Source organism: Lygodium microphyllum, chromosome 23 (genome assembly GCF_053477565.2).
Source record: "Lygodium microphyllum isolate KBCC chromosome 23, Lygodium_microphyllum_v1.1.10, whole genome shotgun sequence".
NCBI classification, from domain to species: domain Eukaryota; kingdom Viridiplantae; phylum Streptophyta; class Polypodiopsida; order Schizaeales; family Lygodiaceae; genus Lygodium; species Lygodium microphyllum.
Genome location: NC_141157.1, coordinates 81,106,704 through 81,250,882, shown reverse-complemented (window position 1 = coordinate 81,250,882; position 144,179 = coordinate 81,106,704). Strand labels below are relative to the sequence as shown.

Genomic DNA, 144,179 nt, shown 5'->3' with positions numbered 1-144,179 from the left:
AGATGGGTGGTGGAAAGGAAGCTAGGAAGATAGAAGGACAATGAGAAAAAGGGCCTAGGCTATGGCCGGCCATGTAAAAAAGGGGATGACCACCCAAAAGGGATTTAGGGTTTTGTATATAAAGTTGAAAAGCGAATGAGAAGCTCATTCTTGTGTGTGGCCAAAAGTAGCTCTCTTCTTCTTCTTCTTCTTCTTGTTCTTGCTTGCTTGAGCTTGTGCTTGAGAGAGGGAGTGTGAGAGTGTGAGAGAGTGAGTGTGTGAGGGTGAGGGACCGTGGGGTGGAGAAGCTCTCCATATTCTCCTCTCTTCTTCTCTTCTCTTCTCTTCTCTTCTCTTCTCTTGCTTGCAGTGATGGAGCTTGGAGCATGGAGCTTGAGGATGGAGCTTGCTTGAAGCTTGCACTTGGATCATGGAGCTACCGGAGTGCGCGGGAGAGGAGGTAACTCGAACGGCATGGAGATAAGCTCACTACACCCGTAGATATGGATGGCGCATCGGCTATGTGAGAGGTAGCCATTAGTGCTCGGCTTGGAACGCTTGAAACAATAAGCGGTCCATAGGTCTTGGCGGTTGAGCGAAAGCTTCCACATTTTGGTTCTGTTGCCGAGACCAACAGATTTAAGCCTTGAGCACTTGTGCGCTTCGAATCGAGCATCGAAGTAAGGGTTTTCCCCTGAACCTATGCTTGAGATAGGTAGGAAGTGAGGGGGTTGAAGATGGTATTCGATCTCCTTGGGAAGTAGGTTTTTTGCTTTTTGAGATTTATGTTGTGAGATGGAGTAGTCTAGGTATTTACTTTGTGGTTTGGATGCATTAGAGTAGGAGAAAACAAAGAAAAATAATGAAAATAGACATTAGGGTTTACTATTGCAAAACAGAGCAAAAACAGGGCAAGAATCATGCAAAAATGGTAAAAAACTCGCTTGTGATGCCTAAGATCGGCAAGTGAGTTATTGGGGGCGTCAATACCATACCTAGGAAGGGGTATAAGGGCCAAAAGTGGCAAGAAAGGCCACATTGTGCACTACAGGGTTTCAGGAGAGCAGGAGAGAAGAGGGAAGCTTGGTGAGGGGATCCGCTTCGATCTTGGCATCAGAGAGATATTTGGCCAGCCCAGGTAATTCTACACCTTCCCCTACATGAGTAGGATGGATCTGGAGCTGCTTGACTAGGGGGAAGGCCTCCAGCACTCGGTACGGTGAATTTTGTGGAGCTCGGCAAAAGAAACGCGCCGCGCCCAATGTGTCCGAGTGACGGCGATTCTGGGTCGAGTCCCAGAATTGGCCCTCGAACCACTCGGCCCTCTTGACCACATTCGGCCACTATCACTCAGACGCCCACACTCGGCCTGTCCGAATCGAGCTCTCGGACTACCTGGGAACTCAGCCTTGGCCCACTCGGCCCACCTGACCCAGCCTCAGCCCACTCGGCCCTCGAATATCTAGGTTCGAACCTACCGAATTTGGCATTCGAACAGTTACATACGGCCATTCCCACTCGGCCCTCGGACGTGCCGAATTGGGCACTCGGACCCTGTGATTCAGACCAGTTGGGCCGAGTGAACAGTTTCACCAAATTTTCAGAAACCTTGACCTGACCCGGCTAGAACTCAAGAGCGCGAACTGTCAAAAGCCCTTAGGACACTCAGAACTTGATTTTGGCAGATGGAATTGGCAAAATCGTAGGGCGTAGCCGCTCAACGCGGCTAGAAGTAGGCAATTGCGAGACCAGGGACTTAGACGCAAACCGCTGAGTGGAAAAGCTTGATTGGACCCAAAAACAAACGAGGCAACAAATTTAGAAAAACTTTGAACCTCAAAATTGACCCCATAGGCTACATAGGGTGAAAGGCACATCACAGATCCATCATTGGGCTGAACCTTAGAGCAAGTAGTTCAAGATTTGGCTGAACGATCCTCCAAACTGCACATGGTGTTTACCGTAACGGCCCTACGGGCCGGGGAGGGGAATGCCCCCCATACCCCCACAGAGGGGGCTCTGCCCCCTCTGCACCTCCCCCAAGTAGGTTGGAGAGAAAATGCGCGCCGTGACAGGCCCTCCAACTTAGACCCTCGGGTAGTAATGGCTCTACACGAGCATGGATTCTCACTTGTAAAGGAGCAACCAAAAGCCCGTACCCGAATAGAGACAAACAGAGACTCTAGAACCTCAACGAGCCAATCTAGCCCATCAAGGGCAAAAAGCCCACACTGCAAGGACACATGTACATTGTGTTCAAACTGCGTCTACTCAAAGCAGAATGCAACATCATCAAGGTACCAATGCGAGGATGACTGGACATGACAGTCCTGACGATAGATATACCTTGAGCAGCACTGCACAGACAACCTAAGATCTCAGTAGAGAATCCACGTCTGACTGTGTAGCTAGGGACTCAAAGGCATGTATCAAAAGGCTTGAAGCTGTAAACCAAGACCCGAAAGATGAAGACATAGTGCCACCTGCTTATCTTAGGGTCAAACTCACCGCAAAAGGATAGCATAGTGTTGATGCTCTCATTGATGAAGGAGCAGATTTCAATATCTTAACTTATGAAGCATGGACTCTACTAGGTCAACCAGAGCTCAAACCAACTGATGCAGCTCTTAATCCTTATGGGGGACACCCACAAGCACTTATAGGGAAGTGCGGAATCCTTGTAACTATTGAAACAGAAAGCTTGCTAGTCCTGTTCTATGTTACACCAAATAGCGAGAATTGTGGAAAGGAAATCCTCCTAGGAAGGCCCTTCAAAAAGGCAATGAAGTGTGAAGCGGACTATATCGCACAAAGGATACACCTAACACTACCAGGTGTGAGGATACTCACAACTTTTAGCAAGGGTGACCTCACCAAACCTCGAGGGAAGGACAAGGAGCTTTCTGACATACCAAGCAAGCCTAGTAATGAGAGCAAGGAGTTGTTAAAAGAGTTGATACAAGCGCAGGTTGAATGGAGAGAACCAGTGAGTGAGGCCATACTTGAAACAAAGAGGTTAGGAGACAAGGCCCAGGATAGGGTTTGGACTTACAAATATCGTAGAAGATCACGAAAGAAGCCCAAGTCTTATACACGAAGGCATCAATGGAGAGCTAGCACAATGCCACGATGGATATCCAAGGCATTGCTTTGTGCTCAAGGGTATTATGCAGGCAACCGATGGATTTGGATACCAAAACCCCCTGCTAAACCACCTCAGTCAGAAGCCCAAATTAGGTCAAAAGCAACGAGGCATGGGAGGAAACCTAAACAAAAATCCGAGTCTCGAACCGAAAATATTGGAGTAATTGCACCCCTCACGATTGAAATCAAGAAACCGAACATGACCCATCAAAAACTAGATCCTCAGCCTAGCATGCTTAGCAAGAAGATATCAGAGGTATTCGTCGAGTGTGCACAAGGTCCACTAGTGCCCAAGGAGCCTTTGACTTCCCAAGAGGATAATGAGCACCACAGGCACAACATCACTCATGACAAGGTCGATTGCTCAGCAAAGCTAATGACAGAATCCTCCAACAATCACGAGCAAATCATTCAGCCGGTGCCAGGTCAGCCTAAGAGTCCTAGGTCTCCTACGTCCTCTCTTCCCAATCGGACCCAGGAAGCACAACAACAGTCGTCAATGGCGGGGGCTCACTCCCAATCTCTATCTCCATCAAAGCTTCCAAACACCCAAGAGGGGAAACATGACACTAGTCGTAGCTCTCGGCCCAAGGATATACCCGTGCAACCCAATGTGACTGGATCCGATCTACACAGGTGAATGCTCAGAGGACAACAAAAGACACGACCACATCTGATTGCCCCAGGGACTCAACATTGTGATCCACCAAGAGTAACCAGCCCATTGGACAAAACGCCACTACTTCCAATCAGGGATCGCAGCAGTCACAGCCCTCGGCCATGACTACACCCCTTGCAGAACGTGTCCCTAGCAATTCATCTATGGAGGAGGGGCCGCAACTAGTATCCTTGACAAATCCAACCCATCCCAAGCACCTAAAGCCTAGGCTCGAGGAGAAACCTCTCAAAGATGTGGCCAAGGAGATGATGCATCAAACCACTCAACCTAGCAAGGCTATTCAGCGAGCCACAGCTATGTCCCATGAGGACGCACTAGAGAAAGGAAATGCTAAGGCCCAACCAGGCACAACAACGGTTGACCTAGTCCAGGGTCCTGAGTCATTGAGAGATGCACCTTCACTGACCAAGAAAAACAAGAGAAAACAGCGAAAACAACAACAATTGCAAGTGGTTGGGGACCCCAAGGACATTGAGACGAAGAGCGCTGGGGAGTTGATGAATAAAGCAATGACTCCACCTACCAATGGACCCATTGACGCCTCCCCTAATGACGGTGAAACCTCAGGCATATCCATGTTCTCTGAAGAATCAAAGCAGTCGTCACCAACAATGATTGCTTGCAACACTCAATCCGCCAACAATAGAACTTGCATTCACCAGTCAAGAGTGGAAATAATGCTGTCACAACAGGGCGACAAATTCATACCAGTCATGTCCAACGACAACCATGACGCAATAACGAAGCCTCAAGAGAAACATGGAAACCCCAAGCGCATAAGCACTCCTAGCGTTGACTAATCTTTATCATCTAGGCCTGAGCCCCCAGCTATGCTAAAGCCCAGGCAAACTCCTAGAACCTTGCGTGAGATGGCAACCAAGCAAGCCCTCGTTGAACATAGAAGTGTTGCAGAATGCCTAACTGAGTTGGATGCCAAGCTCAAGGTGTTCCATATGTCTATGTACTGGCAGACATGCGTGCATTCCCTAAAGAGCAGCTCGGAGAATACTTGCCCTTTCCTTTATCTTGGGAAGAGCAAGAACATCTTGACGAGCACTATAGCAGGCTCCTGCATGAACGCTTGCTACTCATCTCGAGCGAGGAAGATGACGAACTGCGCTTAACTGTCACATTCAATGATGCACTCTGCCAACCAAATCTCTTAGAGATAGAGCAACTAAAGCGACTGTCAAAAGGCCGAAGTTGATTTGAACAGCGTTGGTGTGAAAACTGCGTTGCAATGGCCCAACTAGGAGCTCAGATCATGACAGTCTCTGAGGAGCGATTGGCCAAATGGCGATCCCAAAGAGACCCAACCTATGTGGCACCAACTTTCCTTCGAGTGCTGACTGCCATTCAGGGCATGGACTTGGCTGAACCAAGCCAAGAAAACCCTCTGCTTGATAAGGTTCTCACTGAGGAGGAGTTACATGTCGCCAGTAGACTCGGGCAAGGTTCCATGCTACTCGATGTGGAAAAATACCTATCAGTATTGAGTAAGCTGCCACGTGTACTAGATGCGTGTGCCATGCTTCAGTACAATCCCGAGTTCTACAATTGGTTTCTATCCTCGTGAAGTGACAGGGATTCGTAAATATGTATATATATAAACAATGATTTTTGTGTCACCTTGTATAGACACTGTCAACACACACAAGCAATAAAAAGTCAAGCGTAGACAGAAGAGTGGGGGCCAACAGGCTAGGCTAGTCCGGTCCCCCTCTCACATGATCATGTCCACCTCCGGGCGAAGGGCATGCACCCCGCATTGCCACCATGGAAAGCCTTGACCAACATCTCGGATAATGTAAGCAGGGCGCAATCCCTCTCTATGCACTTTTCCCTTTCCGGCCTATCCTTCCGAGGATGAGCCCCGTCCAACCGCAGGACCACCAACCGATATAACTCGGCGTGAGTCAAGGTCGGCTAGTAGCTAGAGGCTAAATGGGCACCATTACGGGGGCCATCCCTCGACAACAAGTGCAACATGTTCCACACCTTCTCTTCTAGTCATATGCGTTTGATAACCCACACTGAAATCCCTCCTATGCAAACAATCTTATTCCAGATCAAGGCCTAACCCTTGGGTTGCATCTTGCAGGTCCCCCACAAGGAAAACATGGAGAGCCACGGGCAGCTGGCGTGCAGAGACGCTCTTCGCGGACGACGGGAACATGCAGCACACGCCCCTCCGCCGGTGCGCTATGTGCCCACTCTCAAGAGATATGCACAGAAACGCAGACCTAAATGGCACAGCCCCGGACGAAGGCCTAAAAAGCCTCGGACTAGGAAAGTCGAAGCTCAGCGAAGTGTGCAAGCCATGGCAACACCAGTTGCACAAATCCCCCACGTGCGCTCAAGCACCAGATGCCCAAGGGCAAGAAAGGCGGCCAGGGACAGGGAAGAGTTTAATAAATTATTTAAAGGCATTTTGGAAACAGTGGAGGCCCAGGATTGTACCATCCATGTCCTGGCTGACATGTGCCCTGCCCGACCTCACAAGAGTCCCATACTAGCACCAGCCCAGTTGCCTAACCAATCGGACTCGCCCCGCCTAGTACAAATCGACTAAGCCCCTATGATATACAAGCAGCTTGACAAGTTATCAGGACCTAACTTTTTGTCTTTTGATGGGTAAAAGGGCAATTCCCCACTTATACAACTTCTTCTGCCTATCGCTAATGTATGCCGCATCTTTCACAAGCAATCGCATGGGCATTGCAATTAACATCATAGCATTTCTAAAAGACATGTTTCAACATAATTACATCTGTTGAATTACTTAACAAAATCAAGCATGTACCCTCACGATGTGACAAGTGGATGCAGGATAACACAGGTCTTCGTGCAAACGTGTTCAACGCCTGGATCACCGCAAAACCACGACCGTGCACTAATCGCAACAAAGTCACACTGCTGAAAGCAAACAATCACCCTTGCGAGTGCCCACATTGCATGAACCAACGCGTAGTCATGGGCTACACTCTCTTCTTGGGCCAAGCTCTACACTCACGATGAGGGACGCTGCAATCGTACCGATATCACAACAACGGCTCCCCTAACAATGAGGCTAGGGCCAAATCATCACGGTCATATCCACTTCCTAAGCCTCCGAGGCTTGACATATTCCGACCCATTGAAAGGCTCATAGCCTCCACATATTGCAACGGTTGTACTATGGCAAAAAAAAAAAATCACTGCACCTAGGGGTCCTCAAATTAGGTGCATCCAGTGACCTTGGTCGGCTGGCTCCGTCCCTAGTCCCCTAGCCCCCTAACATCACCCACAATAGTTCAAGGCACATCAAGGGCAAAACAGCCCTAGGGAGATTGTCTCGCCTGTGGTTAGACCTGTTATCCTGAACCATTCACACAATTCTCGCTTCCACTCTGCCTTAAAACCATGGCAATTAATTGGGGCACGCACCGCACGAATGGCCATGAATAGTACACCGTCCTCATCCACAAGCCCAATGTCTCCTACTTACGTCTCATACACTATCGTTGTGTCCTACTCTGCTACGTCATGCAATCACAATGCACAGGATGTCGCACCCACCTTCACGTGTACTTCTTTCCACCATGGATCACTTTGCTTCATCCACACGATGTTATGAGCCACCAGGCCGCAGTCTTCTACCTACATAATATCTACGTATACACGAGCACTAACATAATATCTGTACGAAAGTCTATACACAGTTTGGGTCCTCAAGTGCAGGACAACACTCCAGGTTTGCTTAGAGTTTGACATGTCTCCCAAACTCATCAAAATATGTCTTGTGCACACTCAGACAACTAGCACTACCCCTTAGGCATGCATTAAAGACTCCAACGAAAGCACCATCAGCTCTATATCAACACTCAACTCTGAACTCTTGTCCTTTACTTCATCATGCAAGACCACCAGAGAATTATCATGAGCAAAATCCACCATGAGCATCCCAAGAACACCAACACCCGTGCCAGCTATGAGTGACCATTCCCAGCAAAGAGTAGCCATATCGCCACCTACAATATCATATCACGAGCCAATTAGAATAGCAAAGTGCTACCAATGACCTTCATCCGCACCAACATTCGAACTCCTCCAAGGCAAACCACAACAGTCCCTTCCACCCACGTCTTCGATGCAAGCTCCGCATGCTACCTTCGACGAAGAGTGCCATGGGACTCGCACTCGTCTAGGAGGGGGGTAATGTTAACCCCAATACGAAGAAAGCAAAAGGAAATAAAAAAGACGCAGGGCAAAGGCGGAAAAAAGGTAGCCCGACTGAAGAAAGAAGAGGAGAAAAGGCCAAAAGCGCAAGGGCAACCTTAAAAAGTCCAAGGCAAATGCAAAAGGGAAAAATGTGTATTTTAAAATACAAAGGTGCACCCTGAAATCTTGTAAAAGAGTGCCAAGCGATGGAAAATCTGAAAAGCTAAAACAGAAGACAAACACAAAGGCCAAGGCAAAGAGAAACAGAAGACAAAGGCGCACAAGGAAAAGCGCAAGTCAAAACTTTTGTAAAAGAGCGCAAGCGCATCATGGTTTAATTCAAGGAGCATCGGGCTCTCACCCGTGCAATTTGTAGATGTAGACGGGCGGTGGAAAGGAAGCTAGGAAGATAGAAGGACAATGGGAAAAAGGACCTAGGCTATGGCCGGCCATGTAAAAAAAGGGAAAAGGGGATGACCGCCCAAAAGGGATTTAGGGTTTTGTATATAAAGTTGAAAAGTGAATGAGAAGCTCATTCTTGTGTGTGGCCAAAAGTAGCTCTCTTCTTCTTCTTCTTCTTATTCTTGTTCTTGCTTGCTTGAGCTTGTGCTTGAGAGAGGGAGTGTGAGAGTGTGAGGGTGAGGGACCGTGGGGTGGAGAAGCTCTCCATCTTCTCCTCTTCTCTCTTCTCTTCTCTTCTCTTCTCTTCTCTTCTATTCTCTTCTCTTCTCTTGCTTGCGGTGATGGAGCTTGGAGCATGGAGCTTGAGGATGGAGCTTGCTTGAATCTTGCACTTGGATCATGGAGCTACCGGAGTGCGCGGGAGAGGAGGTAACTCGAATGGCATGGAGGTAAGCTCTCTACACCCGTAGATATGGATGGCGCGTCGGCTATGTGAGAGGTAGCCATTAGTGCTCGGCTTGGAATGCTTGAAACAATAAGCGGTCCGTGGGTCTTGGCGGTTGAGCGAAAGCTCCCACAAAGAGAGAGAGAGAGAGAGAGAGAGAGAGAGAGAGAGAGAGAGAGAGAGAGAGAGAGAGAGAGAGAGAGAGAGAGAGAGAGAGAGAATCACACAAAAATTGTTTTGTGTGTATCCAAGTCTACTTCTATTATTTATTATCTTCACTTACATATGACTATATAGTGTGTACTAATATAAGGGGTACTTGCTCCACCTTTGTCCATTCTACTTTAGCACAATGCTACATGATTATTGGTCCATCACAATGAGGATGAGGAAGAGGCATTTGATATCCTAGAATCACAATCAGTTAGGTCACATGTCTTAGAGAAACAAGAGGAAGCAAAAGGGATAACAAGGTAGACCAACAATATTATGAGTGTGGTAGCACATCCATGTATCCTAATTGGCCCATGAAAATGGCATCAACAAGTAATATATGTGCCTTCAATGTCCTTGAACCTATTTGGTGGGTGTGATGGTGTTAGAAGAACCCGGCCTTGAACCTCTAAATGCCATCACAAGCATGCAAACCAAGACGACATGTGTAAGCTTTTGTTTGGGCTTTCTATGATGGATGGCTTGTAGATTAGAAAGAAGAATGCAAAGAAGAAGTCAAGAAGAGGAGAAATTAACAATGTGATTTTGAAAAGTGAGAGGAACATTCACCAAAAAGCCAACCTCAAACTAGAAAAGAGTAGCTTGAATTAAAGACCACATATCTTTTTCCAAAGATGTGCATAAAATCAATCAATTATTCATTTGATCAATTGTTCTAATTCCATGGACCTTTGAAATTCTTTGTTTTAATAGCTATCAACAAAAAACGAATATATCTTTAATCAAATTCTCAAAAATTTATGAAGTATGCATGAGTCAATTGTATGCACTTCATTGGACTAAAACTATGCATCTAGATTACAATTTTGAGAGGAGGAAGGCTTCCTGCTTCCCCTAAGATGGGCCATATTTTCAATAAAACTCATCAATTATAATGATAAAGATGATAAAATCTTTATTTTTTTTCAAAAAATCAGTGTTCGATCAAAATGAAGCAATATATTCAATAGATTCATGCTAGCATGACTTCGAGAACTTGGCCTTGAAATTTTGAAATTTTATGGTGTATGCATTATTTGAACAACCTCAAATTGAAAACAACCATTGATAACCATACCGAATCGACATTTGTATTTATCCAAGAAGAGCTCAACACTATGAGCTTCCTGTGTTTCTTTTGCACCATGTGAATCTCATGACAAGATCTCAAAGAATCTCATGAACATGCTCATCATACCCTCATGAGTGAGAGCATTTTTCCACATTTGCCTCACTAAAGTGCATAGCTTGCAACTTGACCATCCCTTTATATCTCCTCCTCCTCCTCCTCCCTCCTTCCCTCCCTCCCTCCCTCCCTCCCTCCCTCCCCCCCCCTCTCTCTCTCTCTCTCTCTCTCTCTCTCTCTCTCTCTCTCTCTCTCTCTCTCTCTCTCTCTCTCTCTCTCTCTCTCTCTCTCTCTCTCTCTCTCTCTCTCTCTCTCTCTCTCTCTCTCTCTCTCTCTCTCTCTCTCTCTCTCTCTCTCTCTCTCTTATAGATGCATAATTTAGAAAGTGCACACACAAAATCTCATCATTCTATTTACTTTCTTTTTCTCTCTTATGAAAAGTACAATATTTAACTCTTTAGATTGATCACATGTAATGACCACATGTGATTGTAATTCTTTTTTGGATTGCTATACGCACGCATGCACACACTCTCTCTCTCTCTCTCTCTCTCTCTCTCTCTCTCTCTCTCTCTCTCTCTCTCTCTCTCTCTCTCTCTCTCTCTCTCTCTCTCTCTCTCTCTCTCTCTCTCTCTCTCTCTCTCTCTCTCTCTCTCTCTCTCTCTCTCCCCTTTTTTATAGATGCATAATTTAGAAAGTGCACACACAAAATCTCATCCTTCCATTTGCCTTATTTTTCTCTCTTATAAAAGTACAATATTTAACTCTTTAGATTGATCACATGTAATGACCACGTGATTGTAATTCTTTTTTGGATTGCTACACAACATACACACACACACACACACTCTCTCTCTCTCTCTCTCTCTCTCTCTCTCTCTCTCTCTCTCTCTCTCTCTCTCTCTCTCTCTCTCTCTCTCTCTCTCTCTCTCTCTCTCTCTCTCTCTCTCTCTCTCTCTCCTTTTTTATAGATGCATAATTTAGAAAGTGCACACACAAAATCTCATCCTTCCATTTGCCTTATTTTTCTCTCTTATAAAAGTACAATATTTAACTCTTTAGATTGATCACATGTAATGACCACGTGATTGTAATTCTTTTTTGGATTGCTACACAACACACACACACATCTCTCTCTCTCTCTCTCTCTCTCTCTCTCTCTCTCTCTCTCTCTCTCTCTCTCTCTCTCTCTCTCTCTCTCTCTCTCTCTCTCTCTCTCTCTCTCTCTCTCTCTCTCTCTCTCTCTCTCTCTCTGTGATAGATGCATTATTTAGAAAGTGCACACACAAAATCTCATCCTTCCATTAGCCTTCTTTTTCTCTATCTTATGTAAAGTACAATAGTTAACTCTTTAGATTGATCACATGCAACAACCCCATGTGATTGTAATTCTTTTTTAGAACTTGCAGCATAGTGCTCTCTCTCTAGCATAATTCATACTATAGATTCTATCTTTCAATAATGGACAAGTTTCAATCCTCCTCCATAGATGGAGCATCTTGGAACATTAATGAAAGAAATTCAATTCCTAAGGTAGGACAACAAGGGATCTAGAGGGATGGTATTCATAGAATTTCCCTTAAAAGTTGAAGGGCTTATTAATGAATGAGGTGGTCTCATCTACATCTTCTCTATGCTATCATCAATGAGCAAGGTTGCTTCATGTCCAAAGTGTTACCAATCCATATCATCAAGAAGCTTAATGAATTCTAGCTTGAGGATGCATTCCTTTGCTTGCTTTGAAATATTTTATTGATCAAGACCTTTTGACTTGCATTTGCTTTGTGCATATTCAAACATAAATACTTGGGCATGTTCAATTTATTTTATAAATATTACTTTACATGTATTGATAACTTCCTTGAATTGTCCTCTTAGACTAAGCTTCAAATAAATCCAAGTTGCTCAATAACTTAGCTAGCCCTAGCCTCAAAGCAACTTTACTCATGACACCAACTCTCTTTACCTTGATCACCTGTCAAATACTATGATCTTCCTAGTAGTTAGGGATAGTTATGGATCAATAAGAAAACAATGATGTTAGATACCTACTATCCTAAACAAATGAGCATAGTCTAATACTATCTATAAATATGTCATATATCATGCCTTTAAAATACTTTCCCTCGTGGCTAAACTAATGTAAACATAGGACCCTCCTTGCCCTATGGACTACTACTAGCACAAGATCCCCACAAGTCACAATACAATCTACTATAATATGTCATTGATACTTATATGTTTACAAGATTTTTGAGTTTCATAACTTCTCTATAAAGCACACCCTTTATTAAGACCAATAGTAATATGAAATGATAAAAATACACTTGCTTTTAGATGTAACTTGAGATTAAAAAGGCAAGAAATGAATATGTACTCTCACAAGATTATTGATGTTGTCAAGTGCCTAGTCACCAATACTAATCTCATCCATAATGAAATTTGGAGACATGGTGTATTTGTATAGACATGAATTCGTCTAGGTATTAGATAAAATGTGCATGAGATTGAGCCCTACTCCTAGATTCTACAAAATTGTTCCAATAATATATAAATATTTGATTGATATGTAATGCCTAAAGGATTCCAATGGCTAAGATTATTTTCTAAAATTTCCAAAAAAGTACTCTATCATTATCTAGCATCCAAGTAGTCTCCCTCCTATAACTTCTTTCTTCTTCATGGCCACTCATTTTCCTTAATAGTAGCTAGCTTCCATTTATTCATGTTGATCTAGCTTTGACAACCTTTGACTAGCTCTTTCTTTACAATGAAGTTGTCACTATTTTAACATCTTAACATCATGATAGGAAGGTGTGTCATGAGTATCTACACCACTAGCATATTTTGGTTACAAAAGACATAGGATGGCATGTAGTCTAACTTAGGGAGTTGTGCTACTTAGATATTTGCATCTAAGGCAGGATAATGATGTTTATGTGTAAGACCATTACAAAAAATAATCCTACATACAAAACAATTCAACATGATTTAAGAAAAGGAAACAAATGTGAGAGTTAGCTTAGTCTTGCAAATAGGACAAGGAAGTTGATTGGTCCTAACCATGGTTCCTATTTGTGTAATTTCCTTACTTTTGTAAGAGAGATTTGATACAATAATACGAGAAAGTCAGTTGTCTTAGTAGGTACCTTAAGCCTACAAAGGTCTCACATTCACCTAGCACCATAAACTATTCCATTTGTTGCTCACATTTATTCCACATTTATTCGCAGAAGAAGTAGATGAAGAACTTCTACCTTTGATCTACAACCTATGTAAGAGAAAGGTGTGTAAACTAAATCAAAGCTCTCCACACTCCATCCACTAACTTCACCATGTCTCTAAATATTGATTCAATAATAATCTTCAATTTAGCTCTCCATAGTAGGGCTACCTTGATAGTCTATATCATTACTAATCACTTACATCATGGCTTGAGTTATGATCAAGGTTCCACATTGATGATGTAGAACCATTCATCTCTTTAGGGTAGATAAACATGCTTAATGACAATGTTTTAAGTAAACAAAATGGTCTATCCTTTTATCCAAAAGATTAATTGTGTTAATAAGGTAGCATCCCTTTGGACCCATTCTAACCACAAAATTGGCTCCCCAATACCATGTTTAAAAGTATTTCACATTTTGCTTGAAAAATCTATAACAAAACTTCAGAAGATGTTAAGATATCAATGTAGCTAACCCCCTACCTTTGGTAGCTTGCATATTTGAAGATTTTCCTTGACCTGCTTGTTCATAATGCTTATTCAAAGTCACATCCACTATCCAAATCCATGATGACATGACATGAATCAACTCATTTGATAAGCAAGTTATACCTCTATACCCATGTGCTACTATGAAATTTAGCATGTACATTTGATTGAGGTTGTGGTTCATAAAAATATAAGAGAATTAATGAATTAATTCACAAAAGAAAAAATAAAATTGAAGTTAAAAATCACATTTGATCCCATCATATTGCAAGTTGAAGTCCAACTTGATTGATCTCTACTCCCCCTTTAAATCTTCTTATAATCCTAGAGCAATCCATTCAACCATCTCAAACATATTCATGTTAAACTCTTGTTTTATTCTATTTTTTCCCTCGAGAGATTTCTATTCAACTATCTCAAACATATTCATTTTAAAATTTTTGTTTTATTCTATTTTTTCCCTCGAGAGATTTCTTTTCAATGTGATATTGTTATCTCTTAAAAAATCAAGATGAAAAATCCAAAAAATTGGAAGCGAAAAACAGTCTCAAGGCAAGAGGAAGACAAAGAACAAAGGTGCACTAAGGAAAATTTGAAGGCGCAAAGCACAATAAAAAAATTCTAAATGTAAGAGGGAGACGCACAAGAATAAGCACACCTTAATATTTTTGCAAAAAGAGTGTCAGGCACATTGTAATTTATTTTGTATAAGAGCATTGGGCTCTCTCTCATGCAAGTTGTAAAGAATAAGAGCCACGGATTAAGGCCATGCTAATAGAAAAGGAGGAAAAAAAGTGGAGGAATGGACAAAGGCCAGACTAAAAAGGGAATGGCCGCCCAAGTAGGAGGTAGGAAATGTATAAAAGTCAAAAAGTAAATGAAGAAGCTCATTCTTGGTGTGTAGCCAGACTTGCTCTCTTCTTATTTCTTGCTTCTTGCTTCATTCTTGTGTATGAGAGAGGAAGAGAGGGAGTGTGAGAGAGAGGAATGTGTGTGTGTGAGTGAGTGAGGGACTGTGGAGAAGCTCTTCTTCTCCTCCCTTCATCTTCTCCTTCTTCTCTTCTCTTTTTTGGTGCGTGTGGCTATGTAACTTGAAGCTTTGAGCTTGGAGATGGAGCTTACTTGAAAGCGCATCTTGGATTATGGAGCTATCAGCAAATTCATGGTAGAAGGCAACTTGATCAAATTCAAAGATAAGCTCACTACACTTGTGTATGAGAGAGTACACACAACTATGTGAGAGATAGCCATAGCTCTCAGCTTGAAATGCTCAAAGCAATAAGCGATCCGTGGGTCTTGGCAATGTGCTTACAAGAGCACCAATATTTTGGTTCCATTTGTTGAGACCAACGGATTCAAGCTTGAGTGCTTGCATGCTCCAAATTGAGCAATGGAGTAGGAGTTCATATTCAAAATGGTGCTTGTTTTAGGTAGGAAGCGAGGGATTTGGAGGGTGTTTAATATCCTCTGCTTGATAGTTTAGGTATTGGACAATTTAGGAGCATTGGTTAGATTAGTGGTATGTGGTTTTACATTAGTAGGATGCATTCAAGTTTGAAAAATAAGAAAAAATGGGAAAAAGATAAGTCTCTGTAACAACCAAGAAACAAGAAAACAGATAAAGAAAGGGAAAAAAAATATTTTGAATATTTGAGAAGGAAGATAGATAGCAAGGGAATTAAGAGAGAGAGCATTAAAAGGAAAGAAAAGAGGGGGAATAGCTCATTTGAGTTGTGAGAGATTGAGAGTGAGCAACAAGCCCAGGGAGAGCAGCAAGTCAAAGAAGTAGCAGAGATCTGTGTATCTTTGCCCTCAATGGTTCCAACAATGATCAAAACCTTGCTTGTTGATTGTTGAATGTGGACAGGATCATAGTTGGGCATGTGAGTGGTTGAGTGAATCATTATCCTCATTTTTTGGTCATTCTGTGTGTTTTTCTACCACTGGGATGGAACCCCCAAGCCTCTGATGGTCAAATCCTCACCGGCCTCGAATGGCATCCCCAAGCCTCAGATAGTTAAATCCTCATTGGCCTCGAACGTCTGAGTTACCATAGTCCCACTCAGACTTGAACCACTTTTGGGCCTAACAACGGACAACCCACAAGCCTTGGATGGCAGACTCAGATACTCAAGCAGGCATCCCTTATCCGAGTCTAAGTCTACTATGCTCAGATAGTCATAGAGCCCACTCGGATGGCCGAGTCATTTGGTACTAGGACGAGCAATCCTATTACTCCAATGGGTTGTACAGAATACAATTTTTGACAATTTTGACCACTCCATGACCTATTAAGGCCAACATCTAGCTACCCAGCAATCCAAGTTGGAACTCAGACTTGCAAATAAAACCATAGAGCTTATTGTCACTAGAACTCTAACCTAACAGTCCAGGAGTGACTGAAATTACTGACCACCAGTTGCTTACCCGCTGGTAGAGATTCAATTTGACTGCCTAGGCTGATCACTCCCATCAAACCACCTATCAAAACCCATGAGGGACCCAAAATCAATTGTTAATCATGATTTATGCAATAGAGCCGCAATTGCATGAAATTGATTGGTAAAAGTGTGGATGTGATTGATTTCATCAAAGGTTGCACCTTGCATCATAGACACTTAAGTGTTTGTGAAAACTAAAAATCTTGATTTCACACAGCTCACATTGAGTCATGCCGCTCAAGCATGTAAGATTATCAAGGAACACACTAAATGAGATTAAGCTAAGAAATGAGCCCACCAATAGGAGTACAATCCTGAAAATCGGACAAGTGACTCACAAGACACCAAAGACAAAGATCTAAGGAAGACAAAAACATTAGACCACTGAGGGAAGAAAGGACTAACCAAGATTAGAGACATATCTCTAGATGGCCTAATCAACTTCATAGCAATACTAGTGGGTCAAGAGACAACCACCATGGTATGTACCAATTCGAATGAGAATGACCTCGACCTCAACCTCGACCTTAATGTAGAAGGGTATTTGGATGACATTCAATGACTTATCACACAATATGACCAAGAAACAAGGATAAAACATCATGGAGGACCTACATCCGATATTATAGTGGATCTTAAGGAGGAGAGGAGGCTAGGAAGGATCGCACTATAGTGCATAGTGAGATATAACTAGGAGCAATAGGCTCAGAGGTTATACCAAGAGAGAGAGCTCAATGAGGTTCACAAGATCCTAGCCATCTCACGTAGAAACACAGCAAGAGGAAATGTCGATAGGGAGAGAGCCTTAGAAGTAGACCATACAGTGAATGAGCTGCTTACGAAGCAATTACTAGACAACAACAGCATCGAGAAAAGTGGAGCAGCCTTGACATCATCATTGCTAGCTAGGCTCAGAGTTACCCCAACTACTAGGAGCCAAATAAAGATACCCATAGTTGCTAAGAAACTCAACAAATATCAAGCTAGTAATGACCCCTACAGCTTTGATGAGTAGTTTTTGAGTAGGTGTGCGAGACTTGTGAACAAATCCTGCACTATAGGACACATTGCTTGATGGTTACTTCTGCTTTTGGAATTTGACTTCTCTATGGTAGTACACAAATAGAGACAACACTATATGGCAAATCATCTATCCCACAAAATCATTGATGACCTACCAAATCCAAAATTATTTAGAATGTCTAGCAAACGAGACTTATTTAGAGTATACCTCACACCATATTGGGTGGATGACATAGTCCACATCCTAGAGAATGGATTGCCTAAATGACCCATAGAAAAAGTTAGGTTGAGGGGACTAATTTTGAAGATCCAACCCTATCAATTGATTTTCAATCAATTATATTGGTTAGGATACACTATTCTTATTATTCACTGAGCTTTACTACAATCAGAGATTGTAGCCTTGCCAACCTCAGGAATCTTCTATGACTATAATCTAAGCTAAATAGAGTAAGGTGAGAGAGCTTCTTACCCATTGCTTGCTTGCTTACTTTCATGCTTCAATGTCTTCGCCTCGGTCTTCAATTGAGATTTGTGAGATCATGGTATGGCTTTGATACAATAGAGAAGAGAGGTGAAGAAACTAAGCACACACACATAAAACCAACGGAGACTTATGCACACAAAGAGATAGGCCTGAAATCTTCTTATCATTATTTTTTCTTCTTTCATCTTCTTCCACGCACAAAAATAAGTCTATAACATGATAAAATACTAATATGAAAGTACAACAATGTATGTACATGTAGTTACTAAGTGTGAACCTGCTAAAAAAGAAGAGTTGGCATAAAAAATGTGCCATAACCAAGGATGGACTATGTGGGTGTAGTCTAGCTGTAGAATCATTGGCGTATACTTGCTTAAACAAAGATAGTAAGATGGAAATCTTACATAGTTCATCAAGCTCATCCCAATCATCTGTATCCCAAAATTTTTCACTTTATGCCATTGGCTTTCAATGGCCTAACCTACTTCCTTTGCATCGATACCTACCATATTTGAGTCTTCCAATATTAAAAGTTGTTACCATTGAAATTCTCGATGTTGAAAATACCACTATCGTTGTACACATTTGAAGCACCTACCATTATGTCTGCAAATGATTGCAAATTATAAGAGTATGGGTTGTTGTAATCACATCAAAACAACCCCAAAAGTGAACCAAAAGTGAGGGCAACAAGCGGGAACTAAAATTATATAGCTGTCCACAAATAGTAGGCACTAGAGTACTCAAACAAAGCATTTGCTCTCAAAGAAAATACTCAAAAAGAATTTTTGGCATGGTTGTTTATAAAACTATAGTAAATGTCCATACATCAATATAAAAATGATAGAAAAGAATGGGCTCCCACTACCAAGGAGATTCGAGTAGCAATGTAGTAATAAAATACCAAGAATTGTCAAAACCTTAAGGTGTAGATACATAGATGCATACTGCAAAGTGTATCAAGCATGTATCCACCATTGACATCCCACTAATAATAATAGATACATGGCATCCAAGCTCAAAAGCAAATCAACCCATAATCATGAACCTCTGCAATGAATAGTGTTTGCATAAATCATGTAAACATGAGAGAGTCTCCTACTAACTCAAAAGAACAAAACTCTACAATGTTTAAATGGCTCCTAATGGAAGTGAACCTAGAATGCCAATGAGCACAATAAAGCTCAATACATTAAGTACATAGCATCCAAGTGCCCAAAGACATGAATCAATACATTTGGCAGCCTATATTGATAATAGGCCTTCAATTTGCAAGTGAACAATCACTGTATCAATGAATTTCTACCAAAATGCATTCAGTCAAGCTCAAATACAAAGCTTTAAGCTCATCACAAGCATATTCTGGCATATACATCAGTGTCATGCATCAATATATACATGTAGAATCCTTGAAGCACATGTATGCATGTAATACATAGACCTTCATAGTGAATGCTTGCTATCCAAACTTTGTTGCAACAAAGAAACCTTCAAATGTCAAGCTATTCTATCTCTAAATAATCCAAGAAGCTTGCCCAACTTTTTGGATATCAAAATACCATCTCATAAGCATCACATAAGCATTATGGAACTTAATGTATGATGTCCATAGGGTATTACAATAGACCTGTACCAAATTATGAGATAATGGCTTAACAAAAACTGTTTAAACAGAGATCAAGGTCAAGCCTCCAATGTTGGTGGAGCAATGCCAAAGAGTAGTAGTAGTACCCAAGAGCAAGAGGACAAGTTGTAGAGGTGAACTAATGCAAGGAACAAGGACTGAAAATCAATGCAAAATGTACTACCTGATCTTGGGCCTTTTACTAATACTCTTCATCTCAATGATCACAAATGAACAATTATCCTGCATGGAAGTTCAAGATGACAAAATTCTTGAAGGGTAAAGGTGTTTTGAATTATACTGAAGGAGACATAGCAATAGCACTTGAAGTTCCTGCACAAAATGCTACTACATAATAGGTAAAGGCTAAGAAAGATTGGAAGCAGACACAGAGTACATATATTGGCTGTTTGGTAATGTTACACATAGCATGATGGGCTATTTTGAGGAATCAGAAACCTTCGCTATTGCATGAAAGAATCTAGCAAGGCTATTCAAAGTAAACACAAAGACCAAAAAGCTACATCTCAGAACCAACTGAAAAGAGGAAACGTTTCCATTAAGGATTATGCCATAAAAATCAAGAGTATTATGTAAGCTCTTGGATCTATCAGTGTGGTAGTTGATGTTGATGATATTGTACATGCATGCTTAGATGGACTTGCAGATAAATATAAGAGCTTCAAATCATCTATCAATAGGAGGGATGATGTCCCTAATTTTGTAGACTAAATCTCTATGATGATACTTAAGGACTTGGATTCCTCTTCTTCTCAAAGCAAGAACATTTGAGAAGGTGTTTTACTCTACTACTAGAGGTAGAGATCGTGGCAAAGGCCAAGGTAGTGGTCATGGTCAAGGTTATGTGCACAACAAAATGGAGAAGAATAGTCTTGAGGAAGGGGAAGTCAAAGATGGCAACTTGCAATTTCTAATATACAATAGAATATTGATGATAGCAAAGAGTGTTGGCATTGTGGTAAAAAATGCCACCTTCTAAAAATTGCTTCAAAAAGAAGCTTGAAGTTAGACATGGAAAAAAGCAACAAGGCAATTATGCATCCAACGTAGTAGAAACAATGATGACAAAATTAAATAGTTGTTTGTTATGTATTACTTTATGAATACTATGTCTATTGATAGTTCATCGAAGAATGATTTATGATATGTAGACTCAAGTGCCTCTAACCACATGACTTCTCATGGAGAGTGGTTTAGAGAGATGCGTAGTCTAGAGCCTCTAGGCTATGTGGAGACAAGAGATGATACAACTCACCCTATTACTCATGTTGGAAATGTTTCTTTGAGTATGAAGGATGGTAAAACTAAGTTCTTGGCTAATATATTACATATGAAGAATTTCCCTGTCATAACATGCCTCGTTCCAAGAAAAGGTGGCAACACCCTTGGGCGAGAAGCTAATTGTGGAAAAGGTAGTAACACCCCACAGTTCAGGATAGCTGACTCACCAGCAGAATCTTTCTAGCAAGTAATTTGAAGCCACCTGCCTTGGTGCGCTGTCTCTGCAATATCAGTCTGTCTGCCCTTCTTAACAGACGACTCTTTTTACAAGTCATTGAAGTATGAGATTTGTAGGATGCCTCCCTGGGTACATCTCATCTTCAAGATCCTCATGACAAGAACAACCAACATGATCTTCATCACCAACCCTTTGAGTGATGCGAGCTTTCATCCTAACAGGATGGGGATGTGCGTATGTGCTGCCCTCTGTATCTTTCAATAGAGTGTGAGACAGAGGGTGGGGTGAATGACCAGTTTTCCCCTTTAAATCAAATGAGAGGTGAGATGTATGAACGGAGTGTTACACGCACGGGATGGGCCTCTCAATGCACAATGCACGATCTGTTCCTGTGCACTGCACCATAAGGCTCCCTAGCCTTTCTTCTTGCACTGTATGCCGGCACAGGGTGGGATGCACAGTTGCACCATCAAATGCGCACAAGGCATACAACCTCTGCACAAGTGACAGTGAGGATTACATCAGTGGGTTTCAGGAATGGGTTGCCCTCTGTATCTTTCAACAGAGCATGAGACAAAGGGTGGACTGAGTGTGACTGGTGTTTCTTCAATCAATCATTGAGAGGTGAGGATTGAGGGACGTTACGGCCCTTGGAATCAGGTCCGTTTCTGTTTTTCTCTGCACCCACAGGATGGGTCTCTACCATCAACACAGGACACGTCATTCTATTCTGTACATTGCACTACAAGGCTCCCTTAGCCTTTCTCCTTGTACCTATGCCAGATGGGTTTGGACGCACTGATGCACCATCCATTGTGCACCCTGGCATACTCCCTCTGCACCACTCCCTTTGTCGATTCCTAAACCGGGTGCGAGCTCTGGGTTTTCATCATTATTTTCTCGTGTGATGTCAGTAATGCGGCGAGTGACTGTTCTTTCATTCCATTTGAGTGATTCTGAGTTGAGTGTAATATCCCTCGTCATCGACCCATTTCCTGCTATTCCTTCCATCAGCTACCTCCCTAGGTGCTGCCGCTTGGTCCCTGCCACGAAGGACGAAGGACGTGGGCTGTGAAGACACCCTGTTACCTCCTGCAGTCAACAACGCTACAAGATGCAACCTCGATAGTCGACATTCCTCCTCGGCAATATGGGCCAAGTTTTTCTAACCCTACACCTTCTGTTTCTCAGTGACAGTCATGTTTTAAGTGTGGGAACATTCGTGGTTGGTCTGAGGTGTGGTACTCGGTCCTTGATGTTCGGTTTACCCTTCCTGCTAAGATTCTAAGTGTGGGGACGCGTCCCTGCGCGTCTATGTTGCATACCCCCATGCATATACCCTGTTCTGATCATGCATCCATACCATGACTTCATTTTACCCTGATGGGGTCCCTTCCCCACTCCTCCATTCTATTTTTCCCTATCCCCGGGAGCTGTTTTTGACCATTTCTCTTTATTCTTTATTTTGTTATTTTTTCATGTGAACACACCCTATATTCATCAAAATCCCAATCTAACCTTATAGTCCTATTCATCCCTTTGAACTGCCCATTTTTCCTTTTTACCAACCCATGTTCCGATAGATAGTTCTACAATTGTTAATTTTTGAAGCAATTTCCATAAAATGAACGATTTTCCATGTGAACGCGTCTACATTGCTTCGAAACCCCGATCTAATGTGCCAACCTTGTTCTACCCCTTTCTTCTGATATTTTTCATTTTAACTCCCTGTCATTTGAATGCACGGTTCATCAGTTATTAATTTTTGCGGGTTTTCAGACTCTTTTCGTGCTTCTTTTTTATATTTTTCCATGTGAACCTACCTATTTGCAACGGAATTCCATTTTAATTTGACAGTCGTGTCCTGCCAACCTTTTTCCCACTTTTTCATTTTTCTCCCCCCTCTTTCAACTGCCGAAATTTTCATTATTCATTTTTCCAAGTGTTTTCGGATGTGATTTTTGTGTTTTTTCCACATGAACCCCTCCTAATTCCTTTCCAACTGAGTTCTAATGTGTCAACCCTGTGAATTTCTTTCTTTTGGACATTTATTCTTCTTATTGTCCTCTATTCCGGTGCACGGTTCTTTCCATATTAATTTTTGAGTCCATTTTCAGACCCGTTTTTGGGGTTTTTTCCATGTGAATGCATCCTATCTTGCTTGAAACTATGTTTTTTCATGATAGGGTTGTTGGACACATTGTTCTGCACAATTTTCCTTCTTTCTGCACTTCATTTCGATAAGCGGATTTTCCAATATTAATACTCGTATGTGTTTTCGGGCTTGTTTTTTGCGTTTTTTCCATGTGAACACCCTGATTTTGCCCCGGACCCGATGTTGCATGTTTCCATCATTTTTTTATCGTCTCCCGACACATTTTTTCTTTTTACGAATTTTTGAATCGACGAACGATTTGGATTTTATTAAATTTTATTTGTTTTTTGTCGTGTACCCGCGTTTCTCTTGTCACACGTGTACGTACCTATTTTTGGGTTTACGCGCCTCGATACGCCCTTTGGTTTCAGACTCAAGAGTTTTAGACTCTTTTAGTCAGACTCTTTTAGATGCAAAACTGTCAACCTTACAGACTGCTCATGACATAGTGGAATCATAAGCTTCCTAGATCAAGCAGTTGCAAGACCAACTGACGCAGTCACGGTCTGTTCCTCCAAGCCGCAATGTTCCTCTGATTCCTTCTATCTCTAAGCAGGACTTGGTAATTCTCCAGAGACAGGCCACATTGTGTCCATTGTTCCAAGATAAAGTGGAAAGATTACAGTCCAGGATGGATTTGCTATGGTCTACATTTGAGCACTTTCAGGAGTATGTTCCTCTGGACCATTCTTTCTTTGTCCATTATCAGTTGCAAAAGTTGTCCTTTTATATGAAGCTTTCAATGATGGATCTTCCTCTTCCAGAGGATGGTTGCAGTGGGGCTTGGTCTCCTGAGTTACTGACAGAAGTGGTCCGTATGGTATTTGAAGATTCTGTGACGACGCATACCATGTTGTTGTCTTACATGTATCTACAAGGTGATCTGTTGATTCCACATGAAATAGATCTAGCCTAGTATGTGGGGGATGTGGTTTTGCAAGATGTTTCGTATATCAACTATTTGGAGTTGCAGATATATGACATGTTCCAATGTTACTCCTCAAAAGTTGCTACTTGCCTTGACAATTCATGGCACTCAATGATTGATTTTGTGGTCCTGAATCAACGTCAGAACACAGCTTCTACTTATGTGCAGAGCACTAACCAACTGAGGGTGGATCTCTTAGCTTACCTTTCTAAAAACCATCCATTTGATCCAACCTTTTTTTATGCCTACCAGAGAAGATCTGTCTTAGGTCCCTCTATTCCTAGCCTACTGTACTATCAACAAATGGCTCATTGCTATGATACCTATCTTTCCCTTTATCAAACCAACTCAGCAGCAATCTTACCTCTTCTTTTTCAACCCCAATGTTTTCCTCAAATTCCTATATTTACATATTGTTCTTTTATCGAAGATCAAGTTTTTTCCCCTTCTCCACCATGCCCTTCTCCATCTATCCATATACCTTCTACTTTTCCTATTTATCAATTAACACCTTTCCTAATTGATTCACTTAAATTTTCAGCCACTTCTTCTTTATCTTATTCCTCCTTTTATGATTTTGCTTATCCATCTCTTCATCCTTTTTTACTTATTCCATTTCCATCTTCTACCACTTCTATTTCTCAATCCCCTCAATTGGTTAGTGAATATAATGGATTTGATCAGCAGATTTTTAGAAGAAGAGGATGGAGCTCAACTGATTCTCTTACAAGACCACAGATAAACTGAGCAATAATTCCAAGGGATTGGACAACTGCCAATCAAGCATACCATAACTACCTTCATTTTGCTCACTAATATTCACAATCTCTAGATCCATTAGCGAGATTGGCAACTCATTTTGCTTGGTATCTAGCATACATGCATAGGCATTCGCATAATGATCAAAAGGCCATTCCAAAGCTTTGTATGAAAGTCAATGTGAACATTGATTCCCAACAGTTGGATGCCCTATATTTTCATGCCCTATGTCTACCTAGCAGATACCTTGTTTTGCTAGAAAGGATATGCTACCTGCAGTTCTTTCAAAATCCTCCAAAGACATTTGTAGATGAGTCCTTCTATATGGATCATTTTCAAAACCACAAAGCCTTCAAAACGGACCACCTTCATTGATGCCTTTGCAATGTATTTTGGATTATTCTTAATGATATAAAATATATCTCTTTTTGGAGGTGTCATTCAGATAGTTGTATCAATGTTTGTGTGTGTGTTATCATAATTGTATGTGATGAGATCGTGCTGATTGAGAATAATTTGTTCGAGAGCTCTTTTCAAACTATTGATGGTGGATGGAACGCGTATGGTGAAAAGCTGAAGAAAAACCTCTCATATCCTTTACAAATTTATTATGGCTTTTAAATGATTAATCAGATGAGTTAATGAATAACAAAGTTTTCCTTTAGTAGTATTTTTCTATTAGATACAGGTGATAAGTTGGGGTCGTGGTTTAAAGAGAGATTATTGAAGATACTACGAAAGATAAAATTGAGCTCTTTAGTGAACTTATATTCTTCTTTTCCTTAGGTCGCGAGGACGCTTCCTTTCTAAGTGTGGGGATATGTTGAGACTGGAAAAAGACTGAATTTTTGACTGATTTTTGTTGTTTTTGAGGTCTGAATGATTGGTTTTTGATGGATTTAGAGCGATGTATGGTTGTTAATGAAAGTATTTGAGAGTGTTTTGGATGATATTAATTATGTTTTGAAATTTCATGATGATTTTTAGTGGAGATATGAAGCTCTATGATGTTTTGATAGGTTCTGTTGATGTTCTGATTGGTTCTGTATACCTTTTGTATAGCTTCTATTTTGTTTTGATTATCTTCTGTATGAAGCATAGATTGATGATTGATGAAGATTGAGATCTTTTGGAAGCTTATTGAATAGTTTTTGATAGTTTGGAATGGTTTGAGTATGAGTTATGAGGTTCTGATGACCCTCTGTAAACCTTCTATAGAGCCTTTGTCTTTGCTCTGTCTCTGTACTGTAACTGTACTGTAACTGCTCTGGTATTGTACTGTACTATTCTGTAGACCTTCTGTAAATGTTTTATAGAATGTATGTGTGACTTTGGAAAAGCTTTCTAACTTTTGAAAATGATGAATCTAAGTTCAAAAGAGCTAAAACAAATGGAAGAAGCAGCTGCTAAAGACTGAAGAGAAGATTGAAGTGACATGATAGTAGTGAGCTGTGAAAAGACACTGTAGTGGCTCTGGTGACTCTTCATATCAAACATACCTCTTGGGAGGTGCATCCACAACCTAAGAAGGATTATTGAGAGTTATTATGAGAGTATTGTAGTGAGGAGATGATGTACTATTGATAGAGAGAGAAAGAGAGCTAGAGATAGTCAATTCTATCAAAACTGTGTAACTATATATGAGAGATTGAGAGAGAGAACTATGAAGACATTGAAGATAAATACTATGTGATTGATTTTCATTCAAAAATGGTGTATTCTTTTGTGTTCATTGTTCTATTGAAAGATTTTATGAAGATGTTGAAGATTATGGTTGATTCTATCAAATCTTTGGGAGATATCTACTATGATGTTGCATGAAGATTTGATGTTTTCTTTGTTTTGGCCATCAAAAGTTGATGTTACAAGATAGATTTTCTTGCAGTAGAATCCCCTTTTCCTTGGTGTTTCTCTTGGGTCTCCACGCCCATTCGCAGGCAGCTGGGAGGCCCAAACTCCCCACCACCATGCACCACTCCACCCCCCCCCCCCAAAAAAAAACAAAAAAAACCCCCTCCTTATTATATAAATCCCCCCCCCCCAAATCCCAATAAGAGAGAGGCCTTAGGAAGAAGGCTTAACAACTTGAGCATTGGACAAAGAGAGAGAGAGAGAGAGAGAGAGAGAGAGAGAGAGAGAGGGAGGGAGAGAGACTCTTTCTCTTCCCCTCCGAAGAGGGTGGCCACATGCATCTTTTTCCCCGTTGCCACGAACCTATACAAATCTTGCGAGATTATCCACCACTTGCAAACTCAATTATCTCCCCAATCAGCCCCACTAATCGAGCATAAGGTGCATAAATCTTGTGCGACCCGCATCTGAGGGAAACAAAGATCGAGGATGGTCTCCAAGCAGAAAATGACGTGTACGGATGAAAACCCCACAATGAGCAATGAAGCCTTGGGCGAGGACATCACTGCCCATCCAACCGTAGTACGTGTCGTAAGCAACGTATTTCCAAATTGAAGAATGCTTGCTTTGATTCTTACATGAAGTATGATAGGCCCCATACTATGCTACAAGAGAATAGGTCTTTGAATAGGATAAATTTCATTCACGTATTCGAAAGGTGGAGTTGCAAAGTGCATCTAGATGCTATGTGACAAATCCATACGTAGCATGAGCGCCATACAAGGTTCCAAGGTATTGTTGACTCTCCTCTGCTAGAAAATAATAGATAAGTATTTTACCACATTAAAAGTAAGTTGAGCTTGCACGCTTGACAGATCGCATGGTAAGTAACCTATCCTAGAGGAAATTCAATCTCGAAACTCTAATGCGTAGTTAACATAAACAACAATCATAAAGATTAAAACTAAGACGCCCTGAGATCCATCCAATAGCAACTATGTTTATCAATCCTATTCGGGGTTGGGCTAGATGCAACAACAAATTTAGGGTAGGCAAAAAGCTCAAGGATTAGGAAACCCTAAGTCGAAGAAAGTCCAATGCTTTTGTGCTTGTTGGGAAGAAGGTTGGGTTATCAATCAATGTAAGTGATTAATAGAACTTATGTCTTGTAGAGTGTTTGAAACCTTAACATATGCCTTGGTCGAAAGAAGCTTGTGTTGAGTAAATTTTACATGGAATCACTCTTGGCCCCAAGGGGGAGAGCCAATATGCAACGAGAAGGTTATCGCATCTATTCCTGTAATGTTTGGAAAAGGATACCATTTTTTTTAAATTGATCGAATAACGTCCTAAACGCTTTTGCATTAAACTAATTGTGGGATATGATTTCGATGATTATTCCAAGTGCTTATGTTTGATGGTAAATACATGGCATGGGTCAATGATGACAAGTTTCCATGGGGAAATGAAGAAATGTTCTTCTTGGAAGATGATATTAGGATGATTGCCTAGATTGTGCTTGATTCTTAATTGGATTAACCAAGGAATGATATTTTGCACAGGTGGATCATCTCCAAGGTCACACCGCGTTTCAACCAAAGAGGGCACTGCTCGATTCACGAGCCATAGGTCGAGTGGTAAAAAGACCAACCATGAAAATCGTGTCTCAGTCCTAGGTTGCTTGGGGTCGGTGGAGCTCTGGACACCCCTTGCCTAGCTCGGAACGGAGTTGTAGACTGCCATGAGCCCAACGTCTAAGGCATTGGAAGATCCTATTCTAGATCATGGATGGAAATTATGGTGCCATGTGATTTGGACCAGGCACTTCTATTGGACAGAAGGGAATATATAATTTCTCCTATGTGGACAGGAGACAAAGATTAACTTGAAGAATTTGTTTGAACTTGCTTGCAATGTATTCGTGTATGTACCATAAATTACACAAACGGACCCTATTCCCTAAAAGGCCTAATTAAGGAAGCTGAATTTGAATGTCATACATAAATGTGAAAGGACCTAATTAGAAAACTAAAGCTATCAAGGGAAGCGGGTGGACAGAACTCCCAACTGGTCCCAGAGAACTGGAGGCTTCTCACAAGGTTCTAGAGTTGTACGACCTTTAGGTATTGTTCGATTAGAGTTCCAATTTGTGCTCTTTTAGGGGACCCAAATGGGACTATGCCCTACGAGAAGAGAGGTTGAGCAGTGCATTCCTCTCAGTTCCCATTCTCTTTGAACCAAGTGTGGTATGGATCTGCTTTGGCTTGGGTATCTCTGCGTAAAGTAGGATGTCGAAAACTCAAATTCTTTATCCCCCTCCTGCTGTTACCGAACAGGTGGCAGGGAGGGAAAGGAGGATGAAGTCGACTCTGATGCCAAGGGGGGAGGAAAAGATGCAGTTGACGTGGAAAAAGGAGATAGCATCAATGATGACACGGCGGGGAGAGAGGATAACGGTGAGGGGAAGACGACATGAGGAGGGAGTGGCGGATGATGTAGGGGGAGGGTCGCTGAAGTGGTAGATGACTGAGGGAGGGGAGGCCACGTGGCCAAGCACCCCTCCCCCTTGGGCATAATGGCCCATTCGCAGGCAGCTAAGAGGCCCAAACTCCCCACCACCATGCACCACTCCACTTCCCCCCCAATAATAACTCCCCCTCCTTGTTATATAAACCCTTCCCAATCGCAACAAGAGAGAGGCCTTAGGAAGAAGGCTTAATAGCTTGAGCACTGGACACGAGAGAGAGAGAGAGAGAGAGAGAGAGAGAGAGAGAGAGAGAGAGAGAGAGAGAGCGAGAGAGAGAGGGAGAGAAAGAAGAGAGGTGAGAAGAGAGAGAAAAGAAGAAGAAGAGGGAGAGAGAGAGAGAGAGAGAGAGAGAGAGAGGGAGAGAGACTCTTTCTCTTCCCCTCCAAAGAGGGTGGCCACATGCATCTTTTTACCCGTTGTCGTGAACCTATACCCGTATTGTGAGATTATCCACCACTCGCAAACTCAGTTCTCTCCCCAATCAACCCCACTAATCGAGCATAAGGTGCATAAATCTTGTGCGATGTGCGTCTGAGGGAAACGAAGATCGAGGATGGTCCCCAAGCAAAAAATGATGCGTATGGATGGAAACCTCACAACGAGCAATGAAGCCTCGAGCGAGGACATCACCGCCCCTCCAACCACGGTATTGGTCGTAAGTAACGTGTTTTCAAATTGAAGAATACTTGCTTTGATTCTCGCATAAAGTAAGATAGGACCCATACTATGCTACATAAGAATAGATCTTCAAAGAGGATAAATTTCATTTCACGTATTCGAAAGGTGGAGTTGCAAAGTGCATCTAGATACTATGTGACAAATCCATACGTAGCATGAATGGCATACAAGGTTCCAAGGTATTGTCAATTCTCCTTTGCTAGAAAATAATAGATAAGTATTTTACCATAGTGAATGTACGTTGAGCTTGCACACTTGATAGATCACATATGGTAAGTAACCTATCCTAGAGGAAATTCATTCTCAAAACTCTAGTGTGTAGTTAACACAAACAACGATCACATGGCACGAAGGCAAACCAAGCGGCATCATTGAAGTAGCCCCAGTCATCGCGGGAAAGGGCAAAGCCCCATTGCACCCCCTCCCTTCGACTCTCACACCTCAAACTGCCACTGCCACCTCCACCACACGGGAGATGGCGTTTGCCATGGACACCACTCAGCTCATGTCCATGATGCAGTTCTTGATCACTAAAGTACAAGAGATTGCGCCAGGGGTATAAGCCAAAAGGTTGTCTACGTGACAGACATCGAGTCTAGGCAGGACCCAAAGTGGCAAAAGCTAGAAGCGTCCACCACAGCACTGCCAACGATGCCCCCAGCCACAGACTATGATGCCTATGTGGCTAACCTCCTACCCCAACTAGAGAGAGCCAAGGAAGAGAAGAAGGCCGCTGCTATGGAGCTAGAGACTAAAAGAGAGGTTGTAGCAATCCTGCGATTAGAGACGATATGGCAAGCCTCTGAGCATTAGAAAGAAATTCGGAGCTTGAAAGAGCAACTCAGTGCCTAAGAAAAGAAGGCTCAAGAAAATTAAGATTGCCTAAGGCAAGGATTAGAGGATGAAGCCCAAGACTTGGTGGTAGAGCAATGGGACCACGAGTGGCTCATCCAGCAATATGCTGAGCTCCAGCAACGAATGGCATGGGTGAAAGCCATGCATGCAAAACTACATGAAAGCTCATAAGAAGGAGACCAGGCACCAAAAGAACAATGCCAAGAACATGAGGATGTCCTAGTATTCCAGCTGTGGATGGCAATGGAAGAGCAAGGGAGACTGGAGAGAGAAATAGAATCTGTGTCAGAAATGAGGGACAAGGCCATCGACAAAGCCATAGGAAGGCTACAAGATGACCTGAAGAACACTCGGAAGGAGGTGGAGGCACTAATGACTATGGCCATGACCAAAAGGAAGTTGCACCGGGCAGAGCTTGAAAGTTGTGCGCAAACTACTGAAGCTCTATTAGAACGGATTGCATAAGCCTACCAACGGTACTCTGTGTGGCTAAGCAAGGTAGAAGGATGGCCGAGGAGCAACTGAACCGCGGGGATAAAGAGAAGACCCAAATGATGAAAATCTAGAGCGAGCAACAGGTGATAATGATGTTATCTTAGGAGATGGAGAGGGGTAAGGAAAACATGGAAGAAAAGGCACAGCACTGTGAGGAATGCAACCTTGAAAGAGTGCGGGGGCTGATAGTGCACCTAGCAGTATCAGAATGTAAGAGGGTGCTCGCAGAGTCCAAAGTTGAGGCCACTGAAGCATGCTCCAACACGCAAAGGCAAGCCTTTTTTAGCACTATGCTTCATGTCACACAACTTGAAGGCGAGGGAGAGAATGAGGAGGAAGCTCGAACTGACAACCAGAGCTTTAAGATATGGCCTGCAAGAGTGCACACTTCCAACCGGCATAGGCATAACCAAGGAGCAGCAATGTAGCTACTTGCGACAAGCCAACCTCTCCCACCGATGAGCTCAGGGAACTTAGATTCGAGGAATAAGAGCATCCCCACCCCTAACTCCCTATGGAACAAGACACCGAGGAAGGGCCTATGACCTCGAGCAAGCATTCGAAGAAGAATCGTAAATTAGGGAGGCCATTTTGCCCTTGCCAAATCTACCCCCAGAAGAGCCAAGGATATCCAGATTTCCAAGCACGTTATTGCTGCAAGAAGAAGAAGACGAAAACTTGTGGAACAAGCTAGCAGAGGGTGTAGGCACGGCCATAACAGCTTCCTGACGAGCCCATGCCGCCAAGTGAGGATCACCACCCTGTTAACTGGCCGCACATGAGCTGACTATCTGGCAACAACAAGAACTCCAATCCCTACCCTTTGAGTTCTCCTTCCTCTACCCACGGGCCTTAAACTGAGTCTTACCCGTGGAAGTAGTGGGAGGAATCATTCGTTTGGGCAATACTCTAGCAAATCCATGGGTCGAGCAACAGAGAAAGCCATCCAAGGCTATGGGATGTAGCCAAAGTGCCGGAGGAGGATTTGGGACACCAATTTTGATGCATGGATGGCCTTCTGCAACACATTACATGAAGAACGGATTGATCATGCGTACATGCCCTACCCTTGCAGACACGAAGTGGATTACGATAGGGGGGTGCATGGTAGGTATGACTTTTCGAATATCTATAATGTCAATGCAGCAACTCCTGAGGAATGCATGACCTTTAGAGTAGGGGACTTGCGCCCTTCTATTAACCGCTTCCTTGAGGATTTCTCTTCCTGCCCAAACCCAACCTTCTTAGCCACTTGTAATTACCTGAGGATCATTAGGTTTTTGCTTAAACACAATCTAGTAGCTGAGGAAGCCCACCTCCCCCCACTCTTTTTTGACATTAATCTAGGAATAAATAGTTGTGCTATGTCTAGGCTCATAATGAGGACAACCATGCTTCCCTCATTTTGCATGAGGATCCTTGAAGACATGAATGATAGCCACTTTACGAGGTGCAACTACCCTTTTTTGTCAACCACACCTCTCAATGTGAGGGCTAACATCAAGGAATATCTGCAAAGCCGCACCTTCTTGACTAAATCTCTAAGACCACCTCGCGACTCGTCCGAGGAAGATCAGGGTAGGGTCTGAGAGCACCCTTGGTATCCAAAAAAAAAAGCACTTTGCACACCACAAATAATTGCACCTAGTATTTTCATACCTAGCCCCACCCCCCACGACACATGCTTAGGGAACAATAAGGGCAGGACACACCTAGGGAGATACCACTCGTTAGACCTGTCACCCTAAGCTCCATGCACCGCCCCCTTCGTCTACACCAACTAGGTCCTCAAGTGTGGGACACCACAAAGGGCTTGCCCAAGGTAGACTCATCTCCCAGTTCCACAAGCATCGACACCACTCACTCCACGATCAGGCAGACACACCCGAGGTAGTGCACCTTCTTTTCTTTCCAGGTACACATGAAGCCCCCACCACCAGCTTCAGGGACCCCATCATCCATGCAATACACTTCCAGGCAAAGCACAACCAAGTAAGGGGCAGATACAACAACCACAATCAGATAGTGAATGAAGAAGCTCCTTTGGAATAGTGCAAATAAACTTAGCCAACGGAGGGTCATATGACACATCTGTCTAACACCATCTTAAATTTCAAAGAAGGCTTTGTCCACCTGCCATCCTTCAATCATGAATCCATCTAACATCATTTTGAATTTCAACAATGGACTTGCACCTCAACATCCCTCCAATACTAGGGCTTATGCCACACTCAAGAGCCTTCCAATTCTAGACATCCCTCCAACACACCCTTAACATGGTATGTCCACTGCCTCAAGAAGCCCCTAGCCACCCAGCACCACCGTCCCTCTCACCACCAACAAGTGCCATGGGACTAGCACTTGTCTAGGAGAGGAGTAATGTTAACCCTCAGATGAACAAGGTGGAACATTGGGAAATTCTAAAGCACAAGACAAGGCCAAGGACAAAGTGAAACGGAAGACAAAGGTATGCCAAGAAAAATATGGAAATAGAAGAAGTGTAAAAAAGTCCTAAATCAAGGAGAAATGTGCACAAGAAAAAGCATAAGTCAATACTTTTGAAAAAAAACGCAAGGCACATCATGATTTATTTGAAGAGTGCCAAGCTCCCACCCATGCAAATTGTAAAGGTAGATGGGCGGTAGGAAGGAAGCTAGGAAGATAGGAGAACAATCCTAGCCTATGATCAGCCATGTAAAAAGGGGATAACCGCCCAAATGGGATTTAGGGCTTTGTATATCAAGTTCAAAAGAAGAATGAGAGCTTATTCTTTGGTGTGTGGCAAAGTGATTCATCTTCTCCTTTCCTTCTCTTCTATTTGCTCACTTGTGTGTACTTGAGGGAGGGAGTGTGGTAGTGTGAGAGAGTGAGTGTGTGAGGGTGAGGGATCAAGGAGGTGAATCTGTCCACCATCTTCTCTCTTCTTATTCTCTTCTCTTCTCTTATCTTCTCTTCTCTTGCATGCAGCTATGGAGGGTGGAGCTCGAAGGTGGAGGTTTGAGGATACTTGAGCTTGCATCAAGAATCATGGAGCTATCGGAGTGTTGAGAGAGAAAGCAACTCAATCGGGCATCAAGGTAAGCTCGCTACATTTGTAAAGAGAGAGATACGATGCATCGGCTATGTGAGAGGTAGCCATTAGTGCTCGCTTGAAACACTTGAACAATTAGTGGTCAGTGGGTCTTGGTGGTAGAGCTTGTGCTCTCCTCTACTATCGGCTTGGATATCTCTGCGTAAAGTAGGATGTTCAAAACCCAATGCTAGAATGTTGTCAAGAGACCTTGGCCACTAGGAACCCATATTTTAGGTCGATCCTAGTGGATTCAATCGCAAATGTTCTGTTGCGAGGCGGACTTTCTCAAGCAAATTAAGGTACCCGAGTTTGATGGAGAAGGGATAGATGTCGCAGTAGAGGTAGAGATATGGATCGAGTCGATTTGGGCTCAATTGAAAGATGTTGTACATGGATGATACCTTTCGCCAACCTACTAAACTTTGAAGATGAACGAATTCTTCATTCTCAAGCAGCTGAAATTAACCTTGGAAGCCTACTACTCAAAGTTTGTAACCCTACTAAAATACGCACCACCTATGGATATTGGGCAACAAGTATCCAATTTTTGTCATGGCCCGAACACTCCTCTAAACACTGTCTTGAAGCAATGCGTCCAACGAACTTGCAAGATGCATTACTTCGAGCAAAACCAATCGTCCAAGAACTTAAACCAGGCAATTGTGACAAAGAAGATTTCTACGATTAGGACAAGAGATGCCACACGTGCAGAGAGATAGGGCACATCCACAGGAGATGTCCCTACCATCAATGCTTCCATTGAAACGAGCTAGGACACGTCCAAGCAGACTGCCCAAAAGACATTGAGCCTCCGAGGAAACGAGGCTACGTAAGTGCAGTCTATGGATACATAGAGAACTCAGATTAAAACAAAGACCCTACTACACCTCTTCAGGATGTCTAGAAATCCTAAAAATTTAATTGACATGAAATACAACCTATATTTGAATAAACCTTACTCTTGTAACTGCAGATAAACTGAGTAATATGAGTTGTATCTATTTGGGGCCTAGAACTTGCAAATGATCAAAGATACTCTATCAAGGAATGACAATTATAACTTGCAATGAAATTTTTTTAAGTATTCTTCTCGACTAATATAGATTGGGTCTTGCCAGAATGTCGAAGCTTGGGAGTATTCTTTAATATTACAAGCAAAGCTGATTGACCATGGACCTCTGTCCAAATCTAAAAAGAGGACAATTCGAAAATAGAGTTTCCGCGATAAACGACCACTTTCGTTTGCTCAAATGATCCTAGGACAATTTGATTGAAAGAAGAAAATCCTCCCAAGGACAACCAAAAATCTTGTGACTCCAACCAAAAATCTTGTGACTCCAAGTGATAAAGCTTCGCGTTGTTTCTATTGCAAGGAGCTAGGTCATCTCAAAAGGGAATGTCCAAAGCACCCTAAATATCGACGCTTCGAGTGCCACAACATTGGGCATAACCACATCAATTGTCCCAATAGAACCCAAAGAAAACTTGAACTTACAAGGAATGAAATTGTACAAGCTCTAGTGATCCAAAATATACCAAATAATTAGCAAAAACCTAGAGGATATTCGTGAGATGTAACTACAATAAACTCTTCTCTTGTAATTTAGACTCGGATGAGAGAGAGAGAGAGAGAGAGAGAGAGAGAGAGAGAGAGAGAGAGAGAGAGAGAGAGAGAGAGAGGAGGAGGAGGAGGAGGAGGAGGAGGAGGAGGAGGAGGAGGAGGAGGAGGAGGAGAAGAAGAGAGAGAGAGAGAGAGAGAGAGAGAGAAAGAAGAAGAGGGAGGGAGAGAGAGAGAGAGAGAAGAAGAAGAAGAAGAGGGGGAGAGAGAGAGAGGAGAGAGAAAGAAGAAGAGGGAAAGAGAGAGAGAGAGAGGGAGAGAGACTCTTTCCCTTCCCCTTCAAAGAGGGTGGCCACATGCATCTTTTTTTCCATTATCACGAACCTATACCTGTCTTGCGAGATTATCCACCACTCACAAACTCAATTCTCTCTCCAATCAGCCCCACTAATCAAGCATAAGGTGCGAAAATCTTGTGCGACATGTGTTTAAGGGAAACGAAGATGGAGGATCGTCCCCAAGCGGAAAATGACGTGCACGGATGGAAACCCCACAACAAGCAACGAAGTCTCGGGCAAGGACATCACCGCCCATTTCACGTATTCCAAAGGTGGAGTTGCAAAGTGCATCTAGATGCTATGTGATAAATCCATATGTAGCACAGACGGCATACAAGGTTCCAAGGTATTGTTGACTCTCCTTTGCTGGAAAATAATAGATAAGTATTTTACCATAGTGAAAGTACGTTGAGCTTGCACGCTTGACAGATCACATGGTAAGTAACCTATCCTAGAGGAAAGTCAATCTCGAAAGTCAAATCCTATTTGGGGTTGGGCTAGATGCAACAACACCTAAGTCGTCGAAGGAAAGTCTAATGCTTTTGTACTTGTTGGGAAGAAGGTTGGGTTATCGATCAATGTAAGTGATTAAAGAACTTATGTCTTATAGAGTGTTTGAAACCTTAACATATGCCTTGGTCGAAAGAAGGGTGTGTTAAGTAAATTTTACATGGAACCGCTCCTGGTGCCAAGGGGGAGAGCAAATACGCAACGGGAAGGTTATCGCGTCTATTCTTGCAATGTTTGGAAAAGGATGCCATTGTCTTTGTGATTGATCAAATAACCTCCTAAATGCTTTTGCATAAACCTAATTGTGGGATGTGATTTGGATAATTTATTCCAAGTGCTTGTGTTTGATTAAATGCATGGCAGGGGTCAGTGTGAACAAGTTGCCATGGAGAAATAAAAGAATGTTTTTCTTGGATGATAATATTAGGCTGATTGCCTAGATTGTGCTTGATTCTTAATTGGATTAATTAAGGAAGGATATTTTGTGTGGGTGGATCATCTCCAAGGTCATGCCGCGTTTCAACTTGAGAGGGGACTGCTCGATTCACGGGCCGAAGGTCGAGTGGTGAAAAGGCCAACTACAAAAATTGTGTCTCGGTCCTAGGTTGCTTGGGGTTAGTGGAGCTTTGGACACCCCTTGCCTAGCCCGGAATGGAGTTGTAGACTGCCATGAGCCCAACGTCTAGGGCATTGGAAGATCCTATTCTAGATAATGGATGGAAATTATGGTGCCATGTGATTTGGACCGGGCACTTCTGTTGGACAGAAGGAAATATATAATTTCTCATGTATGGGTAAGAGACAAAGATTAACTTGAAGAATTTGTTTGAACTTGCTTGTCAAAGGATTGCTTGCTCTGTATTCATGTCTGTGCCATAAATTACACGAATGAACCTTGTTCCCTAAAAGGCCTAATTAAGGAAGCTAAATTTGAATGTCACACATAAATGTGATAGGACCTAATTAGAAAACTAAAGCTATTAAGGGAAACTGGTGGACAGAACTCCTGACTGGTTCGTCCTACGGTTGGGTGGTCCGAGAGAATTAGGAGGCTTCTCACAAGGTTTTACAATCGTATGACCATTAGGTACTATTAGGTTAGAGTTCTGATTCATGCTGTTTTAGGGGACCGAAATGGGACTATTCCCTACAGGCAGAGAGGTTAAGCAGCACATTTCCCTCATTTCCCATTCTCATTGAACTAAGTGCAGTATGGATTTGCTTCGTCTTGGGTAACTCTGTGTAAAGTACGATATCCAAAACCTAACCCTAGAATGTTGTCAGGAGACCTTGGCCACTAGGAACCTAGATTTTAGGTCGCTCCTAGTGGGTTCAGCTGCGAATGTTCCGTTGCAAGGCAGACTTGGGACATCCTAGGGGACAAACCCCGGAACATTCCATGGCAGTGCCGGGCGGCGCTACTTAGATTTGTCTCTTGATGGACAGCAAAAAATGTGCTTGGATAGTCGAGAGACAGGCACGTTACAGTCATTGAATGCTCTCTCTAGTCTCTAGGGTTTGTCCTATGCTACTCAACTCGATCAAGGTCAAATGGGGGTCTAGGGGTCTGTTTATGGCTCTAAAAGGGCTAAAAGTTGATGTGATAGTTAGCGGTCGTGTCTAGCCATCCAACTGCGATTTCTAAGGTCAATTGCGTCTGTAAGGCTTTCAGAGCCTTCCCTGGTTGTGGGAGGTGTTCTTCTTCGCCTAGGATGCACTAGATTTGTGAAATTTTTTGTTGTCAGAATTTTGGTCCGGTTCTACAATGTCTGATCCTCAGAATTGGATGTTCGAGTGAGGCTGTTTGGATTCTAACTCATCCGGTTATTGCATCCGATTGTAGGTGGTTTAAGTGGCAGATGGTCGTATTTTCATTTGTCCGATTTAGGTCCATCTGATTTCTAGATGGTTCGATTTTGGGGTGTCTGATTTACATGAGTTCGATTATTCGAGTGATCCAATTTCCAATCGAGTCGTGTGATAATCCGAAATCAGACAGTCCAAGCCCAATTTTGGGAATCAGACTTTGTCAGTCGCGTCTGGTTCTAATGGCCAGGGTTCAAGTCAAGGCTAAAATTGAATCAATGGCAATGATTTTGGGCATACCAGGCCATAGAAACATTCGGAATACAAAAATAGACAAGAGGAAAGGTCTGTATATACTTGGAATGGCCAAAAAACTCCAACACAAGTCGATTAATCTTTTTTTTTTGCCATGGACTCTTTCTTCTCTCTCTCTCTCTCTCTCTCTCTCTCTCTCTCTCTCTCTCTCTCTACAGAAGCTAAAAGTGAGCCTTCAACCCCCTTCCTTGGATCTTAAATCTTTATTCTAATGCTCTACTGTTGCCTTGTTAGTGCTTATGACTTGTTAATGGATTGCGACTCCATTTTTCCCCTATTTTTGGCATGTTTTGGGCCTATTTACAGCAAAAACCCTAAGACAATTCACTTTGATCTCTCGATCCTATCCTACTCTAAATGCATAAAAAATCAAAACCCAAGAATTGAAATATTTATCCTACTCATCTAGTCATTAAAAATCCAAAGTACTTACTTGTTTTGAAGATTAAAAACCCCAAATCTCCTATCAATATCAAGCACCAGTTCGGGGATGCAACCCTACTTCAACGTTCGATTTGAGGTGCACAAGTGCTCAAGCTTGAATCTGTTACTCCTAGCAATGGAACCAAAACATAGTGGAAGCTCATACTCTATTGCTAAGACCTACTAATCGCTTATTGCTTCAAGCGTTTCAAGTAAGCACAAATGGCTATCTCTTGCCTAACTGATGTGTCTTCCATCCTATGGGGGTGTAGTGAGCTTACCTTGATGTCTGAATGAGTAACCTCCTCCCTAAAGCAAGCCGGTAGCTCATGTGGGAGCTTTCACTCAACCGCCAAGACCCACGGACCGCTTATTGTTTCAAGTGTTCCAAGCGAGCTTTAATGGCTATCTCTCACCTAGCCGACGCGCCATCGATCCTACGAGTGTAGTGAGCTTACCTTGATACTTGATCGAGTACCCTCCCCTCTCTTGCACTCGGTAGCTCCACGATTCTTGATGCTAGCTCAAGCATCCTCAAGCCTCCTCCATCTCCAAGCTCCATCCTCCATAGCCGCACGCGCAAGAGAAGAGAAGAGAAGAGAAGAGGAGAAGAGGAGATGGTGAAGAGCTTCACCCCCTTGATCCCTCACTCCCACACATACTCACTCCCTCACACTCTCACACTCCCTCTCTCAAGAGCACACAAAAGCAAGAAGGAGAGAAGAAGAGAGGAAGAAGAAGACTCTTTTTGCCACACACCAAAGAATGAGCTTCTCATTCACTTTTCAACTTTATATACAAAGCCCTAAATCCTTTTTGGGCGGTCATCCCCTTTTCCCTTTTTTATATGGCCGGCTGTAGCCTAGGCCCTTTTTCCCATTTCCCACCATTCTAATTTATCATATTCCCAACTAATGCGTACACTTTGCACAGGAGCGAGCCTGGTGCTCTTTTACAAGGATTTGGGGGCCCTTCCACATTTTAATGGTGCGCCCTTTTACCCTTTTGTTGTCTCAGGGCGACACCAAGACTTTCTGAGGGTCGTGCCCGAACATTTAAATTTTTCAGGGTCTGGTTACTGGTCAAGGCGCATTTTTCTGCTTTTATCCTACTCCTTTTTTGCTATTTCCTTAGTTTTTCCATTTTCCACTCCTCTGTGCTGTGGAAAACCTGATAATATCTCCACGATTCGAGATGCGAGCTCAAGCAACCTCAAGCCTCCTCCTTCGAGCTGCATCCTCCATAGCCACACATGAGACAAGAGAAGAGAAGAGAAGAAGAAGAGAGGAAATGACGGAGAGCTTCTTCTCCAAGATCCCTCACCCTCACACACTCACTTTCTCGCACTCCCTCTCTGAAGCACACACAAGCAAGTAAGAAAAAGAGAACGCTTTTGCCACACACCAAAGAATGAGCTCCTCATTCACTTTTCAAGTTTATATACAAGCTCTAAATCCCTTGGCACCCATCCTCTTTTTCACATGACTGGGCATCTTGCCAAGGTTTTTTTTCCCTATTCCCTTCTAGTTGCCTTATCCCTTACCCTATGTCCGTTTAGACTTTACAAGTTTCACAAGAGGGAGCGTTTGCTCTCATAAAATGAATTGCATTGTGCCTTGCGCTTTCCTTGCAAGAGCCCTCGGAGGCTCTCCTTCATCCTTGAGAGAGCACCTTGCTAGTATCTTCTGTGCTTTTCTTCATTCTTGAGAGCACCTTGCACTACAAGATATAGGCCTTATACCGATGTTAAAAGCGACAAAAATGTAAATAAAGAAATTTTCCCCCGTCGTCGCAAAAAGCGTCATTATTGGCGACGCCATAGAACAATCGGTATTAGAATCGTTGTCAGCATAGCAGTGACGGTAACAGGGGAAAAAAATTATACTGTGTACAATGCTCGTGTAAATAAAAGCAAAGTGTAGTTAAATCTAACACTGATACATTAAATAAATACATGATCGCATAATGAAAGCGACCAGTACAATCATGGCAAGATATCACTACTACATAGAAAATGTCTACACAGATCAAGCGACCAAAAAAGAAGGGTGCGTAAGCTCCAGGGATCCAAGGGCGAGCTATATATCCTTGCCATCCGAAAGATCGTCCCATCGCAAAGGAGCATCGAACCGACTCTGCAAAAAAAGAAACAACTACACATCAGTCCACCATACAATAATTCATTCTAATTAAACATGGTAACTACGGACAAGAAAGATGAACGACTTATAGGGCCACCGCGTCTATACAATCGGTCGATCAATGCAATGAGACCATGCCTCTTTGCATATCGAGTCTTAAGGCCTGTCGGATCGTGATTTATAATGGAGTACTGCAAAGAAAACAAAATACTAACTGTTAGAAACATGATTGTCAGTACAAAAGATATTGCAAAAAAAAAGCAAGCAAAACAAAAGAAAAGCTTACAAAGTCCTCCAGATATGTCCTGTGTGGCTGCCACTCCTAAGATGATGGACCACTCTGGCCTCTAGTCGTGCCCTCGCCACCTCGCGTTGCTAACTCCAACGTCCTAGAGAATCTGTAGCCTCCTCTCTCAGTCGGCACCAGTCATACGCGTCTAGCTACTTGGGCTTTGCAACCCCACTCTCGAGTGCCTTGCGTGCGTCTGATCGTCTATGTGACATATATGCATGTATGCAGTCCATCATCCAGCCCGTAGAAAATCTATTTGCTATGGTTAGAACCGGAAACTCCTCATGCAAGGATGCTACTATGTAGTCCTTGCTCCCCTTCGGTATGTTTTTTCAATGATCTAAGATGTTGTGCTGAAAAACTTGTTGGCACAACTCTCTCATGCGAGCCATCACCCTCCTCCCCTTATCATTCATGATGATGGCTCATGACCTATCATCGACAAGATAGGCATATCTCTCTGGGGTATGCCTAAGATGGGTCCTCTCCCACCTGCGACCATGCTCCTCGGCATATCCAGGAGACCCTGTACATCTAGTGTACCAACCGGGGTAGTATCCATCGATGTAACACCCATAGGGGTACCACTTGCAGACGACCGCGGAGTAACTAGAGTAGACGTCCCCATAGGTGTGACAAATCCTGGAGGTGACATAACTCCAGCAGAATGACGAGACGGAGACACCGCGTCTGTGCCTCCACAGTAACCACCTGAGCCACTCTCCCTAGAATCGCCACGAGAGCGAGGAGTAGCACCCGTATCCTGTGCCAACCGCGGGCTCACTGCCTCCATATCTCTACAGCATCCCCCCCTGACCCTGAAGCACTCCCTCCCTCTGGCCCAAGTTTGGAGTGTCGACCTCGTCTGCTCGAAGCTGAAGCATATGATCGCGCCAAAGTAGATATGATAGAGTGGCCTCTTGACGATGTCCGAGATAGCTCCTGGTCTGCCATGTCTCTGAATCTCGCCATCTGATCTGGAGACATGCGCATGAAGATATCTTGCAACTCCTCATCGCTCATCCCTCGACTCATCCTGATTATCTAAGTATCCAAAAAGGTTACCTGCACAGACAAAAAATGATGTTAGCATAATCAATTTAAATCATACAAAACACGGTAATATAAATCTTAAAAAAATGATCTAACTTCAAATGCATATTTTATGTACCCTTATAAGTGATTAGTCAACGAATTGAGTAAATGGATGCTCCAAGTATGAAGTATCCTATGGTCCCATGTCAATCTCCTTACACAACTCTGCATACATTAAAAGGTCAATAGACATGTCATCATAAAAGGATGAGTCCACCTTGGACTCCTGTATTTCCATCATTGTTACCCAATGGTGGCTCCTCTACATGCTCCAAGCTTTCGGTGGCCTCCATCCCTTGCAATATCGACCCCTCTATTTGCATATTGTCCTCATTTATGCTCGAAACATTGCTTTGATCATATACTTTCACACTTCGGGAAGATGTGAAAGGTGAGAAGGATTGAAGCTTACACGCGAGCTATGGCGGGAGAGCAAGAGCAACAAAGAGAGAGACAAGAAATGGGAACTCCAACAGTCACAATGTGTGATCGGGCCTTCCTTTATTCAAACTGTCACTAAAAGAATAAAGAATAAAGTGACGTGACGGGCACCCACCACCTGCAGTGTGCAGTGCCGGGTACTGTGAGTGTAGTAATACACGGGGCGGCACGGCGGAGGTGCCTTTACCCCCAACAACCTCCCACTTAAAGGTGAATCTGCCCTAGTGAGAGAGAAAAGAAAAAGAAAAGACAGTACAAATGTACATAGGTACAAGGGATGAGGAAAGGCGACATCTCATCCAACGCCCATCAACCTCGTGAGGAAGGCAAAGCGCTCAGTAGTGAGGCTCTTCGTGAGCAGATCTGCAGGATTCTCGTCAGTGGAGATCTTGACAAGGTCAACAGACCTGTCCTCCACGACACCACGTATGAAGTGATACCTCACCTCAATGTGTTTCGTCTTCGCATGGAAGACCGAATTCTTAGCCAACTGAATGGCACTCATAGAATCCGAATGCAGTGTATGTGTAGCATCAATCCCAAGGTCCAACAACTAGACGGCCTAACCATATGGCCTCCTTGCAAGCCTCAGTGGCTGCAACATACTCGGCCTCAGTGGTAGACAAAGCCGTACACTTCTGAACCTTGGACATCCAAGAGACAGCCCCTCCAGCATAGGTGAATACATAGCCAGAAGTGGACTTCCTACTATCTGCATGTCCTGCATAATCGGAGTTAGTGTACCCCAAGACCCCTGTATCCTGGCTGCCATAGCAAATACACATATTTGCTGTGCCCTTCAGGTACCTCATGATACCCTTCACGGCATCCCAATGTCTGCTGCCAGGTGTAGCCATATAGGGTGCCACAACACCAACTGCATGCGCAATATCTGGACGAGTGGCTATCATGGCATACATCAAACTGCCCACGGCTGAAGCATAAGGGATCTTGGCCATCTCGGCCCTCTGCTCATCTGTCTGCGGATAATCGGCCTGTGATACCTTCACATAAGAAGGTAATGGACAGCCAATAGGCTTTACGTCCTGCATGCGGAAGCGCTCAAGGACTTTATGAATGTACTCCCGCTGTGAGAGATACAAAAGCCCCTGATGCCTATCACGCTTAATGCGCATCCCAAGTATATGTGAGGCCTGTCCCAAATCCTTCATCTCAAAGCTCTTCTTCAGCTGAGATTTAAGAGCATCTAGCTCATCATGAGCTTTCCCTACTATCAGCATATCATCAACATAGAGTACCAAGATAAGCAAACTGCCATCACGGGCTTTCTTCGTGTAAAGACACGGATCCATAGCACTCCTGTTGTAGCCCTGTGACTGCATAAAGGCATCAAACTTATGATACCATTCCCTAGGTGCCTGCTTCAAGCCATACAAGCTCTTCTTCAACTTGCACACTAGGTGCTCCCTGCCAGGTTCTGCAAAGCCCTTAGGCTGATCCATATAGATCTCATCATGCAAGTCCCCATGTAGAAAAGTCGTCTTGACATCCATCTGATATAGATCTAAGTCAAGCTGTGCAACCAAAGCCAAGACTAAGCGCAGGATGGTCATCTTAACCACAGGAGAGAAGACCTCATCAAAGTCCACACCATGTTTCTGCTTAAAACCCTTTGCTACCAATCTAGCCTTGTATGCCGACTTGGGGTGTCCAGGGGTACTTTTCAGCTTGTACACCCACTTGCATGGCAAAGCCTTCTTGCCCTTAGGCAAGGCAACCAAATCCCAAGTCTCATTCTTATGCAGGGAGTCTATCTCAGACTGCATAGCTCTCTCCCAGGAGTGACTGTCACCCCTACGCATAGCCTCATCATAAGTGAAAGGCTCTCCTACATCTGTAACCAAAACATAATGCATAGAGGGCTGAAATCTGTCAGGTGGACGTCTGTCTCTAGCAGACCGTCTCACCGCAGGCTCTGCTGCCTGTCTAACTGCCTGTCCAACACCCTGGCCCTGTGGAGGAACTGCTACAGGCTGTACTACTGGCTGTGCTGGAGCTCTAGGCTCCTCCTGAAAGATCACTCTGCGGATCTCAACCACCTTCTCAGGCTGCCTGTGCATCTTGTCTTCATGGAAGACGACATCATGGCTGCATACTATTTTCCACGCCTGCGGATCCTATAGGTGATAGCCCATCTCTCCTGACTCACCATAGCCAAGGAATATGCATTTAATGCTCTTTGGATCCAATTTACTCCTCTTGTCCTTGGGCACATGGCAGAATGCCTCACATCCAAAGACACGGAGATGCGCATAAGAGGGTGGCTTACCAGCCTAAACTTCCTCTGCAACTTGGAAATCCAATCCACTGGAAGGCGATCAGTTTATGACATGCACTGCCGTACTAATTACCTCAGCCAAATAACTCTGGGGTAGGCTTGCATGGCTAAGCATAGAGCGCACACGCTCCTGAATAGTCATGTTCATGCGCTCAGCCAAACCATTCTGGGGTGGGGTGTAAGGGGCGGTCAACTGACGCTTAATACCCCTGTCATCACAAAACTGCTCAAAAGCACGTGAGACATATTCTCTCCCATTGTCAGTCCTAAGGCATTTCAGCCTATACCCAGTCTGGTTCTCAACAAGAGCAAGCCAACGCTGAAAGACTCCCAAGACATCGGACTTTTGCTTTATGGTATAAGCCCACACTTTCCTAGAAAAATCATCAATGAAGGTAACAAAGTACTTCGCGCCACCCATAGACATGCAAGGCATAGGCCCACAAACATCGGAATGCACCAATGCCAAGGGCTCACTCATGCGTGGCCTACCCGATTTCTTATACGTAGACCTATTCTGCTTACCATAAAGACAATGATCACACGAGTCAAAACGTGCATAGTCCAAAGGCGGAAGATACTGCAAACCAGATAACATTTTCATTCCCTTCAAAGACATATGCCCCAAACGGGCATGCCAAAGTGATACATGTGGGATAGAGCCCACTGCCAAAACATGGTCTACAGAAGACCCAGATACAACAAGAGGATAGAGGCTGCCAGCCTTGGCACCTCTAGCAAGCACAAGTCTGCCTTTGGTAATTTTCCAGGCAGAATCCCCAAAACAGACATGAAACCCTGCATCATCCAACTGTCCTGCAGACATAAGACTGCGCGTAAGCGCAGGTACATGATGTACATCCATGAGCAAAAAGGATCTGCTAGTGGAAAACTGCAACTGAATATCTCCACAGCCCACAATATCAAGAGACCTGTCATCTCCAAGTCTAACTGATCCAGATACAGTACGGTAAGAGTGAAACCACTCACGGTAAGGCATCACATGGAAGGACGCACCTGAATCCAATAACCAACACTGTGCATACATACTAGATGTCTCAGTCAAGTGTGAAGCATCAGAAGAACTAGCTGCAAGTATAAACTCATCACCACCATCGGACTCCTCAGTCTGCGTGACATTAATTTCCTCAATCTTGACGCTGGACTTCGCAGGTACTATGCTGCGATCAGAGGACTTCTCCTGCACTTTATCTTTCCCCTTATCCTTGCGCTTCTCATTGCGCAACTTATGACGCTGTGGTCTAATATGGCCCTTTTTTCCACAATGATGACAAGTGACATTTGCATTGCGCCCACGCGACTTACTACGCGACTTGCCATGAGATTTAGACCGACCCTTCTGCGAGTCACAGCCTCGGCCATTACCACGGTCATACCTGTCATTCCTACCTCTAACTGTCAAAGCATGACTACCACGAGAGGCATCCAAGTTTTTGCAATTCACCTCTTCCTGAAGAAGAGCACTCTCAACATCTGCCAATTTTAGAGTAGCACTAGAGGCACAAAGAGCAGTGCGGAATACATCCCATGACTCATTCAGAGTCCCAAGCAAGAAAAGAGGAGTTACTTCCTCTCCAAAGGTGATATCCTGCGAAGTCAAGTTCTTCAGTATAGCATGGAACTGGCTCAAGTGAGCAGACATAGTCGCATTATCCTTCATGCGCAGATCCATAAGCTGCTTCAACCAGTACATCTGACTCGCCGAACTTTTCTTATCATAAAGATTCTTGATCTTATTCCATAGATCCCATGCACTCTGTGCTTCCTCAAATACATTATAATGTATCTGTTCAGTGAGAGACAATACAATCGTGGACTTGCATAGCTCATCAAGTTCAAGCCAGTCGTCATTGTCCATAGTTTCAGGCTGCTCCCCACTCAACCGAAGTGGCTTAATCTGAGATTTCTGCACCAAAACCTGCCATATTTGACTCATCCAGTAAGAGTAGTTGGTACCATCCAACTTTGTAATGTTAAAGATGGCACTATCATGCGAAGATGACGCCATTATGCAGGCTGGAAATGCCCAAACTGTCCAAAACTGCTTGTTGTTTTACTGCAGAAACTGCCCAAAAATGACCAAAACGGGGTCCAAAGGGTGAGCAAAGTGTGCCAAAAGTTGCTGCCCACTTAGTACTAGGTGCGGTACACCAAATCAGGATATTTCAACATGAAAAGTACACCTCAGTCCACCAATAACTGCTTGTTGTAATAAATTGCAGGTATGCAGTCTAGAGAGCAAACTGTCCCCATGAGCTCAACACTGAAGCATGTCAAAATAACATCTGCCAGTGAAAGGCACACCCCCAGACACTCTAGGCAAAGTGTTCCTGTAACTGCCAAAACCTGACACAAATAGGTGTCTGCTCAAAGAGAAAGATCCAAATATGAGACTCAGCTCATAAGCATCCTGTGAACCAAGAGTACATCAATGCATATCCATAAAGATCGGAGTATGATCCCAAAGTCTCAATGCGTATGTAGCTGCTCAAGACATAAACTGCTCCAAATACATGTAAGTGCTCCAATAGCATGCAACTGTCAAAGGTCAAGCAAGCATGTAAAATGCTCCCACTAGCACAAAAGGCGTACAAAGCGAGCTCAGAAGCTCAAACAACCCAAGAGAAAGCACCAGTGATAAGTGACCCTATCAATGCATTAAGCGCATCCAAGAGAGTATGACATACATGAAGCACCGATCGTATTAACCATGAAGCAATACATAAGCCCAAATAAGCTCTCAGTCAACTCAATGACATCCAAATAGCAACCAAGATCAGTGATCAAGTAAGCCGGGAATGCTCAAATACATCCAAATCCAAGCTCCAAATGTCGGTATGGCATACACGAACCAAATAGCATATGTCATGAACCAAAGCATGTAATGCAAAAGCCTAACTGTCAAGCAGAGACATGAGGCATAGGCGGTCCATGAGCATGCCAAGTCGGTCCAAATGCCAGTGAAGACAGAGCTAATGCGAAGCTCAAAAGCATCCCATAATCTCATACATATGCTCCAAGTCGTCCCCAAATGTTAGAGACATCATGCTAAAGCTCAAAGTATACATTCGATATCGGTAGGTAAGTGCCAAAGCATGTAAAGTACCTTCAGCCCACTGTTATTCCAACATGTATTTACTGTTCTAAACAGTAGATTTCAGTCCCGTATTCAAGCCAAAATCGCTCCAAGTCATCCCCAAATGTCAGAGACATCATGCCAAAGCTCAAAGCATACATCCGGTATCGGTAGGTAAGTGCCAAAGCATGTAAAGTACCTTCAGCCCACTGTTATTTTAGCATGTATTTACCGTTCTAAACAGTATATTTCAGCCCCAAATTCAAGCCAAAATTATGGTCAAACCAAATGCATACATGCCCAATACATCCGGGTAGGAAGTAGACCGCATACGGGCATCAAATAGCTCCAATGGAATGAGGCATAAGCAACAAATGTCAGTGTCAGGGGTGCTGCCCTGTTTCCAGCACTGTTATGCAGTGAATGACAATTTCAAAACTGAGAATGATCAGCTCCCAACCTCAATGTCAAGCCAAAGCATCAAAATGACATCCAAAAATGGCTCAAATACCCTCCAAATAGGCCAATGATGAGTGCTCCATGAGCAACAAAGCATTCAGCTGTAAAACGTGGCGGTCAAAGTCTGAAAATGGGCGCCGTATTCAGCGTGTTGAGGCCTGGAGTGCTGCTTTAATCACGTGGCTGAATGTTGAGTGTGGGGGGGCTCAATGATGGCCCAAGGTAGGCACATACCAAGCCATGAAGGCCCAATGCAAAGGGGAGGGAAGATATGAGCTATGGAGCTTAAGAAGAGTGGCTGCCCTTTGTTCCTGCCCTATTTCAAACTGAGAATACACTTAAATGCCTGCAAATGCTAAAGCAATACCTCAAGGGCAAGGCCTTGATGAAGCTCAAGAAGGCCGGGATGGAGCTCGGGAAGCCGGGGAGAGTGCGTGAAGCGAGTCGATGCGAAGGTCGGGAAGCACCGAGTCGAGCTCGAGTAAGAGAATGCCAAGCTCTGATACCAGTTGAAAGGTGAGAAGGATCGAAGCTTGCACGCGAGCTATGGCGGGAGAGCAAGAGCAAGAAAGAGAGAGACAAGAAATGGGAACTCCAACAGTCACAATGTGTCACCGGGCCTTCCTTTATTCAAACTGTCACTAAAAGAATAAAGAATAAAGTGACATGACGGACGCCCGCCACCTGCAGTGTGCAGTGGCGGGTACTGTCACTGTAGTAATACACGGGGCGGCATGGCAGAGGTGCCTTTACCCCCAACAAGCTGAAGGTATAACATACCACCATCGAGGTTGTCGGGGGTTTGGATAGAAGATTACATGTTAACAAACACATACAAGAGAGATTAAACTATTGTGACATGTACCATGTCGTAATACAATTAATAAACAAATAAGTTCATGCGCATGTTCACAATGGGCCGGCAACACAAAGGTGTCGCATAAATCCATCCATTTTTTTTCTAAATCTATTTTAAAAAATCCAGATGGACCTCGTCGAACTGTTGCTCTAACTCCTTCAAGTACCACTTTGAACCACTGCACATCGAATAGTATCATGGAGAAGCTACGGTAATCCACTGTAACAATACTTTGCAAGTTTCCAAAATACTCCATCTCATCTATAACTGTATTTGGATCTATTGCTCATCGTCGGCTCTCTTGCTCGAACCTTGCCATGATACCACAGTCCGTTGTGGAGCGCATTTTGTCAATATGCTCCATGCGAAAATGCCATCCGTGCGACCACACTGCACTATATATTTTGTACTGTACATTGAAACACTCAAATTAGTTGTCACATATAAAATATAGATACGACAAATCCTAAACACGTCAACATCTAGCTTGGAGAAGGTGGTGCTAATCAAGTGGTCAAAGCTTCTTTACTTGTTTGACCAAACATGTAGTGGAGCAATGTGTGTGCTTGCTACATTAGGTGACCTCGCTAAAGTGTCAAATCCGCTTCTCTTGGAGAAAGAGCTAAAGGGGGAGCACATCATTTTTGAAGCAAAAAAAGGAACTTATATTTTTATCGGAAGTTAGCCCCTCCTCTCCACCGATGAAAAAGCCAAGGAACAATTGAGAGATCTTGTTGGCTATCGGCTTTTTGTATCTACCATCACTAGCAGCCATCACATGTATTTTTCTTGATGAATATAAGATACTTTACTTTTTCCCTACAAATAAATATTTATTAAATAAATGTGTGGTTTCTATAAGTGTGATGATAATGTGTGGTACGTGAATGACACATTCGCATACGTTAACATAATTCAACATGTAGTACTACACTTGTGATTGTGTAAGTGTGACGATAATGTGTGGTACGTGAATGACGCATCCGCATACATTAACATAATTCAACGCGTAGTACTGCACTTGCAATTGTGCATAAGCAATAACGTAGCTTGTATCCGTACGTATTACTACTTTCGATGATTTCGTACGTTAAACAAAAATTAAGAGTCATGCGTTTCAAGAAACAAAACAAAACAACTTTACTCAATTATTTGAATTCAATACACATCGCATGAGATATTATGTATATATAAATAAATATTCAAATGTGGTAGAGTATACAAAACTTTTTGGCATTCCAAGATGTTATGGTGCTATAATACTCATTACAAACCTTGCATCATTAATCTAGTAAACTATGGCAGAGTCCCCTTTCCATGTCACAGCCAAATGATAAAGTTCATGTCTTTATCTATGATTGTGATACGCTTTGCATGGATGGCTGCAAGCTGTGTACCATTGAACAAGTCGATGAGAAACCCCTTTGTAGTTGTTTGTAGTGCCTCCATAGCTGCAGCAGTCTACCTTTCTGCTAGTGGGCCATCCCGCACTCATGCCCAAAATCTTCCCATCCCTTTTAGCTCCAAGTCATGCATGACTTCCTGAACAAATTTTTGAAAAGAAATTTTCAGGATGAGAAGCTTGTATTGGCGTTGGATTCTCCTTATCTCTCGAAGGGAAATAGTGCCCAGTTTCCATCTCCTCTTCTTCTGTGGTGGTCCTTGTGCTCTATGGGGAGCACCTATTGCCTTTGAACTACATCCCCTCGAGAATTCCCACTCCTCAATTGAGACCTCTGCCCCTTCACGAGATGATGCGATCAAAGCTCCATGCAACCATTGCGTTGACATGAACCGTAGCATCTCCTCCATGCCCTCGGGATATCGACTCGATCGATGGTGCATACTACGTCAAAATTCAGATCACGCTTCCTCTCGATCTTGCCTAGCTTGCTGGTACCTGACGAGCCATGTCTCTATAGAGGCATGGTGCAATATAAAAAAGCGATTCATCTTCTCCTCCATTGCAACATCCATTCTTTTTTCTACCCCATTTCCAACCACCACATCTCCGGTCAGTCTATCATCATCCTTCAACAACCATAGCATTTTCTTGTCTGAATCCACCATTGGTAGTCATTGTGAAACATGCACCAGCGTCTCAGACACGAACCAACCTTCAGCCATGCTACCTTCTGGGCGAGCTCATTGTCGCACAAAGCCTTTCTGAAGCGCTCTAGGAAGAACATCCATCGCGTATGGATAGATCCATCAATCTCCACTTCATCTACAATATGCATAAGAAGGTGGATTTGTATTGTGAGCATGCTGGTAGGCGGATATTTCTCAAAGAGACAGATCGTCTCCACTACTCCCCGCCTCGCGAATTCAATAGAGGACGTCTTAATCTCCTTCTGTGAGATCCATTGCACTAAAGTCGACAACCTGTAAATGGCCCCACGTATTTCTGGAGTAAGACATCTTGCGATCGTGATCGGTAGTACAAACTGCCACAAATGAGAAAGCATTATGAACAATGGCTACACTCCAAATAGCAAAATGCGCACGCCAATTACAATCCATTCGTAGTACAAACCTGAGAGAATGCATCATACCCATCGGAGTACGAATAGACTTGACTATTTGCTTTACAATGCGCTCTTCTTTAGTGGACAAAACCCAAAGAGCACGAGGTAGCTGCATGCGACCATCAGCACTTGACTGCAGCCAAAGCACCTCCATCTTGCCTACCTCCTTCAAATCCATTCATGCCCCTATAGTGTCTCTCTTTCCTGTGATGTGGTCCCATAGCAAGCTGCCTACATTCTTGAAAATATGCATGGGATCCAACAAGTGGTTGATCTATAAGTGGGTCCAATACGACAACTCGTAGAAAAACTGAAAACTGTCGCATTCCGTTTGGACGTGATTCTGCGTTGACCATTTTTAACTCGTACCAGCTTGCAGCATTCATACGTGTTGGAGGTCGTCCAAGAAAACCTTCCCTGAGTTCATGATCCTCTGGCAAGAAAGCGACGTGTCCTTGATATACCATATTCTTTATGGTTCGTGACCTACGGGAGTCTAACTATGGCCCGCACAATGGAGATGCATGATAACCTGAGGTAACCAGACATGTTCCAACACCTCTATCCAGTGAATACAAACTTAAATGAGCTATGATAGATATTACCAACGAGAACGGAAGCTTATTTACCTGAGCACTCTCCGAATCCCGAAAAGTCATGCATCGTCCACATGAGAATGACTTGAATACTAGTGGACCGTCGACCATCGCGTTTGCTCATATCTTGCACGGTGATCCCCTAATGGACGAAGATACACGGCCATATTTTTGACTTTGTAGCAACGAGGGACGAGTAAGCTAAGGATGAGATGTCCTTTATTCCTAGAAATCCATGGAGGGATATTGTAGTTGACAAGGACTATAGGCCACACACTGTAAGAAGTTGAGCATAGACCGAATGGGTTCACGCCATCCATTGCAAGACCAAGCCGAAGATTCCTTAGCTCTCGGACAAAGCCTGGAAAGGTAGAGTCAATGTGGGTCCATGCGCATGAATCCATTGATATTCATTGAACTCCATCTGTGGACCTATTCTGCGCATGCCACGTTGTCAAGCTCACCATGCCGGACGCAGAAACATGTGGTTTATGCAGGAGATAAGTGAAAAGTGCCTAAGAACTTTTTGAGGGATGGTTTGCCCTTGCAAGTCCTGTCGATACCTGTGAGCACCACACTTTGGACATGTCTCCATAGTCTCGTATTCTCCTCGAAATAGTATGCAATCATTGATACATACATAGATGCTGTTGTAGTCCATGCCAAGCTTTCGTAAAACATGTCGTGCATCATCATGAGACTCAGGCATTGTATTTGCAGGTGGTAATATATGATATTTCAGTAACCTGAAAAAAATCATAAAACACCTTGAAAAAGTACAAATGTTTTTAATGATAGTGTCGAAAAGAAATCGACTCAACGTACGTACAAGGTACTTGAACAACTCGGTCACACTCGCATCGCTCCACCCATATTTTGCTTGCACACTTAGGAGTACAAAGCAGTGTCTTCAGGCGAGATACTTGGCACCCATCATATAATGGTATGGATACTTCCTCTCTAAGCGGATCAGAAGTCTCGACATCCATGGGAATCAATGCATCGATCATTGCCTCCATCTTAGGCTCCAAGATTGTAGGTAGGTCTGGAAGGCTGCCTATCTCGTCTGATATTGATGGTATAGATTGGATAGTATCTTCCAAGTGGTGGATTGGCTTAGGCACTCCATCCATCACACGCCCACGAACTCCTTGGGACAAGACGTCACCTCCTTGGATAGAAAATTTTCAGCCACACCCAATCTTCTTGTATATGGTATTCAATTAGCTTGCGAGTACAATGCATGATTGATATTAACTTTTCTTACCGTTTGCTGAAAATCCAAGATCGCCTGATCAATGATATCAAATTGAAACTCGCCAAAGCGTCGTACGTATTCTATAGACAATCGACATTTTCGTCTAATTGCCAGCTTGCATTAAAAGCAAGGACATGGGATACGCTGATTAAGATACACCTCGCGATCTTGAACAATAATATCTTCATCGTTTTCTATTTTGTCTACATTACGACAAACAATTTGTTTTTGTTATCATTTTTTTTTTCTTTCTTAAATTGTTTGAGAAGGGATTTCTTCTCTTGCAACTCAGCAAAATTAACGTATGTAAAGTCTCCACCCATCCACCCATAAATTAACGTATATATGTCGGAGTGTTTTCCATCTCGTGGTGTTGCATCGGACCTCGCCACCACTCTCTCTTTGTTTTTTATCCATTCATTATCTCCTCTCCTTCCATCTCTCTCTCTTTTTCTCTTTCTTTATTATGCTATATGTTTATTCCCTCTCTCTCGTTCCTTCTTCTTTTTTCTCTTCCTCCCCCTCTCTCATTTTCTTTAACGATCACGACCATGACCACAACCATGACTACCATTACGAGCATGACCACGACCACGACCATGGCCACCACTACCACTACCACTACCAGTATAATAAACAAGAAAATAAGAAAAAATAATGACCACGACCATAACCATGACTATGACTACCACTACGACTACCACGACCACGACCACGACCAGGACTACAACTACGACTACGACGACTGTGACCACGACCACGACCACGACCACGACCACGATTACGACCACGACCATGACCACGACTACAACCATGACCATGACCACGACCACGACCACGACCACGACTACTACTATGACTACGACTGCGACCACGACCACGACCACGATCACGACCATGACTACGACTACGACCATACTACAACTACAACGATGACTATGACTACAACCACGACCACGACTACCACTACCACTACCATTACCACTACCAGTATAATAAACAAGAAAATAAGAAAAACGACCATGACCACAACTACGACCACGATCACGATCACAATGACCATGACGACGACGACGACTATGACCACGACCACGGCCACGACCACGACTACCACTACCACTACCAATATAATAAACAATAAAAGAAGAAAAAACAATGACCATGACCACAACCACGACTACGACTACGACTACGACTACCACTACCACTATAATAAACAAGAAAAGAAGAATGAAAAAAAAACAACAACAACAACTACTACTACAACACCAATAAACAAGAAAAGAAGAAAAAACTACTACTACTATAACAACAAAAAACAAGAAAACTAAACAACAATAAAGAAGAAAAGAAAAAAAAAACTACTACTACTACAACAACAACAATTTCCTTTTCTCTCTTCCTCTCCCTCTCTCATTTTCTCTCCCTCCCTCACCCTCTCCCTCTCTTTCTCTCTTTCCCTATCATGTTTAATGTTTTTTCTCTCTTTTTCTCTCTCCTCTCCCTCTCTCATTTCCTTTTCTCTCTTTCTCTCCCTTTCTCATTTCCTCTCCCTCCATCACCCTCACCCTCTCTTTCTCTCTTTCCCTATTATGTTTAATGTTTTTTCTCTCTTTTTCTCTCTCCTCTCCCTCTCCCCCTCCCCCTCCCTCTCTCATTTCCTCTCCCTCTCCCTCTCCCTCTCCCTCTCTCTCTCTCTCTTTCTCTCTCATTTCCTCTCCCTCTCTCAATACACACGAATTATACAAAAAACAAGTAAAAGAGAGAGAGAGAAAACACAAAAGCAAAGCAAGAATGGACAATGCACTTACCGTAAAGACTCGAGAAGGGTTTGGCGGCTCCTCTTCGTGACGACGGCTCCTCTTCACCTTCCATACAACTTCTCCTTTTCTTTGCGAACGACAGCGGCGATGGTGAAAAGCCTTCTTTCTCCCTCTTTCTCTCTTTCTCTCCCTACTCAAATGCAAGATGTTCGCTCTTCCTCTCGCTCTCCTTTCGCTCTCTCTTTCGTAAATGCACGCAAAATAACACGCTTGGGTTTCGGCCCGCATTTTTTTCGTCTGAGTACCGTCGCTATTTGTGTCACTATTAGCGTCGCCGACACTAATAGAGACGCCACTATTTCTCGTCGCAAATCGCCGTCGCTATACCCTCATATCCTTATAGTGTTGCTAGAATATTCGGTGCTCTCCCACATTTTTTTTTAGCTTGCATTCTTCTCCACTTTTCTTGCTTGGGTAGAATGAGCTTCTCCATTCACTTTTTGACTTGGGCTTCCTTGGTCTTCCTTTGCCCAAAGCATCATGAAGGCATGGGATAAGGTTGATGACAAATGGTAGTGCTAGATGGCATAGGAGAGGGATGAATGTTAGAGCATGTTGAAGATTTGTAGACAAATGATGACTAGCCAAGTTAAGGATGGCTATATATAGCCATAAAATGCCAAATTTGGCCAACTATAGTTGAAATACGTCCAAAAATTGGCCAACTTGTATAAATACAAATAAAATAATGCAATTGCCTTTAGAAAATGCTTATTGTCCCATAAATTAATGTTATCACCCTTAGACCATTAGAAAAAATGCAAAAGGATGGAAATAAATATTAGCAAGTGTGAATACACTAAAAGACTCGTTGAAAGTGTTGCAATAAAAGATGATGGGAATCTTATCGTGTAATAAATTAAACTAGTGCCTCTAAGGGGATTTTCCTACAAAACTTGAAACTATCAACTCCTCATGTGAAGATTGTTCCTTTGATATGAGTATTGTTTATCCTTGAAAAAGAGGAGCTCATGGCCTTTGTAAATAGTAAACAAGTGTGAGAGGGCATCCTTGCATCATGGACCCTTTAATATCATATTTGTGGTTTTTGCCTCCTCTAGTCAAAGCTTAACTTTCTTAAAAATCCCATCAATTTATCAAGTACATTTGAGCTATTTTCTAATGTGCAACTTGTTTGGAAAATAACTTGGTCCCTTCTAAGTTGATAACAACGTTAGTGTTTATTAGTATTGTCCATAAGGGCATGCTTAGGTATTTGCTTGTTGGAGTTGGAGATGTAGAATATAAAATTGATATATTTTACATTTACTGTCATAAATGATAACTTGTGAATGCATGGCTAATCTCTCTCTCTCTCTCTCTCTCTCTCATGCATAGAAATGTACACTGTGTGTGTGAGTGTGGGCGGGGCCAATGCTATAACACACAAGAGCCCTTATGCACCATTTGTTCATTTGGTGATAGGGTGAAAGGGTACATGTAGTGCATCTTTGTATGTTAACTTAGGGGGGTTTCACACATCACGGTAAAACTTTGCCTCTAATATTTATTGCTACTGTACAACTGCATAGGTTTGCCCATCCAAACGAAGTGTTCTCCTCTAACTCTTTGCATTTTTGATGAAGTCACAATTCCATATGTAGAGTTTTGAAAGATATGGATACAGATAGATATGTTGCGGGGAAGCGGGGTGCAGGGTTTTGAACTCACTTGTCCCAGTTACTCAACCCAGTGTAATTGTCAAACGGATGAGGAGTGTGGGAAAGGCCTCTCAAGTAATGAAAATTACATGTGCGTGTCACTTGATCATTCATGAGTGCGTCAAGTTTGAAGTTTGCGTGCGACCGAAGTGACAGCAAGTCCACTTAAGTTCTGCGATTCGATGCATTCGGTCGTTTAACTTGGCATGGCGCGAATCGCAGCACTGCAATGGATCAGATTCATCTTTGATCTCGCGAGAGAGAAAACACATCTGTTGCAGCACTAGCCTGTATGGTCTCGCCGCACGTACATGTATATTTATGATGTCTACCCATACAAGCGTCTTCTGATCTTCACCGATGCAGTGGCTGAGTTAATATTCTGTACAGGCGAGTTTGTTTCTGTATTTAAAGATGCAAATCTTTTACCGTATTTTCGTATGGCTTTTCTGCTGTACAGGCGAGTTTGTTTCTGTATGTATAAGGTCCAAACCTCTGAGGTCTCAACTGTATTTTCATATGCCTTTTCTGTTGCGCAGTATTCCCTGCACAGCTCCATTCTCCACCTCAGACATGGAGGATGACGTTGCTGGCCGCCATTTTGAGTACCGTCCCAGCAGGCACGGGCAGCTCTCTGAGGGTGACATTCGCCAACTTCGATCCACTTCCAGAGCCATTTTCGTGCAGCAAGCCAGCCCCTCCAAGCAAACATCTCCGGCTAAAAGTCCTGGTGAGTTTTGCACACGCTGCATATTTGAATGAATGGCGATTAGTGACAGTGTATATGCAGGAAAAATCTTTCTTCAAATCTAGCACGTCCAATTGTGTTTAATGGCTAATCTAAGTTACCTCTATGTGTAACAACGAAAGTAGCAAATCCAATTAGATTGCAATGGCTAATTAATTTTCATGATGTCAATTCCACAATAACTGACAATGCATACGCAGAAAAAATATTTTATCAAATCTAGCACGTCCAATTGTGTTTAATAGCTAATTTAAATTTCACTACGTGTATCAACAAGATAAATGCAGCAAAAGGGTCTAGCAAGTCCAATTGGATTCCAATGGTTAATTAATTTTCATGATGTTGATTGTACGACCAACCGGGAATCGTTAATAATTTGGGCACATGACTGTCTGTCGGCGTTTTCCCCGCCTAACATGACTCAGAGCCAGTTGATACCAGAAAGCCTCTGATAGAAGGGGTCTCATATCCTGCAACACCCAGGTGGAATGCTGAGAGGCCATTTCTTACCGGGCAGTTTTTGCATCAGGTAATAGGAAAGGTCTTAGAATGCCACAGTTTTTCAATTCATTATAAATCAAAGAGCTTTAAGCAACTTTGGACACTGCAGGATAATCAAATGAATCAACAGCTACCTGGAAGTACAGGGAGTCTGGCCGATTCATTCAGGCAAGTACATTTTTTTACAGATAGCCTAATTGAAAGGTGCATCTATTACCTGTGAGTTGTCCATGAGTGGAGCTTTGCTGATGTGAGTAAGGTTGTCCATAGCATGCATGATATCAACCTAGCTTATTATTCTACTGTGGTGCAATGGAACTTGGCAGGGCGATTGGCATTTTTGCTCCATCTGTGCAGGTACAAATGCTTGAATGTGTGAGATTAAATAAAAAGTTGTCTGCAGAATGATTTACAGCAATGCTGGAAACTGCAGCCTGCAATACTTGAGGTCAGATGCAAATTACTATTCTTAATGCGTAACAACATCTCAAATTTATTTGTGGTGTGCAGGAGCTTCTCCTTATTGATGATATGCTTTTCACAATGGTGGGCATTGAAGGAAAGTTTGTTTCTATACAGAAAGGGAGGGTGAAAGATGGTTTTGTGAACTTCCAGATAGATCCATCAATGGACTTATCCCTCCAGGTATGGGAGTCTTTTTCTATTTTGAAGGACCTTGATGACCATGATGATAGTGTATCAATTGACAATCAGTTTTTGTTGCTGTTTTTGTGTCATTCATCATTAACTATGCAAGTTTGACTGAAGGAATCGGCAAAACGGCTTCTCCCCCTTTGTGAAAACTACATCACTGTGAGTCAGTTCACAGAATCTCGTTCACATTTCAAACACGGGTTGGTCAATCATGCCTTTGCAGCCGCACTCAGGGCAATACTACAGGTTTGCCACTGGGTACTGGAGATGCTTGTAAATTTTGACCATAGTTTGTTACCTGAAGTTTACTTCCTTGCTCATCACAATTGACGATGACCAATGGAACTCACGATATTTTAAAGTGATGTATTTATGTTCTTTCCCAACTCTCACATAACAGTTTAAAGTGTTGTACGTACTTAGTGTCCTAAATATTACAAAGATATATGATCAAGGGGACTATGTACTTTCTTCTTTTCAAGCATGGTTTTTCCTCCTGATGAAGTGATATTTCTTGCTATCTGATTTAAGTTAAATTTGTTTATTGCTTGGTCATCCTAGTTGAGGACTTAACACAGTATCTTTGAGGTGCTCGAATTGTATAGGCTTGTCTTTAATTGCCACAAAAGCATTAGTTTATTGATTATCTGACCTATGTCTGGAAGAAAGCTGGGAAAAAAGTTAATTTGGCTGCTAGTCAGTTTTTTCCTTTTTTCTGAAATCAAAACTTTGTACTTGCTACTGAGATGTCATAGTGTGAATATAGACCATCTTGGCTTCAGCGTACCACTGCATATCCTTTCTATGCCAACTGTATAGAGATCAACCTCATCTGCTAGGCTAGATGCAGAGGCTACTAACATACTTGATCCCATGCATAATTTCTTCACTGCTGCTTTGTAGAAGCAGCTTGCTTGCTGAAATTAAGAGAGAGAATATGTCAATCTCTATTGCTGCATTTCGTACAGATTCTGTAGATTACAATGCAGAGAGAGAGAGAAGCTAGTGATTTGTGTTGCTGCACTATGTACAGGATTACAGTGCATTAGAGTTCTACATGGCTATTTTTCCCTTGTCTACCATTGATTACAAAACACTATAATGTACTATTTGACAGTTTTAGTTCTCTGTATGTATGCTGCGGCTTCAAGGTAAATCTTTGCCTCCATGGCTGGTGTGCTGACATGCACTGAAATTTATTAGAATTATGTAAAGGACCTCATCCACTGGTATTTATTAGGGGAACTGTATAAGGACCTTACCCACTGTCTAGGAAAATTCTCTTTTATCCACTAATATTTATTAGAACTATATCAAGAACCTTATCTGCTATGTAAAAATATGCCTGACTGAACTCACCATTTAGAAAACAAGACCTTAAAATCATACTGGCATAAGAAAAAGATTGTTCGTTAGACTTATGAGTAGTAATTGACGTGTAGTGAAGCTTTACAATGTGGTCTACCCATGCAAGTGTAAGTGCTTGCCTAGTTTGTGTGTCCAAGGCAATTTCACTGATCCCCTCTAGAATCTGTATTTCCTGGAAGTGGTCGGTCAGTTCAGTGATTATTTTACTGAAGAAAACAACATTTGAGGGGAACCAATTCTGCATTTTTAGAAATCAGAAGATATCCAAGACAAACATGCAAAAAGTAGCTGGATCATCTGCTAAATGATGATCATGATGGTGATGGTGATGGTGATGATGATGATGATCAGCAGTAGCAGCAGCAGGTGGCTCTGCTGGCTGCCTTAGCAGCAAAATAATGCATACACCTCAAGAAGAGTAGCCTACAAAAATGAACAGCTTGTATTTGGGTGAGAGCGTGGCCCATTTATCATCTCATGTGTGCATCTACACATGACATGCAAAGATTGATAGCTGGAAAACAGAGGGCTTTCTGCTAGAGAAAGCCTCAAATGAGGTCTTATGAGGGACTGTTGCTGTCAGGTTTTGGTTCAAAAGTAATACCAAAGTACTGACTGCTCCTGACCATACACACTCAAGTACGTTGGCTGCAAACACCATGGACGATGGAACAAGGCTTGTTCATGACCATCCGTTTTTAGTGGTTGATCACTTCTTTTTGAGCAGGTGAATTGGTTAAGATGAGTTGGTGAGCAACACCATGCTCTTCTAGGAACTCAAAGAATTGATGGGAGATGAACTCATCAGCATTTTCTGATTGGCTGGCCCAATTTGGATGCCCATTTGATTAATAATTGGCTGGGTCCACATGGCAGAGTGAGAAAATCTTCTAACTTCTGTTTAAGAACATACATCCACACGTACCGAGAGTACTCATTGACTATATCAAAAGTAATAAGAGAACCATTTACTAGAGTGGGAGATTGATGATTGAGATTGAGGTCAATCAACCTCAGTATGCCCTTTGGAGTTTGCTATGTTGGCCTTGGTATGGGAATGGAGTCAAATGTTGCTTGCCCACCTGGCATGCTTTGCAAGCATCATGAGGCAGTTTTATCTTGAATGCTTTGAACTAGCTTATCTTGAGACATCTCAGTAACAAGGTCATAACATAGGTGTTGAAGACTATAGTACCATGGGTGCTTTGTATTGCAAGGTGCTTTTGTGAAGAGTAAATGCATGTTATGAAACTTTGAGCCTTGTGGAAGGTATAGGACATTGGATAATACTTTGCCTTGAGCCACAATCAGACTTGTGGTTTCATCTATGAGATCGAATGAGATCTGAATGAAAAAGATGGCTTGCCTAGCTAGCAAAGTTGGTAGAAACTGGATGCTTGTAAGGAAGAGTGGGGTAGGTTTGAAAAGGTTGTGAATTTAAGGAGACAAGATGTGCCTATGCACATAGTAGCAAAGAAACATGTTTCTTTGAGTTTGAAACTTACGAAACATTTCTTGAAGTGACAACAAAAACGTGAGTTTTTTTTTTTTTGGGTGGGGTAAGGTAGGGACCCCAAAACATGGTTTTTTTGACGAAAATTGTTGGGCAATGTTAAATATGATGATGATGATGATAATGAGCAACGACTTGTGAGGGGACAAGATTTTGGATGAGAGATTTACTTTTTTGGGATTTTGTTTAGTTATTGGACTTTGTCAATCTAGTACCCATTCTTGTCTTGAGAGTTGATTATTATACGACTTTAGTCTCATTTATGAGTTATTAATGATATATTATGATTATGATTCATTCTGGCTTTTGACATTTTGTCAGTTTGTTTTGGAATGAGAATCACGATGTTGCAACTTGACTTAGTCCATATTGTACATGGGCTATTTACTTGTTTATTTCAATTTTCTTTATGTGATATGTATGAATCATAATATTTGAGGTTTGAACCATAGTATAGTATAGCTTTAACTTTGACATAAGTCAATAATGGATCATGGATATGTAATGTATTATTCTCAATTGACTCTCATGTATTATCACTCAAGTTGGATTGGCCTTTTTTTGTTTAAGAGAGAGTTCCATAGAGGTTTGAAACCTCTTCCCTAGGTAAAACTATAAAAAATTCCTATATAAAAAAACCCGCATTTCTTATTTTATCTCCTCTTGAAAGAAACTTATGAAACATGCTTGTAACGTTTCGTTTCTAGACATTTCTAGTGGAACATATGGAATGTCTCATACGTAGACATTTCACTACTTACAGAATACATTTTAAATAAAACTTGAATTTCTAAAGAAAAAGAAAAACTCCATAAGTTAAAGAGCTGAGCCTGTGAAATACTCAAAAATGAAAAGAGGCTTAGTTTTTCTTTTATCTATGTAATATGATGGACTATTCCTAATAGTGATCATAATTTCTTGGCACATTTTATGTTATATTGCATGCAACCTATTATATATGCAATCTATTTTATAAAAAACTTGTTTCAATTGTTTCCTACATATGAAACCCTTATGAAACACATATCTCAAAAACTCTTTGCTACATGGAGTGAAGGGTGCTGGTTGAGAGGGCAATGAGAGACTCACACTGCCAATGGTTGTTACGTGCACCTTGATATTGATTTTGATGTTCAGTGTTGCCCTCTCTTGGACCGGTGGGGTTTTGAAATTTGATTGGCACAATTGAGAGAATTATCATTGGCCTTGAAGTGACACTCATGGCCTACACAACCAAGTTTTTACTAGTGAGTACAATACCTATTCTTTGGATCAAAGTTTGGGGGACGACAATCAAAATTTAAAGTTTGGGCAGCCCATTAAGTTTGTGTAGCCAAATTGAAACTTTGGGCAAAGCATTTAATGTTTAGTTAATGGAAAGTTAGGACTTTGTGCAGGATTTTACATGTTTAAAAAAAAGTGAAAACTACTATTTTCATCTCCTTCTTTTCCACTTAGGCTGCATGTAAGTTGGGACAGCCATTTTGGACTAAGCTCTAGAGCCTCCACTATGAACATTAAGCTCTAGAGCCTCCACTATGAACATTGACATACTCATACTAGTCATAGTCTCAATGGTGACTTAGATCTTGATCTTCCACACCGGAAGAGCAATAGAGAAGGGGTTTTGTTCATATGAATCAAAGCGATTATATAAACTTGACACAAGCTTGGTCATGATGAAGATGAGGGTTTGCCAGTTGTCTCGAATGTGGTAAATCCTCCTTGAGTGGAGAGGTGGCCATCCTCACCATCAGACTTCAATTGATGCACAATTCCTTTTGGAGAATGGTTTAAAGCTACTAGAGTGTAGCTAGGATATTTGATATGCATAAATTCTTTAAACTCCTTGTTTGTCATCTGCGCTACATTTGTGGAAGAAGAAGAATATGGTGCATTGTCCTCCCCATTGTTGACGCCATAATGTCTCCTCAAGGCCTCTATTGAAGGGGAAACTTGAGGAGACACCATAGCTTCCCAAAAGGAAGGTGTCTTAGCCATTGTGAATTGGTTATGCGTTGCTGGTATATCTCGCACAAACCAAGTGTCCATGATAGTTGCAGGATACTCTTTAGAAGAGCTGTGGCTGTGATACTATGTGAAGACATGCTAGGGTTTGCATCGAGAAAACAAAAAATGTTTGAGCATGACTAAAACACAACACCTTAGACTAAAATACAAAAACACAAAACATAGAAGAAGATAACTCTAAAGAAACTAAGTGAAAGGTGTATATGAATGATTGTCTACATAGAATGCTCAAAGGCGGATGCTGGAGTCAGTGTTGAAACCAAGTCATTTAGTACATTTCCCCTCCATTTCTATTTTGGTTTCTATTTACAGCCCTAGAAAGGTTTTATTTGGATCATTATTTAGTGTCGGGGTGCCACTCGGGAGACTTCACTGGGCACCACTTGAGATAGTGCGTGCTTATAAATACGGCATTGACTTCCCTCATTCTTCATCCCGCACATTCATTCCTTCTAACACTTTGTCACACTCTTCCATATTCTTACCTCTTTTCTCCATCCTTTCCATTGCCGTTCACACCCCGTGAGGGGGACATTGCAGTTTGTGGCTTCTACATCCATCTCCACCTGGCATTTTGCAGCCCACATCATCTCTTGTCAGCCCTTCTCGCTTAGTGTTATCATAAGGGTTGCGTTTGCACCAATTTTAGGCTGTCTATAGTAGGTTACATCCTCTTTATCAGCCCTACATTAGATACCTACGTTTTTGTGTTTCTTCACTCCAAAAGGGCTGCCCAACAGTTGCCTGTTTGCAGCCACTTACATTAAGAGATCTTCATAAGATGCTCTTGCGTTTTCTTCTCCAGTTGCTTCCTAAGGATTGTGCTTGGCTCCCTCTATAGGTGTCTGTCCTTTCCTTCACCATTCAGTATTTACCTTCAATATTCTATTGCTAGAGGATTGTGTTTCACTCCCTTCATTGTGCAAATCCTACAGGTGTTGCTGCTTGGTTTAGATAGGACAGCGCTGTTATCTATAAAGCTTCAGCTTTGTTATATCAACTTGATTCACTTAGCGTGATTTAGTGATTTATCATGTGTGTTTGCCAGACACACAGTGTGTTTCTCCTTGCAAACTCTACAATGTTGGAGCTGAGCTGGAGAAGTGAGCAGCAGTTCGAGGAGTGAGTAGGTGAGTGAGAGTGACAGAGAGAGAGTGAAAGTACGATTCGATTTGGGTGTACCAACAATGTGTTGGTACACAAAGAATAAAATGTATTTATAATTAGGGCATGTAAGGGTGCATTCACATGTACAACTAAATAATACACGTATACTATACACGGAGGTGAAAAAGGGCCTTTATCCCAACAACCTCCCACTTAAAGGTCCAAAGCGAACGTCTAACCAACTCCCACTAGTCGCATGCAATGCTCATGTTGAGCTTTGCTTAGACTTTTAGTGAGAATATCTGCAGGGTTGTCTTGTGTTTTGATCTTGGTCAATGTGATTAGACCATCTTCTAGAATCTGTCTGATAAAGTGATATCGCACATCTATATGCTTTGTGCGTGAATGATACATGGCATTCTTAGCCAGATACACAGCACTCTCCCATCTGGCTATCACATCCCAACACTGCAGTACCTATAGACATGGCGAGATCCTCTGCAAGTCTGCTCAACCATATAGCTTTCTTAGAAGCTTCAGTAGCTGATATGTATTTAGCTTCAGTAGTACTCAGTGCTACGATGTGTTGCAACCTGGAGCACCAAGAAACGGCTCCACTAGCAACTATAAAGACATACCCGCTATTGGACCTGCGAGTGTCCAAGTCACCTACCATGTTTGCATCACAATAACCTTGTAGACTAAGTGCACCTTGCCCATAGCAAATACACTTTCTTTGTGTATCTTTTAGATATCGAAGAAAACACTTGATAGCCTCCCAATGTGTTTTGCCAAGATTTGACATAAACTTGTTGACAACTCCCACTGCATGAGCAATGCCTGGACGAGTAGGGACCATAGTATACACAAGAGAGCCACAAGTTGATACATAAGGGACTCCCTTCATAGCATTGGCTTCCATGTCAACTTTTGGGTTGTTGGCTTTACTAATCTTAAGATATGGAGGTAAGGGCACCCCAAGAGGCTTAGCTTCAGCCATGTTAAATTTGTCTAGTACCTTTTCAATGTACTTCTCTTTAGATTAGAACAACAATTTCTGTGTTCTATCACTGCGAATCCTGATGCCCAATATATGCTTTGCATTCCCTAAACTTTGGAAGATGGTCTAATTACTTTATCTTCCTGCAAAGCATCCTCACAATCCTTTAAGAACAATATGCCTTGCATACGGTCTTTCCAAAGGTCAAAGCCATGACCATCAAATCGTTTGATTTCCATCAAACTCGACGTCTGAATTGGAAGAAGTTGCAGCCATTCTTATCACGAACATGAGTAGATGTGCTGAACTGTAGAAGCACAAGCTGAACCAGCAAATACACCGCTGTTCTTCCTCAAACAATGATAAATCTCTGCTGCTTATACATAAACCTGCCACCACACAGGCAAATACTGCATAAATTTACCAAATTGTGCACAAAGCCCCAAAATTTCAGATCCAACAGTGCATACATGTCAACCGATTTGTCTTGGTTGAGCAAAATTTCATCAAAATATGAAAAGCCCCAATTTTCTAGGGTCCAATGTCAAGAAATTTTACTCGAAAGAGCGAAATTCTGACAAATTTGGCAAAATCCCCAATTTGATCGAGGTCAACATGCATAGTGTTTGCAATTTCTGACATGAATGTCATTGCCTGTCAGGCGCATCTGGTGAGTCACACCTGCTGCCCGCCTCGTCGACTGTCACACGTGCTTGTTGCCCGTTGCCTGCTGCGCCAATCGCCTCTCCCACGCTAGTCAGAGAACCGTCACGCTTGGTGCTTGCATGCGCCCGCAGGTCGTTCTTGCAATGTCACCCGTAACACGACTACGGCTTGCCGTCACGACACAACCCAATCGCTTGCACGCCTCATGCTCAGCACCTGCCGATTGGACGCCCTGATTGACCTATTCGCGAGCTGCTTGTCGCGTGTTAGTCTTGCAACTAGCAGCTAATGCTTGTGGTCTCGGGAAGTGTGCACAACCTTTGCTCTGATACCAGTTGTTCGAGCTCAGCTGGAGGAGTGAGCAACAGTTTTAGGAGTGAGTAGGTGAGTGAGAGTGACAGAGAGAGAGTGAAAGTACGATTCAATTTGGGTGTACCAACAATGTGTTGGTACACAAAGAATAAAATGTATTTATACTTAGGGCACGTAAGGATACATTCACATGTACAACTAAATAATACACGTGTACTATACACGGAGGTGAAAAAGGGCCTTTATCCCAACACACAATCTCTTTGGTTTGCTTTCACAACAGCCATATTTTGATATGTATCTAAGCGAGAGGCTCTTAGAGAGCCAAGAAGATCCTCTGCATGAGAGAAGAGAAAGGCAGGTTACAGGAGTGGTAACATCTTTTGATCACCCCCCCATTTCCACTGCGTCATCGGGAGTTATCCTTATTTTCTTTTCCCTCCCACTCTCCCTTTTCAAGGTTGATATACTAGTGCTATGGCTTCTCTTGATGGATAGTCTACGCATTCTCCTACTACGGCAAGAACGGTCAAACCACTGAAGATTGTTGACTTGGACCTTTGCTTCCCCCACCATCGGAGTGTGAAGAAATATCCTAACACAAAAACACAAATAACATCGTACGGCAAAGCATAGATTGATAGAACACAGTTAGGTTTAGGTAACGCAGAGACAATGAACACAGAGAATAAATGAAATGATATGACTATTGAATATACAATGCTCATGCAACAAACACACTATGCAGTGAATAAATAGTGTACCTTGAACTCTTGTATCTCAAGGATTAGGGCAGGGGTAATGAGGTTGGGTTTGTGCTTATGGAATACAGACACTCTCTAGAAACACATTTCTTTTTAAATAAACAAGGTGTCTTCCTTAATTAAGCACATTTTGAGGCTGTTGAAGTGAAGCTAATGCATTTTTAGCTCAACACGGGGTGTACGCTGCTAGTAGATATGTTAGCTCATGTGTGAGTCTGAGCTGCAGAGGCTTGGGCACATTATTTAGGTTATTTAGGCATTTTTTATTGTGTCATTTTATGGTCATATTGGGCATTTATTGCTGGCTGACCAGCATTAAATACTAGCTGACCTGACATATTTTATGGCATTATTTGTGCCTATTTATTCTGGGCTTCTCCTCCTCAATTGGTTAGTTCACCTCCTAGAGTTCTCATGGAGAGAGGATCCAGTGCCGGTGCTAGTGCCGGTGCCCACGTAGCGAGCGACTCACTGTTGTATGTGACAGTCTTGTGGCTGATATATGGATTCCATTTCCCAAGCGTACATCTGAGTTTTCATTTGTATTGTGTTCTTTCTTTCTCTTTCTCTCTTGTCTTCTGTTTCAACAGTTTATTACAGCTTATGTTTACAGTTCCATTGTTGCACCACTTTTGACATGGTATCAGATTTCAGGATTTGTGCTCTTGTTGTGTTTTCTTACTGATTTCAGGACTGTTTTCACCCTTGCTGATCTGTGACTGCTGCTCCATACAGGCGAACGTGTTGTATCCGCGTTTTCTGCAGATTTGCCATCGCCTGCTGTCTATAGCCCCTCTGTTGTCTGCATTTTCAGTTTTCAGGCTGCTGCGACAGTTTTCCAGCCTGTTTGTGGTAGTTCTCGGTCTGCGTTTTGGTGTTCCTGACTCCTTCTTGGCTGGGTGACTGTACCTTCAGGCCGTTTTTGCTGTTTTTCACAGTTTTTGACTGATTTGTTGATTTTTTTGCAGTAGCTTTTGTCTTCTTTTGGTCAGATTTTGGGTTATATTGTATGTGAACTCTTGTTTTTTGCAGTTTGTGCTCGTGTTTTGGCTGTGTTCCTTCTCCAAATACTTTTTTTTTCTTTACTCCTCTTTTAAATCCTCTACAAATGGCTCCTCCGTGCACATCCACCGATGATACATTATATAGGGGTTCAGGTGAGGCTCTTGTAGCTTCAGAGAGGGGTTTGAAGATGAAGAAGTTGAAGGCCCAATGTTATCACTTTGGCAAGAAGGGCCACTTGCGGAAGGATTGCAAAGAGTTAGCGGCTTTTTGGAAGAAAAAGGAGCAGAAGACAAAGCGCGATGCGGACTCCTTCGATGAGTCATCATTTGCCTCAGATTCCGACTCAGATCCTCCGGCCAAGGTGAAGTCCAAGGCGTGGAAGGGATCCTCTTCTTCGGATCGTGGGAAGGGCTTGGTGGCCCCTTCCTTAGTTACTTTCTAGTGGTGGTGATGAGGTCATCCCTCACAACTCTCCAGTGCTGCCAGAGAGGGTGTGTGATAGGGTGGTAAGATGGGGCAGCCACGCCTCATCTATATTTCTATACAGATGCACATGATCAAGAGAGGGATGTCCCTGACGCATTGACCAAAGTCTAGCAGGTACAAATCTTGGAGCTAGGATTGTCATCCAGGTTCATGATGGGTTGGTTCTTTGACAGAGAGTGGGTGGCTTTCGTCTGGAGCTCACATGAGGGGACACTTTGGCGGTTTGGCCAAAGGAGGGGGATCCATGGTTATTTATGTGTTGTGGCATTGGTGACAAGATGGTCACGTGTGCTACATCAGTGGCATTGTTGACTGACATTGAGAGCTGCTATGATCTTCTCTGTCTTCGGGAGCTGGTATGATTGACATCGATATCAGGTTCTCTTCGAGGCACCTTAGTGGTGGCTTGTGTTAGACAGTGTCATTTCCTAGAGTCGGTCAACAGAGGACACGTCAGCAATTGGACAACAGGCAGGTACAGGTGCCACGTGGCACAGCAGTTACAGGCGCCACTTTTATGGGTAGTCGGATAGATTTTGCAGTATCTTATGTGCAATCGGCTGCATTTAATGCAACTGACATACTGCTGTGATTGCTATTTTTTCTCGCTATAAATAGCCAGCCCCTGGTGCACACTTGGTTATTATTATTCAGTGATTTCAGATTTTGATCTTGAGATCTATTGGCTGAGACAGATTGTGCTCGGGCTAACGGAGATTGAGGTCATCAAGTCGGAGAGATACGCAGATATTTCCTCTACCCCCTTGTGTATTTCTGCACTCTTATAGAGCATACTACACTATAGATTTTTTGCGTTTACACTCCTTTTCTCTCTCTCTCTGCTTTCTCTATGTTCACTCTCTCTCAGTCTTTGTCCTACGCTTCCGCATCGTTGCACTCTGACATGGTATCAGAGCGGTGAAGATGGATTGATTGAGGGCTCAACCTATCTGAAGAGGAGATTTCAGCGTGACACAAGGTTGCGTTTCTAGGCTTCGAGGGTGAGTGGGAGGGCTGTGCATCGGATCAAAACTGAAGCGAGCGTGGGCGTGCGGGAAAGGAGTCTAATCGGTGAATTTGCTGCAAGTTATTAGTGTTCGAATGGGAGGAAGGCTGCGTTTGAGGCCTTCCATTGCAGATTTTACCTTTTCATCGCCTCCGGCAGGTAAAGAAGGTTTGCGCAGTGGAGGAATCAGTCCCTGAAGGCTGCGTTTTCACTGTCAGAGGGGGCTGCTTTTACGTTTGTGCAGGTATTGCAAGTTAACATGTCTACAAAGATTGATTTGGAGTTCCAGGCGATCATGGACAGGAAGGTGCTTGTCCTACCAGCTCTTCCAACTGATCAAAAGCTTGATGGCGACAATTACCATATCTGGCGGGTGATGATGATGGTCATTTTAGAGTCTTATGATTTGACGGAACTGGTGATGGAGGAGATTAACAGGCCCTCGGTGAGGGATGAGTCCAAACTCTCTTCCAATGCTCGTGCAGAGTTGACCAAGGCCCAGTCTCATTGGGACAAACTAAATGCCAAGATTTGATCTTTTCTGTTTTTGTCTTGCACCACTGCCGTGATAGCTCACATCGAGCACTTGATGGTGGCTCGTGAGATATGGCTGGAGCTCGACCAGATGTACAACCGGATGACCCTGATGAAGAGGGTTTCTATGGAGGTGCAGATGTGGACTTTGTCCGTGAATAAGTCTTCTTCTTCAGCAGCTTCAGATGCAGGTTCAAAATGCGGGGAAGCCTATTTTCTCCGAAGATATGGCAATCACTTTACTATCTCAGTTGCCGCCACGATTCGGTACTTTTTATTCCGCTCTTATTGCATCAGGGCGGGAGTCGACTCTTTGGTGGGAAGAGTTGGTTCCTATGGTCTTGGACCAGGAGGAACATTTGAAGGGATAGAATGCTTCCAAATCGGAGGTATTGGTTGGTCAAGTCTCTCAAAAGAAGGGAAAGGACCAAAATAAGAAGGAGGAGGACAACAAATCCAAGAAGGACAAGGAGAAGGAATCGACTTGCTATATTTGTGGAAAGACTGGTCATTGGAAGAAGGATTGCCCCGACAAAGACAATAAGGATACCAAGAAGAAGGACACGAAGGACTCTGGAGCGGTGGTTGCACCCTCATCAGTTGTGCTTTTCTACACTTAGCAGTCATCGAGGACTCTACACCGACAACTTTTGATGCTGGGATGACAGCTTCCCAAGCTCAAGAGTGGATTGTGGATAGTGGTGCCTCACAGCACACGACTCCTTCTTTTGTTGGTGTTACCCATTTGCGACCTTCGCATGGGTAGATTCTCATTGGAGACAGCTCTTCTATGTCTATTGTTGCACGGGGTGAGATGCAGCTTATTCCAGATGGACGTGGTGGTACCCATACCTCTTAGGTGTTGCATGTGCCAGGATTGGGGTATCATTTACTTTCGGTTCATAAGATTTGTGCTCTTGGCCTCTTGGTGGAGTTTGATAGTGATATTGTTGGAGTCCTTGATCGTGGATCGAGGAAGGTTCTCTCCGCAGGGTATGAGGAGAATGGAGTCTACAAATTGAAGTCTTCTTCAGCTCTTACCTCTCTTCTTCTTACTTCTCAGACACAGTCCGAGCTATGGCATGCTCGGTTTGGCCGCTTGAACTACGAGTACCTTCGGAAGGCGTCGCGAGGGTTGTTTATCCGAGGCTTGGCGTACATAGTGGTGAGCCATCAGCCATGTGTCTCTTGCATTCGTGGGAAACTGCATCGGGATGCGATTCCCAACAAAGCTTCTAGGCGGTCTACTTCACCCATGGAGCTTGTATCTACGGATCTTTGTGGCCCGATGAGGACCGAGTCCCTAAAGGGGAGCTTGTACTTCATGTTGATCGTAAATGACTACAGCAGAATGACTTGGGCCTATTTCTTGACTTTGAAGTCGGAGGCTTTCTTTCATTTCAAGGATTGACTTTTCTTTGAGGAAAACCGTTCTGGCCGGCGACTGAAGACCTTGTGTTCAGACAAGGGAGGTGAATTTATGTCTAATGAGTTTACTCGTTTTTGTGTAGATAGGGGCATTCACCAAGAGTTTGGTAACACCAATACTCCCCAAGAGAATGGCATCTTGGAGCGGAAGAACCGAAGTGTGATTGAGATGGCACGCACCATGATGGAGCACCGACAGACACCTCAGTTTCTGTGGGCCGAGGCAGTGGCTACCGCAGTTCACATCCTTAATCAATCTTCCACTTCGGCGGTTGACAGGATGACACCTTTTGAGGCTTACTTTGGGACTAAGCCTGATGTCTCTTATTTCAGGATCTTTGGGTGTGACGCTTATGTGCACATTCCGAAGACGCAGTGTGATAAGTTTGAGGCGGCTTCTCGACGACAGGTTTTTGTTGGCTATAGCTCCCAATCCCAAGGTTATTGTTTGTTTGATCCCGTTAAGCAGGATGTCTACACGAGTCGAGACGTGCGGTTCATGAAAGTACCGGCCACAAAGGGGGGTAAGGAGCACCCCGTCCTTGGAGATCCTGGGGAGAGTTGGGCTCCCGAGATAGTTTCCTTGGAGCCAGAGCCTCTTAATGGAGATTCTTCTTTGGATTCAGAGTCTTCTCTTCCACCGGCCACCCTCGAGGAGCTTTCACCGGTGGATGTTCTTGAGTCTTCAGCAGATGGAGAGCGACGGGGTGAGGTTCGTCCTCCTCCTCGTTTACTTCAGTGAAGGAGGCTTTGTAGTCTGATCATTGGCGGAAGGCCATGGAAGCCGAGTTGGAGGCTATTGAGAGGAATGACACTTGGTCTCTTGTGCGTCGTCCCTCTCACAATAAGGTGATTGGTGTCAAGTGTGTCTTCAAGACCAAGTACCTTAGTGATGGTTCTTTGGACAAGCACAAGGCTCGCCTTGTTGCTAAAGGTTTTACTCAGCGCTCAGGCATTGATTTCCATGATACTTTTGCTCCCATTGCTCGTATGGCGACTATTCGAGTTCTTTCCTTGGCTGGCCTTAGGAGATGGCCTATTTATCAGTTGGATGTGAAGTCGGCCTTTTTGAATGGTGACTTGCAGGAGGAGATCTATGTTGAGCAGCCTCTTGGCTTTGGATCCTCGGATGGGAAAGTTTACAAGTTGAAGAAGGCCTTGTATGGCCTCAAGCAGGCTCCGCATGTATAGAACGAGAAGATTGACTCGTTTCTTCAATCGAATTTGGGATATCGGCGCTCCAAGGCCGATCCGCAGCTTTATGTGCACACTTTCGAGGTTGGTCGTGTGTTGTTAGTGTTGTATGTTGATGATTTGATTTTGACAGGGGATCATGCACAGGAGGTTCGAGAGACCAAGACAGCTTTACATCAAGCATTCAAGATGACAGATTTGGGGCTTCTTCATTTCTTCTTAGGTCACGAGATTTATCAGTCTCAGAGGGGGATTTTCATCTCTCAGCAGAGGTATATTCAGGAGCTCTTGGTGACTTTTGAGATGGAGACTTGTCGGCCCATTACTACTCCTATGGATCAGAATTGGAAGGCCGCTTCACACTCAGATTCTCCCGTGATGGATGCTTCACGCTACCGTCAGTTAATTGGATCCTTAATTTGGCTTCTCAACACTTGTGTTGATCTTTGTTTTGCTGTGGGTCTTTTGGCAAGGTTCATGACGGAACCCAAACAGGTGCATTGGCAGGCTGCCTTGAGGATTCTTCGGTATTTGAGGGGGACCTCTGACTTAGGGATTTCTTATCCTGCAGGTATAAATGCTTCAGATCTAGTTCTTGCAGGTTGGAGTGACTCGGATTGGGCTGGCGATGTGGACCATCGACGGTCTACTACAGGCTACTGTTTTACCTTGGGTATAGGTGTTATCTCTTGGAGTAGCAAGAAGCAGCCCACGGTCGCCCTTTCTTCTACTGAGGTGGAATATCGGGCTGTGTCTTCCACCACATGTGAGGTTGTGTGGCTTTAGAGATTGTTGGAGGAGCTTGGCTGCCCCTAGACTTGTCCTACTCTTCTGCGGTGCGACAATGAGAGTTGCATTGCCTTGGTACGGAATCCCGTATTCCATGCCCAGACGAAGCACATTGAGATCCAGTATCACTTCATTCAGGAGAACCTTCTGGATGCCACCATTGATGTGGAGTATTGCAAGAAGGAGGATAATCTTGCAGATTTGTTCACAAAGGAGCTTCCCCAGGCTCTTCTTCGGCAGCATTCTTGATCCCTTAGTCTTTTGACCCATCCAAGATCTAAGAGGGGGTGTTAGACAGTGTCATTTCCTGGATAGTCGGTCAGCAGAGGACACGTCAGCAGTCGGACAGCAGGCAGGTATTGGTGCCATGTGGCACAACAGTTACGGGTGCCACTTTTAGTGCTGTGATTGCTATTTTTTCTGGCTATAAATAGCCAACCCTTGGTGCACACTTGGTCATTATTATTCAATGATTTCAGATTTTGATCTTGAGATTTGTTGGCTGAGATAGACTGTGCTCGGGCTGACGGAGATCGAGGTCATCAAGTCGGAGACATACGCTGATATTTCCTCTACCCCCTTGTGTCTTTCAGCACTCTTATAGAGCATACTACACCTCAGATTTTCTGCGTTTACACTGTCTCCTTTTCTCTCTCTCTCTTCTCTCTATGTTCACACTCTCTCAGTCTTTGTCCTACGCTTCTGCATCGCTGCACTCTGACAGCTTGATCACCCACTGCTTGGGCATCCATGGTTCCACTTGGTGATTCTATGTTGTATGGTTTCTGATTCATTATTATTGTACCATTGTATTGTATCAGATCACCCATGATTTGAGAGAGTGTGTTAGCAGATATGTCAGCTCATGTGTGAGTTTGAGCTGCAGAGACTTGGGCACATTATTTAGGTTATTTAGGCATTTTTTATTGTGCCATTTTATGGTCATATGGGGCATTTATTGTTGGCCAACCAGCATTAAATGCTGGCTGATCTGACATATTTTATGGCATTATTTGTGCCTATTTATTCTGGGCTTTTTCTCCTCATTTGGTTAGTTCACCTCTTGGAGTTCCCGTGGTGGAGAGAGGAGCCGGTGCCGGTGCCCACGCAACTAGTGACTCACTATTGTATACAACAGTCTCGTGTTTGATATATGGATTCCATTTCTCGAGTATACACTTGCGTTCTCATCTGTATTGTGTTCTTTCTTTCCCTTTCTCTCTTGTCTTGTGTTTCAGCAGTTTATTACAGCTTATGTTTACGCTTCCATTGTTGCACCACTTCTGACATACACATCTACCGCCTGGTACTCATTGTGCCACATCTTCTTTTGGGCCATAGAGATTGTTCTGCATTGGCTATCAGATTATTATGCTCAAGGCAATAAGGTGCATCTAATGTGTACTAAGTCCTTATGAGCAAAAGGAGGATCATTAGGTGCCACGACCTCTCGGAGACCACCACAATGTCGGAGGTTTCCCCCACCTATTTTCAGGTCCAATGGCTTTCACGCCATGGCTTGCGGTTTTGCAGTTCGCTCCATCAAGAGATAGTGATTGTTGGATATCGTTGTCTCGTCAGTCCACTCCTTCAAGAGGCAGTGGCTGTTCGACTCCTTCCTTTTCTTCGGCTTTGTAGTTCACTCCACAGAGAGAGCATGATTGTTGTTTATCCTTGGCTCTGTCAAAGCTATCCATTTCCTCGCATCCCTTATCTTGTTCCATGGACACGGATTTCAATATGGGTATTGAGAAGATTCTGTGTCATACCTCTCCCTCCACTCCTTGTGCTACTCAAGTTCGAGAGGCCACCTTTAGGGGCTACCCAGCTTTTGCTATAGTGGAGCCCCAGATACCTTCTTTGGCATCGTTGGCAGCATTTCCTTTGTCTTTAGAGGTTTTGGAGGCTGTGATGCATGAGTTTCTTGATTCCCTATCTCTCTCAGAGGTGGATTCAACAGGGGATTCCAAAGGGGACTCATCTTTCTTCTTTAGAGGGGGATCCCATTCCTTAGACATCTGAGGGGTTTCTCTCTCATCCTATGGTCCTGACTCCTTCACACACCTTGTTGACAACCCTTGGGGTGGTTGACATCTCTATGCCACATCACCCATTTCATCCCCCATCTTCTCATCTATGTACTCATCCCCCTTTTTACCATTCACACCCAGGATCTACATGTTCTTCCTAGCTCGAGGCTTTGGATGCTTCAGCCATGTCTTGGTGACTAGGCCTACATATATATTCTAGAATGGAGTAATGGAGCTTGTGGCTTCTCTCCTGAGGTTGAGAACCAAGTCATTCAATACATTTCCCCCCCTCCATTTCTATTTTGGTTTCCATTTATAGCCCCAAAAAGGGTTTATTTGGATCATTATTTAGTGTTGGGGTGCCACCCAAGAGAGTTGGGGAGCCACTTGAGAGACTTCAGTGGTGGGTGCCAGTGGAGAGAGTTGGGGCACACTCAAGACAGTGTGTGTTGATAAATACGACATTGACTTTCCCCATTCTTCATCCCACACATTCATTCCCTTTGACATTTTGTCACTCTCTTCCATGTTCTTCTCTCCTTTCTCCATCCTCTCCATTGCGGTTCACATGCCATGAGGAGGACATTACAGTTTGTGGCTTCTACATCCATCTCCACTTGGCGTTTTGCAGCCCACATCATTTGGCATCAGCCCTCCTAACTTGGCGTCATCATCAAGCTTGCGTTAGCACCAATTTCAGGCTGTCCACAACATGTTACATCCTCTTTATGAGCCCTACATCACATACCTGTGTTTTTGTGTTTTCTTCACTCCTAAAGGGCTGCCGAGCAATTTGTCTACATCGACTTACACAAAGAGATCTTCATTAAATATTCTTGCATTTTCTTCTCTAGCTGCTTGCCCAGCACTCGCGTTGATAGGAGCCATCATCTCGAAGGGATTTCAGCATATTCTGCATTTGTGATAGCTTCCGAGGACTATGCTTCACTCCTTTTACAGGTGGCTGTCCTTTCCTTCATTCAGCATTTACCTTTGATATCCTATTGCTGGAGGATTGCTTTTCGCTCCCTTCACTGTGCAAATTTGCTACAAGTGTTGCTGCCTGAATTAGACAAGATAGTGCAGTTATCTTCAAAGTTTTAACATTGCTGTATCAGCTTGATTCACTTAGCACGATTCAATGTCATTCATCATCTTCTTGTTTCGTGTTTTCTAAGTTTCTACTCTTTGTGTGTTTGTTGTACACACTTTGTGTTTCTCCCCGCAAACTCTATTGTCTCTCTGGTGTGCTTTCATAGTAGTTATATTTTGACAGCTAGCAATCATTGAGTGATGATGATTGGATGGGGGGACTGAATTGAATGAACCAGGATGCTAGTGACTTGAGAATGCCATCTATTTATAGTAGAGGGACCAACCAAATTGTGGGAGTTTGCTTATAGGACACAAAAACTCTTTTTAGCATTAATTGAGTTTTGGGGCTATTTAAATGAGCTCATTAAGCTTTAATGTTCAATGCACTTGTTTTAGCTTAACATTACTGCATTCTACACTCTTGGCTTAGCTTTGTTTTCTTAGCTCTAGCACCACTCATCTCAAGATGAAGCACTGGTTGTTGAGAAACCCTTCACCCTTCACCCGCAGTTTGCATTTTTGCGTTTTTGCATTCTGCATTTAGGGTTTGCGTTTAGGGTTTGCAGCCCCAAAAAGGGGCACCATCCTAGACTAACTGTGCCTATTTACAGGCCACTCTCTCATTCATTCCTTACAGCTGATTTATTTAGTCCGTCACCTCTTCTCTCCAGGCTCTCCACTACCCTCACACACTTTCAGGAGGACATTGCGGTTCGTGGTTCGTGGCTGTCTTCATCATATTCCTTGTGCTACGACAACCTTGTTCCCTTGTATCACATTCACTCCATGATTCGGAACTGCATCATTCCATTCATCAGAGTTTCTTCTCTCTTCTCTTCTCTTCTCCATGTTTGCCGAGTTCACTCCGTGCTCCTCCCTACAAATCCTACTGTTTCGCTAGTACGTCATCTTTTGACATGGTGTCAGAGCCGGATCTGCTCAAACAGTGGCAAAGATCCTCCACTCCAGTGAAGGCAAAGACCGGTGGTGGGTTCGGCATCTACTTCTCTTCTTCTTCCGTTGCATCAAAATCTCGTTTTTGCAGGTTTCAGGTGTTTTCAGCTTGTTGCCCACGCCCCTTTCGCGGAGGATATCGCAATCTCAGCTGTCCCTTGCTGTTATCTACAGTCTGGCGCCTGTTTCCAGCCTTCCGTCCGCAGTTTGCAACTGTTTACAGCAGAACGACTGTTGTTGATCACTCTCCATTCAGAAAACAATCTCGTTTTTGCAGATTTCAGGTATTTCAGCTTGCTGCCCACACCCCAAACGCAGAGGACATTGCGGTCCAAGCTGGCCATTGCTGTCTACAACAATTTGGCGCTTGTTTCCAGCCTATCACACACTGTTCGGAGCTGATTTCAGCATATTGATTGCTATTGCTGTTTTTTCCTGCGTTTTTAGTATTTGTCGCACTTGTTGCCTACGTTTTTAGTTTTTCTCTCACCTGTTACCTACATTTTTAGTCTTTCTCTCTCTTGCAAGCTGTCCTGCTTGCGTTTTTAGTCTTTTTCTCTCTTGTTGCTCGCGTTTTTAGTCTTTCTCTCTCCTTACCTGCGTTTTTCTACTGGTTGCAACCTCTCACTGCTTGTCACATCCTCCTCCCACTGGCAGCTCACTTCCAGTCCTTCCACTGTCCTCCCACCCCTTGAGGCGGACATTGCGGTTCGTGCTTCACACTGTCCTCACACCCCTTGAGGCGGACATTGCGGTTCGTGGTTCATGGTGGCTGACCTCTTCCTTCTTCAGCAAGGCACACTGGTATCCATGGCTTCTTTACCAACAAATGACCGGACTACTTGGTGCTCCTACTGTGGCATCACTGGACACACCACCAATGCTTGTTGACATCGTCCTTGCTTCCCACCTCTTCGGAATACATGCGTCTTCCACCAGGCACTCCTTGTGTCACCTCTCCTTTCTGGGCGAGAGAGATCATTCTACATCGGCTATCAGAGTACTGTGCTCAAGGCAATAAGACGCATTCGATGCGCATTAAGTCCTTTCGAGCACATGGAGGATCGATTGGTGCTACGATCACTCAAAGATCGTCGCAATGCCAGCGGCAGTCTTCTCCCACTTATTTTCAGGTACAGTGGCTTCCACAACCTACGGATCTGCAGTCCGCTCCATCAAGACACAATGATTGTTTGATACCGTCTTCTCGTCAGTCTGCTCCTTCGAGAGATAGTAGCTGCTTGACTCCTTCCTCTTCTTCGGCTACCCACTCTGCTCCACTGAGAGACAACGACTATTGCCCACCTCTTGCTCATTCTGAGCCCCATCCTTCCCCACCCTCTACTACTCAGGTTCGAGAGGCTACCTCTGGGAGCTTTTCGGCATCCTAGATACCTTCTTCGGCTACCCAGTCCGCTCCATTGAGATACATCGATTGTTGCCCACCTCTTTCTCATTCTAAACCCTACCCTTCTCCACCCTCGACTACTCAGGTTCGAGAGGCTACCTTTGGGAGCTCTTCGACACCCCAGATACTTTCTTCGGCATGACCGGTAGTACTTCCTTCGTCATCAGACATTTTAGAGTCCATGATCCATGAGTTTTTTGGATTTCCTATCTACTTCAGAGGGGGATGTTATTTCTTTGCTCTCAAAGGGGGCATCTACTTTTTCTTCGACTTCAGTGGGGGCCCCTCCACCTCCCACCTCAGAGGGGAGACCTACTCCACATGAAGTTCTTCGCCCATCCTCTACTTTCTTGGGGTGGCTGTCTTTGACCAATCATCTCTTCTACTGATACCCAGGATCTTTAGGTACCACCTAGATCGGGATCTCGACGGTGGAGCTAGTGGCTTCTTTCCCGAGGTTGAGTTTCGGGTTCTCCAGTTCACTCACTCTACTGTTTTTTACTACAGGTTCCCTTTGCGGTGGAAATCTTGGATCTTAGGGGTTCTCTTCTTCTTCTTGCCTTGGTCACTTGGTCAGCATGGAGCCACCTCCCGAGATCGAGTACGGGCATATCGTTATGGTTCTCGGCACCACACAAAGTCCGACATTCCTCCTATGCATTGCATGCTTTCATCATCTTTGTACTAGGGCGCTTGGGCATTTCCCTACGAGGGACATTGTCCTAGTGGCACTTGCTGCATGAGCATTCTTCAACATGTAGCATTGCATCTCCACCTCACTCTTCTCTTGTTCCCCTTTTTGGGCTTGAGAGGGGGTGTTGAGAAACCCTTCACCTGTAGTTTGCATTTTTGCGTTTTGCATTTAGGGTTTGCAGTCCCAAAAAGGGGCGCCATCCTAGACTAATTATGCCTATTTATAGGCCACTCTCTCATTCATTCCTTACGGTTGATTTATTCAGTCTATCACCTCTTCTCTCCAGCCTCTCCACTACTCTCACACCCCTTCAGGAGGACATTGCGGTTTGTGGTTCGTGGCTGTCTTTATCATCTTCCTTGTGCTACGACAACCTTGTTCCCTTGTATCACATTCCCTCCATGATTCAGAACTTCATCATTCCATTCATCAGTGTTTCTTCTCCCTTCTCTTCTCTTTTTCATATTTGCCGAGTTCACTTCATGTTCCTCCCTGCAAACCCTACTGTCTTGCTTGTATGTTATCTTTTGACACTGGTATGCAAATTCTATTATCTTTTGGTGCTTACATGACGGGCTTGTATTTTAGTCAATGACTAACAATGTAGGTATACACCAATCTAGATTGGGTTGGAGACATCGTTGGGGGTTTCCTTGGTGGCTCCATGTTCTCTCTAGGTTGAACCCTATTTCTTCTACTAGTGTGCAGGCTTCCCCTCTTGAGGCTAAGGTTGAGCATCTCTTGATGCTACCATTGCGACTGCTTCTCTGATAGAATTCCTCCAGTTGAGGTGCTTCTACTTTATAATATTTTTATACTAAAGACGATTTTCGTTCCTCCTTCTTTGGCATTAACATCCATGTTTTGAGAGGGGTTTACTTTTCCCACATGATATATTTAGGTTTTGGCAATGTCTTTGCGTTTGACATTGGCATTCCTTCCTTGTTGTATCTACCTTTGCATTGCATTATATTATTTCATTGTTTGAAAATTGCGATTGGGCAAGTTAATAATTCCCCTGTGAGGGCATTCAAGTGGGACCTTGTTGGATGAATATTCCCCTTATGATGGCATATGCATTACCCCTTTGCATTTGCATTGTGTACATATTGGGTTTTTGGAATGGATGAAAACCTACGATTATAGGCATTCTTTTAAATGAAAACCCTTGCATTGTGGAGCATGACTCCTGTTTACCTCATTGAGAAGAGCATTTTGAGCATGCATTGCTTACTTAGTGTTGGGTGTAAATGCCCTTTATGCTCTTCCATGTATATATTACTTCACACATGTGAACTCACCCTAGCGAGTGTAAGTGTACCGTACCCTAAGTATAAATACATTTTTTTATTCTTTGTGTGTACCACACTGGTACACACCTATCGGTCGACTCTCACTCTCAATCTCACTGTTTAGCACCTCGATTGATGTGCATGCTCTCTCTGCTTCTGCTCGTGCTCATCAAACTAGTATCAGAGCTTGATGGTCCAAGGTGGTAGACGTGAGAGGCAACACTCGCAGTTGTTAGTAAGCGCAGGCAGCACTGACAGTCGATAGGTGCAGGCAATAGTCATAGGAAGCAGTCGCAGGTGATAGGAAGCAATCGTAGGTGACAGGTGACAGCTTCACGATAGGTGCAGGTAATAGGCACGGTGGACAGGTGGCGAAGGCAGACGATAGGTGAGCGGACAGTTGACAGGCGACATGCCTAGTTGACAGACGGGTGACAAGCGCCGGCAGGGTTCTAGGCCACGCGACTGACGGGTCGCACGATTGGCACGTGGAGTTGGATGGATTGACGAAGGCCAGATGGGCAGATCAACGGCCCTCTTTAATAAATCAGAAATTTCAGTTTTTTATTCCTTCTCTTTTGGGTGTTTGCGCGTGCAAGCACATGACACAAATCTATGCAAAATTGCTCTTGGAAATTTGGGGCTTTTTCCAGATTTGGTGCCAAGCACATATTTTAGTGACTTTTGAACCATAAATTGGAGACATTGAGTGCACAAGCCTTAGAAATTTTGGGGATTCTCAAATGCAAGTGAAATTTTTGCTTGGTCGAGCCAATTTCTTTGAAATTTGTGCACTCTTGGACCCTAAAATTTGGGGCTTTTGCAAAATTCATGAAATGCTCAGGAAGATGTATTGATGCAATTGGGGGAGATTCATTGCAAAATTTTTGGGGCTTTTCGCATTAGTGATGTATTTTGAGTTGATTTGAGACTGGACAATGAAATTTGCAGCAGATTCACTGCTGAGTGGGAGTTTTTTGAGCTTTGGATGCTTCAAATGTTGAAAAAGGGCAGCTTGTCTTGGTATATGTATTGCTGAATACTCACTATGTAGTGAAACAATGGTAAATACAACATTTGGGTCATTGCATTTGGGCATTATGGTGATGTATCACTGAAGTGGGAGCTGTCATTATTAGAAATGTATCAGATTTGATTCGTGTATATGCTGTAATTAATACTTGAGACTGAAATTGCAGCTAAACATCTGCTTCTTGGACACCTTGGAAGTACAAGAGTGTGTACTTGCTGTTACAATCAGCAACCTTGCTATTGGCTGAAAGCATTCAACCCTTTATTGCAGTTCTTTATTATTGAAGATGGTTGGCAGTGCATCTACATCTGATACAAAGAATCTCTTTGAGATTCGTAAATTCGATGGCAATGGTTTTGATCTTTGGAAAGATCGTATGCAAGGCATACTCTTTCTAAAGGATTGTGATGATGCTTCAGCAGAACATAAGCCTGTTGCTTTATCAGATGAGGATTGGGCTAAAATGAATAAAAAGGCCATTACTTACACTAAAATGGCTGTCTCAAATGATATCTTGGTTGATATAAAGGGGCTTGATACTACTTATGTAGTTTGGGTGAAACTCAAGGCTACTTATGAGAATACAACTTGTGTCAATCAGATACATCTCATGCGAATGTCGGTCAACTTGAAGCTCGATGAGTCTAAGGCAGCCTTATAGCATTTGAATACTTTCACTGGTATTTTGAGTCAGTTATAGGATGTAGGCTTGTCAGCTTTTGATCCTAAATTGAGGGCTATCTTCTTGCTTATGACCTTGCCCGATTCATGGGAAGCATTGGTTGTCATTGAGCAATAACCCCAACTTGACATCTGATGGTGTGCGTGGTTCTATTCTCAATGAAGGGGTTAGTTGTAAGGCAAGTGGGGAAAACAGTGGATCAGCTTATAATGTAAGAGGAAGAACTGAAAAAAAATCTAATGTTGCAAATAATAATAAAAACCGTAGTAAAAGCAAGGAAAAACAACAAGATGTAACTTGTTATCAATGTGGTCGCAAAGGACATAAAAAGCCCGATTGTAGGTATTTTAAAAAGGAACAAGAACGCAAGAAGCAGACTAATGCAAAAAGCAAAAAGAATAACAAGGATGACAACTCTACCCCTAAAGAGACAAAAAAAGTAAATGTGGTATCTAGTGTTGTTATTGAGGAAATAGAAGAGGATAAAGATGTTGATTTGCTAGTTGCATTTTCAGATCCACATGCTATGTCAGTGGAGGACATGTATATCACTAAAATAGATGTGATAGATGCTTTGTTGTTAGCTCATGATGGTTTGTCACAATTGTGGATTGTTGACAGCGGTGCTTCATTTCATATACTCCATCTTTGGAGTGTTTTTCTTCCTATGCAGAAGGTAAACTTGGAAAAGTCTATCTTGGTAACAATCATGTATGTGATATTGAAGGAATGGGCACAATACACTTGGCCCTTGAAAATGGTTAGGAATTGATCGTTCATGATGTTAGGTATGTACGTGGCATCAAGAAGAGTTTGCTTTCTGTTGGGCAGCTAGACAACAAAGGTTACTTCACTAGTTTTAGTGGTGGAATGTGGAAGATACAGAAAGGGTCTATGCTAGTCACTAGAGGCAAAGGGGACTCTATATTATCTCTATGTAAGGCACTTCTTGGAAAGTTTGTTGCAGTTGCTGAAGTGCAGTCACACATGGAGTTATGGCACAAGCGTCTTGGACACATGAGCCAAAAGGGTTTGCATGCACTTTCTTCACTCGGAAGAGTTGATGTGAAAAACTCAAAGCTTGACTTTTGTGATGACTGTGTTCTGGGTGAACATGTGAAGAGTCCATACCCTCATGGAGCCTCTAGGAAGGCATGTATCTTGGATTTAGTCCACTCTGATGTAAGCACCATGCCAATAAAAACTCAATGGTTTTCGTTATTTTGTCTCTTTTATTGATGATGACCATTCTAAAAAGCTATGGGTTTACTTGCTTAAGTAGAAAAGTCAGGCATTGGATGCCTTTAACAAGTTTTATGCATTGGCTAATACTGAAAAGGGTTTAAAATTAAAATGCATAAGAATAGGTAACAGGGGAGAGTATGTATCTAAAGAATTCAATAAGTTTTGTGATGTCAATGGGATAAAACGAGAGTTTACAACTCCTTATAATCCGTCATCTAATGGTGTGGCTGAGCGAATGAATTGCACGTTATGTGAGAAGATTCGGTGCATGTTCTCCATAGCTAATCTCCCCCAAATTTTTTGGGGAGAGGTACTTTAAACCGTGGTGCATATATGCAACTGATGTCCACACCGTGTACTTGAAAGCTTCATCCTTGAAGAGGTTTGGTCTGGCAAACTTGCTTCATATGACCACTTAAGGGTCTTTGGCCATAAATGCTATGTACATGTACTTGTTGATAGTAGAACCAAACTTGACATGAAATCTCATAGAGGCATCTTCATGGGTTATGGAGATGAAGGTGAAATGGGTTATAGAGTTTAGGTTCCAAGTATGAAAATGGTGTTCGCAGTCGCAAGTATGAAAATGGTGTTTGCAGTCGGGATGTGGTACTTAATAAGTCAAAGCTGCTGAAAAATGTCACATCTAATAACTCAGACAAAAGAAAGTTCAATTTCAGCATGGTCAGTCACTTGAGCAGCCATTAGCCATTGAAAATTGAGCTCCATTTGATGCTGATTATGACAATCAACATATCACTATTGAGCCAAATGAAAATGGGCAGCAAGGGGATGCTAAACATCAACTAGAGCACCATAATCAGCATGCTGAGAATGAATTACAGTAGCCTGAAATTGTATTACAGCAACCTGAACATGCAGTTCAGCAGCTAAACAATGAGGTCATTGACATTCCCTTGGATGTGGATAAAGGAGGGTATTGATTTTCCGGAAGTGTTTTCTCCTGTTGTCAAAATGATCACTCTTCGAGTGTTATTTGCCATTGTAGCATCTATGGATCTTGAACTTGATTTGATGGATGTTAGAACTGCATACCTGCATGGTGATTTGGAAGAAGAGTTGTACATGAAACAACCTGGAGGTTTTGTTATACAAGGAAATGAGCATTTGGTATGTAAGCTTAAAAGAAGCTTGTATGGTTTGAAATAGACTCCTAGACAATGGTATAAAAAGTTTGATGCCTTCATGCTCTCACATGGATTTAAAAGTAGTGCAAATCACTGCTTATATATTAAGAAGGCTGATGATGGAAGCCTTGTTATACTTGTGTTTTATGTGGATGATATGCTTATTGTTGGTAAGCGTAAAAGCTAGATTAATTCATTGAAAAGACAATTGAATTCAGCCTTTTCCATGAAGGATTTGCTCGTGCTCATCACTTAGGATCTTGAGCAGCTACCACACTCCCTCAATAGTTTTCCCCTTGCCACTTCATACTTCTACATTGACACCCTTGCGATAAGATTGTTCTTTATAGGGGATCCTATTGTCCATTTTGCTTTATTAAAAAGAAGCAAAAACTAGAAGACCATTCACTTTGGCTACCCAAAAGAAGATGTGCATCATCCTTGCAAACTTGGTTGGCCCTTGGGCAACTAGTCTAGCATGACACCTTTGATCCAATGCCTTGTCTCTTTGGGGGGTGGGACCTTTTGTGTTAATGAATATAAATTTATACTCTTTCCCTTGGGCACCTTTTTTGGGTCTAAGAGGGGCTGTTCAGCAAGTAAAATTGAAGGTCTCAATTAAGAGAAATTATCATGCATTTTGGTGTAATATAACTCCACAAAAACAGTCCCAAAAGGAATTGTTTTCGAAAATGGCATTTTATTTGTGATAGGAAGACAATTGCTCAAAAATCTTCTACCTTATTCTCTCACTTTTTGTAATAGCTCTCCATCATTCTTCACCATCTTCATCTCACCGCTTGCTCTCTTGCCTAGAAGGATTGCAGCCAGTTGGTTGCCACCCTTGCAATTGGTGCCGCTGCCTTGTCCTAGAGGTGCTACCTACCGATGTTTTGGTTATCCAGCTTTCCAGCTACCATCTGGAGCTGCTGCTTTGCCCTTGGCCGCACATTGGAGGCTGCATTTACTTGGTCAAGTTGTTGCCCATTATCCATTTAGACCTATTGCCTATGTTCTTAGCCCATCCCAGTTGTTGTGAATCCACATCATGATTCATCTCTCTCCATAGTTTGTTGCTAGGGAGTACATTGTTGCGTTTTGTCGTTCTAGCCCCAGAAACTATTGTGTTTCAACACCTAGCTTGCTGCCTGTTGCCTTCAGCCCTCTACCTTAAATTTCTCGTTCAACATTGGCTGTTTGCTGCACTTGGGATTTGTCCTTAGAGGATGACACTCTTTGATACTCTCCCTCAACTCGATTTCATAAAAGACTGTGGTCATTGAACAACCTTCGCTCCTTGACGTCCCTCAATTGTATCTTGCCCTTTATCAGTCATCCCTTGAGCATTCATTCATTTTTAAATTTCTTCTTGTTCTTCTATGTTCTTGTTTGAGTTCCACGGTGTGCTAGTTGTGTTCTCGTTTATTCTTAGTGTCTTTCTTGCAAACCCCAATGTATCTTCATAGTGTTAATAGTATTGGATAGAAAGAAGTAAAATACTTGTCGAGGCTTGGGAAAGAGATAGTGATGATAGTGTGAAGATATGCTAAGGTTTGCACTAAGGAAACACATCATGTACGACCAAGACTGAAACATAGAGACTCAGACAGAGACAAGCAAAACTCATACCCTAAACACAAAATGCAAATGCAAAACTCAATACTCAAACACAGAGATAAACATAGAGTGAAGAAACTTTGAAGTGAATGAATGCTGTAAATGAATGTAAGAGTGTACAGAATGCCTAAGGGCAGAGTAATGAAGTGTTGGAGAGTGGTGTCCACCGGAGATGGATCCCAATTGTTATGACCACCAGTCGGAGTGATAGAGTGAGAGCAATACCAAATGCTGGTCACTAGACTGTGAGGAGACTGAAGCGACTACAGAGGATGATGCCCGATGATGTGGGTGAAGCAGTAAAATGTAGTAGTAAAATGCAGCAGTAGGATGCTGCAATAGAGGAGAAGATGAGGTGATGGCAGCAGTTGCGAAGGTTGGACCGCCACGTGGTGGGAGACTGATGCATTAGTTTTGCACACAAGGGTGAGAAAATGGAGAGATGAAGTTGAATGCTGGGCAGCTTGTCTATTTATAGATGTTGAAGGGTGCCCCAAAAATTAGGGTTTTAGGGGACCATTGAAACTCTCTTAAACCATTTATTAAATTTGCATTTTTCATTAATTAAGCGTGTTTTGGGGCTGTTTAAATATGCTAATCAGCTGTAAAGCATGTTTTAGCTCAACAAATAGTGCCATAGAGTAGTCCTTGCCCCTTGATCCATTTGTTGTAGTACATGACTGACAATATGATGTTGAGTGGGCTGGTGGCAAGTGCCACCTCCAGCTACTTAGGCGAGTTGAAGTTGACCTTGCAGCACTCCTTTTCTAGGGATACAACTTGCATAATTGTAGTAGGAGAGCTGGAAAAATCTGCTTGGTTGGATTCCTCGAGAGTGTGAAGAGGAGGATGATCTCCAAAAGTTGACTAACTGACAAGCCAAAGGAGATGCCTTGAGGGTCGTCACTTTATCCATGAGGACGAGCTTGTGAAGCCAAGTAGCTTTGAGGGAAAGCATTAATTGAGGGTGAGCAGGTTGCTGCATTGGAGTCCCCTGATGAAAGTGGAGGACTGCTGCTATCGCATGAGTCTCACTTGTTTATTCAGTTTATTGAACTGAAGTATCTTGATTTGTATAGAAGTTCAAACTTAGCTAGTTGATTTCAATAACTGAGGGGAAGGACGAGGCAGCTTAGGAGAGTAAATGAAGGTTGTGACCTAGTTGCATTCTGTTTGTGTACTAAAGGGATTCGTACAATCTGTACAATATGATCCTACTAATACATTGCATACGGTTGTGTACAATGTTCGTGTTCAACATAAAACAATGTCCCAAACAGCTCATTTAAATGTTTGAACTTCTTGCTCAGCCCTAACCCTCATATTAAAAAGGGCTCTTTGTTTAATCTCACTTCTTTTCATCTTACTCTCGATTCTTGGATTTGCCTCTACCAGGCTTCCTCCTCGTGAGTTATCCTCTCCCTCTCCCTCTTCCTCTCCCTATTCCACTTTCATCTACATTTATATTACCTCTTTCTCTTTGCCTCTACTTTACCTCCCTCCCCCTCTTCCTTTCCCTTGCACGCCTCCTTTCTCCTCCCCTTCATCTATATCAAACCTCTACTTCCATCTCTTCTCTCTCTCTTTCTTTTCTACCTCTACCTCTATCTATAGCCCTACTTTTACTTACTATCTCTCTACCACAATGTCTAACCCTCTTCATGAAGCTTTTTGGATTCTATAGTACAAACCTTGAGAAGGCCTTGAGCAAGTCTAATTGTTATTGATGGACTTGCAAGTTTTGTGGAAAGTCCTATACAATTAGTGCAGCTGGGCTTCTTATTCACTTGTCCAAGATGGGTGGACATTTGGCTTATGTCTCAAAATTCCTCTAGCACTAGCCAGTGAGATAAGTAAGAAGTAGTCTGCCATGTTGAATGTATCTTCAAGCATGGCCAAGGCTCTAGAGAATGTTTATCCTTGACATGAAAGTTGAAAGTTGAAGCTTGCCTTTTCATATAACACTTTTGAGATAAAACATGACTCTTGGAATTGGACTCTTATACTTGTAGCCGTGTAAATGTTTTCTAGTTCAGGATACGACTCCTGCACTTGGACTCTTATGCTTAAAACCTTGTAAGTATTCTCTAGATCATGATAGTTGAACTTCCTATCCTTATTTGTTATTATATTTTTATGTACATGTAAGGCATGTTATTAGTGAAATGAACATATGAAGCAACAAATATTTTTTCCAAAATTTTTGTGTACATTCTATACTGTACATATTTGCATTTTGGACATTGTTTAGTTCTTGTTAAGATCAGTTTAGTTCTTTGTTCTTTTTTGTGTTCATTCTCTTTCTTTGTGTGCGTGCGCGTGCGCGTCCACGTGCACATCGCTTCCATTTGAACACTCACAATGTGCTGCTTAGACATTTGCATAATATTTTGGATTACTATGTCATCTGCTTTTAAATAATCAAGAAGGAATTTTTGGAGCTCTCAAAGATATTCACAGTGATTCTGTTCCATGATTTTCTATCAATGAGCCAATTGTATCAAGGGTTTCTTGAGGCTTATATTATGCTGGTGACTTTTGATGTTATTCAAACATTTATTTTGTGTGGAGTGACGCGCTGAGTTTCGCTCTAATGTTGATCTTACTGGACCACAAATTTTGTGCTATATTACAAGGATTACCATGCGATGGTTGCCCAACTGGAGCATCAATTTCGTCTAGGTAGACTTGCACTTCAGGGCCTGTGGTTCTTTTGTCAGGTAAATTTTACTGCTACAAGTGGCTTTTTGTAAGTGGCAAGGTCTATCAAAGACTATTGAATTTGTGAGATCTTTGCCATTGTGTTATGCAGCCTATGATGGGGGCAATGCAAGCTCTTTCAAGTGTAGTACAGAAAGCAGTTGGAAACTCACTCTCAGGGGCTGGCATTTTGAATCTACTAGAAAATCAGGTGCTGTTTCGTTTTTGAGAGCAAAATGCCTCCATTTCAATATGCTTGTTGAGAATTCAAGAAATGTCCCTGGAAGACTAAGTTGTTTTTAGTTTCCAAGATTAGAGATGCAAGTGCTTGTATCTTATTTATCTTCGAACTTGTGAAATGCAAAACATTAGTTTTTCTTGCTCGTTGTTATAAGGTAACTGATGACAGTGGTGTGTTTAAAGAATTTTGTGAGCATAATTCATGATGCATGTGTAAGCTTTAACAGGATTTTTATTGTGATAGGTAGGCAGCTGCCATGGCAGGAGATACTGCTGCACGGTCTTTGCTTCAGAAGCTCTCTCACTATGCCAGTGCTCCTTATTTATGGATCCTTGAAAGGTACAAGCACAGGCTTTGGATCCAATGATTTTAGAGCTAGTGTGTGATTCCATTCTGGGTTCAGCTTTTGTTCATGATGCTAGAATGACCAGTAATAAAAGCTTTATGTTCTTGAAGATGGGTGTATGAAGGTGTGATCGATGATCCATATGGGGAATTCTTCATTAGTGAGAATAAAGCTCTTCAGAAGGTTAGTTACTGCTGTGTCTGCTTCAGCTTTTTCAGAATATGCTTCAAATCTCAAGCTTCATCAATGTTTTCCAGGAGAGCTTAAGTCAAGACTATAATGCAACATATTGGCAACAACGATACAGCCTAAAGCATGATTGTCCAGGGTTTCTATCTACAGCAGCTGAAACAATCTTGACAACGGGGAAATACTTGAATGCTCTGCGAGAATGTGGTCATAGTGTACAGGTCCCTCCCTGCAAACAGGTCACACTCTCTCTAATAAGTGAATTTTACCTTTTCAAAATCAGGTTCAATGAAAATTTGTTGCTGCAGATTCCATTCCCTGATAATTCGAAGGTATCCACTTCAAATACCCGCCAGTATCTTGAGCGGATAAATGTAGCATACAATTTTGCAAGCGCGGAGTTGCTTAATCTAATTGTCCAAAAGGTCTGCCCAAAATAGATGCTAATGTTTATGAATGATTTCTACTAATGGTTGCCATATTTCATCGTTACACACTAACACATTTTGCTGTGTCCAACAGTTTGATTTGATGGGCCATCTGCGCTCCGTCAAGCATTATTTTCTTGTAGATCAGGTAAGTTTTTAAACTGTGGCTATCGGTAATATCACAATAGCATGTCATGCAATCTGATTTGCAGAGACATATCTTGATGTTTGTAAACATTTGAACTTTATCAAATTTCTTTGTCTTAAAATGCATATAATATAATGAAATAGGGTTGAGCAGGAACCTTTTTTTTTTCCTCTTGATTTTGTTGTGTTATTTTTGGGCTGGGGTTTTGGACTAGCTCAAACAATGGAGGCCAAAAAACACAAAGAGAAAGAATGAACTAAGACAAGGAATCCACGAGCAATATTAATGAGATATAACTGACACGTGACAGGATGCCTCAGAGAACATGCTCAAAGTCTCCTCATCTTACACATGCAAAATACTTGTATAATGAAGTGTGTAATGTGTCCCATGCTCCACTCTTTTATTGGTAGGCATGCACTATCCTGAGGTGTACACTACAACCACAGGGTGGTGTATAAGGGTACTAAAGGCAGCACATGTGAGGTGCTATCATTTGGGGCCAATCGGTGTCAGTATCTCCTTTGCTTTAAGTCATGTTTATGATCACTTTATTGTGCTGAAGATTTCATTATTTGACATAGTTAGAACCATAAACTTTGGTTTTACTGAAGGTCAATTTCATATGGTGTGACTAGGTGTCACTTTTGAAGATGAGGAAAACACAGAAGACATCAGTGCATTTGTTGGCATTGGTGGTCATATGCATAGCTGGTGTTCAAGAGATCCCATGACGGTTGTCCAATTGTGTCATTCGCTAAACTATTGTCAGGAGTTTGTTACAAGTTCTAAATTTGCTCCGGGCATATCTATGTAGGTTAGAGCTCCACATAGCCCTATAAGACATATCAGTGCCCAACTTAGCTTCTGCAACATAAGTCAGCCCACTGACTAATGCTTGCTCAATCTATCCTTCTTGAGCTCCTGGATCCCTGCAACAGTTCTAGATTCACAACATGCACAGCCTGCAATCCACACATGTGATCCTTGTTTGTTAGCTCAAAATTCAGCATGCAAATTAGGATTTTTTGTTTCTCTGCAGTCCACATGGCTGAAAATAGCACCTGCAACAGTGCTAGATTTCTAAGAACATTGGCCACAGCAATCTCTATTAGCTAGGGATCCTCTGCAATACTAGAATTTGAAAAAGGAGATCTTGCCTTCGGTGACTGTTACCAGCCTTCCTTTGGGGGAAAGGGTGGTAATGATCTGATTTAACACTTATTAAGGCAAACATCAAAATCACATGAATGGAAATGCAAATGATACCATTTAATCTGGGATAATTGACACCTTGTTGGCTCCAAAATTGGTGTCGTTTGTGGTATTTCTTTAACTTGTATTGCTAAAGGTTGATGTATATTGAGATACAGCTTGATCTCCTTCAATCTTTAATATATATTTCTATCCATAACAACTAGCAAGTCTCCAAATCAATTTGCCCCTTGGTTTGCTTGGGGATTGACCTTCCATTTGATCTTGATGACAAAAATTGCCCCAAATTTAATGTTGGCTTGCTGACCTCTTGAAACTCCTTGAAATCCCTAAATTTTAGATGCCAAATTTCAAGTACTAGGCCTTAAATTCTGAGCAATTTTCCTATGGTGGTTGCTAAACCCTAGTTTTTATTGTAAATTAGGGTTTAGCAGCAGAAATTCTTTGATTGCACCCTCCTTGGGTTTAATTTGGTTGAGATCTCTTGAGGGAAGGTTGAAAGAATCGAGAGGAAGCTAGAGAAACAAAAATTTAGAGTTTCATGGCCAAAATTGGCTGAAATTTAATGCTACCCTGTTGTGAATGGTTGATTGACTATAGTCCACCATCAACAAGAACCCACATGTAGTCATTTTGTTAGTAGGATTGTCAACTCATGTGTGAGTCTATGCATACCATTTAGGGATGGGCACATTATCCTTCTTTTAGGTATTTTATGCTAGTGGGCCAGCATTTAATGCTGGCTGATCAGTTGCTGTATTTGGCATAGTTATTGCCTATTTATAGTGGGGCTCCTCCTCCTCTTCATTCATCATATCATCATTCATCAGGTGGACTTCTTGTTGGAGAGAGGAGTTGGTGCGAGTGCCCATGCAACTAGTGACTCACTTTTGTATGCGACTGTCTCGTGTTTGGTAGATGGACTCCATTTTCCAAGCATCCTTCCGAGTTCTCTTCTTTGCACTATTCTCTCTTTCTTTCTCTTTTATGCCTCCATTGCTGCCTCACTTTTGACATGGTATTAGAGATCTGCTTCTTTAGATCGCCTTCCTTTGTTGCTTTCTAGTCCAGGTAATACGGTGATCCTTCATGACTCTCTAGTGTGAGAGAGGGAGTGTGAGAGCGTGGTGAGATGGGGTTGGTGAACCTCATCTATACAGGTATACAGGTGCATAGGTTCCAAAGAGTGGCATCCTTGATGCTTCAATCGAAGTTTGGCACGTTCAAATCTGGAGCTGGGATTGACATCTAGGTTCATGTGATGAGCTGGTTATTTGACAAAGAGTGGGCTTGGCTCCTAGTCTTGAGCTTACATGAGGGGACACTTTGGTAGTTTGGCCAAACAAGAATCCATGGTCACATATGTTCAGAGGCACTTTCGACAGTTTGGTCTTAATACTATTGCGAGACATTGATGATGGACACAGAGACATGCTATGGTTCTTCTTTATTTTCAAGAGTTGGTACAGTCGACCTCAACATTAGGTTTTCTCCAAGGCACCTTGGTGGTGGGTTGATCACCCACTGCTTGGGTATCCATGGTTCTACTGTGGTGGTTTTATGTTGTATGGACTATGATGAGTCATTCTCCTTGTATCATTGTATGAGATCACCCATGATATGAGAGAGGGCATTGGTAGGATTGTCAGCCCATGTATGAGTTTGCGCATGCCGTTTAGGGCCGAGTACATTATTCTTCTTTTAGGCATTTTATGCTAGTGGGACAACATTTATCGCTGGCCGATCTATTGTTGTATTTAGTATATTTATTGGCTATTTATAGTGGGGGTCCTCCTTCTCATTCATTCTATCATCATTCACCAGGTGGACTTCCTATTGGAGAGAGGAGCTGAAAGAAAACTTGGTTTAAATCTCATTCAAACCAAATGAAACTAGAAAAATTTACAAACCACAAAATCAACAAAGAAAGCAAAACATACTGACATTGACCATTGCTATACTACCCAATCTTAACCCATGAACTAGGATTTGTGCAAGGGTGCATATGCTAAGGAAGTGGTCATGAGCTTCATACTCTACCTATCAGCACAAAGGACCCAAACCCTAGTTGCATTCTCAACCTAGAAAACAAGCTTGTGCATGATTCATTAATCACATCATCAACCTAGTTAGTTTGGTAACCATGGGGACCACTACAAGCACTATGGATAACTTAGTAGGTGATTTTGATGACTTCCAAGCCATAGTCAATAGCTCGGGATTGTCTCGTGTTTGGTAGATGGATTCCATTTCTGGAGTATCCTTTAGAGTTCTCCTCTTTGTAGTATTCTCTATTTCTTTCTCTTCTATCTTGTATTCAACAATTTATTTTAGTATGTGTTTATGCTTTCATTCCTGCATCAGTTTTTGACACATTTGCCCTTGTGGCCCCCTAAATCGGTGTCACTTGCATGTAGACAGCCTATAGGGGCTATCACTTGCCTCCAATGGCTTCCTAATTAGCTAGGGGCAGGTATTTGATAGCCTTCAATGGCTAGGTTGACCTATGGTTGGAAAATTGCACCAATAGCTCTCTCTCCTCTCCCAACCTCTACATGTTGGAATGAGGTTCTATCAGCATTTAACCACTTGCTAGCAGCCTTCTAAGTACTTTTAAGCAATTTTCAGTCCAATTAAATTAATTTTTAGAATATCAATTCTGAAAATAAATTTAATTATTATTTTTTGCCCAAAAAAGTAATTGTATCAGCCAACAAGTAAATTGGCTAGGCCAATTTGTCATACAAACAATCCTAAGCATTTATTAGGCCTTGAACTAGCATTAATAAATTAATTAATACCTAGTTTCTAATGTCACAATTGACATTGATGGCTACTAAAATATTCTAGGCCAAGATTTGTCACCATTCACTTCGTAGTACCTGACTGATATAACTTATTGCAACTTTTGCCTTTGACATTCATTGACATTTGGAGGTCCTTGGCCCATCATTGTGAATTAATGGTCTTGCACAACACACTTGCACCTCACATTTGCACATTTGATTGACAACTAAATCAAATGCTAAGCAAAGCATAAGAAATTTATGTTTTTGTGATGGACCTCTTGAAATCCTTGTAATCGTTCTTGATTGCATTGCAATGTGTCAAAAGCATTTGTTGCTAGTGGTGGAAATACACGTTGGCATCATAGTCAAACATGTGCTCCTATTGCTTAACCATGCTTAGGCCCAGTATATGTCTGAAATTCCAACCACTTAAACCAATTACGATCCATGCACATGAATCATAACCACTGTTGGAACCATAAAGAATGCGACTACATACCAAAACCCAACACTATCTTGAGCACCAAGGCAAAGTTATATGTAAATTGGGTATAGCCAATGCCTTGTAGCAATGATGTACCACATGATACTCATGTAAAGCACACATTAGCTGCAAACCATATTTAACCCATGTAAATATGCTTTTTTTGTATCACCTTCAAACATATATTGCATACCATTCATATATCTCATACATACTGTACAAATGTACATTATATCCAAGTGTACATTCCATGTACTCCGTACATGCCAATAACCTTGCACATGCACATTTTTAGAGCCTAGGTGTAAACCATACAGATCTATATACTAACTCAGAGTGACTAGTCTACCAAATAGCGATCCCAATGGCAGAAATATTGTTAGCATATAGTACACTAGATACAAACTCCCCTTAAGCATTGGGTAAGACTTTGGACCCTTTGTGATTTGTTGATCTTGAAAGAGCCCGATCCAAAATCAGCTCTAATTGAAACACGTCAAGATAAAATGCTCGTTGAGGATGATTTGCCAGATCATATTCTTAAAGTTAATCTAATTATTATTTCTTGCTTGGGAAAATAACTATGCTAGCCAAGAATTCAGTTGGCTAGGCCAACTTGTCATTCAAGCAATCCTTGGTATTTATTAGTTCTTGAACTGGCATTAATCATTAATTAATGTCTAGTTCTCAATGTCACCATTGACATTAATAGCTAATAAAATATTCTAAGCCAAAATCTCTCACTTAGCACCACCTAGTACTTGACTAATATAACTAATTACAACTTTTCCCTTTGACACTCACTGACATCTTGTAAATCCATTGGCTATGGTCTTATTAAAGTACATTGATTCAACCGGTGGACTTCACCAGGCTTGGAGTATGCCTTGATTAACTATGCTTATCCCAGCTAGAGTATCCACGATTCCTCGCCATATAGTGTCTCCAAGGGTTTCCATGGAAAGAAGAATATGCCACTCAACTCCTTTCCAAAATGTATTAACCCCTAAGGCACTTAGGGTTGGAGGAGCACTAAAGTCAGATTGTGGAATGTGGTGGGTGATTGCAATAATGGTAGGTTAATATTCTCATAGATATATTGTGAGCGGCTCACATTGGGAACGAGAGAAATATCTTGTTCCATGGGTTACTGGTCATTTGGGGTTCAGCAGTATTTTCATTGAGTTGTCAGGGCTTTGTGTGGGTGATGCAAGACTTGCTTGGAATGCTTAAGATTTCATTGACATGCCCTATTTGTAATTTGTTGCTTTGCATGGATGATACAAGACATGCTTGGAATGCTTAAGATTTCATTGGCTTGCCTTATTTGTAATTTGTCTTGTGTTGCCTTTACCCACTCCTTGACTTTGTTAATTGCAACTAGCTATTGAACTGGGTTGGGATACACCTTATCTCTGCAAGGATCTCCTTAGCTGTTTGAGGTACGTGCCTTTTGTTGACCTTACAAAGCAACATGTTGCAGTTGAGCTAGAAAGGCACCATAAACTGATTAGCTCTTTAGAATAGCCCCAAAACATGTAAGCTACCAAAAGTTTCATAAATGATTTGTGGTCCTAGAGAGTTTTTGTGTCCCATAAGCAAAATCCTAATTTGGGAGGATCCTTCTACATCTATAAATAGATAGGCTGCCCACCATTCAGCCCATCCTTGTCTTGTAGGTTTTGGCCATCATCTGTCTTCCACCACTAGTTCTCTAGCTCTCATCAGTTGCTACTACGTGGTCTATAGTTGTTGCCTAGCCTCCTACTATTGTTGGTGATGAGCTGCCATCATCTTCAAGCAGTTACATTGCTGTGTTTACTAGTTCTAGTCCCAGAGATTGTTGTGTTCTGGTTTCCAGCTTACTGCCCTTCCATTTCCAACATCGGTGTGAAGTTTGCATCCATAACATGTCATTTTTGTGTTTTCAACTCTTTCCTTCATTAGTCTTTGTTGCGACTGGTGGTTATTGCACCTGGGGATCTGTCTTTGGCAGATGATACACATCGACACCTTTCTTAGCTCGCTCCCATGAGACCCACCAATTGTTGGACAGCCTTCTATACTTTCTCTCATTCATTTATAGCATTGACTCATTCACTTCAGAGTTCTCTTTCTTCTCTATTTGCATTTTGCGTTTATTGCATTATTATCTAAGTTATTGTGTTTGAGCCGTGTTTGTACATTTTGTGTTTTCTTTGTGCAAACCCTAGCATATCTTCACATGATATCAGAGTTGGTACTCTTATAAAGAGTATTCTGTGGCTATGGTGGAGAGCTTGGTTTTGTGCAAGATACATGAACAACATGTAAGTGATTCACAATGGCTCAAATTACTCCATCTTTGGATCTGTTGATGTTTTCTCCAACTACTCCTTCAATGGAGGCCTTGAGAAGACATTATGGTCTTGATTTAGAGGACTACGCTCCATCTACTAACTTTTCTTTTAGGGATAATTCACAATGGCCCAACTCTTCTTTGTCTCATACTCCTTTACAAGGTACATCTTAGTTGGAGCACTTTGCCGACAAAATTGATCACCTCTTAGATGAGGAAATACTATCTACTATAGCCGAAAATTCAAACTCTTTACAACCAAGCCTAGTGGGAGGCTCATACAATCCATTTTTTTGTGTAAGTTTAATTTTGTCTATACTGCTCCTTTAGTCATACAGGAACCGACTTTAAGTCACCATGGAGACCCAGATTGGCATTGGTGTGGTTTTGAAGAAAACTCTATGTTTAGAGATGTACCACAAGATGATCCTTCATCTCTTGTTTCATTTGAATATGAGTTTTGTGCTTCCCATTCACCTTCACATTTCGTGCCCTTTCCTCCCACGTTCGCTTCACATTTAGATTCCTTTTCTTTCTATCTAGACCCTTACTTTAGACCTATGATAGGTTATTCAATCTTAGTGCATGCCAAGGTTTTAAGGCATCACTAGACACTCGAAGTATACCACTATGCACCTTGGTACATTGTTAGCGGGAATGCCATCCTTTAGCATTGTGCCTTACACACACCTGCAAAAAATGCATGAATCCCTATCTTGTGTTGATGGGTTACCTCCTCCTTTGAAGGAAACAATGAGCGGAAAGGAATCATCTCCACATTTAGACCTTGCTCCACTTTCCCTGATTGACCCTAAGCACGGATCACATAGTGATACCGATGATTGGTCTTATTCTTTGAAGGAAAAAGGGAGTGGTACACTCCTACCCTCACAAAGATCATCCTCGCACTTATTTGCCTAAAAAGAATAGGTTTTGTACATTTTCCAAAAATCAAGCCATGTAGAGGACAATTGTTGTGTAAAGGCCAAGGGTCTTAGCCCACACCCAAAATCACCTCATCCCCAACTAAGGGTCTTCTACCCACACCAAAGTTGAATTTAATCCCCATTTCTAAACCAAGAAGTTGAACCAAATTACACAGAAGTCTATGCTTGTACAAGACTATGCACAAAAATTCCAGAATTACTTGACTAGATTGGATGCTATAGACAGACCGCCATCTTTGGAGTTGCAGAGTTCTTAGTTTGTAAAATTGCTAATATTGAATCGCAAGCAAAGGGTAGAGAAGAGACTTGGAAACAGCAAGTCCAAAAAGAAGGCTGACAATGAGTTTACTGACTCCGGATTTGATGATTTTGATACGGATGATAACAGTGATGATGAGGATTCTTCCTTTGAATTAGACTTTGACAGTGAGTCAGATGATGAAAAAGGGAAAAGAAAGCAAAGATGGCATTAGAAAAAGTTCATGAAGAACAAAGGATCCTCTAGGGGCAAGAAGAAAAGTCAAGATAAAGAAGAGAGGACAATCTTGGAGAAGCGGCTAGAAAAGAAGATTAAGAAGCAGTTGTTGGATATGGGAGTAATTGATGCTCGAGGGAATGTGAAATCCTATAACATTTGTCAAAAGATGGGACATGAAACAAAGGAATGCTGGTATAACCCAATAGTGTGGAATCCTAGAATGCAAGCAACACCACCAACACCACCTATTAATCAGATTGCACCTGAAATGACATAGTAACGAGGATTTAGAGGGTTTGGTAGGAAAAGTTGGCCACCAAAGCAGTGGGGAAATCACCAGCCAAGACAATGGAACAATGCTCAGCAGAGGCAACGAGAGTCTTGCTATTAGTGTGGCAGGCAAGGACACATGTGAGGACCAAACTGTGAATCATGGGTACGCCATAGGGATGAGGGATGTAGATCGAAAATCAGCAAGAGATGCAACTAGCAGGAGCACCTTATATTCAGCAACCGTCGGCACACACAACGATGGTCTTAGTGGAGATTCTTGTGGAGATCATAGAGAGCTAGGCCATAGGTCAATAGCTGAAGCAAAATATTAAGGAAATTATGGGGAAAGAGGTGCGAGATAAAGGGGAATCAAGTACAGGCCAGCAAGGGTTAGAGCAGCATGTAGGCTGTGATTGTTTGAATTGTATCACTGTAGAGGATTGTCCAGAAGGTACAAAAGTTTTGGTAATAACAAGAGTCAAAGCACAAAAGATGATGGATTGGCATGACCAGGAGAAGGCTGGAAAAGTAGCCTCAAAAGAAGTACAAAGGCTGCAAAAGAAGAGAGGGATAAGATAGTTTAGTCCCATAGATCCATTGCAGGATTTGTAAGGAAGTCAAGGGAAAAGTACTAAAGAGCAACAAGTTCTGCAGCAGAAATTGCAGCAACAGAGTGGCTCGGAAGAAAGTTTGGATTCAGATGACTACTATGAGGGTTCACATAAATTGTTCAGAGCACTGGCTAGGTCTCCCTTACAACTAACTCTTGAGTAAATTCTTGATTTGATTCCAAGTTTTAAGGAGAAGCTATTATCAAAGATTATGCAAATCAAGGGAGAGTTTTGAAGCAATATGCAAGCAACCAAGAGAGTATACCAGATTGTCAAGCACTGATTCCTACCTAGTTAGAGGTAGCGGATTATAAAGTGCCAACTATCCAAGTGGAATACTTGGGTATCAAGTTTGATGATGTCTTATTGGATGGAGGATATGGAGTGAACATAATTCCTGAAGAGTTGTATCTTTCTCATAAGTTACAAGGACTAGTGCCTGCACCCTTTCAAGTGAAAATGGCAGACCAGAGGAAGCTTCAGCCTCTGGGAATTTTGAAGAACCAGCTTATAAGAGTTGTGGGTTTGAAATTCAAGGTTAGTTTTGTCGTACTTCAGATGGAAGGGTTAAGAGATTCTTATCATATGCTATTGGTAAGGCCATGGTTAGGACTGTCTAAGTTAAAGCAAGATTGGGGACTAGACAATTATTATCCCTCATGGAGCTGAAGAGGTAAAGATTTCTACGGCTAACCAAGTTATTTTGAAACCCAAATTTTGGCATTTAGTTGCTCAGACTATAAATGTGGTACCTAAAATAGTAGATGATGAAGAGTTGTTTCTGCAAGGTCTTCCTATTGTTATTCCAGTATTTGAAGTGCATGTGTAACAGAACTTAGCGAAATACAATGTATTACTTGCAACTCCGCAGCAGGAAACTGCACGTCCATCGTGGGAGACCACAATCCTGTTGTAGGAAACTGCAATTCCATTGCAGGAAACTACAAACCTACTGCAGGAAACTGTGAATCTGCTGCAGGAAAGTGGTAATCTGATGTAGGAAAGTATCAATTTGGAGCAAGTAACCAACAAGACCATGCAAGAAAGTCAAGATATTGATGAAGAGGTTTAGGAATTGTAGGATAATCAACAAATAGGGACTGAAGAGGCTGTGGAGAAAGCTAGTCAACCAGCTATACTTCAGGTAAAATTGAAATTTGAGCACACTATGAGCAAATCAGCAAGGGTGTTAGAAGATGATGTACAAGAAGTTAATTTGGATATTGCAATAGGTACTAAGCCAATCAAGATGAGTATTTTTGTGGAGGACTTCAAGTAGCAGTTAGTATAGTTATGTAAGGAGTTTCAAGATATATTTGCATGGAAGAATACGGACATGAAAGGTTTTGATCCATAGTGGCTAGTTCATCCCTTGTTTTGCAAGTTACGTCAATTCGTTTAGTCTCCATTCATCATGCATCTCATTAAGCCTACTACTGTGGTCATCTTCAACTATCGGCCTTTAGCTTGACACTCCTACAAGCTATATTTTTCCCCAGCTTGTTGACACCATCATCATCTACAATAGGTTGTTTTTGTGTTTTCAACACTTTTCTTCATTAGCCCATGCTTTGATTGGTTGTTATTGCTCTTGAGATCCATCTTCGGTTGGTGACACACATTGACACCTCTCTTAGCTTGCTCCTGGGAGAGCTTTCCCCAAAAACATCTTGTACACTCTTTCTTTCATTTACATAATTTATTCATTTACTTAAGGGTTCTTCTTTGTTTGTCTTTGAGTTCTTTGTGTTTTAGTTGTGGTCGTATACGTGATGTTTTCTTTTGCAAAACCTAGCATATCTCCATACACTTTTCATTCCTTGTCTCCTTGTTTTGCATCCACATTTGTCACCTTCATCATCTACCCTCATCCTCACCATCTGAAGGTGCTCTGTTTGCTAACAGCCATCCATAGCATAATCTTGGCTGTTGTTTGTGAGAGTGTGCAACGGAAAGAGGAAAGTGAACATGAAGAGAAGGAGATAGAACATAGGAGAGAGAAGGAACAATGTGATTGCAATAGTCAGCTCCAACATGCAATTCTACGCGTTAGTGCGGGCACTAGACAGTAGCAAGGGGATGAGAGAATGAAGAGGGTTGATTGATCATGAAGGATCAATGATGGATAATGAAAGTGGGAGGATAGGCCACAAGTTGCAAAACCCTAAATAGGGTCAAAACTCTAAAAATGGCCAAAAGTGCCCAAAAAGAAATGCACTAATGTGCCCTTCATCTAAAGTGTCTAAAACACAAAATGACAAACAAATACAATGTTAGAACTCCTAATGTCCTCGTTTGACTCAAATTGAAGCTTATAGATAGGAGACGATCATACAAGACACACGAATAGTAACACCCCCTTTTAGATCTTAGATGTGGCGGAAGGCAAAAGGAGATGCGGATTTGAGGGTGGTAGGAAGAGTGCCAATGTCAATGAATTTCGTCAATGAAGAAAGCCAGCCAAGGAGCAAAACTCCCTGTTCATATAAAAATCTAATCAAATGGAAGGCCACGAAAGGGCAAGAAAATAGAGAGGCCTCAAATGGATCACTCTTGAAAACTCTAGTCGGGGATGGGTGAGCTAAGCCTCTAACTTGTTGGGATGTAAAGGTCCTTTATTCACCTTTGTGTATTGTACACGTGTATTATTATATTGTACATGTGAATGCACCCTTACGTGCCCTAAGTATAAATACGTACTCTCTCTTTGTCACTCTCACTCACCTGCACTCTTTTGCTTGTGGAAGATATTCATGCTTTCCGATAGACACTCACAACAACTGATATTAAAGCTGATAGTACAAGCCGACAGGCACTGTACACAGTGTAGTCGTTGTTGAGATCGATAGGTGAAACGGACTGCTCGCGATCAGGACTAGTCGTCGGGGTTCAGCCAGCTGACGGGTCGACAGGGCTGCAGGTGTATACAATAGACCAGTGGAGCGAACAGTGTATAGGGGACGACCAGGCGCACGCAGGGACCAATGTGGAGTTGTGGCGACCAATCTCACTTATCCCCTTTGCTTTGGCGAGGGTTCATTCGTGGAAGCATAGTTTTCAGACTTGTGCAAATTTGAGCTTGGAAATTTGGGGGTTTCCCTAGATTTGATGCTGTTTATGCTTGACAGTGATATTTGTGTTAGAAATTGCAGACATTGTGCGCGTTGACCTCAGTTAAATTGGGGATTTTGCCAAATTGGTTGGAATTTTACTTATCCCAATAAAATTTCTTGACATTGGACCTAGAAAAATTGGGGCTTTTCATGTATTGATGAAACTTTGCTCAGCGGGTCAGATTGGCTAACATTTATGTAGTGTTGGACTTGGAAATTTGGGATTTTGTGCAGATTTTGGTAATTTCTGCAATATTTGCTTGTGTGGTGGTTGGTTTATGTAAAACAATAGAGGTTTATTTCTATTTGGGCAAGAACAACAGTGTATTTGCTGTTTTAGCTTGTGCTCTTATAGTTCAGTGCATTTACACTTGGGTTTGTGATAAAAATGGATGTAACTTCTTTCAAATTTGACATTAAGAGTTTGATGGAAATCAAATGGTTTGATGGTTAGGGTTTTGACCTTTGGAAAGACCATATGTAGGGTATGCTATTCTTAAAGGATTGTGAGGATGTTTTGCAGGAAGATAAACCCGCACAAATGTTTGATGCAGATTGGGCCAGAGTCAACAAAAAGATTGTGGCTTATATAAAGATGGGTGTCACTGATGACATTTTGATAGACATTAAGGGCTTAGATACTGATTATGCAATATGGGAGAAGTTGAAAACTACCTATGAGATCACTACACCTGTTAATCAGGTGCATTTAATGCGCAAGTTGGTGAATATGCGATTGGATGAGTCCAAGCCTGTAGTTGAGCACTTGAGTGCATTTACCAGTATTTTAAATTAGCACAAGGATGCTAATCTAGATTTTGATGATAAGTTGAGGGCAATTTTTTTGATCATGACACTGTTTGATTCCTGGGAGACCTTGGTGGTTTCTCTCAGTAATAACCCCAATCTCTCATATGATGGTATGAGGGGTCCAAAATCTATCATAAAACAAGCAGAATGATCGCTCCGTGAGGGTTTTCGGCTTGTTTGGAGGGACAAACGGACTCGGAATTGCGATCCAATTGGACGGCTAGCTCTGTGACATCGAAATCTATCGACCTTGACCCCGTCGCACAATTTTCAGCTCCCAAATCACATAGTTGCTTTAGAGCGCTAAACCTTGTGGGAATTAAATGGGGGTCAAATGACATCCGATCGACGAATGGAGACTTGCTTTGGATTCCTAGCGTTGAAATCCACTTAGGAAAACTCTAGCTCGACCATCCGCCACCGTTCAATTTTGCATGAAAATTTGGTCCTTCATGCCTCCCGATCACTTTTTTGCTCCAAGAATGAGCTGAAACACTTCAAAAATGGGTCCCAAAATCCAACTCTCATTTCTCTAAAGAGTTTATTATACAATGTGATGCTAGTTGCCATGGCATAGGGTTAGTATTGCTACAATAATAAATATTTATTGCCTTTGAGAGTCACAAGCTTATAGATAAGGAGATGGCTATTCATTTGTGACCACTCAGACAGGTAGAAAGCTGAAATGCTTAAGAACTAATAATGGGAGTGAGTTCACATCTACTGAGTTTTAAGTCTTTTTGTGACTTGCATGGAATCAAGAGGAAGCTTACAGCTCCTTACAACCCTTCTTCAAATGGGGTGGTTGAAAGATACAATAGGACTTTATGTGAAAGAGTGTGGTGCATGCTGTCCACTACTAATCTCCCTCATGAATTTTGGGGAGAGGCACTTAAAACCGCGGTTCACATTTGCAGCCGCTCTCCGAACAGGTCCTTAAATAATGGCATCCTTGAGGAGGTTTGGTCTGGTAAATCGGCCTCATATGACCATTTATGGATATTCGGTTGTGATGCTTTTGTGCATGTTAGAGATGAGCTGAGGAATAAACTTGACCCAAAATCCATCAAAGGCATTTTCATGGGCTATGGTGACGAGGGTGAATTTGGCTATAGAGTGTGGTTACCATAGTCCAAGAAAATTGCTTGTAGCCGTAATATTGTGTTTAATGAGGCAAAGTTGCTGAAAAGTACTTTAGCCTCTAATGAAGACATAAAAAAGGTTAAATTTCAGAATTTGCAGCCACTTATTACTTCAAATGATGAGACTCATGATGTTGTACCACAGGTTGAAACTGATGATTAGCTGGTCATTTTTGAGCTAGATGATGTTGGACAACAAAAAGAAGCGCAAGGTGGTCATGGACAACAAGATAGACTTGCTGATTATGAAAATGTAGGTGTTGGAAATGAAAATAAAGGTGTTGTACAACATGAACAACATGCTGAAAATGGCTTACAGCAGCCAATAAATGTTGAAAATAACATACCTCCTGATGTAGACCGGATTCTTGAGAATGTAGATTATTGGGTACGCAGGTCTACACGCTTAAGAAGGCAGTCACATAGGTATGACCCCTCTTTGCACTATATGATGCTTATAGATGAGGGTGAGTCTCTTACATATAAAGAGGCCAAGTCATGCAAATTCAGCAGTAAGTGGGAGCTAGCTATGCAGGAAGAGATTAAATCTCTGTATGCTAATGATACTTGGGATCTTGTGTCGTTGCCCAAAGGAAGAAAGCCTCTTCTAAACAAATGGGTTTACAAAGTCAAGAGAGTTGATGGGAAACCCAAGTACAAGGCAAGACTGGTTGCCAAAGGATATGCATAGAAGGAAGGAATTGACTTCCAAGAGGTCTTCTCACCTATTGTGAAGATGATTACTCTACATGTGCTTTTTGCTCTTACTGCTGTATTGGATTTAGAGCATGGATGTGAAAACGGCTTTTTTGCATGGTGACATTGATGAGGAAATCTACATGAAACAGCCCGAGGGCTTTGTAGTTCTTGGAAAAGAGCAGTTGGTATGTAAACTAAAACGCAGCTTGTATGGGCTGAAGCAAGGACCACGGCAGTGGTACAAAAAGTTTGACACTTTTATGATCTCTGATGGGTTTACTCGCAGTCATGCAGATCATTGTTTGTACATGAAAAAGGATACAAATGGCAACCCCATCATACTTGTTTTGTATGTGAATGATACGTTGCTAGTTGGGAAAAGAAATACTAGCTTGGATGCTCTCAAAGATTAGCTGAAATCAGCTTTCTCCATGAAAGATTTGGGGAATGCAGAGCATATATTGGGCATGAGGATTCACAGTGATAGAATGTAGAAATTGCTGTTTTTATCTCAAGAAAAGTACATTGAAAAGGTATTGGACAGATTTAACATGGCTGAAGCTAAGCCGCTTGGAATACCCTTACCTCCATATCTTAAGCTTAGTAAAGCCAACAACCCGGAAGCCAATGCTATGAAGGGAGTCTCTTATGTATTAGCTTGTGGCTCTCCTATATATGCTATGGTCGCTACTCGTCCAGACATTGCTCATGCAGTGGGAGTTGTTAGTAGGTTTATGCCAAATCTTGGCAAAACACATTGGAAGGCTGTCAAGTGTATTCTTTGATATCTAAAAGGTACACAAAGTAAGTGTATTTGCTATGGGCAGGGTGCACTTAGTCTGTAGGGCTATTGTGATGTAGATATGGTAGGTGACTTGGACACTCGCTGGTCCACTACCGGGTATGTCTTTACAATTGCTAGTGGGGCCGTTTCTTGGTGCTCCAGGTTGCAGAACATCATAGCACTGAGTACTATTGAAGCTGAATACATATCAGCTATTGAAGCTTCTAAGGAAGCTATATAGTTGAGCAGACTTGCAGAGGATCCCCGCATGTCTATGAGTACTCCAATATTGGGATGTGATAGCTAGAGTGATGTGTATCTGGCTAAGAATGCCATGTATCATTCATACATAAAGCATATACTATCCAACTCCCATCATTTGTCGACAATGAGCAAACCGCTCTATTGGAAGTCCTTTCGTGAGAAGATCTGTAGGATTATCATTTGTATGTAGCTTGACAAGATCAATGCTTTTGTTGTCAAGTACATCGTTGATAAAGTGATACTTCACGTGTATGTGCTCCGTCTTTGCATGAAAGACGGATTCTGTACTAGCATGATAGCACTCTAACTATCACAGTGGAGGTCAGGAGTCTTAGTAATGCCAAGCTTTCCGACCAGACATGAAAGCCATAAAACCTCCTTGCATGCCTCAATGGCAGCCACATACTCTACCTCTGTTGTAGACAAGGCAACACACTTTTGTAGCGTGGAGATCCAAGAAATTGCTCCCTTGTGAAGATGAATACATCCCCTAAAGTAGACTTCATGCAGTCAACATGACCTGCGTAGTTTGCACATCTGTAAAGCCAATGACAGATGTTTTTTGCTTTCCAAAGCAGATGCACATATCCTTTGTGCCCTTAAGATATCTCATGATATCTTTCACTGCTTCCCAATGCTTTCTACAAGGATCTGCCACGTATCTGCTAACCACTCCCACCGCAAATGCTATGCCAGGATATGTAGCAACCATAGCATACATCAAGCTACCCACTGCTGAAGCATGCAGGGCCATTTCAACCTTTTCATCATCAGATGTAGGCCTGTCCCTTGCACTAAGTTTCACATTTGGAAGCAATGGTACTCCAATTGCATTTTCTTCCTGCATATTGAAATGTTGCAACATCTTGGATACACACTTCTGGTGTGACATATAAAGAAGACCTTTCGATCTATCCCAAAGTCAATCTTGTGTTCCTACTTGTACTCTTTGGTAACCAGTTGTGCTATGTACTTTGGCGAGGAACCAGAGGTGACTTTCATTTTGTAAACCCATTTGCACGGTAGGATTTTTTGCCCCTTAGGCAAATGCACCAAATCCCAAGTACCATTTGTCTTTAGAGATTCCATCTTTGATAACATAGCTTTATATCATTTCTTGCTGTCCTCTCTGTCCATTGCTTCCTTGAAGCATGATGGTTCACCACAATATGTCAACATGACATAATTAACAACATAATTCACATCAGGAAAACAAACCTATCTAGTTGTTTGGTATTTGTGGTCAACCTACGGACCCAATGATTAGTGTTTGCTGGTTGTTCAACTTGCAAATCCGCATTAATAGCTTGCTGTCCCAAAGGTTCAGCAAGCTGTACTGCCTGTTTTGGCTGTTCGAATGGCACATTTTCTTGCTGAAATTGTGGTATATCATGGGCAACTTCTTGTTGATCAATTTTAGCATCATTCCTTGCATTTATAGGGTCATTTATAGCAGGTATTTGCTACTGTACAACAAGCACTCTTTACTATTTTACAAGTATTTCTTCTCAGAACACAACCCTTCTCACTTCTTCTGTCTTTTCAAGCTGTTTATGGATGCGATCTTCCCGGTACAATTTTCTTTTTTCAAGATCCCCTAACTTATACCCTATTTCTCCCTCGTCACTATATCCTAGGAAAATACATTGATAGGACTTTGGCTCCAATTTGTTGCATTGTTCTTTGCATATGTGCACAAATGCCTCGTAGCCAAACACTTTCAAGTGTATATACGAAGGTGGCTTACTCGACCACACTTCTTGAGAAACTCTCCTCCCCAAAGACCTATTTGGTGACCGGTTTATCAGGTGTAAGGCTGTCATAATAGCCTCCACCCACAATCCATGAGGTAATGCAATATGCGACAACATGGTATGGACCTTCATCTAAATAGTCCTATTTATACGCTCTGTAACACCATTTTGGGGGGGATTATAAGGGGCAGGGAGCTCCCTTTTTATCCATTTGCTGCCACAAAAGGCCTGAAAGGCTTTAGACACATATTCCCCACCATTGTCAGATGGGCAAGAATCCACAAATTTTACTCTACGAGTAAAATCTCTCGCGTACACAAAAATCCCCAATGTCTAGGAGTATAGGTATACCTAATCTCTGGAATTTGTTGGATTGTGCTTGTGTGTGTGTGAAAGCCTGTAGATTTTAAACAAATGATAGACCTTGGAAGAAAAAAATTGATTTCTTTATTAAAAAAAAGGTGTGATGGGCGACGGTGGATTGCTTGCCGAACCTACACCCACGCTGACATGCCCTAACCTGCATATGTGTCGACAAACTACCTTGCACTGACACCTGGATGACGTATTGAACTGCCCGTCGAGGGCCTTTCTTTGCCCCGCATTGACCTATCCGTCTTGTTGCTTGCCTGCCAAGGGCTTGTTGGTTGTGGCACCCTTGACCAGGACTGACACCTTGCAACCTTCAGCTTTGATACTAGTTTGTGGTGGTTGACTAGTAATGAAGGTTCGTTCTATGTTAGGCAATGGCAATGACGGAGAGAGAGAGAGAGAGAGAGAGAGAGAGAGAGAGAGAGAGAGAGAGAGAGATTATGAAAAAAAAGAGAGAGAGTAGTAGAGAGTGATGCACGATGTTTGGGTACGAAAAGATGTACCACTCTTTACATTTTTGATAGTTATATGTAAAGGACTAAAGTACAAGTACTAAGGGTGTGTTTACACCCGAGCACATATAAAAGGCACAATGGCCCTTCATTTACAACATAGAAAAGCAATTGGAAAGAACTGCAAAGAGGATGCTGTGGGCTGATGAGACACACCTAGCTTGAAAGGCTGCTGCCCAACAGTAAATACTTGTTGCTCAGCAGAAAGGGGGTGCCCTACAATGAAATGTAGGTTGGAGGGGGGCTGCTTGCAGGAAACGCATGTTTGAATCTGCAAAATGATATCGCACAGCCTATTTGACACTGTCTTGTTGAGAAATCACATCATTCCATACAAATTTCCTTCTTCATTCCCATTTTTGGTTTTCTTTTCCAACCCCAAAAAGGCTTTCTAAGGCCTTCTGAGAGAGTCAGAGCGCCTCTCAAGAGACTTCAGTAGGCAAGACTTGAGAGTGTTTGTGCCTATATATTTGGTATCACCCATTCATTCCACACCACCATACACCACTGATTCATTCCGTGAGTCACCCATCATCTCTTCTTTCTCCTCTCTTTCCACCATCTTTCTCCACACATGGTGATATTCTTTCCATAGTTGGCACTCCTCCTTCATAGCCTGGCATCAGTCCTCTACATCTGGCTACAACTTCCATCTCTTAAGCATCATCCCTCACCTTGCGTTTGGTTCCTTTGAGGTATCTTCTGCAGCAAGTGGCATCTTCATCCATCACAAGCGTCATCACTAGAGACAGCTAGAATTTGCATTTTGCATCCTGGCTACTTCCCTTCCATCAAGTGTCACATCTCCAGCCGGCATCATCATTATTAGAGGCTGTTTTCATTTGTGTTTTCAGCTTTTGTCTCATCTTCATCACTTGGCATCACATCTAGTTAGTGTTAGCTCATCCGGCTTGTGTTTGCAGACTCAAAGGCTTCTTTGGCTGTCTTTCTGCCCTAGGTACCAATCTTCATCCTTACACTGTAGATTCAAAGGCTTCTCTTCTTCCGCAGTCTCCCTGCTCCAGGTGACACGTCATCATTCTTTCGTTTGTAGACTCAAAGGCTTCTTTGGCAGTCCCTAGTCCCAGCTATCCTTTATGCTACGATACCCTTGTATAAAATTCACTTGATTATTTCAAATCTTCATTGTCTTGTTCATCTAAGTTTCTTTTCTCCACTCATTGTTTGCCGTACATACTTTGTGTTTCTTTCCACAAACCCTACTATCTCTTTGGTTGCTTAGTCATTTCTTGACATGGTATTAGAGCTAGAGACGCTCAGTGAGCTGTGAAGATCATCTGCCATTAGAGTACAAAAAGACGTGTTGCCATCTGTGGCGCCAGGATCGAGACACGCCGTGCTTGCTAGCAGTAGAGAGATAGAGAGAGAGAGTGCAGAGTAGAGAGGAGAGTGAGCACGACTTGTGGGTACAATGACAAGTGTATCTCTTTAGGTTTTTAGATATATATATATATATATATATATATATAAGTACAATGTGCTAAGTGTGTGTTCACACCCGTGTACATATAAAAGGTACGATGGCCCTTTATTTCCAACAACCTCCCACCTAAAGGCAATGTGTCTTAAGGGGAGAAAAGAATCAGGTAAGTCTAGGTATGTACAAAGTTGAAATACATATATCTATCCAACTCCCACCATCTGTTGGCAATGAGTAAACTGCTCTGCTGGAACACCCTTCGTGAGAAGATCTGCAAGGTTATTATCTGTATGCACTTTGACAAGCTCAATGCTCTTGCTGTCAAGTACATCTCTAATGAAGTGATACTTCAGCTGTATGTGCTTCATCTTTGCATAAAAGACGGGATTTCGTGCTAGCATGATAGCACTCTAACTATCACAATGGAGAATAGGTAACTTTGTAATGCCAAGCTCTCCCACCAGACGTGAAAGCCATAAAGCCTCCTTGCATGCCTCAGTGGCAGCCATATACTTTGTCTCTGTAGTAGACAATGCAACACACTTTTGTAGCTTGGAGATCCAAGAGAATGCTTGCTTCTTTTGTGAAGGTAAACACATACCTAGAAGTGGACTTTCTGCAATCCACATGGCTAACATAGTCTGCATCTGTAAAGCCAACGACAAGTGCCTTCTGCTTTCCAAAGCAGATGCACAAATCCTTTGTGCCTTGAGGTATCTCATAATACCTTTCACTACTTCGCAATGCTTTTTACTAGGGTTTGCCATGTATCTGCTAACCACTCCCACTGCAAAGGCAATGTTAGGACGCGTAGCAACCATAGTATACATCAAATTGCCAACAGCTGAAGCATATGGTATCTTGGCCATTTCAGCCTTCTCATCATCAGATGTAGGGTTGTCCTCTGCATTGAGTTTCACATATGGATTCAATGAAACCCAATTGTTCCCCCCTCCTCCATATTGAAACACTGCTCTACTATGATAGATAGAGTAATCCTTTTGACCTATCTCTGAGTATTTGCATGCCAAGAATGTGATTTGCATCACCAAGATTCTTCATGTCAAAGCTGCTATAAAGACTTTGCTTCAGTGAGTCCAAGGCATGAGTATCCTTGCCAGCAATCAACATGTCATCAACGTATAGAACCAAGATATTCAAGTTGCCATCTGCGGCCTTCCTGGTGTACAAGCAGTGATCCACTTGACTTCTATGAAAACCTTGAGACTGCATAAATGTATCAAACTTATGATACCATTCTCTTGTTGCTTGTTTCCGCCCATACAAACTGCTTTTCAGTTTACATACCATCTTCTCTTTTCCTTTTGCCACAAACCCTTCAGGTTGCAGCATATATGTCTTCATGCAGATCACCATGTAAGAATGCAGTCTTTACATCCATCTGTATGAGCTCCATATCTTTAGTTGCAACCAAGCCCAAAATGGTTCTCAATGTAGTTATCTTGACTACGAGAGAGAAGATTTCATGGAAGTCAACTCCATGTTCCTGCTTGTACCTCTTTGCAACCAATCTTGCTTTATACTTTGGCGAGAAATCAGAGGTGACCATCTTGTAAACCCATTTACATGGAAGGGTTTTTTGCCCTTTAGGCAATTGCACCAAGTCCCAAGTGCCATTTTTCTCAAGAGATTTCATCTTTGACAACATGGCTTTATACCATTTCTTGTTGTCCTGTCTGTCCATTGCTTCCTTGAAGTAAGATGGTTCACCACAGCTTGTCAATATGATATAATCAGCCACATTGTTTGTGAAAGGTGAGAAGAATCGAAGCTTGCACGCGAGAGCTATGGCGAGAGAGCAAGAGCAAGAAAGTGAGAGACAAGAAATGGGAATTCCAATAGTCACAATGTGTGACTGGGCCTTCGTTTATTCAAACTGTCACTAAAAGAATAAAGAATAAAGTAACGGTGACGGGCGTCCGCTACCTGCAGTGTGTAGTGGCGGTGACTGTCAGTATAGTAATACATGGGCGGCTAGGCGGAGGCGTCTTTACCCTGAACAACCTTCCACTTAAAGGCGAATCTACCCTAGTGAGGAGTGAAAAGAAAAATAAAAAAGACAGTACAACATGTACACATGTACAACAGGATGAGCAAAGACTGGTCAATCGAGATCTTGACAAGATCAACAGACTTGTCCTCAACGACCACACATATGAAGTGATACCTCACCTCAATGTGTTTCGTCTTCGCATGGAAGACCGGATTCTTGGCTAACTGAATAGCACTCATAGAATCTGAATGCAGTGTAGGGATAGTATCAATACCAAGGTCAGCAACCAAACGACCTAACCAAATGGCCTCCTTGCAAGCCTCAGTGGCTGCAACATACTCGGCCTCTGTAGTAGAAAGGACCGTGCATTTCTGCACCCTGGACATCCAAGAAACAGTTCCTCCAACATATGTGAATACATAGCCGGAAGTGGACTTCCTATTATCTGCATGTCTTGCATAATCAGAGTCAGTGTACCCCACGACTCTTGTATCCTGGCTGCCATAGCGTATGCACATATTTGCAGTGCCCTTCAGGTACCTCATGATACCCTTCACGGCATCCCAATGCTTATTGCCAGGTGTAGCCATATAGCGTGCCACAACACCAACTGCAAAGGCAATATTTGGACGAGTGACTATCATGGCATACATAAGACTGCCTACTGCGGATGCATAGGGAAACTTGGCCATCTCGGCCCTTTGCCCATTTGTCTGCGGACAATTAGCCTGTGATACCTTCACATAAGAAGGCAATGGACAGCCAATAGGCTTTACGTCCTGCATGCGGAAGCGCTCAAGGGCTTTATGAATGTACTCCCTCTGTGACAAGTAGAGGAGTCCCTGATGCCTGTCGCGTCTAATGCGCATACCAAGTCTATGAGCGGCCTGTCCTAGATCTTTCATTTCAAAGCTCTTCTTGAGCTGAGCCTTAAGAGCATCTAGCTCATCATGAGCTTTCCCTGCTATTAGCATATCATCCACAGAGTACCAAAATCAATAAAGAACTATCACGGGCTTTTTTCGTGTAAAGACAAGGATCCATAGCAATCTTGCTATAGCCCTGTGACTGTATAAAGGCATCAAACTTATGATACCACTCCCTAGGTGCCTGTTTCAAGCCATAAAGACTTTTCTTCAATTTGCATACTAGGTGTTCCCTGCCAGGTTTTTGCAAAGCTCTTAGGCTGCTTAATATAAATCTCATCATGCAAGTCCCCATGTAAGAAAGCCGTCTTGACATCCATCTGGTATAAATTCAAGTCAAGCTGAGTAACCAAAGCCAAGACTAAGCGCAGGGTGGTCATCTTAACCACAGGAGAAAAGACCTCATCAAAGTCCACACCATGCTCCTGTTTAAAACCCTTTGTTACCAATCTAGCCTTGTATGCCAGCTTGGGGTGTCCAGGGGTACTTTTCAGCTTATACACCCACTTGTATGGCAAAGCCTTCTTGCCCTTAGGCAAGGAAATCAAATCCTAAGTCTCATTCTTATGCAAGGAGTCTTATCTCAGATTGCATAGCTCTCTCCCAGGAGTGACTGTTACCCCTGCGCATAGCCTCATCATAAGTGAAAGGCTCTCCTGCATCTGTAACCAAGACAATGCATCGAGGGCTGAAATCTATCAGGTGGACGTCTGTCTCTAGTAGACCGTCTCATGGCAGGCTCTTTTGCTTGCCCAGCTGTCTGTCCAACACCCTGACTATGAGCATCTGCTGCAGCTGTACGCTGTCCAATTGGCTGTGCGGGAGTTCTCGGCTCCTCTTGAAATATGACCCTGCGGATCTCAATAACTCTCTCAGGCTGCCTATGCATCTTGTCTTCATGGAAGACTACATTATGACTGTGGATGACTTTCCGCGCCTGTGGATCCCAGAGACAGTAACCCATCTCGCTTGCATCCCCATAACCAAGGAAAATGCATTTGACACTCTTAGGATCCAGCTTACTTCTCTTGTCCTTGGGCACATGGTAAAATGCCTCACATCCAAAGACACGGAGATGTGCATAAGAGGGAGATTTTCCAATCCATACCTCCTCTGCAACCTGGAAATCCAAACCACTAGAAGGTGATTTGTTTATGATATGCACAGTTGTACTAATTGCCTCAGCCCAAAAGCTCTGTGGTAGGCCTGCATGGCTAAGCATACTGCATATACGCTCCTGGATGGTTCTATTCATCCGCTCAGTCAAACCATTCTCGGGGAGGGATGTAGGGGGCGGTCAACTAACGCTTAATACCCCTCTCATCACATAACTGCTCAAAACCACGTGAGACATACTCATTCTCATTATTTGTCCTTAGGCATTTGAGCCTATACCCAGACTGGTTCTCAACCAATGCAAGCCATCTCTGAAACACAGGCAAGACATCGGATTTTAGCTTAGTGGGATAAGCCCAAACTTTCCGTGAAAAATTATCTATGAAAGTAACAAAATACTTGGCACCACCCATAGACTGACAAGGCATGGGCCCACAGACATCCGAATGTACCAATGCCAAGGGCTCACTCATGTGTGGCCTACCAACTTCTTATGCGTAGACCTAGTCTGCCTGCCATAAAGACCATGCTCACATGAATCAAAACATGCATAATCAAGGAGCGGTAAGCACTACAAACGAGAAAGCATTTTTATTCCCTTCAAAGACATATGGCCCAAACGGGCATGCCAAAGAGATACATGTGGGATAGAACCCACAGACAAAACATGATAAAGGGAAGAAGCTGATACAATCAAGGGATAGAGGTTGCCAGCCTTAGCACCTCTCGCAATCACAAGTCTACCACGGTGATCTTCCATACAGAGTCTCCAAAACATACATGATATCCTGCATCATCAAGCTGTCCAGCTGACATGAGATTGCATGTCAAAGCAGGTACATGACGTACATCCTACATAACAAAACTGCTGCCAGAAGGAAACTGGAGCCTAACAGCACCAATGCCCACAATATCAAGAGAGCTATCATCACCCAAGCGCACAGAACTCGAAACAGTACGGTATTAATGAAACCACTCTCGGCAATGTGTCACATGAAAGGAAGCACCTTAGTCCAAGAGCCAACACTGTGCATACATAGAGTGTATCTCTGTCATCTGTGAAGCACTAGAAGAAGCTACAAGGATATAATCATTATCAACATTCTCGGGCTGCATAACATTGATCTCTTCAATTTTAACACTGGACTTTGCAGGCACTATGTTGCGATCAGAAGACTTATCCTGCACTTTGTCTTTTCCCTTATCTTTGCGCCTTTCATTGCGCAGTTCATGGCATTGTGGCCTAATATGGCCCTTTTTTCCACAATGGTGACAAGTAACATCTACATTCCTGCCACGGGATTTGCTACGTGACTTCCCATGAGACTTGGACCGAGATTTCTGAGAATCCCGTTCACGGCCACTGCCACTGCCACTGCCATGCTTTCCATATCCATCATTCTTGCCTCTAACTGTCATAGCATGCGACACGCGAGAGGCATCCAAAAATTCTTACGGTTAACCTATTCCTGCAGAAGAGCATTCTCAAAATTAGATAAGTTCAAGATAACAGTAGAGGCACATAATGCAGTGCGGAATACATCCCATGACTCATTAAGAGTACCAAGCAAGAAAAGAGGAGTAACATCCTCTACAAAGGTGATGTCTTGCGAAGTCAAGTTCTTGAGTATAGCATGGAACTGGCTCAAGTGAGCAGACATAGTCACATTCTCCTTCATGCGTAGATCCATAAGGTGCTTCAGCCAATACATCTGATTCGTTGGACATTTCTTGTCATAGAGATTCTTGATTTTATCCCACAACTGCCATGCACTCTGTTCTTCCTCAAAGACATTGTAATGAACTTGTTTTGTGAGAGATAATACAATAGTGGACTTGTATAACTCATCAAGCTCAAGCCATTCCTCATGTGGCAGAGTTGTAGGCAGATGCCCACTAAACCTCAGGTTTGATCTGCGATTTTTGCACCAACACCTGCCAAATCTGGCTCTTCCAATAAGAGTAATTCGTACAATTAAGCTTAGTGATGTTGAAAATAGCATGATCAGTGGACGAACTCGCCATAATGCAGGCTGGAAAACTGTAGACAGTTCAAAACTGCTTGTTGTTTATTGCAGAAAATGACAAAAAATCACCAAAAGTGAGAGAAAATGGTGAGAAAAATGTAACCAAAGCTGCTGCCCACCAAGCACTAGTGAAAGTACATCATTTCAGAATATTTCAGCATGAAAAATCCATGTCAGTCCATACATATATGCTTGCTGTAATAAGTTACAGATTTCAGTAAATGAGAGCTAACAGTGCAAACTCGGATCCCAGGTCAATCAGATACTACCAAGACCAAAGCTGGCATCATGCGGGCATAACATAGGCATATGACAGTCGATAAGCATGAATCCAACACCCAAACATGTCATACAAACATCTGCCAGTGAGTAGGCACATCCCCCTGTCAACGGGGCAAAGTGTTCTTGCCACTACCAAGACTTGACACAAGTAATTGTCAGTTCACAAAGAGAGGCACCCTATGGACCTTAGTCTTTTCGGGTTGTTTATGCATGCGAATTTCTCGGAAGATAACATCATTGCTGCATACTACTTTCCTTTTCTCGGGATCCCATAATCTATACCCCATTTCACCCTCATCACCATATCCTAGGAAAATGCATTTATAGGACTTTGGCTTAAGTTTGTTGCGTTTTTTTTAACGAATGTGCACAAATGCTTCACCACCAAACATTTTCAAGTGTACATACGAAGGTGGCTTGCCCGACCACGCTCCTTGGGAAACTCCTCTCCCTCCCTTCTCCCCCCTTGCCCCAAAGACCTGTTTGGTGACCGATTAATAAAGTGTATAGTTGTCATAATAGCCTCTGCCCAAAAACCATGGAGTAATGTAGCATGAGACAGCATTGTATAGACCTTATCCTGTATGGTTGGATTCATACCCTCTGCAACTCCATTTTGGCGTGGATTATGAGGGGAGTGAGCTCCCTTTTTATCCCTTTGCTGTCACAAAATGCCTGAAAGGCCTTGGACACATATTCCCCACCATTGTCAGAGCGAAGATACTTAAGTGTCTTATCGGTCTGATTTTTAACCAATGCCAAGAATTTTTTAAACTTGTCAAGCACTTCATCCTTGCTACAAATAGGATAAACCCATACCTTTTGTGTAGCATCATCAATAAATGTGACAAAATATTTCTTTCCTTCTAAAGATAACCTTGACCTCTGATACACATTGGAATGTACTAACTCAAGAGGAGAAGATTTCAACGAAAGAAACTTCTTATGAGACGTTTGTGCATTACCATAAACACAATGATCACAATGCTCAAAATCAGCATAACAAAGACAAGGCAAGTAACCCAAACGAGAAAGCACTTTCATTCCAGTTTGACTTATGTGTCCCAACGAGCCATGCCACAACGAAACACTTACACAGCAACAACATGATCACTCATACTAGATACATGGAGAGGATACAAGGTATCACTTTTACAATCTCTAGCAATCACTCTAGATTCCTTACAGAGCTTCCATTTTCCATCACCAAAGGTGGTATGAAATCCATCATCTAGCTGCCCTGTGCTAATCAAGCTGTTCTTGAGCTCAGGTACATGCCGTACATGCTGAAGTGTGAAGACAGAGCCATGCTGAAACTGCAACTGCACACCGCCAATACTTGCAATATCACATGTATAGTTGTCTCCAAGATGGACAATACCATGTTGACCCCCTGTATAGTCAGAGAACCACTCACGATGAGGGGTGACATGAAAGGAAGCACTTGAATTGAGAATCCAAGTATGCATGTCATCATTTGTATCTGCAAGTAAAGCATGTATACTAAAGTGTGAAGAGACTAAGAGTACTTCATTCCTACTGTCACTGTCATGAGTGACTACATTCACCTCTTCAATTTTGACACTGCTCTTCTTAGGCTGACTCTCTTTCTTTTCTTCCTTCCTATCATTTGTCATCTTTCCCTTTCCGTTCTTTTTCTTCCATTTGTAGCAGTCACGTTTAAAGTGACCCTTGCCACAATGATGGCATTTAACATCCTTGCTACGTGATTTATTGCATCCCTTGCTATTAGATTTGCCTTTCTGCTGTGATCTCCCCCTAGTATGCAAAGCACTGGAAGACTTACTGGATGCATTGTTCTGCCGATTCATTTCTTCCATGAGTAGAGCACTCTCCACATCAACATACAAAAGAATCACATTAGAATTGCTCATAGCAGTCTTGAATGTATCTCAACTCTCTAGTAGAGTGCAAAGCAAGAACATAGCCTTAAATTCTTCATCAATCAAGAACTTCAAGGCAGCCAGCTGGCTAAAAATGGAGTTAAACTCACTCAAGTGAGTGGACATTGCTGTGCCCTCTTTCATACGTAAATCCACTAGATTTTTCAGTCAATACACTTTGCTTGCGGCACTGTTTTGTGCATACAGTTCTTCCAGTCAAATCCAAACAGCATATGCAAAATCCAAACCTTCAATGTTAAACATCAAGGCATCAGAAATCGATAGCTTGATGGTTGAGCGTGCAAGCTCATTTAACTCATCCCAATCTTCCTGTTCCATATGTGCAGGCTTTGCCCCTTTGGTCTTAATTGGCTTTGCATGCTTCTTCTGCAATAGAATATTGTAGCACTATTTTTGCCAGACTGCAAAATTATGTGCTCCTTCAAGCTTCTTAATGTGTATGAGATTACTGCAGTCACTGCTGCCAGCCATGATTTTCAGCCCAAATGTGACCATAAAATTCAGCAAATGCAGGCCCAAACTGTCACACAAGTGACCAAGGTACAAACAAGTACCAACCAGCAATAAATGACCATGTAGAAGCAGAAAATTTCAGATCTGTAAGTAAATTTTCAGAAGCACCAAACCATGTGCTACAGCACTCCATCACTGATTACAGCTGTTCCAAGGGCAAATACACTGCATTATATGAGAAGTCCCAAATTTTAGCTGCAATTTCTGTTGAACATGTACCCACGAGCACAAAATTTGACACGCACGGTCAAAAGCCCCAAAATTTTTGTGCACAAAGCATCAACTATACATTTGCATTGTTTTTGACATGCATAGAATAGGCCAATTTTACCAAAATAGAACAATTTCAGCAAAACCCCCAAATTTTTCCAAGTGCTAGATGTCCAAATTGCATGGAATTAAACCCACATGTACATAAAATGACCAAATGGCGCACAAATTTCACCCAAACAGCAAAAGCCCCAAGTTGCACGGGGTCCAATGTGCATCAATGTCGAGAAATTAGGTAAATTTCAGCCCAATTTTACATGTACATGAAAAGTCCCAAATGTCAGAGGCAAAATGTCTTAAATTCTTGCAATTTCTGAGACAAATTGTATTGTCCTACATCACAATCCCCAAATGCAGGAAAAGTTCCAAATTTCCTGGCCAAGATGGCACAAATATACACTCTTTGTGTTATGCATGCGAACCTCGGTTAGAGGGAGGGGTTTCAAAAAAAAGATTTTGAAGAAAATAATGTTTTGGATGACGAGTCCGTTGATCCATCAAGACTGATAGCGCCCGTTCGGCTGTACGGGTCTCGTCAATTGCCGTGTCAGTCATCAGCGTGCCTGGCCGTCAGTTGCCGCACGTCAGCCGGTCGTCGTGCAGTCGTCCATCACACAGCAAGGACCCGTCACGCAGCGCTGTTGCTTGCAACCCTTTCGCATGCCCTGTTGCTTGCTTCGTTCGTCTGCGTTGGGCTTGTTCGCCAGTCGTCTGCGTCAACACGCAACTCCCGTGTCCTGTGCTTGGAGCAACTATCGCCTATCCATGACCTGTCTTACGTCATCCAGCAGTTTGTCACTATTGCATGCCCCAGTCAGTCCTATCGCCCATGCCTGCAACTCCATGGCTTAGACTTTGTCAGCCCTGTTGTACAACTTGCAACTCCGACTTTGCCGACTGACTCATGCAGGACTGATGGAGCATTCAACAGTTGTGCTGCTTTGATACCAGTTTGTTGCCATTTGTGGCGCAAGGATCGACACGCATTGCTTGCTAGCTCCAGAGAGACAGAGAGAGTGCATAGTAGAGAGGAGAGTGAGCATGACTTGTGGATGCAATGACGAGTGTACCTCTTTAGGTTTTTAGATAGATATATATATGAAAGTACAATGTGCTGAGGGTGTGTTCACACCCATGCACATATAAAAGGCACGATGGTCCCATTATGTTGTAGGTTTAGCATTAACATTTGATTATTACTCTACTTCTGTTGTGTCACTGGGAGATATCCTTCTTCTCCTACCACCCTCCCTTTCAGAGGTTGCCACTCCGATACGTACCATGGTGTCTCCATCGCCAGATTGCTTGTCTCTCGGGTGTATTGGGGCAGAAACGGTCATACTCTAAAAGATTGTCAATGTTGACCTTTGCTTCTTACCCATTGGAGTATATGCATCTTTCACCAGGCACTCCTTGTGCTACCCTTTCTTTTTGGGCCATAAAGATTGTTCTGCATGGGCATAACTTACTATGCTCAAGACCATAAGATGCATCCGACACGCACAAAATCCTCATGAGTAGACAAAGGTTGTACGAACTCACAAGGCGATAAGTCCTCTTGGAGACCACCCCATTGCGCGAAGGTTTTCCGCATTCATTTTCGGGTCAAATGGCTTCCATAGCTCACCTCTTCTCCATAGTCACTCCATTGAGGGTCAACGACGACTGTTTCCCACCCTTGGCTCACCTTGAGCCTACTTCTATTCCACCCTCTTCTACTCATGTTCGAGAAGCCACCTCTGAGTGCTCTTTGGCTTTTGCTGCTTCTGAGCTCCAAATACCTTCTTCAGCACGACCGGCAACACTTTCTTTTCATCAGACACCTCAGAGTTCGTGATTCATGAGTTGGAGTCCCTCTCCCTCTCTGAGGGGGATCCTTTTCCTTCGCCCTCAGAGGAAGCATCTCCTTTTTCAGCTTTACAGGGGACTCCTCCATCTTCAGTTTCAAAGGCTGACCCTACTACTCTTGAAGTTCTTCCCACACGTCTTTTTCTTCGGAGGTTTAGCTCTCTTTCAAGCAATTTCACCTCCACTGAACCCAACATCTTGAAGATCTATCTTTGATTGGGGCCCTTGGATTTTTGGCAACAACTTTATGACTAGGCCTTTGTATTCCTTCAAGCATGGTGTAATGGAGCTAGTGGCTTCTCTCCCGAGGTTGTGTTTTAGATTCTACTACTCATTTGGTCTCCTGACTATCTTCACAGGTCTCCTTTGAGGTGGCATACTTAGATTATAGGGTGGATCTTCTTCTCTTCACCTCACTCCTCTTGTGTGCTCCTTGTTGGGCCTAAGAGGGGGTGTTGAGAAACCACATTATTACATACAATTTCCCTTTTTCATTCCCATTTTTGGTCTTTGTTTCTTGCCCGAAAAAGGCTTTCTAGGGTCTTTAGAGAGAGTTGGAGGGCCTCTTGAGAGACTTCAGTGGGCGAGACTCCAGACTTTTTGTCTCTATATATTCAGTATCAGCCATTCATTCTACACCAATATACACCACTGATTCATTCCATTAGTCACTCATCATCTCCTCTTTTCTCTCATGTCACCATCTTCATCCTCTGTTGCCAGGTGCCAGTTCCCATCACCTTGTGCTATGTTTATGGTGTTAGAGTCCTTCTCTGTTGGCGACCTTCCTCCACACATGGTGACAGTCTTTCCACAGCTCGTTCTCCTTCTCCTCAACTAGGTGTCAATCCTCTACATATGGTGACAGCTTTCATCTCTTAGGCATCATCCCTCACCTTGTGTTTGGTTGCTTGGAGATATCTTCTGTAGTGAGTATCTTCATCCTTCACAAGCGTTATTACCAGAGACAGATCGAGTTTACGTGTTGCATCTTGGTTGTTCCCATTCCATTATGCGTCACATCACCAATTGGCATCATCATCATCAGAGCCTGTCTTTATTTGCACTTTTAGCTTTTGCCTCATCATCATCACCTGGCATCACATCCAATTGTTGTTGGTGTTAGCTTATTAGGCCTACATTTGCAAACTTGGAGGCTTCTTCAGCCGTCTCCTTGCTCCCGGCAATACTTCGTCATCTGTGCGTTTGCAAAGTCCAGACTCAGAGGCTTCTTCGGCAGTCTCCTTGCTCTAGGGCATCTTTCGTGCTATGGCACCCTTTGATCAGAGTCACTTCATTATTTCAATTCTTCATCATCTTGTTCATCTGAGTTTCTCTTCTCTACTCAGTGTTCGCCGTACATACTCTTGTGTTTCTCCCTACAAACCCTATTGTCTCTTTGGTTGCTTAGCCATTTTTTGACATGCCCTAGTGTAGAAATAAGTTGCCCTACTTGCAAATGTGTTACCCAGCTTATATAAGGTTGGCTAGGTGCAAAATGCAAATCTACCATGGTAAACACAGATTGAAATAGGTGTTTAGTTTGTCTCCAATGAATTATCGTGATTTTGTGCAGATGGAGGGATTCATTCAGAAGTATACTAATACGAACATTCCTCAAGAGAGGTATTTTGGAGCGAAAGAATATGAGTGTGATTGAGATAGATCGAACTATAATGGAGCATTGGCAAATACCTCAGTGTCTTTGGGCTGAAGTAGTAGCCACGACAATTCATATTCTAAACTGGTCACCTACATCTGTCATTATAGAGTAGACTCCTTTTGAGACATATCTTGGGCTAAAGCTGGATGTTTTCTATTTCAGGGTATTTGAGTGTGATGCCTATGCTCACATCCCGAAGAAACAGAGGGATAAGTTTGAGCTTGCTTCCAAGAAACATGTGTTTATTGGCTATAGCTCTCAGCTACAGGGTACAAGATATATGATCCAATCTCATGGGATGTCTATATGAGATGAGATGTGTGGTTTGTAGAGTTTCTAGCTTCAGAGGGGGGTGAGGAGCACCCCATTCTTGGAGTCCAAGTGATACTTGGACACTTGAGCTAGTTCATGTGGAGCCTATGCCTCTTTAGGTTGCATCTTCAAAGTTGCTCGTAAACTTGGCATCCTTGTCATGTACTATGACCTCTGCGGTAATCCATGTAATTGGAAGACATGCTCCATCAATTGATTGGTTACTTGAGAAGTTGTATAATGAACTTTTGTAGGGATAAAATGGGCTATGTTGGTGAGTCTATCCACAACTACATAAATGCTATTCCACCTTTCTTAGTGACAAGTCAATGATAGAATCCATAGTAATATGCATTCATTTACCTTCAAGGATAGGCAATGGTTGTAATAAACCACCTAGTTCTGATGTGTTATCCTTGTTTTGTAAGCATGGTATATAATTAGAAATAAAAGTCTCAACATCTTTCCAAAGGCCCTTCCACTAGAAACTCTTAGCAATCCTATCATAGGTCTTAAAGACACCAAAATGACTAGCTGTAAGCAAGGAATGCATTTCTTGGATAATTTTCTATGTGAATGGGGAAGTATGGGAAATGGCAATCCTACCATGATACTATATGAGACTATGTCTTAACTAAAATTGGAAGTTCTCATCCATAATGCCTTGCTGTAATTTCTGAAATATAGGGCTAAAGTCATGATCTCAAAGATAAACCTACTAAATCTCCTCTATCCAATCACTATGGAGTTCGAAAATGGGTGAAACCTTGGATGCCCCTAGGATAAGGAATCAGCAACTATATTATCTTTGCCCCTAGTATGTATGATATCAAAGTCATAATTCTATAATGTTGCTACCCATGTGCATTGCTTGGGAGTGAGATTTGACTGAGATAGGAAATATTTAAGGAGCCAATGATCACTTTTCACCCTGAATTGGATGCCATACAAATATTTATACCACTTCTTTGTTACATAAAGAATGGCCAACACTTCTTGGTCATAAGCATTGATTGCCATCTCTTTGTCATTCAGCTTACGATTCTCCAAGGCTGTTACCCCGTACTCCTACAATAGAACTACTCCAATGCCCCGCCGACCACTAACATCACATTGGATAGTGAACTCTTTAGAAAAGTCAAGATAAATAAGGATAGATGTTGAGGAATGAATAATGTCAATCTGTGTTTCCTACATCACATGAGTCATACAGTCTATGTATGTAAAACTTTCATACATTTTTATATCTCGAATATAACCTGTTTCTTACAAAACTTGTATGAAACCTATGAAACAGGTTTCATACCTCCCGTTTCAGAAACCCTAGGCAACTATGATGCTGACTATGCCTAGCATTGACTCACTTCTTGGATATGCTTTTTCTCCAGAAGTAATTATAACTTTTGCTTAACAAATCAATTATATCATTGCATGAGGCCACATATATGATTTGAGATCTATATGGCAATATGTTACAGTCTACAGATGTATCTGTTATAGCATCTGAAGTCACTTGGGACCTAGTCATAGGTGAGGACATGTGAATTCAAAACTCATGTGTTGCAAGTGAGGATGGTAGATTCAACAACTCATGTATCATACTCTTCCACATCCAAATTGTATCTATTTCCATTTGCCTTTGTATTCTTGTTTCCATGTCCATTTCATCATTGCCCATGATCCTATAGCTATTGGGAACTCCCAAAAACGTCAAAGTCATAATTACTAATATACTTCCTACTCAAATTAATCATTACCAAGATGACTCAGTGCAAGCTACAGTATTCCACAAGATTTATGTGCTTTGTGTCACAGCAATTTCACATGGAAGAATTTGAAGCTCCTCATCCTCTCGAATGACAACTGGATATTTTTTATAAATTTGGAAAATCTCTGCACAAGAAGTCTAGAAAAAGTAAGGATGGCCTGATTTGGATATTTATGAGGTCCCATTTGATGGTTGATTCTCAGCCATTTGTGAGATGATAACAAGTTTTATATGAACAAATTTGAGTTTCCTTGTCCTTCTAGTCCTGAATTTTTTATTCCAATGAAGATGGTGATAGCTAGATGTGCTTCATACATTGTAGAAAATGTGTGCAAAAACATATGCACAAATCTGGATAATAAGGATATCTAACCTGGACAGTTATGAGGTCCCATTTAATGGTTGTCTCAACCATTTGTGAGATGGTGTTTTTGTGGTCCCATCCTTTGGGCATCTGCTCAAGGATCTCAGTGTCAGATCAGCGTGTTGCCAAAGCACGTGATGTGTCGACAAAGGGTGTTATTGGAAAGTATGTTTGTATTTCCTTGATCTCACATTTCCTTGATGTTTTTGAATGAGTCTTGACATCTATCGGTTCTTGAGAGTAAGCTATCATGTTGATTTCTATGGGATGGATGGGAATGATTCTAGTCCATTTGTATTCGAAACCTGTCCAAATCATCTGTGTCCCATTTTTCTAGTACACCACTCGTCTGTCTAGGTGTATTTCATCCATTACATCAGCCTTTGCTCCAGCAGCACTATTGCACTGGCAGGCTAAACACCTCTCAGCCTACTTTTTGACACAGTTTTGGCATTGGCACTGCAAAAACTTCGACAAGACAGTCCCCTCTTTTCTTTCGATTGGTGGTTCATTCCAGGTATGTTGTGGGTGCTTGAGCACTTGGCTTGTGCAGACAAGACGCTCTCTAGCACATCAGTGGCAGCCAGCCTGTGATGATCCCTTGGATAGACATAATCAGAGTCTATGGAATGCCCATCTGCGCAGCAGTTTGGGCTTCATATTTTCAGGTCTTAGTCTTGTGTTGACTCTACCCTCAGGTGGGGCACAAGAGCTTGCTTGCACTCAGTTACAATGACCATTGGCCAAATCATATAGAGTTTTCTCATCTTGCATTGACTGGCTGCATACCTTAAACTACCGACTTCTCCCAGGTGATACCTTTTGGCCTGTCTTACTGTTTTTCATTTTGCCATGCAGTGGTTGAGTATCAGTAATTATGTTTAGCAGATACAATGTGCCAGATACGTTTAAATCTTCTTTTCACATCTCAGGGGGCATTGGAACACTATAAATGGTACATTCTTCCCCCATGGAATGGCCAGCATGTGGTGCACTAGCTTTTTATTCTACTGATTGCTCTTAACTGATACTCTTCCAGGAAGAATGGCTAATTGAACTGTACTCCGGACTTTTTATATGCACACTTCAATTTTAGAGGGACGCAAAATGCATCCAATGAGCATTTACCTCGTTGTGGATTCTGTGATGTTGTTGTGGTGCATCTGAAGAAATAGGATGAAAATATTTTGCAGTGCAACTTCAGATGTTTGTGCGGTTATTTTTAGTAAACCATAGAAATACTGTCCTCAAAAAAGTTTACTTTTCCTATTTTTGTGTCCTAGTTCCACTTTCTCAAATTCATTTGCTGGGATGTTTGTCAAACAGATCTGGCCTTGAGTTACTAAACAATACTTGCCTGACAAACAGAAATATATTCTCTGGATGTTTCTCTTTGCTCTTATTTTGTTCTAAGTTTCTTTATACCATATGTGTCTTGTAAAATAGATAAAATTCCTGCTAGTCATACTGTTGTGGTTGATTTCAAACAGGGCGATTTTCTTGTGCACTTTATGGACACTGCCAAGGACGAACTTGCTAAAAGGCCAACTTCAATATCTGTTGAGAAGTTACAGGTGACTCTAGTTCTTTTGTGATGTAAACAGATGTTCACTTGAGAAAACATGTGCTCTCTTGGTTCTAAGGGTCTCTTCATGTAAAATAGCACAGTAGCCTTCACTTTAGAAGGTTATTGAATTGAGGTTCAGAAGACTGAAGAAGAAAAGAGGTGTGAAAATGATCATACCAATGTCTTGCAGTCCCTTCTCGATTTGGCTTTGCGTACATCTGTGGCTGGATCAGATCCTTATTATGAAGACTTGTTTTGCAATGTGGTATGCACAACTGAGCTCTGACAGTAATATCTTTGGCTACTTTTACTGGCAATGCTTCAATTGGCAAATGAAGTTGAGAATAATCTCTCTATATGTTTTTTGTACAACACACGTAGGAAAAGCTTCCCCTTTTGAGGCAACTCGAGAATCTGCAGAGGATAGGTAGTGCTGCAGATGCAAGCATTCAAATGGACAAACAGGGAGATTCTAGTGGTTCTGATACTGCAAGCCAGCAGGCTCCTGCCGGGGTCATTACAGGCCTAGAAACTTTTGCTCTTAATTACAAGGTGCTTATGTTGTGGTCTAGTACCTTCTTTTGATATTTTTCCATCCATTGGAGATAAATCTGTGTCTTTTCAACATCATCTGTATGTATTGTGCCAACATTGAAGAATAGGTACAATGGCCACTATCTCTTGTAATATCAAGAAAGGCTTTGATGAAGTACCAGCTTATATTTCGGCTCCTTTTCCACTGCAAACATGTGGAACGGCAACTTTGTGGCACATGGCAAGTTCATCAGGTATCTTGCATCAATCACTTTTTACTCTCAACATATTTGCAGTTCTTTGTGGCTGACAGAGTCTCTGTGTTTGCCATGTTATCCATCTACTTTAACAGGTGACACGTGGGCTTCACTTTATAGGAACATCAATGCCACGGTCATACGTGCTATGCCAACGCATGCTGCATTTTACACAAACTTTTGTTCACTATTTGACGTTTGAGGTGATGCTGATGTCTGAATTCCTGCGTATATGTTTGCACATCAGAACACTCAAGGATTTGGTCACTATTTTGGTATTATAGGTACTTGAGCCCAACTGGCATGTCATGCACGGAAAGTTACTGAATGTGAAAAGCATAGATGAGGTTCGTAGCTTACCCTCTCAAGAAACTTAGGACCCTGGATCAACAACGAATGTATCACACGTTTTTGAATCTGGTCTAGTTTCCTTGAATAAAGCAAGTTTCAAAACGCTAGGGATGCATTAACTTTTACCAATTTTACAGGTGATGGCACAGCATGATTTTTTCCTGGATAAGTGTCTAAAAGAATGCGTGCTTCTCTGGCCAGAAATATTCAAAGTAAGGAACCAACTCCAGCATATTTTTTCCCCCTAATTGAGGCTTTTGTCCAGACATTGTATGGCATGTGTATGCTCATCAATCAAGTTTTTTGAGACTGGCAAGAAATGTTTATTGGTCTTTTTTCTTACCTTCTACTTTTTGAACCCTGCTAGTCTTTGGAACTTGAATTCATAATTAAAGGAATGGCTGATTTTAAGACTGTTTTCAAGACACTGGAGAGTCATGCAGAAACTCCAATTTTTTTGCTGTTCTAATTTTTGTTTCATTTCATTTACTCATTTCCGACGACTGTATAGTGACTGGAACTGTGTGAAAACTTGAAATTTGTCTCTTCATCATTTACTCATTTTCTTTTTCTTCATCATTCTCAAGTATTTGTCTCTTATTTCAAAAATATAAAGATTGATTGTTTCTATTGAGTTGTAATAGAGGGGGGTTGAGTGGAAGGAGCAGTGGTAGAGAGACTATGTTGGTGGGATTGAGGTCTGAGCAGAGAAGAGATTTAGATGAGCTGAAAGGAGAGACGATGGAGATGTGCAGCAGGCATTGTGTTTATAAGTTGGAAGGAATGGATTTTAGAAGCTACTTTGACTGCACTTAACAAAACTGTTGTCTGATATCAAGTTACCTTCACTGGTCGATCAAAACTTGAACTGACCATCTCCATCTCTTTATGGCAGCTTGAAAGATTCTTCAATAGGACTTCTGATCTCAGTAGTCATATAGTTGCATTGCTGTTTGTGATCACATATATAATGAGAGATGACCACCTGGTTTGTCTTCAGCATTTCACCACATACATCGTGACTGTATAAACTATGTCATGAGTGTTTGTGCAATGTGTAAGCTAAGCTGTAAACATTGCACAGTAAAATGATTTTCTATATTGTGCATTGACGTTTTTGTATTATTGTTTCTTTCTTGCTATTCTTTCAGAAAGTTGAGAAGCTGAAGACAATCTGTCTCCAGTATGCAACTGCTACACAATGGTTGATACCATCAATGTGTTCACCAGATCCTGACATAGCTACATCCAGATCTAGGACCATTGAGAATTCAACAGACTTGTCAATCAAAGCTTCAAAAAGCAGGCGGGGCCTTGATCAGACTGCCAAAGTCTTCAATCCTGCTGACGAGGCAACTTTTAGAAATACCATAGGGTAATGTGCAGGTTAAGAAAGCTTCAGTTTCTGCTTACAAATCGAAAGTAAACATGTGTCATTTTCATTCAAGAGGTGGTGAAATATTGGTTACTAATTACTTTTCTGGGATTCAAGAAGACATTTCACATGCTTAAAGATATATTTTTTACTGCATGATGTACACACTTGAGATTATTTAATATGAAGTCTGTGTTGGAGAGTCTGACATAGTTTTTCCCTGGCAGGAAAATTGAAGAGGACTTTGACAAAGAGCTGAAAAAGCTTGTTCTGCTCTTAACTAACAGCTCACAAACTGATCCCTATCTAGCTCATTTAGCACATGGCCTTCAAGGTGTTGGGCAAGATTTCTGATGCATCCCAGTTTTTCTTACCATATTTAGAGTTGCTTGTACAACCTGTGCTAGAGGTGGGAGGTCTTAATTCCCTGCTTTTGTCAATTTGTTGTCTTACTTTACTACTTTTATTGATCTGTGTTAAATATGCTGAAGTAGATCTCAAAGGATTATCTTACATTTATTTCAATGTCTTAATCTTAGGGAGCAGGCAAGGAGGATTAGTTCAGACATTCAATACAATGAAGAACTGGTGAAGGATTTTCCTGTGTATATTCTTCAGAGTGCCTTCTGATGGAAGGTCTACCAATATGTGGTGTGGAAGTGGCGCCATACATCACCGTGACAATACGTAACAAGCTTTTAGATTGGGATCAATATGCAAGTAGCAGAGTTGAAGAGAAGCTGTGATTGATTTTTTCCTTGAAAATTTCAGTAATGCTTATCAGCATTCATAGTTTGTATGTTTTACCTCTTTGGATGCAGTTGAAGGCGAGTTGTGACTGGCGAGCACATCCCTCTTGTGAATTAATTTTGGAGAATACATTCTCACTCTGTCTGATGCGTTTCTTTCATCCTTGAAAAGTAATGTGATCGTAAGAGTGTTTCTGTACAATGTGATAACTTTAAGAATGTTATAGGTTACCAGGCAGTTTTGTTGTGGACAACAGTTATGAGTATGCCCACTTAAGATCAAGTGATAGTGTTGAACTAGTCCATCAAACCATTCAGTGAATGAGATGACGTATCAGAGAAGAGTTTTGCACTCCTTAAGTGGGGAGAATGTTGTAATACCTCATTAATCAGTGCAGTCATAACTAATGAGACGTATAGACTAGGTATCAGAAAATAATTCCGCACAACTCCTGGGTGCATTGAAGGAACTGAGAACAAACAACGCACGTAGATGTGGTTCATGAAGTTGATAAAAAGGACGTAGAAATGGAAAACTGCTTCAATGCTTCTTATAGAGAACTTAAGCCAAAATGCTTCTTTCAGGGGTCCATTGTGTTCCAAAGCCAAAATCTCTTGTACATACAAATCAGTCAATTGGAAAAGGATCCAACTCACCATCAGCCTCTGTAGCATCTTTTCAGTCACCCCTTCTTTAATCCTCTCCATGTAGTTCAAGGACATTGTACTTCTCCAATTCAAAGTGGTGCGTGACTTGTTAAGAGCTCGAGACAATGGTTTAGGATGCTTATGATCATGATATTCAAGTAAGGCTTGATCCAACCACGGTAGCAATTCCTCAAGTTGGTGGCCTTTGTGTCAAATTAGAGTGATAAGCTGAGCTCTTTAGCCTCTAGACAAGGTGAATTGAGGTCACAAGTAATGGAATCTCCATATCAGTAATGTGTGAAATACATACTGAATGCTTCACATGAGACTAGGCAGGTAGCAGCCTTCTTGTCTGGGATTTTACATTGCCCATTTCCAGCTGGATTCCTACAACCTTTGGCATATTTCAAAGTATTAGCATTCCTAGGCATTTCTTGAAAGAGTTGGATGAACAATGTTGTGATTAATAAAAGAGTTTTATGCCGTGGATTGAAATTGGCTCAAGCCATGTGGGGTTGATTAGTTGCATCTATTGTGTTTTCATCAATGTGTAACTAGCGTTGGTTTGAATGTAGATGAGTTACTAGTGTCTCCATCTAGCCATACTCTTTATAGGTAATAATTGCTTTCTTGTAGCATATCATGTAAGGGCGTCATTGTAATAATTAAAGGGCCCAATGGTTTTTGGTCAAATTGTTTGATGTTATTGAAGTTTTGGATTAAATAGGATCATTAATAGATATTTGGCAAGTTTTTGCTCACGTTGAACTTTTCCACTTTGGTCTCTAAGTGATGTGAACTCTTAATTTACACCTTACAACCATTATACCATATAGGTCTTTAACACTTGAAAATATGTTGCGTCTCTTAATCTTTCTTGCAACATATAGCGTGTAACCTTTTAACTTGAAGCATTGAGACGATCTAGAAAGTATCTCCACTTTTTGTGACATGTTGCATTCTCTCCTCTTTAATTTCTCCATGTTCCAACAATTAGTAGGGAGAGGAGCAAGATAAATCAAGCATTGGAAGAGCAATGTAGGAGTAAGGTGAGGACCACAACTTTGTCATTAGAGTTAACAAGAAAGGTAAGCTCACAACCATTATCCTCAATGAAAGAGCAATGGAGTAATAAGCTTGAGGGAAATGCCCTCTTATTTAGAAGGGAAAAAACTTGAGTGGTCCTATGTGCATTCAAAAATCCTAGGTGTAGGAGTTGGTTTCTACAATGTAGCAAAACAACCCAAAGCTAGTATATGCGAGTTGTCAATGACATTGTAGAGAACACTTGAAATATACTTGCATAACTTAAAGCACATACTTGATACAGCTAATTGCATATATCTTGCATATGAAGTGGGAAACACACCTCCATGAGAGCCATGTTTGCGAGCAAGGCAAAGCTCATGCCTCTACTATTAAATATATTAATTAGAAGTGCAATGGCAAGTGCACAAAGCTTGGAATGAACAATAGTAAGGTGTACAAGCTTGAGGGAAAACTCGTATGTTCTATGTATCACTATCATAGCAATAGCTACACTTCATTCACTCTCATGTGTTCTAGAGAACTTGACAAATCATTGTATCCCCTAAAGGATTTACAAAGGTGTATCCACACTCAAACAATGTTTGTACTCATCATATCCCCTAAAGGATTCACAAAGGTGTATCACAACTCTTGAACAAATGTTTGTACTCTTATCATATCTTCGAAAAAAATTGTCTTTAGCACACCCATCTATTTTGTTATTCCAACAAGTCCTCCCTACCACATCCTCTTAACATATTTTTAATTCCTTATATTTCATTTGCGTGCCATCGCTAGATAGATATTCACTTATTTGACAATTGCCAATGTCAATCCAACATCACACTTGGAGATAGTCGGGTTATATCCCACCACAAAAGACAAAAAAGTGATGTTTACCATCTTCATATGGACATAGATTCTAATTATGAACCATTGGAAAAGTGTGGCAAATTGTTACATTTGTCCCATGAAGAGAAAGAACATAGGACAAATTGAGAGTGCCATTTGGACTTACGGATAGATGAGTCATTCTACCCCAAGGATCCAACTACAAATGCACTGCCACCATTTTAAAACATTACTAACTTATTGCAATCTATAGGTCTAGCACTTGGAAGAAAAGTTGCCTGTTGTTGTGAGCTCCACATGATTTGTTATAAAAATAAATTACTAGGCTACAAAGGCAGAATGGTTTGTACACAAAAAAATGTGATGGCAAACAAGGATATCATTTAGAGGTTGGAGAATGTTTGTAAGGATGTGGACATTTGAGTTTGATTACATATCACATCAAAGGTCACCTTACGATTTGCGCCGGAGTATCGTCGACTAATCGGAGAAACCGCCACCCTCGTCGCTTGTCGCGATTTACATGGAATTCGCGATCCCGACGGTGGCGTTCGCTTTGGTGGTCGAGAGAGAGAGAGAGAGAGAGAGAGAGAGCATATACGATATACTTAAACAAGCTGTGATTAACACTTCAAAACCAGGACCTCTAGAAAGCAAAGATGACACCAAGATGTGGGAGCCAACTTCTTCCTTTGTGCTGCACACACAAACAAGTAATCTCAAGGCTCTACTGTAGTTAGTGGCTTCAAATTTACAAGTCAAGACAAATCCTCAATTGCCCAGCACAACAAATTATTATAGTACCTAGAGGAGCTAAATCTCTTGCCTTCACTTGCAATAAATCTAGTATGAGTTTTTCAAGAGCTTTCAATTCCTTGATGATGACTCCAAGAATCAAACACTTAGAAATTTATCAACCAACACAAACCACTCGAGAACCATCTAACTATTCGGGATCTAGTTGCAAAAATTACATTAAGTAACAACCCACCTCTTGTGTTGCATATCCAGCTCTCTTAGGATCATGATGACCTAATACTCTCAAAGGATTTCTTAAACATAGAAGCAAAAGTCTAAGTTTACTACATTATAAAAGAAATATCTAAATCTCAAGACTCTTGTACATCAACTAGTATCCTTCAATCCTTGTACTACATTATAAAATAAAAATCTAAATTGCACATCAACCAATATCCTTGAATGCTTTTAAAGAACAATGCAAAAATCGTTTCTATTTTCTAGAATAGGGATCTTTTGCCTTCATGGCTAATAATGAACATAATAGGGTATTCTTGATACTCAATTTAATGTAGACGGTACTACTATATCATTGATGCCAATTTATATCAATTGTTATAATAAATCTAGATTATTATGCCATGTTTTAAATATTATCTTGATGTTGGTTTAGTCTTCGTGTAGGTCCACAACCGTTATTTTTGAATACCAATATACAAATAATCAATATATTGGCAACTTAGACATTAAATATATAGGTAAAGTGTTTGTTATTTGTCTTGGTTTCTACCACAATACGAAGGTAAGGTAAAGTACAATACTATTGCTTATGGGGGAAGGACACTCTTTCCCATAATTATGAATTCTTGGAGAGTATTGTGCCAACTCTCGATTCTATGTTCTATGTTTACTAAGTGCTTACCCTAGTCTCATCGCTATACATACACTTTCTTATCATTTTCGTATATTCTCATTTAACACCCATCTTTGTTTGATTCTTTCTTGTGTGAGCTGCTATAGAGTTGTGAGTAATATAAGTTGATAACATTTTTCATGAAGTGTTGGGTTTTTTTAAAAAAAATTGCATTGGCAAGAAAGTATATATAATGTTACATATATGTAAATGTTATAACTATCCAAGTTTAATATTATATTTATTTCAAATTTGTGAATTTTATACCTGTAAGTTATGTTAAATATAGAAAATTGACAAGTGTCAATGTTGCCCACAAAGCATTGGCCACTCCATTAAACTCTAGAGGGAGCTTGTAGAGTGCACTCCCCACAAGATGAACCTCTGGACAAACTCTATGTGTCGAAGCTTGTCCTAAACCTATGTGACATGAAGTAAGAAAGATTGAATCATATCCTTCAACTTGAACTTAACTTGTTAGAGTTTCCCATAAAGAGTAACAACATGCATAGGTGAGGGAGCCTGGTATAATATCTAAAGCTTTGCCCAAATTGTGGGAGAACATCTTGCAAGCGGTGACTGCTAGAAGAACTTCTTTAGAAATGCAACGAAGAAGGATAAAATATGCACAACCATAATCAATATCCAATGTAAGCATAGCTTCTTCATAATTGTCCTAGTCATCAACTAGAAGAGGAGTAGCACAAGCTCAAGATACAATGTATCATAACCACTTATGTACAAACCAAGCTTTCATAACAACACTCCATGTGAGATAATTAGGGCCAAGTAATTTTTCATAATTGGAACAATAGGGAGGGGGGCATCTAGAGATTATAGGAATAGAAAAGAACAAAAAGAAGAGGAGAAAGAGAGTATAGCCAAACCAAGAGCATAGGCTATACTTCAGAATTCACACACAAAATTCACACACAATGGATAAGGTAAAAATACGAACTAGACACAATAGAAAGCAACCTAAAACACTCTCATCCAAAACTTCACAAGCATAAGCCCTAAAAACACAAAGGATTTGTCAACATCATAATATCCCTCTTCTAACAAAAGTCAGTAGTAGAATGAACTCAAATGGGTGACATTGAAGGCTTGATTTTTTGAAAATGTAATATATTTTGTAAGATGCCAAGATCTTCATATATTTTGTAACATGTCCATCCATGGGATTTGAACTTAGCTAGAATGGCCCCACATAATACCAACATAAACCAGCAAGCCCATTGGGGCTTTGGTAACTAGAAGGCTTAATACTAAACTATCAATTTTACTAGGACACGTTTAGAACACTATGAACTTTATTTTCGCTCAGTTACATGCCAACCTAGTTTTGCTTCTTTCATCTTTTCACTTTCAACTTTTGTTGTGCATAGTAGGTTTTTCATCCCTTCACATCAAATTTCCTCTCCTTCTCTAGATGAGATGAGTCCATTGGAGTTGGAACCTTCTGTAGATGCAGTAGATGCACACTCCCTTTATGGGCCAGGCTTTTATGGATTGGGTAGCCTACCTGAGTTGATCGGATGAGACGAAGTAATTTGGTATGTCCAAGGCTACATGAATGATCTTGGTTAGAGCATTGTTGCACACATGGTAATGGCGGCTTGTCTTGTTGCCCGTTATTCTATCATCAAGGTTTCTATATGAGCACCTTTTGGGCTCTTATAGTAGCTTGATATTCCATGTCAATCCATAGATAATTGAGATTTCACTTTACAACCCCTCCAATCATGAGATCTTCCATAAAGCTCTTTGGAATTTGTGACACATAGGAGGTAGACCTTATGTAAGTGAATATATTGCGGAAAACTTGGGTGTTGAGACACAGGTTTTCATCCATTATTGTTTTTGTCTTGGTTAAGTTAGGCTTCCTACAAGTGTCCAAGACAACCTTGTCTTTTCTTATTTTATCATAACTAGCATATCCTTATTAGATCCCTAATGCTTCCTCCACTAGATCTAATCTGAGCATAATGATGTAACTCACTGTTTTGAGGGGGTGCATACTTGGACAAACTCAGTGTCTAGGTTCGTCCTGATGAACTCATGACATGCAACATGGTTGAATAGTCCTCTAAGCACTCTTGTGTATAGCTAGGTCACATAGCTCTAGCATCCTTTTTTTTTTGTCATTTCTTGTAATCACCATGTAAGGTTACATATTTGATAGTATTTCAACTCTCCAAAGCTCCAAATTTGTGGTTGTACCTTAAACTGAGTCTATTGTTCCACTATGGAGACAATCTTTCATTTTGCTTGAGTGCTTTCACAGGCTTGTTCCATGTCTAGTCAACACAAAAAGTACCCATTTCAAATTGCATCTCATTGATTGCTACTTGCAACACCTCAATTGCATGATTTTGGAAACACAACATGGCCTAGAATCATTGACTGCACTAAGAACTCACTAAAAAGCACCCTAATGCAAATGGTCTACAAGCATTGTTTTGCATCGAGCTGAAATGTGTTGTCTAGATCTCCTTGATTGTTGCAAATTGCCTAAAATTGACCTATTAACCATTAGTCAGACTTTCTTGTACATCTAGAATCATCTCTACAATGCATTCTAGCCATTTCCCACCTTATAGTGGATTTTCCTATTATTTGTCCACATTGGAAGGTTGGATTTCATCTCCTTGACTACATGCTTGAGCTCCTTGATTACTGCTTTTGAGTCTTAGAGACTTTTTGTTGGGGTAAAAGGCCTCTTGGCTTGCCCGTGTACACAATGACTGCCCATTCTTTATTCATATATAATATGATAGTGCAATAAGGGTGTCGGTTCAGTTGGATAGCACCTACATTGTGTGTGCTCTTCTCTCCTGCATCTTCCTCTTCTCCTTCTCCACTGCCATTGCATCCCCTTGAATTGGTATCAGAGCTTTGGATTAGATCTTGATCGTGGAGCTTGGCCTGGCATTACTTCAGCCCGGATTGAAGACCTAGAGCTTGGAGCTTCAATGCCATCCATGGCTTCTTCCCCCTGAGGTAAGATTTCATCTCTCGCCTCTCCCCGGCCCTCATAGGCTCTTTGTAGGTGTTCCTTGGCTTCATTGGGCACCTTGTATGCCCCCATTTTCCTCCTTATTCTCAGCATAACCAGCATACCCCACAGTAGCAGCTCACGTTTTTTTACGCATGTTTCAAAATCTACCTCAAAAATCCCATTTTTTCTCATTTCTTGGGCATCTGGAACCCGATTTAGGCAAGGTAAGAGTCTAACTTGGAGTTTTGGCATGCTCCGAACGCAATAGTGATGTCAAATCTACCAAATTCTGATCACAAAATTTTTTGTAACAGATCTGAGTTGATTTACAGCGAGAAAATGTCATGCTCTTAGCTTATGTGATGCTCCCAAGGCTTGGTATTTGATGCCCAAATGCTTTGGGGATGTTTGCCCAATGTTTTGAGATGCTTTGGGACTTGGTTTGAGCTTCCATAACTCAATTTATGCAAGGATTTACTACTGTACATTATTTGGGCAACAAGGTTTTATCAAGGATGGCTTATGCATAATGCTCTTTGTGACATTCGAGTGTCATGTTGGATGTATTGATGCTTGGTCATCATGGCTTATGCCCGGATATGCTATTTGAGAGCTATTGAGCTGATGCGGACACTTCCTTATTGGTTGGGATTTATGCTACCTTGGTTGATAGGTTATTTAACCTCTAGTTTGGTTATGCCTATGGTCTACGGGTGCTCTCGACTACTTGGGATGATATGTTGATGTATTTGGATGATGCCACTTTGATGTTTATGCTCCCGGATGCTTCTTGAGCAAAGAGTAGAGCTCAATTCTTGGTTCACTGTCATTTTCTTTGCAGCTGGCATTTCACTTGACAAGGTTTATGCCCCGTGCTACCCATTATGGGACTAATGTTTGATGTGGATGCTTTTGGGTTCGGCTGCAGTATGGCAGATGTTTGGGCTTGAATCGACTTGCATTTGAGGATTTTGTGGAGTAGTTTGCATTTGGTTGGCTTATCACTTATGCAACTTGTGCTATTTGGCCCTTAATGCCCCGATTATGGATCTTGGATTTACTTGGATGCAGATACATGTTTGAGCAGTGCTTGCTCCATTATCTTGGCAGTTGGTTATTGAGCTTTCATTGCTCATTGATACTTGGCTCTTTGCGGGTTACTCCTTGATCAGTGGACTTCTTGATAGTGCTTGGGTTTAGTAGTTATGGCTTTGTTGCTTCTGTGTTGCCTAGCTTTTATGTTAGTTGGGTGCTTTTGCCCATACATGTCAGAGAGCAGTTGTTCTTGATGTTTACCCAGCTATGCACTTTGTCTATTATCATGTACTTTACAGAGCCACTTATTTGGATGTTGTTGTACAGATACTTGGGCTTCTCCTAGAGCTTGACCATTGCAGGATCTTATGCCACTTACCGGTCTTGCATTGACTTGGATGATACTATGTGGTCTGATGTACTGCAAAGTCATGTTTGCCATTATGGTTTGTTATCGTGGTTCCGTAGCACAGAGGAGCGGAAAATGGAAAAAATGGAAATAGCAAAAAAAGGCGGATAAAAGCAGAAAAAGGAGCCTTGACCAGGAGCCAGTCCTTGAAAAATTCAAATGTTCGAGCACGAACCTCAGGAAGCTTCGGTGTCGGTCTGAGGCAACAAAAGAATTAAAATGCGAAAGCGCTCCCCGAATCTTTGTAAAAGAGTGCCAGGCTTGCTCTTGTGCAAAGTGTACGCATTAGTTGGAAATAGGATAAGTTAGAATGGTGGGAAATGGGAAAAAGGGCCTAGCGGCCATGTAAAAAAGGGGATGACCGCCCAAAAGGGAAAGTTGAAAAGTGAATGAGAAGCTCATTCTTTGGTGTGTGGCAAAAAGAGTTTTCTTCTTCCTCTCTTCTTCTCTCCTTTTTGCTTGTGTGTGCTCTTGAGAGAGGGAGTGTGAGAGTGTGAGGGAGTGAGTGTGTGTGAGAGTGAGGGATCAAGAGGGTGAAGCTCTTCACCATCTCCTCCTCTCTTCTTCTCTTCTCTTCTTTTCTCTTCACTTGCGCGCGTGACTATGGAGGATGGAGCTTGACGATGGAGGAGGCTTGAGGATGCTTGAGCTAGCATCAAGAATCGTGGAGCTACCGGAGTGCAAGAGAGAGGAGGGTACTCGAACTACACTCGTAGGATCGACGGCATGTCGGCTAGGTGAGAGATAGCCATTAGAGCTCGCTTGGAATGCTTGAAACAATAAGCGGTCCGTGGGTCTTGGTGGTTGAGCGAAGACTCCCACATTTTGGTTTTGTTGCCAGGACCAACGGATTCAAGATTGAGCACTTGCGCCCCTCATATCGAGCATCGAAGTAGGGTACTCATCCCCGAAACGGAGCTTGAGATAGGTAGGAAGTGGGGTGTTTTTAATCTTCAAAACAAGTAAGTATTTTGGGATATTTTGGTTGGTTGATGATTGGAAAGCATGGAGGATCTATTTCAGTTTTTTGTCTTCGATTTTCGTAGCATTTAGCGTAGGTTAGAGTTAGGAAATCGAACCGGAAAAGGGTAGGGTTTACTGTTTCAAAACAGGGCAAAACAGGGAAAAAATCGTGCAAAATGCGCAAAATGCTCGCTAAGGAGGTCTAAGATCGACAAGAGAGTGATTGGGGGCGTCAACGCCACATTTGGGAAGGCATATAAGAGCCACGAGGCCAAAAGAGAGCTCATTTGTGCCATTTCAAAGAGAGAGAGAGAGAGAGAGAGAGAGAGAGAGAGAGAGAGAGAGAGAGAGAGAGAGAGAGAGAGAGAGAGAGAGAGCTAGAGAGCCCCAGCCCGTGTGATTCGATTGCATCACTGATGCACTCACCGACTAGTTCAGGTATATGAATCCATTCGTCTATCCCCATAGATAGGATATGGAGGGTTGTGCTTGGAATGATTGTGTAAATCCCAAGAATCGATCGAAATCGACATCCCGCTGTTTTCGTCGCGTCACGTTTGGCCCGTCCGAGCGGTCGCTTCTGGGCCGAGTCCCAAAATCAGCTCTCAGCTCCTTACCATTCGGCCACTCGGCCCGGAACCCTAGTCGGCCCTTGGACCCTTGGATTGTCCGAGTCAACCCACTCGGACCGTTCGAGCCAGAACTTTTTGCCACATGGCACATTCGGCCTCGGCCCGCGTCCGAACGACTCGTCCAAGTCTCAAATTCGGCCCTCGGCCAACTGCCGTTCGGCCCGTCTGAATTATCCTGTCCGAACCTGCCATTCGGCTTGTCCGAATAAAAATCGTCCGAGTCAGATTTGGAGATTCGACCCTTGACCCTGTGCCATTCGACCCGTCTGAGTGATCCACTCGGACCCTGCAATTCGGACCAGTTGGTCTGAGTGCAACTTTTTGTCAAATCTGTCAGGAATTTGACCCGACCCAGCAAATACGCATTAGCGCAACTTGTCGAAACCCTTCGGGCACTCAAAACTTGATTCTGGCACATGTGATAAGAGAAATTGTAGTATCCAGCTGCTTAACGGTTAGCAGTAGATAGTTGAGGGATCCAAGGACTTGGATGCAAGCCGCTGAACCGTAAAACCTGATCGACACAAAGCGAACAAGGCAACGTACAAGGAAACCCTAAACCCTGACTAAATGGCCAGAAAATGGACCTGCAAGCCTATCATGCCTAAAATGAGCAAGAGTGAGTAGGACGCCAGGGAATGGCTTGCGGCACTCACATTGCATTTTCGCACTTGAAGTACACTTAAGAAAGTTGAAAGCCTGATTGGACACAAGTGCACAAGGAATAACATACTCACCGAGTGACCATAAATTGAGGTTTGTATTCAATAATCAAAGGAACTCACTCAGATAAATCGCTCAAGGAACCCACCAATAGGAGAGGACCCAAGACATAGACAAACACGCGAAGCGTAGGGTAGAACCAAGCAAGGAGTGCCAACGACGAGGATCCATCATGACTATTCAACCTAATCGATAGCACAGCGGGGTGCAAGAATTCGACCATGACGAAAGAAAGCTCAGACCATCGGTCTAATGAGGAGCTCGATTTGAGTGTATTCCCAGATGCTGTACATCAGATGGTGAGCAGTTACGATGCGCATGCCCGGTACGAGCACCGCGGTAGGACAACAGATGCAATCATTGCAGACCTAGAGGAGGAGAGAAGGCTAGCCCGCAAGGCATTGCAAGGCATAGCTGATTATAATAGGATCAACAGGCTAGGAGCCAAAGGCAAAGCATGGAGCTGCATGAGGTGCAGCGAGTACTGAACTTGGCTGGCCGAAACCGAACGGACCATGAGAGAGTGTTAGAGGGAGACCTGACACTAAGCGAGCTCCTCATGAAATGGCTGCTTGATAACACCGCAGTAGAGCAGAGTGCCATCGCACTAGCGACGTCTCTGCTTGCAGGATTAGGGGCAAACCAGGGCTCAAAGAGCTAGGCCAAAATACCGATTGTTGCCAAGTAACTTGACAAGTACCAACCGCATGGACGATCCGTACAGCTTTGTTGAGTAGTTTGAGCAAGTTTGCGAAGCCAACGGCCTCAACGACCAGACTCAACATTCGCAAGCATTCGGGCTTTGCTTAGGCGACAAGGGTAGGACGTGGTATACAAGCCTAGATGCCGTGGAACGAGCCAACTTCAATAATCTCAAGGATCTTTTCGTCAAGAGGTTCGCCAAGCCCGGATACTCCGATAACCTGTTAGTACGCTTGATGAATGTCAAGAAGAAAGAAAAGGAGGACATCCGCGACTACGTGACCCATGTGAGAAGTCTCTTTAAGAGAATCCCTCTAGGCGAGCGACCGACTGATAGAGCAGTTTCAACTGTATTCATTAGCGGAACTAGAGACGAGGGGTTATACAAGGCATTGACATGCAATTCAAGCTTGCAGCGGGACGTGGTGGCTAGAGTTTTTGAGGAAGCTATCAGAGTTGATGACCAGCTGAAAGAGCGGAGCTCTAGGAGCTCAAATCTAGAAGAGACCAACC

At 42.2% G+C, this 144,179-nt stretch overlaps 1 protein-coding gene across 4 annotated transcripts; it reads left to right on the top strand.

Annotated features, from left to right (window-relative positions):
- The first annotated feature begins 57,923 nt into the window (after positions 1-57,923).
- Positions 57,924-132,159, top strand: LOC148016391 (Spc97 / Spc98 family of spindle pole body (SBP) component). 4 transcript variants are annotated; one of them, XM_087663626.1, is made up of 24 exons: positions 57,924-58,168; positions 58,332-58,508; positions 58,952-59,055; positions 59,137-59,195; positions 59,354-59,384; positions 59,538-59,672; positions 59,796-59,927; positions 90,719-90,802; positions 90,895-90,993; positions 91,271-91,362; positions 91,480-91,552; positions 91,627-91,797; positions 91,867-91,983; positions 92,081-92,134; positions 128,679-128,762; positions 128,946-129,020; positions 129,137-129,307; positions 129,418-129,543; positions 129,642-129,749; positions 129,831-129,893; positions 130,035-130,109; positions 131,049-131,272; positions 131,500-131,681; positions 131,819-132,159. In XM_087663626.1, the coding sequence occupies exons 1-23, from the start codon at positions 58,090-58,092 to the stop codon at positions 131,624-131,626; spliced, it is 2,460 nt and encodes an 819-aa protein (XP_087519752.1). In that variant the 5' UTR covers positions 57,924-58,089; the 3' UTR covers positions 131,627-131,681; positions 131,819-132,159. The 4 variants fall into 4 exon arrangements, with proteins under 4 accessions (XP_087519752.1, XP_087519751.1, XP_087519754.1 ...); XM_087663625.1 differs by having other exon boundaries at positions 57,926-58,168; positions 131,812-132,159; XM_087663628.1 differs by having other exon boundaries at positions 57,926-58,168; positions 58,318-58,508; positions 131,812-132,159.
- Positions 132,160-144,179: the final 12,020 nt, after the last annotated feature.

What these genes read in the sequence shown, in the direction of transcription:
- LOC148016391 (XM_087663626.1), top strand. Translation starts at nt 58,090, where the DNA reads ATGTATATTTATGATGTCTACCCATACAAGCGTCTTCTGATCTTCACC. An exon ending in TGAGTTAATATTCTGTACAG is followed by an intron (nt 58,169 to 58,331) that starts GCGAGTTTGTTT and finishes TTCCCTGCACAG; the next exon opens with CTCCATTCTCCACCTCAGAC. An exon ending in AGAATAAAGCTCTTCAGAAG is followed by an intron (nt 91,553 to 91,626) that starts GTTAGTTACTGC and finishes AATGTTTTCCAG; the next exon opens with GAGAGCTTAAGTCAAGACTA.